The following is a 144,179-nucleotide window of genomic DNA, read 5'->3' on the forward strand; positions in this document are numbered from 1 at the left end:
TTATTACAAAAGTATGTGTATGTCCCAATATACTAACTTGAGATTCATTATCTTGTAGGCATTTACAGGAAAATAAATAAATAGAACACAATTTATGAAGAACTATACTAAATAAATATGGTGGAAGAACCAATGTGCAAAGAAAATCAAATTGTGCAAATAGAAATTATATGATTGAGGACATGAGTTGTAGGTTGTAGAATCAGATCAGAGATGAGGTGAGTGGAGTTATCCACACTATTTCAGGAGCCTGATTGTTATAGGGTAATACTGTAACTGTTCCTGAATCTGATGGTGTGGGACCTATGGCTCCTATACCTCCTATCCGACTGTAGTAGCAAGAAGAGAAAATGACCTGGATGTTGGTTTCTTTGATGGTTGCTGCTTTCTTGAGGTAGTGCTCTTTGTAAATGTGCTCATGGTAGGGAGGGCTTTGGCTGTGAGGAGCAAAGAACGTATCCACCACTTTCTGCAGACTTCTCTGTTCCTGACCATTGATGTTGCCATATCTGGCTATAATGCCACCAGTTAGGATACTCTCCACTGTGCATCTATAGAAGTTTATCACTTCCATGCAAATTTATAAGGAAGTAGAGGCACGGTTGTGTCTTCTTTATGATGACCATCTTTATGATAGTCCCAGGACAGATGCTCTGATAGATAATGACAAGGAATTTAAAGTTATTATTGACCCTCTCCAACTCATTAATGAGGTTTCTTCCTTCTCTAGTCGATAATCAGCTCTTTGGTTTAGCTGATCTTGAGTGAGATGTTGTTGTGGCACCATTCACATTTTTACTCTCCCTCCTATATGCAAATTGTCTCTACATTTGATTTGGCTAACAACAGTGTTGTCTACTAGACAGGTATATGGAGGAATTTAAGGTGGGGGGATATATGGGAGGCAGGGTTTAAGGGTCAGCACAACATTGTGGGCCAAAGGGCCTTTACTGTGCTGTACTATTCTATGTTCTATGTCATCAACAAACTTAAATATGGCATTGGACACATAGCCATATAATTCTAAGCGAGTTGAAGCACACAGCCTTCTGATACACCTGTATTAATGGTGAATGTGGAGGAAATGGTGTTGCCAATCTGAACTGACTGGAGTCTGTAAGTAAAGAAATTGAGGACCCATTTACACTGGAAAGTATCAAGACATAGGTCTTGGAACAATGATTCAAGAGGATGATAGTGTTGAATGTTCAGTTGTAGTTAATGAACACCTGTACAATCTTCATTGTCAAGGTGTTCTTCAGTTGGTTAAAGGGCCAATGAAATAGCATCTACCGTTGACCTGTTGTGATGGTAAGAAAATTGCAGCAGATCCAGGTCATTCTTCGGGCAGAAGATGATATGATATGCTCGTTAATAAACACTTGAGCTCTGAAATAAGCTTGGCTTTTTTTTTCCTTATTGTCCACTCTAAACACCCTCTTTTAAGAAAGGCAGACTTTCAAGAAAGATATTTGAGGTATTGACTGACTTGCCTTTAAATAGCTGTTTGTAGGTCAATTTTCTTCAGTCACAGCATAGACCATTAAAAATGGCTTCCCCTCATTTGAAACTTTGCTCCTACTTCACCTTTCCTATAATTGTGCTATATCCAATTGAATTTCAGAACCTTCCACAAAGGAGCTCTCCTACTAATGCTTTCTCATACTATCTGCCTTCATTTACTAAAACTAAATTCTGTGGGTCTTCTAAATATTGCTCAAAATTGATCACACAAAATGATACAGAAACAGGCTCTTAGACCCATGAACCTTTCATTAAATATCTACGGCTATATACAGTTCATCATAGATTAATCCTGGCTTTTATTCTCCTCATATGCTCCCCAAATGTTAACTTCTACCTACGCACTAGGGATAAAGTACAATGGCCAGTTACTGTACCAACATGTATGTCTTGGCAATGGAAGAAGAAAGTGAAGGACTGCAGGAAATCCACGACAGGGAGAACATAGTCATCAATTGGGGTCAGGATTGAACCAATGTTTCTGCTGCTGTGAGATTTACAGCCAATAGTGACTCATTGAGCCACCTGACAATGTAAAATTGATGTGTAAAGAGGGTACACAGATGCTGCAGAGAGTTTCTGACTGCTTAAGTGAAAGGACAAGAATGTGGCAGATGTGTAGTTATTGACTTTGGTAGAATAAATAAAAAATAGGTTTAAGACAATAAGGAGCTATGAAATGTTGGCATCTAGAGGGACTGAGTGCCCTTACACAAGGTACACAGAAAGATGCTTATGCCGTTCCTGAAGCAATTAGGAAAACAAATATTCTTCAGAATCTGCCCTACCCAAGCTCAAGTGCTGCTGAAACCCTTACTCTTATTATCATTACCTCTGTGAACATCTTGAGCTCACTGTTTTCTTTCTGACCACATTTTCTGCTCTGCTGTCCTGGCAGTTAGGTGTTGGTCCCTCCAGTGTTCTGTGTGTTTTGCTCAAGGCCTCCAGCATCTGCAGAATCTCTTCTGATCTAGGAGACATTAATAAGACCCGATAATGTTCCTGTGCAGAGCTTTAGCACATTTGGTCTTTATAAATCTGCAGGGCCAATGTTTGTGCTATTCCTTATCCAAGTTGTAGTGAATTGTCACAACCTCCTGCTGGACTGCATTGAAGAAATTGCAGTAAGCCTCTGACCACTATTTTGGAACCTCTGTGCTTGCACAGAACTGCCTGGCTTACTCACAGCAGCAGACAAATGCTAACAGTTATGTCAGTAAGTGCCAACTTTTCTCAGCAAAATCCAAGCAGTTACTGTCCTCAATGCCTATTGAAGCATTTTATTTTTACCATTTAAATATCAAAATATTTATGTTCCATTTCTTACTCAGTTTTAGTTTTCTCAAAGATTTCATTATGTAGAAGTACTTCTCTCTCTAACTTATCCCACAGACTTTTAAAGCCTGAGTTTGGCCTCAACCTAAAGGTGTTTTTTATTTGTTTAGTTCTAATAAATGGCTTTAGTCTGAAACATTGACTCTTCATTCCTCTCCGTAGATGCTTCCTGACCTGCTGAGTGCCTTCAGCATTTTGTGTGTTTTACTCTGGATTTCCAAAATTTACAGAATCTGTTGGTTTTTTTTTGCTGATTTGACTTGTCTTCATTCTTTCTCTCAGAATATAGATGTTTCTGGCAATGACAATTTTATTAATGTTCACTCCTATATGATCTTGAGAATGGATCTTTGTTGGCCAGACATTTCACGGTTCTGACTGCTGATGAATGGTTGTGGGAATAAATATTCAAGACAAGGTGAGAGTGACTTGGAAGGGAACTTGGTATACTGGTATTCTCAGGCACTTGATTCTGTTGGATCTTCTAGAAGACAAAGGTCATAGATTTGATAGGATCTGGTATGGGATCCTTGATCAATTATTATTTGCATTTCCTGTAAAACATATACTTCAGCTAAAACACGCAAATAATTGCACAATCGCTTGCTTAAGGGGCTGAATGAGGTAACATTCAGATGGACTATTTTTTCACTGATGATATTAGGTAGATAAAAGAAAGTGCCCTGGGTTTTTTGTCTGTGCAATAGACTTGCAGGAGGGGCATGACGATTGCTTGGAGTTTACCTGTCCAATTAGGATCTGGAAAATTAGTGAAAAAAAAATCTCTCTGAAATGATTATGTGGAAGATTTTATCTTTAAAAATGTTAAACCACAGATAAAAAGGTCTGAAACATAGTACCTTGGTCATTTTAAAGCAGAACAACCTGTAATGCACTTGCATTATTCTTGCCTGCTGGTTGTAGTGCTGCACAGACACCTGGGGATCAAAACTGTGATCTGGATTGTGGATGCATGTTCCCACAGGAAACACATTGGATGTTTTCTTGGTAAAGATGCTTACTTTATATTGGCTGGCAATGTGTAAAGCAGCAAGGTAATGAAGTGAATCAGTGAGTTCTCTTAATTTGATGCCAGTGTTGCCATTTTTGTACTTCACAGCCTGTTCCACCTTTACAGAGATGAACACAATAACTGGGACATGGGATCTGCCACCAGACCTATTAAACAGGATCCTCGAATATTTACAGGTTAGTTACCTGATTATTTCTCCTGACTGCTCAAGCAGTTGTAGATAGTTATTGGAGCTTTCTATTCCTATCTAAGTGAGAGATGTGCTTGTTGATGTAATGATTTTTTTTGGGGGGGGGCATTTAATGTTCTGTATTGAAATACGCTAATCACAGACTGAATAGCAGAGTAAGTCTTATGCTGGGAAAAGAGCAAAATTGGGAGAATGAACAAACATTGCTCAGAACTGGACAAGCTGCTAAACAGAGAGAATAATGGATAATGGAGGCTTTATCCATTCAGGATTTTTAACAATTTTAAATATCAAATCCAATGAGAGCCAATCATAGAGAGGTAACAAGTGAAACATTTCACCAGCAGCATCCACAACAGCAACTGCAGAGAAGGGCAAGGAATCATTACCTCTGGCTTCAAGGCTAACCGCTCGTAATGTTTATGAATCTGGATCATTTCAGGTTGCTGCAAGAAATCTGGCAACATGCAAGATTCCATTATGTAATTGAGGTTCCTGAGAATGGCAGCCTCATTTCATCCCATTTTGCCCAATCAGCAAACAAACAGCAAATGCAAATCATGGTTTGCTGGACTGCTAGCTACTGAACCTCCTGCTGTAGAGTGTGATTAACTGTGAGTGCAGTGCTTTGTCCTACACTAAAAGGGATTCTCCTCAGTTTGCAGCTGGTGTGTGATCATTCTGCAGGTTGTGGATCATGGATTATTCTAGCTGGAATCACAAATAATCCTGAAGCAACTGTTCCTGCCTTATTTCATTCATCGTGGCCATTCAATGGCCTACTAGAGTGGAAGGGATTATGAAGGATAGCTACTCAAACCATGAGTCTGTGCACAGCACGTTATGTGGAATAATATGAAACACCCCCTGACATCGCCGGCATCTCTCTAGAACTCAATGGAGCAGAATGCTGCATCATATACCAGCTAGCTGACCAGCTGGCAAGAGCAGACCTTGTCAATCACTGAGGAGCAGCAACCATAAGACCATAAAGCCATAAGACATAGGAGCAGAATTAGGCCATTTGGCCCATCAAGTCTGATTCACCATGGCTGATATGCTTTTTCTCTCAGCCCTAATCTCTTGCCTTCTCCCCATATCCCTTCATGCCTGACCAGTCAAGAATCTATGCCTTCAATATACATACAGACTCAGTCTCCACAGCTGCCTGTGGTAAAGAATTCCACAGATTCACCACTCTCAGGCTAAAGAAAGTTCTCCTCATCACCATTCTAAAAAGGACACCCCTCCATTCTGAGGCTGTGTCCTCTGGTCTTAGACTCTCCTGTCATAGGAAACATCTTCTCCACATCAATTCTATCAAGGCCTTTCATCATTCAATCTCTTTCAATGAGGCCACCCCTCATTCTTCTGAATTCCAGTGAATACAGGCCCAGAGTCATCAAGTGCTCTTCATTTGACACACATTTAATCCTTGAATCATTTTTGTGAACCTCATGAACCCTCTCCGGTTTCAGCACATCATTTTTTAAGATAATGGGCCCAAAACTGCTCACAATACTCTAAGTGATACCTCATCAGTGCTTTATTAAGACTCAATATTACATCTTTGCTTTTATATTGAACACCATAGAGGTAAGTGTACCAGAAAGAGGAAGGGTGATTACAATAGCTACCGTGGTTTCTACTCAGACTCTGCATGAATGAACAAATTAGCAATGAGCCATACCTGTAATCCCAATCACACCTCCCAATCTACAATTCTATGCTTTCCTCTATAACTGACAATCTCCTTACAATTAGACAAAATAAATCTGATTCAAAAATACACATTCGAAGGCATTCATTGAAGATCTTTGTAATAAATACCTGCAGCAGTGAGCTAAGTATTTTTGTGCAATGTCATGATTTCTTTCTTGCTTGTATCCTTGATTATTCTGGCCTTCCACAGCTGTAGATGTAAACGCTGATGGAGGATCTGTGCAGCAGAGAACTGTAGACATTCCTGGAAAGCTGGAGCTAAACCATGCTACTGGGAAGTGGCTAGAGGCTTCTGTGGCACTTGCACCTTTGCTGAAAGATGTAAATGCTGCAAAGAACATCTTGATAGGGTTGATGGAGTCAATGATTCTGTAAATGCTATGTCTGAGTGACGTGTGTCTATGGGCTTTCTGTTAGGACATACAGTGTATCCGTGATTTGACTGTGTGCATTTATTAGCCTAGTTCTGTAACTGATATATTGTCCACTCCACCTAAATTCTCAGCCACAGTAAACCTGTCTATCGTGCCTCTGACCTGTCTCCTAAATGAGATTGAATTGAATTGACTTTATTTCGGACATCGTTCACGTACATGAAGAGTAAAAATCTTCACGTTATGTCTCTGTCTAAATGTGCAATGTGCAATCAAAGTAATTTATAATAAATGGAACAGTCAGTGTAACAGAAATACACTCAAATCAGTGTGAGTTAATCAATCCGATGGCCTGGTGGAAGAAGTTGTTCCAGAGCCTGTTGGTCCTGGCTTTTATGCTGTGGTACTGTTTCCCGGACAATAGCAGCTGGAATAGATTGTAGTTGGGGTGATTCGGGTCTCCAATGATCCTTTTATCACACCTGTCTTTGTAAATGTCCTGAATCATGGGAAGTTCACAACTACAGATGCTCTGGGCTGTCCGCACCACTCTTTGCAGAGTACTGCGACACTACAATGGTACAGTTCCCATACCAGGCAGTGATGCAGCCAGTCAGGATGCTCTCAATTGTGCCCCTGTAAAAAGTTCTAAGGATTTCGGGGCCTATACCGAATTTCCTCAACCATGTGAGGTGAAAGAGTCACTGTTGTGCTTTTTCCATTGATGTCAATAGGGGATAGCCCATTACCATTCTTCCTGTAATCCACAACTAGCTCCTTTGCTTCTGCAACATTATTTTCTTGATCACCACTGTGTCAGAGAGATGACTTACTCCCTGTAGGGCACCTCATTATTGTTTGAGATTAGGCCAATCAATGTAGTGTTGTCAGCAAATTTAATTAGCAGATTAGAGCTGTGGGTGGTGACACAGTCATGGGTGTACAGGGAGTAAAGGAGGGGATTTAGTACACAGCCCTGAGGGGCTCCTGTGCTGACAGTCAGAGGAGTGGAGGTGAGGGAGCCCACTCTTACCACCTACCAGCGATCTGACAGGAAGTCCAGGATCCAGCTGTACAATACAGAGTCAAGGCCGAGGTCTCTGAGCTTCCTGTCGGGCCTGGATGGAATTCTGGTGTTGTCCAACTGTAGTCCAAGAACAGCATTCTCTCAGAAGCATCCTTCTTCTCCAGGTGTGTAAGGAGGGTATGTAGAGCTGTGGCTATTGCATTGTCTGTTGATCAGTTGTGTCAGTAGGTGAATTGTCAGGGGTCCAGAGTGGGTGGTACCATGCTGCAAGCATAATCCTTGACCAGCCTCTCGAAGCATTTGCTTATTATTGAGGTGAATGAGACAGGACTGATACAAAAATAAAAAACTCATTCTTGAATCTGGTAGTGTTGCCTGCCTTCTGTGGGCCTTTAACTTAGTGCTTCTAACAGCTGCCCAGGATAACCAAGCTCCCAGTAAAGCAGCTCAGGCCAAGACTATCTGTCCAATCTGGTGCTTAGCAGTAGGAGACTTTGTCCAAGGCCACATGCTGTCCCGGATCTCCAGGCTGCAGATTTGTCGGTGTCAACATGGTAATGTGACCAAAACATGTACTTGAACAGGTGGTCTCAGGGCCAGTCCAAGTTAGTTCCTCAGCAGTAGTTAACAATAAAACTGAAGGCTGACATTGTCTAAGGTGCCTCTGATGTCCAAGTGCAAGATACCAACAGAAAATTCTACAAGCAACCAGCTCAGTGTTTCAGTTTTCCAAAATCTCTGGTTTCGTTGATGTTCATCTACCTAAAGGTAAGTCCTATTGGCTTGGAGAAATCATGGCGCATGTAATGGCAATGGGAATGTCCAATTAAATACTGTACAGAGAGGAGATGCTCTTGGAATGTGTAGTTTTTGGGTCATGTGCATCCAAGGGAATTTCTTATCTGTCAGGAAAAGGTGTAAGGATTTGGAATACATTAGATTCAATAACTTCATTTTTTACTATTAAGAGATAACGTTACTTTGAGTTTGCCAGTCTTAGGATTGTCCCTCTTGTTAAGCTGGGGATTTGTTTAATGGAATCCCATCAAAACATGTATACTGACACAATAAGCACTACTAACACTTCTTTTAGTTTTTTGTCTCAAGTTTCCAATTTCTGCAGTTTTCCCATTTTTATCCACTGTAATGTTCAGTGATCTGAAGTCCTGTATCTAACACCCAATGCCAAAGCAAATTGCATCTCATCTCTTTCTGCTGGCATCATTCTGACAGGCTGTGAGGGGACTCCTTAGGCATGTACATGTTGAATGGTTCAGGAGCGACTCTTATCCACACTCCCAGCTTGCCTGAGTTAAAATTCAGCATTTAACATATCCAATTGATACCTAAATGAAGATTCAAGTTCTAGACTTCAATGTCCCTTACCTATTCTGGTCTCTTTCTTTAAATGTGGAGATAAAACAAGCATTGAAGTAATGCATTCCTTTTTTAGAATTGGCAGGGCTTGTCAAGTGCTAGTGATATCTTAGCTGAAGTTGTGAATGAGTCACATTGTAGATTTTAGTGAAGCATATTATATATAGCTTTACGAGTATAACAAGCTTTACTGCTGCATCATCACTTATTTTGCAATCTATTTTAGTTTATGTTTTAAACTTTTTCATGCCATTTATATGAAAAATATCAGCACTTGCTTATTTCTTCCTCCTGCCACATTTTTATTTCTTAGCTTCAAAACTATTCTGATGTATTCTGTCTTTATAATGACAGAAACTTTTCTGAAATATTTTTGCATTCCATATGAAAGACATTTGTCAGTTATTCTGTCAACATTCATTTTAATGCTAATCAGTTCTCAGTTTACAATGGGATTGATTTGTTTTAAGGGCATTTTATGCAAAGAAATCAATCTGGATGAAAATCATTGTTTGAAGCATGTCTTTTGTGATAAATAATCTTCATTAACATTTTGATTTTTTAAAATGCTGTAGAAAATGAAGAGACAAATTACTAGTTATGGAGAGGTAAAGACCTGATAAAGAGATGCAGGTCACTTAATTATCAAAACTCTAAAATTTTTCATAATGTCATCTGCTGAACCTCTAAGCCCTTTAATTACAGTTTAAAATGTGAACTAAAATCAGCATGCAATTTATAAGTGGAAAACAAGGTCTTTGTCATATTTCATTAATGCTCTACCTATCTGAGTATTTAATTAAGTGTGTGAAATTAATAACATGTGATTGTCTTAGGAAAACTCTAAGGAAAATCAAATCATCCTAATCTGGCTCAAAACTTCACGCCAATTCTACTGCAGCTTTGAGCAGTAATACAATGTATATATTGGAGAGAAGGGTTTATTTCCATTTTACATTGTGAGGCATTAACATTATGCTCATACATTTGTAAATGAATTGGCCTCCCACCTGTACTGTCATTTTAACGCACTATAGATTTTATGGTGTAGTGTCACATGCTGAATAATAATAATCAGATGCACTGTTGTCCTCCTGCTGAAATCAAATTTCTGCACTGAGTGTTCAAATAATGAAACAACTCGCTTGGAAAAAAATAATCACAGAGGATTTTTTATTTGAATGTATTAGAAAATTACAGAACTAGAGAAAATTCATCCAGCTATCATGCCGTCAGTGACTTAATAATATAGCTCCTAAAACAGTCTAACTGGCTTACTGGAATTTTAATTTGTATTTTAGTTATTCTTTCAGAAAATAAGAAATATCATTCTCAGTGATCTCTTGCTATCCCAGAGATGGAAGTGAGGAGATATAGATGGTTAATTTCCAGAAATAAGAGCTCTGTGAGCCTGAGTGGAATGTGTTTTTGTTTTCATTTTTGCCTGTTTTCTCAGTCCTTGTTGGTGGAGAAAGCAGTGAACAATGAGGAAATACAAATACGAGAGGTGATTGATAAGTTTGCGGCCTAAGGTAGAAGGAGTCAATTTTAGAAAACCTAGCACGTTTATTTTTAACATAGTCTCCTTCTACATTTACACACTTCATTTACCTACTTCATTCTCATCTTGCCGGTTGATGTCAGATTTCTTACATAAGTATTCCAATCAGTTATTGTGAGCTATTCCATAAGCTACATGCACCGTGCAAAAGTTATTTATCATTCATTTTACTATAGGATTCATTTGTCTAAGGACTAGCCATTACTAATGCATATGAATAACAATGTTATGTTGAACATATTAACAAAAAATGCCAACGAAGATACTATAAATTACAACATTCTGATATACATTTTGAATGTAAAATATTTCAAATGCTTCCATTTGAACTATTCTTGTATGATGGGACAGCAGGGAATGAAGCAATAATCAGGGTCTTTTGATTCTTTACCGATTCTTCCCTCAGTATTTGTGTTCCATTAAACTGGCTTATAAAATGGTCACGTATTCCTCCTATCCATCCTCATGCTTTCTCTCTTGGAGAAAATTATTTGCTCATGTCTTCCCAAGATGTGACTCACAAATCATGCAATTGGTCTTTCTTCGTCCATACAGGACTTCACCCTGAAGACACAGGAGACTGCAGATTCCATAATCCAGGGCAAGAATAAAACTGCTAGATGAACTCAGCAGGTCAGTACCTACGAAGGCAGAGGGCTGGTTGAGATTTCAGATCAAGTTTCTGTATCAGGACTTCACCCTATCATGATTTTCAGATGACATTCTCTCTCACATTGATAACGGAAAACTTATGATGCTGAGGTATCCAAGTAACAGACCTAATTGTCTCAAATATCTCACTTATTTCTGTTTATACAATTTGCCTATGCTGAATATTTGTTGGTTCATCCTGCAGAATATTCTGAACCTGGAGGTTTTATAACAGCTGTTTTAGTGTTGGCCTTAGTACTGAATAAATTCTAAATCAGAAAAATTGGTATTTGCGGTTTGAAAAATTGCAAACGAATGGAAATAAGAATTTTCCCACACCCTCCAGTGCACACTCTGAAGCAACTAACCAGGAGCATAAAGTTGGAAAGTTCTGCTTCATGCATAAAATTGATCAAGTTACTTCCTTTCATGTATTTTCCCCGCCATTTGTTGTCTTCCTCTTCCTTCTTTTATTTACACTGCTTTAAAAATAATTGTATCACCACTAACTCTTTCCAATTAAAAAGGAAAGGATATCCTTCAATATATTATTTACACATTTTGTCTGGATTTTTGTCCCACTACTTTTTGTCCTGCTTCTACTTAATTCCTGGTTATCTCGGAGTTTAGGTTGTTTGGGTCCAAACATTCATTTTCTATTGTGGGCCAAAATATTGTTCCTGCTTCAAAAATAAAGGCAGACTTTCATTTGGAGGATCTTCTGTCAGCGGAGCTGAAATCTGGTGTGCTGCTGGTGCTACTCAGGAAGTCAAATACAAGGAAAAAGTATCCAGTAAATTGCAGGATCCCTTGGAAGCTCTGATGTATAGAGGGGTCTTGAGGTATAAACCCATAGCTCCTTGAAAGTGGCAACACAGGAAGATGGAATGGAAAAGAAGGCGAGTGGCACAATTGCCTTCATCAATCAGGGTTTTGGGTTAAAATCAGGAAGTCATGTAGCCGTTATATTTTAACTTTGCTTACACCACATTTGAAGTACTTTACATAGTTCTGATCAACACACTATTGGAAAACACAAAGGCTTTGAGAGTGTGCAGGAGAGGTTTAAACAGGTTGTTACCTGATTGGAGCGTATTAGCTGCAAGGTGAGGTTAGGCAAATTTGGATGACATTCCCTGGCAGCTGAGGGAGAGACCTGAACATGTAGAACTGACAAAAAATAACGGACATTAAGGTGAGAGGGGAAAGGTTAAAGGAGATTTGCGATGCACGTTTTGTTTTACACAGGCTCTGATAGTTGTCTAGAATGCACTGCCAGAGAATGTGATAGAAACTAATATGATAGCTATGTTTAAGAAGCATTTAGTCAGATATACAACAGTCAGGGAATGAAGAGACCATGCCATGTGCAGGCAGATGGAATTAATTAGGATTGTCATTACGGTCATCACAGACATAGTGGGCTGAATGCCCTGCTTCTGTGTGATATTGTTCTATGTTTTCTTAGTTTTTATTGGTAGGCACAAATTAACTGTAAGTGTTTTGAATTATGGCTGCTTTATATATTTGCCGTTGAAAAAACTAAAATGAAGAACTCACTTAAGATCCAACAGCAAGGTTTCCTGCATTTCACCAGCACCAAAGAACAGGGACTGTTTGAAACTGGATCCAATGAGGACGTGGGTTCTGTGGTAACTTTGTGTAAATTTTCTTTCCAACAAAGTAGAAGACATTCTTTTCAAAGGATCAAACTATAATTTTCTGTTTTTACTCTTGATAAGTAAATGGTTCATTGAAGAGGTATAAAGAATTGAATTGACTTTAACTCTGCTAGTCAGTTGTCATAGATTTTCTGCATTTTGGTTTAGCGGAGAAGGAGCTCACTACTGTGAAGAAATCAGAAAACCACAGTGTATCTGTAATCATCTCTTTCCTTAATTTCAAATCGGGTAATGAGCTACTTAACTGATACAAATGATACAGCGTAACTTCCACCAGATGGAGAGAAAGCAAGAGTGAGGAAAAATTTTGGAAAAAAAGGCAATCACTTAGGTGTCAGAAAGAGCAAATCCAGTCAATTGCATTAAAGTTTGAAACAGTTCACCCTTCAGGAGCTCAGATCTTTGTTGCAAATTACAGAGCAGAATAAAAATTTCTCCTATTTCATTGGCTGAACTTTCCAAATCGTAACAGTCCAGCCTCTCACTCTTCACTCACCACAATAGTTCTGCATTTCTACTGTACATGAGCTTCAATTTTTAATCACTGTATATCCACTTTAAACTCTTTCTGCCTCTCAGTCTGGCCACTCTCCTTGTGGAACCATTCATTTTAACTTGTCTATGTTCAGTGAATGTGCAAGCGAATAGATCTTCCATTAAGAGGAAAGGAAATCATTTTATGTACTTGTCATCAAGTTTATTGACTTTCTCTGGTCTTTCTCTTATTTCCTCATTCCCTTTTAGGGTTTATCTTTCCTTTAAAACCACTTCTTATTCGCTTGACCTTATTCCTATGCCCTTGACCTGACTCCCTATAAACTGCTGGTAATTCAACTCAATACAACAGAAAATGCTGGAAATCTGAACAGCACACACAAAATGCTGGAGGAACTCAGCAGGCCAGGCAGCATCTACGGCAAAGAGTACATTCAACGTTTTGGACCGAGACCCTTTGACAGGACTGGAGAAAAAGACTGAGGAATGGATTTAAAAGGTGGTGGGAGGGGAGAGAGAAACACAGAGTGAAAGGTGAAACCAGGAGGGGTAAGGATGAAGAGCTGGGAAGTTGATTGATGAAAGAGATCCAGGGCTGGAGAAGGGGGAGTCTGATAGGAGAGGACAGAAGGCTATGGAAGAATGAAAAGGGGGAGGAGCACCAGAGGGAGGTGATGGGTAGGCAAAGAGATATGGTGAGAAAGGGAAAAGGGGATGTGGAATGGTGAAGGGAGGTGGCAATTACCAGAAGTCTGAGAAATCGATGTTCATGCCATCAGGTTGGAGGCTACCCAGATGGAATATAAAGACGTTGTTTCTCTGACTTGAGTGTGACCTCATCATGACTGCAGAGGAGGCCATGGACTGACATATTGGAATGGGAATGGGAAGTGGAATTAAAATGGGTGGCCACTGGGAGATCCTGCTTCTTCTAGCAAATGGATCATAGGTGCTTAACGAACTGGTCTCCCAGTCTTCGTTGGGGCTCTCCCACATGCAGGAGGCCAGACTGGCAGCACTGGACACAGTATATGATCCCAACAAACTCACAGGTGAAGTGTCACCTTACTTGGAAGGACTGTTTGGGGTCCTGAATGGTAGTGAGGGAAGTGTAGAAACAGGTGTACCACTTGTTATTGCTTGCAAGTATAAGTGTCAGGAGGGAGATCAGGGGGGAGTCGTGTAAATCGTGACCCCTGCGGAAAGCAGAAAGCATTGGGGAGGGAAAGATGTACTTGGTGGTGGAGTCCTGTTGGACATAATGGAAGTTCCAGAGAATTATGTGCTAGATGTGGAGGCTGGTGGGTAAGTAGGTGGGGACAACAGGAAACCTAACCCTGCTAAGCTGACAGGAGGATGGGGTTAGTGAAGACGAGTGCGAAATGGAAGAGATATGGTTGAGGACAGCATTGATAGAAACATAGAAACATAGAAAATAGGTGCAGGAGTAAGCCCTTCGGCCCTTCAAGCCTGCACCGCCATTCCGTATGATCATGGCTTAAAATCCAACTCAGAACCCTGTACCTGCTTTCTCTCCATACCCCATGGTCCCTTTAGCCACAAGGGCCATATCTAACTTCCTCTTAAATACAGCCAATGAACTGGCCTCAACTGTTTCCTGTGGCAGAGAATTCCACAGATTCATCACTCTCTGTGTGAAGAAGTTTTACCTCATCTCGGTCCTAAAAGGCTTCCCCTTTATCCTTAAACTGTGACCCCTCGTTCTGTACTTCCCCAACATCGGAAACAATCTTCCTGCATCTAGCCTGTCCAATCCCTTTAGAATTTTATACATTTCAATAAGATTCCCCCTCAATCTTCTAAATTCCAGTGAGTATAAGCCTAGTCGATCCAGTCTTTCGTCATATGAAAGTCCTGCCATCCCAGGAATCAATCTGGTGAACCTTCTCTGTACTCCCTCTATGGCAAGAATGTCTTTCCTCAGATTAGGGGACCAAAACTGCACACAATATTCTAGGTGCAGTCTCACCAAGGCCTTGTACAACTGCAGTAGAACCTCCCTGCTCCTGTACTCAAATCCTTTTGCTATGAATGCCAACATACCATTTGTCTTTTTTACCGCCCACTGTACCTGCATGCCCACCTTCAATGACTACACCCAGGTCTCGTTGCACCTCCCCTTTTCCTAATCAGCCACCATTCAAATAATAATCTGTTTTCCTGTTCTTGCAACCAAAGTGGATAACCTCACATTTATCTACATTAAATTGCATCTGCCATGAATTTGCCCACTCACCTAACCTATCCAAGTCACCCTGCATCCTCTTAGCATCCTCCTCACAGCTAACACCGCCGCCCAGCTTCGTGTCATCCGCAAACTTGGAGATGCTGCATTTAATTCCCTCGTCTAAATCATTAATATATATTGTAAACAACTGGGGTCCCAGCACTGAGCCTTGCGGTACCCCACTAGTCACTGCCTGCCATTCTGAAAAGGTCCTGTTTACTCCCACTCTTTGCTTCCTGTTCTCCAACCCAATTTTCTATCCACATCAATACCATACCCCCAATACCGTGTGCTTTAAGATTGTACACTAATCTCCTGTGTGGGACCTTGTCAAAAGCCTTTTGAAAATCTAAATATACCACATCCACTGGCTCTCCCCTATTCACTCTACTAGTTACATCTTCAAAAAAATTCTATAAAATCCGTCAGACATGATTTTCCTTTCACAAATCCATGCTGACTTTGTCCGATGATTTCACCTCTTTCGAAATGTGCTGTTATCACATCTTTGATAACCAACTCTAGTATTTTCCCCACCACCGAAGTCATACTAACCGGTCTATAATTCCCCGGTTTCTCTCTCCCTCCTTTTTTAAAAAGTGGGGTTACATTAGCCACCCTCCAATCCTCAGGAACTAATCCAGAATCTAAGGAGTTTTGAAGAATTATCACTAATGCATCCATTATTTCTTGGGCTACTTCCTTAAGCACTCTGGGATGCAGACCATCTGGCCCTGGGAATTTATCTGCCTTTAATCCCTTCAATTTACCTAACACCGCTTCCCTAGTATCATGTATTTCCCTCAGTTCCTCCATCTCACTAGACCCTCAGTCCCTTACTATTTCCGGAAGATTATTTATGTCCTTCTTAATGAAGACAGAACCGAAGTAGTTATTCAATTGGTCTGCCATGTTGTTGTTCCCTATGATCAATTCACCTGTTTCTGACTGTAAAGGACCTACATTTGTCTTGGCCAATCTTTTTCTTTTCGCATATCTATAAAAGCTTTTACAGTCAGTTTTTATGTTCCCTGCCAGCTTTCTCTCATAATCTTTTTCCCCTTTCCTAATTAAGCCCTTTATCCTCCTCTGCTGGTCTCTGAATTTCTCCCAGTCCTCAGGTGTGCCGCTTCTTTTTGCTAATTTATATGTTTCTTCTTTGGACTTGATACTATCCCTAATTTCCCTTGTCAGCCACAGGTACACTACCTTCCCTGGTTTATTCTTTTGCCAAACTGGGATGAACAATTGTTGTAGTTCATCCATGTGATCTTTAAATGCTTGCCATTGCATATCCACCATCAACCCTTTAAGTATCATTTGCCAGTCTATCTTAGCTAATTCACATCTCATACCTTCAAAGTTACCCTTCTTTAAGTTCAGAACCTTTGTTTCTGAATTAACTATGTCTCTCTCCATCTTAATGAAGAAGTCCACCATATTATGGTCACTCTTACCCAAGGATGGTGGAGGAAGGGAAGCCCCTTGAAGAAGGAGGACATCTCCTTCGTTTTGGAATGAAAAGCCTCATCCTGAGAGCAGATGCGGTGGAGACGGAGGAATTGAGAGAAGAGGATGGTGTTTATTTCAATTCATCTTGGATCTCAATGTCATTGAATGTGCTGTCACCTCCCACCCAGTTCCAACCCCACTTCCCTGCACTCAGTGACTAGTTCCTTCAGATTTTCCCACCACCACCATTTCTGTTCCTCCCTGACCCTAACATACAGACAAAAGATTATTATGAGAATTGATATTCCCCATGAATATTACATAGCAAGCTCTCTCCTAGTCTGCCTCGATGGACAAAGGCTTTGTTGTACCAACCACAACATCATCTGATTTCATTCTACTGCTCTTTCCACTGTTATGGTCTCTGCTGCTGATCAGCTTGATGGAATGGACTTTGACTTTTGGCAATATGCTATTCAAGGAGGTACCACTTGCTTGCTTACCCACGATGACACCCAGTTAAGCATTGCACCAAAATTAAAATTTTCATCATTCTTAAATTCTATAATAGTCTACCTCCTTGCTGTGATCTCCATCAGCCCAACAATCTACTTGTAATCCTCCACATCGAGTCATAGATTTACATTGCATAGAAGCAGTCCTTTTGCTCCAAAAAGTCCATGCCACCAAAATGCCCATCCAAGCTTGTACCATTTGCCAGTGTTTGGCCCATAACTTTCTCAACTTTTCCTATGAATGTCTCTGTCGAACTCTTTTTTAAAATCTGTTAATGTACCTGCCTAATCCACTTCCCCGGTCAGCTCATACCATCTGCATACTACTCTGTGTAAAACAATTTACTCCTTCAAATTCTTATTAAAACTTTCATCTCTCATCTTTCTCTCACCCGCATTTAATTTCTTCAGCATTCGTAATCATACCATTGTTACTGGTTATGCCTTCAGTTACTAAACCTTAAGCTCTGGAATTTCCTGACAAAGCCTCTCAACTTCACATTCCTCTGTAAGTGGGAACCTCAGTTTTAGAGAGATATTGAGGCCCTAGTTAAAAAAAAAGGTGCAGTGTAGGTATAGGCAGGTAGGAAGAAATGAGGTACTTGAGGAGTATAAGAAATGCAAGAGAACACTTAAGAAAACAATCAGGAGGGCTAAAAGAATGTATGAAGTTGCTCTAGCAGACAAGGTGAAGGGGAATCCTAGGAGCAACTACAGATATGTTAGGACTAAAGGGATTGTGACGGACAAAATTGGTCCTCTGGAAGGTAATGCAGCTAAAAGAGATGGGGAGATCTTAAATGAATTTTTTGCATCTGTATTCACTCAGGAGATGGACAGTGAGGCAAAGCAGCAGTGAGGTCAGATTACAGAGGAAGAAGTGTTTGCTGTCTTGAGGAAATTAAGATGGCATGACAAGGTGATCTCTTGGACCCTGTGGGAGGCAAGTGCAGAAATTGCAGGGTCTCAGCAGAGATATGTAAATCATCCTTAGTGATAGATGAGGTATCAGAGAGTTGGAGGATAGCCAACAGTGTTCCGCTGTTTAACTATAGGCTCTAAGCAGAAACCAGGAAATGATAGGCCAGTGAGTCGGACATGAGCTGTGGGAAAGTTATTGAAAGGTATTGTGAGGGACTGGATATATAAGTATTTGGATAAACTTGGATATCTATATGAACAATCTGGATAACTTGATTGATTGGATCAGCAAATTTTCAGATGACACCAAGACTGGTGGTGCAGTGAACACAGAGGAAGCCTGTCAAAGCCTGCAGTGTGTTCCGGACCGGCTGGAAAAATGGGCTGTTAGATGGCAGATGGAACTTAATGCAGACAAATTTGAGGCATAGCACTTAGGGAAGACCAACAAAGTTGGTCTTATGCAGTGGGTGGTCGAGCCTTGAGGAGTGTAATAGAACAAAGGGACCTGGGAATACAGGTTCATAATTCATTGAAAGCTGCAGCATAGGTAGATAGAGTCATGAAGAATACTTTTGTCACATTGGTCTTCATATCAAAGAATTGAGTACAGATATTAGGATGCTACGTTAAAGTTGTAATAGACTTTGATGAGGCCTGATTTGGAGTATTGTGTGCAGTTTTGGTCACCTACCTACAAAAAAGATATAAATAAGATTGAAAGAGTAGAGAAAAAAATCTATAGGATATTGCTGGGACTGGAGGACCTGAGATACAAGGAAAGATTGAAGAGGTTAGAACCTTATTCCCTAAAACTTAAAAGATTGAGGAAAGATTTGATAGAACTATATTCAACACCTTCAAAGCTATTACCTTAAGCAGGCTTTTATTTGTAAGGTTTCACTGTTAATGTAATGGCCTCTCTGTAAGGTTTCACTGTTAATGTAATGGCCTCTCTGTAAGGTTTCACTGTTAATGTAATGGCCTCTCTGTAAGGTTTCACTGTTAAGGTAATGGTTTCTCTGTAGCAGCAATGTTTGTGTTATGACGAGAGATAATGGGTTTTGGAATGTGTACTATCCAATGAGAGGGATGTTGTTCTTTCTTGTGGGGGTGGAAGCAGGGATTCCATTGTCTTTTGCTGGGGAGAGATGAGGAGAGAAGATGCGGATGGAAAGAGTTGGTAGACCGCCGGACAGAATGGACTTGGAGTGAGGGTCCGAGGGTTGGCTACACTCGAAGGAGATCGACGAGGAACAAATGAACGGAACCATGAGCTCCAACATTGCACATTAGACTGTTTCATGAGAATGGGCCCTGTTTTTGTTTCTTTACTATCCATATAGTCAAATGAAGAATTATAAAGCATATTGTGTACTGTTTGTTATTTTGTAGTACTGATTTGTAACAGGGGCCTCATCGCACAGCATCCACCCAAACAAGATTTCTTAAGTTTGCCCAGGCTGAGGGCTGTCTTCCCTTAGATTAAGCCACTAGCCGAACTGAGAGTTAAAATTGTGGGGGTATCGTTCGGGATTGATTTTGTTGGATGTTGTGTGATTATACTGAGCATTGAACCAATGGGATAGATATTCGTAATCCAGATGAATTGTTAATTCGTCTGTTAAGAACTGTTAAAGTTGAGATTGTGGGCGGAGGTTTGATAAAATGGCTGGTGCAGCTCTCGTTTTAAAGCAGACCAGTGCTGACATAACGGTAGCTGGGAGTGGAGATTTCAAAGGCAGGGTTCTATCATTTCTGAGGAGTGAGGGGAAGGAGTGGTCAGATTCAGAATGTCTAATTAGTCCATGTCCCCTGGTGAAGAGTGAGAGTTCTGAGTTAGTATCCGCCCTTACCTCTCCGGCGAATAAATGATAAAATGCCCAGGTTCAAAGCCTACCTGCTATGTTCGGCTCTGCCTATTCTCTGTAATAATGCCCAGTCCTAAAGGGGAAGAGGAGTACGAGGCTTGGGCGAAGTAGACCTCTCAGATGTTAGATGAGTGGCAGTGCTCTGATGACGTAAAGTGACAGAGATAGGTTGAGAATTTGAGTGGGCAGGCTGCTGATGTTGTGGTATCCCGTAGCGACGGCTGTCAATAATGTGCAAGTACTGGTCAATGCTTTTGGCAGACAGGAAGCTCAGTGGAGCCCATGGTGGGGTTTTAGAACATGCGTCAGGAGAAGGGGGAGAAGCTTTCTGCTTATATTTTCTGACTAGAGAGGCAGCTAAATTGCTTTCAGCACAGAGGGGTCATTCAGGCAGTGGAGGTGAATCAGTTAAGAGTGGACAAGATAGCCATGGGTGCCCAGTCCCAGAACCTAATTGCTTGGGGTCTCTGACAGTTTCGTAAGATGTGCCCCCCTCCATCTTTTGTTGAGCTATTCAGAGAGGTGTGGGAAGAGGAGAATGCATTGGATGCAGGGGAGGCCTCTGTCAGCAGGGTACAGTCCTCAGTAGTGGTCCCCTGCGATGAAGTGATCACGAATAACCTACACCAGGGAGCAGTAGAGGAGATTGTGGCAGAGTTGAGAACGGAGATATGTCAGCTGTTATTAGAGGGGGCGGATTCACTAAGGGGATGAACAATGCTGAGGGCTGCAGGCAGCACGTGTCACGCCAGAAGGAGAGTGAGCCCCCAGTTACCTCAGCAGAAAGAGTCGTTGGGAAAACTTAGAGGGGACCCAGTGAGAGAACAGCATTGTGTCTCTGGGGGAACACGTTCCCAGCAATGTATTAAGGAACCCTCTAAAGTGAAAGGCCCCATTCCTGAAGGCTTAGTGGGACCATGCTCCAGTATGTCACTATGGATAGAGGTATTTATGCTAAAGCCATACTCAACACCGGGTCACAGGTTACGTTGTTGTATCATTCGTTTTACAACCGGTAACTGAAACATTTACCATTGACCCCATGCAGGGCACTGGAGATCTGGGGGCTTAGTGCTAGTCATTATCTGTACAATGGTTATTTGTCAGTGAAGCTGGAGTTCTCGGAGGCCGATGTGGGCGTGTCTGAGTTCCTTGATACATTATTGCTGGTTTGTCAGAACACTGTTGAGAAGGGTGCCGCCTCAGTTCTGGTGAGGACCAACACCCCCCTTGTGAGGAGACTCATGGGGGCCTGGAAGGACAAGGCTGGCGAGAGCTTTCTGGGAACATTGTCCATTAACCCAGTGTTTCAAGGGGCTTTCAAGGAAGTGCGTGGCTACACTGGGATGGCTACTGAATTTAGACGAGGGACTGTGGTTCACCTAGTCGAAGCCAATGGTGGTACCGCCTGGGGAAGTAGCAAGAGTGATGGGGACCCCTAAATTTCCCGGGGTGCCTGAGGATGAATGCTCTGGAAGACCACAAGGGCGAGTCAGGATTTCCTGCTAGGGTACTGGTGAGGTCTGAACTGCAGGAGCCTTCAATTGTACAGGTGGATAGGATGGCAGTGATTGTCAGGAAAACTACTAAGAGAGAGGTCACCTTCATGCGGGGGGATGCCCCTGGTGCATCTGTGCCCAGTGACGGTAAGGGCTAGTGTCCCTGTAAGACAGGCTGGGGAGAAACTATTGGAAAAAGGGGGAAAGTTAACTGCTGAGTCATTCAACTTTGGGGACACCTGGTTCCTGCAGGTTGGAAGAGGAGGTTGGTAGAGAAGATATTAAAGCTGGAAGGTGTCTTTTCCACTGATGAGTTTGATGTGGGTTGTTCCAAGAGCACTCATCACACTATCCAGGGTGACTGAGGACACCCCGTTTAGTGAAAGGTCATGGTGACTGGCCCCTGCAAAGGTGGAGGACATTCGGCAGCAGGAAGTTAGGATCATCACCAAGTCCCGATGCCCCTTTGTGTTCCCAATAGCAGTGGCCTGGAAGAAGAATGGGAAGGTGTGGACTATAGGACTCTAAACAGGTGCACTGTCCCTGACCAGTATTCTGTCCTGAAGGTTGAAGACACGCTGGCTGGTCTGAGTGGGGCGAAGTGGTTTAGTGGCTGGATCTGAGGAATGGATATTACCAGATCCTGATGAGTGAAGCTTACAAAGAGAAAACGGCATTTATATGTCTCCTGGGATTCTTCCAGTTAGAAAGAATGCCCCAGGGCATATCGGGAGCCCCTGCAACCCTTCCAGCGGGTCATGGGGAAGATGGTGGGAGATATGAATTTGCTTGAGGTATAGGTGTATCTGGATGACCTCAAAGTGTCTAGAGCCACCTTGGAAGAACATGAAGCGAGGCTGCTGAAGGTGCTGGGCCGCCTGAAAGCTGAAGGGTTAAAAATCTCCCTGGACAAGTGCCAGTTCTGCCAAATGTCTGTTAGCTATGTTGGGCACATAGTCTCATGGATGGAGTAGGTACAGATCTGGCTAAGGTATAGGCAGTGACCACTTGGCCAAGACCCCAGACTGTGAGCGCTCTGCAGTCATTCCTTGGGTTCTGTAGTTACTATCAGATGTTCATGAAGGGCTATGCGAAAGTGAGTCACCTGTTGGATCAGCTTTTGTGCGGTTATTCTCCCTTGAGGAAGAAAGGGAGGGGGAGAAAAGCACAGGAGGGTGGAGAATAGCTCAGCCTGTTGGAGCTCTTTGGACAGAGGTGGGATGCAAAATGTGAGAAGGCCTTTCAGTCGCTGAAGGAGCTGCTGACCCAGGTGCCAGTGCTGGCTTTTGCAGACCCCTGATTGCCATATGTACTGCACATGGATGCTAGCTGAGAGGGCTTAGGGGGCATCATGTATCAGGATCAGGGCATCGGGTTGAGGCTCATTGCATTTGTCAGCTGGAGTCTGTCAACCTCCGAGAAAAACTATCCCATGCACAAGTTGGAATTTCTGGCGTTGAAATGGGCGATAGTGGATAAGCTGAGTGACTGCCTCTATGGGGCCAAGTTTGAGGTGAGGATGGACAACAATCCCTTAACTTATATCCTGACCTTGGCAAAATTGGATGCCAGAGGCATTGTTGGCAGCATTGTCTGTCTATGATTTCAGTCTGAAGTACCAGCTGGGAAGCAGGAATATTGATGCTGATGCTTTGTCCCGACGGGCACATGAGGGACTGAACAGGGATGAGGAGTGGGAGAGAGTTCCTGCCCCTGGGGTGAAGGCCATGTGTCAGTTTGCCATCATGGTGAAGGAAGAGGGAAAGGAGGGGCAGGATGGAGTGGTGGATCAATTGGGAGCTTCTAATGATGCCATTCCCCAAGTTTACTGCAACCTGACTACTCTGAAGACAAATCAGCTGCTAGAATTGAGTTCTGGGGAAGTGGCAGCCGATCGGCGAGATGACCTGGGCATCAGTGTCATTTGGTCAGCGGTCAAAAAGGGTAACATGGCCGAGGCAGAGAAGACAAAACACATGGCGGTGCCTCCATAACTGAGAGAATGACCTCAGTTGGAGTTGAGGAACCAGATCTTATACCATGTTACGTCATCCCCGGACCAACCTTGGCGTTGCCAGCTGGTTCTGCCGGAGAAGTATGGGAGGATTGCGTTGAAGTCACTTCATGATGAGTCCGGACATCTGGGGATTGAAAAGACATATGGATTGCTCAGGGACCGGTTTTACTGGCCCCGAATGAAGTCGGAGGTTGAAGAGTACTGCGGGGCCACTGGACCTTGTGTGTAAGGATTTCCTGTCAATTGAACTAGAAGCCAGCAACACAGCAAATGTCTTAGTCATCACGGATCACTACACTAGATATGCACAAGCCTTCCCTACCAAGGATCAGAGGGTGTCCACGGTGGCCGAAGTGAAATGGGAGAAGTATTTCATTTATTATATCCTTCCCAGGTGGATACATAATGACCGGGGACGGGATTTCGAGAGCAGACTCATCCATGAGTTACTGAGCATGCTTGGAGTTGAGAAGTCGAGGACCACGCCTTATCATCCACAAGGTGATCCCCAGCCCGTGAGGTTTAATCAGACCTTGCTAGACATGCTCAGGACCTTGGAGATCAACAAGAAGAGCAGCAGGAGTCAACATATTGGAAACTGGTCCACAGCTACAACTTTCCTGAAATGAAGCTACCAGGTAATTGCCATACTATCTTGATGTTTGGGTACAAAGTGAGGTTGGCCATTTACCTTGGCTTTGGGATGGACAAGGGTGATTTACTACCAAGGACTTATCTGAAGTATGTGTCTGACATGAGAAGAGAGCTAAAAAGGGTTTATGTATTAGCTGCAGTCATGACTGCCAAGCAGAATCAAGGAAATAAGAAGAGGTTCGATCAGACGGTGATGTTCTCCCAACTCCTGCCAGGAGACCGGGCTCATAGGAATTTGGGGCTATCTGGGAAACATAAGTTGGTGGACCGTTGGACGGCTATGCCCTATGTGGTGGAGAGTTCGATCCCAAACCTACCAGTTTTTCCGGTGAAACGAGAGGATGGGAATGGGCGTGACAAGATTCTCCAACAGCACCACCCATTGCCCCGGGACAAGAGCTGCAGGTAGACCCAGAGCCCGACCTGGAGCCTACATCTAGTAAGAGGACTCTGCAGAAATGTGGGGTAACTGCAGGGCCCATGTGCAGGAGGGGCTAGGCCAGCCCCCACCCCTGAGGGGGATACTGATTTGGAGGATGAGGACCTGAATGTGTGGTATATGCTGCCTTTTGCTAATTCCCCACTGATTGAGGAGAAGACTCCCAGCCCTTCTCCTGCTGAGTCAGGTGAAATGGGTGGAGGGGCGCGTTGTGCTATCTGTGGACAGCCTGGGTTGCAACGGGTCCCTGCAAGGGATGAAACAGGGCTTGGCCACAGGACAGAGGGGTCTGAGTTGCAGGTGGGCACGAGTGATAGGTTGGGGGAGGCCTCGCCAGGTAGACTGGAAGTATCCTCAGTTGTGTCTGAACCTGAAGAGTTAGGTGAGGGGGTGTGGAAGTCTTGGAGAATTAGAAGACCAACCGATAGGCTAGCCTATGTAGCACCAGGGGAACAGAGTGTGACGCCTACCATTTTGGGGGGATATATCACTGCCTGGATGGGACTTAGTGTTTTGCAGGAAGGATTGATGAATTATCTCAACATCATGAGGACATGACAAACTTTGGTGGGGGGAGAGTGTAATGTTTCACTGCTAATGTAATGATTTCTCTGTAAGGTTTCATTGCTAAGGTAATGGTTTCTCTGTAGCAGCAATGTTTGAGTTATGACGAGAGATAACGGGTTTTGGAATGTGTACTATCCAATGAGAGGGATGTTGTTCTTTCTTGTGGGGGTGGAAGCAGGGATTTCACGCTCTTTTGCCGGGGAGAGATGAAGAAAAACGACGTAAGTGGAAAGTTGGTAGACTGCCAGATGGAGTGGACTTGGACTGGGGGTCTGAGGGTTAGCTTCGCTCAGAGGAGGTCGACAGGGAACGAATGGACAGAACCGTGAGCTCCAGCATTGCGCATTACACTGTTTCATGAGAATGGGCCCTTTTCTTTTTTATTCTTTACTAAACATATAGTCACATTAGGAATTATAAAGCTCAATTGTCTAATTGCATATTGTGTAAAGTTTGTTATTTCATGGTACTGATTTGTAACAGGGGACACATCGCACAACATCCACCCAAATAAGATTTCTTAATTTTGTCCGGGCCAAGGGCCGTCTTCCTGTAGATTAAGTCACTAGCCAAACCAAGAGATACATATTCACCTGCCTTATTAGTCTTAAGTTAAATTTACCTTAAAATGTTTCTGTAAATAGTCTTGGGATATTTTACTTTATTTAACTGAGCTGTTTAAATGACAGTTATTGTTGCTGTAGTCTGGAGAGAGGACAGGTAAAGATTAATAACATAAAAGAGACCATCAGAATACATTGTGTTGTAAAGTTAAAGAGCTGCATAGCATAGCAGCAGGCCTTTGGAGATGGGTACGTACCGCCTATCATACCCATCATTACCATTCCCAGTGACTGCGCTTTCACCAATTCCTGTATACCTTTCTCATTCAAGTAAGTGTCCAAATGCCTCTTAAATGTTACTGCTTTTCCTTCCTTTGCCATCTCCTTTGTAGCTCTTTCCAGATTCAGGAGTGTTCATATGATGTATCATGAAATCATTCTCTATATTTTCCATTGAAATATATTTGACCTTTATACTAAGAGAATGTTATTTCCATGAACACTATAAGGTGTAAATTTCTGTCACAGAAATTATTCCAACAGTTTTTGAAGGCAGTTTTTCATTCTTCATCCCTGAACCAAAATGTTTTGTTTTTGTTTGGAGAATGCATTGAATTATTTGTGAGCAGAGGACTTCAGAGAATTTATTTTGCAAAAGCACTGGAGCATCACTTTTAAGTTACGTGTTAGTCTGTGTATAAATAGGAATTTTGTAATAATATTCAATAATGTTTTATTTTTGTTGATTTCCAAGGTCAAATAAAGAGAAAAATAAATGTCAGTTGATAATAATCTGGGAATAACTTTGCCAGCACTCATTGTGATATCTCAATCTACATTTAGCCACATAACCTGAACACTCAATAACCATTGGTTAAATTGTGGAATTGATGACCTCTGAAAGAAAAGCCATTTATTCGTTTGGTGATCTAAAGCATAGAAACAAAATGAACAGAATTTGGAATGAAGCTGTGTATCAGTAGTGTCTGAGCATTCTGAACAACTTCCCTCTGACGGTAACTTTGACAAAAGAGATGAATTCAAACTAATTCCAAGAAATGAAATGATAGCTTTGCTTATTTTTGCCACAGTCCTTGTGCAAAATGGACACCACTTAATTAAAATTTATTGCAGAAAATATCTTTTAAATCCAGGGACAGATTGAGCTTTCTACTGTATTAATATAGCAATATTTTTTAATGTTTTCTTTAGTTAACATAAATTTGCCTACATGATGTATAAATATAGTTAAATAGTTTTGTAATATTATTAATGACAGCGCATAAAGTAAATGTTATTTGTCTAATTTTGTCAAAGTTTTGATATGACACATAATGTATGGCATTTGCACAATAAATAAATAATGGTTTGGCAATTAAAGCTGCATTGGGAGCTTCTTAATGTGACATTTCATTAATAAATACCAAAAGATCCAGCAAGCAAGCATTTCCTCATTCAGCAGTCAGTCCTGATTTCTGATATGGAATGAAATAGAACTGAACATTGTTGATTTTGTCATTAGTACTCTAACTCACCAATCATAAATTGGTACCGAAAATAGTTAAAGAGGTTAACATAAGTAAATTAAAGAAAATATTGCATGTTAATTATCACATTGGCTCTTTGTTGGCTAACTGTACAGTGATATTGTGAAAAGTCACTTGCTGAATGTTGGCCTGCTTCACCCCATTTTGTTAAGCAGCATAATGCTACAGTGATAATGCCAGAAGCATCTTCAGAATTAAACAAAAATACACTCAATTTTCTTTGCAGCATCAAGGGTAAAAACCGCTTGTGATGTATTTAGCTGTGTTTATGTCAGCGCAGTTGGAATGATACTTAACACACACACTTCAGAATCTGATGCTGTTGCAACTGTACTAGGGCAGTGCCATTCTCCCATCAAGTACAGAGCTAGTATAGTTATCGCTGACTCCATTTCAGCAACAAGGTATCCTTCTTACCGGACGTCTATAGAGATGCAGCTCGTTAGCCCTTGCTAACAGCCACTGGATTCACCAGTGAGAAAACCACTTTTTAGCAGACACCAAATATCAAGGGTCAATAATGACTTGGGTCCCACCAAACTCGGGAGGTTGGAATGTCTCTCCCACCCAAAACTTGATCTGTGTGAGTACTGTGTAAATACTGCCCCCATGCAATTAGCCATCAGCAAGAAATAACAGACCGTACACTGCATACAGTTATAAAGAGAATATAGTTAAAAATTTCTGCTTTATCGAACAGTAGGAAAAGGAAAAGGAAAAATATAAAAAGGACCCATTACAGTTAACCCAGTCCAAATGTACATATAAGTTGGAGCTCATCGTGAACTTGTCTTTAATCACTTGCTGGACCCACGGTCTGCATGAAAGTACACAACAGCTTCTGAATATCGCCTGAAATCCATCTTGAACAAACAGACTCCTCCATGGGAACACTGGTCCTTCCTCCTTGAAGCCATTCATCTGCACAAAGCACCTTGTGCATCAGGGACAGCACCCTCAGTCATCCTCCCCCCTGTCTTTTCCCTAGCTCCCACCAGAAGATCTCAACCCACACCAATATCCGTCACAAATCTACCTCTCCACCCAGAGTTCTCCCAACTCTTCCAATTCCACCATTCTGACTGGCTGACATCGCATTCCTAAGTTGAACAACATAGCCCCTTATCTTTAGCTCAAACCCAAACACACTAAAAGCAGAACAGACTGCTCTTACTGAACTGCTGAAATGAAATACCTACAGCATAGCAATAAAATCTTAACCAAGGCAATATACAAGCAATAAGTAGATTTGTGCTAGTGGTACTATCACCCTAAAAGTGAGTCAATAACATTTCACCTTCCATTACACATGTATTTCCCATTAACCCAGGCAACCTGTTCATATTTTATATCTTCACAGTATGGTCTGGGTCAATTTTGACCCGGCCCAAGAATCCCCTCATAACAAGTGTCTATACCAAACTTTGAACCACAGATCTATTTAGAATGTATAAATAACCTATCTGACATTAATAAATGGGTGATTAATCCTCAATTAATGTTTCAGAGATCTAAAATCCATTTCAATAGATACGATTCAAATTTGACCTGGAACAGCCTCAATGCACATTAATCCTTAATTAATGCTTCAGAGATCTAAAATCCATGTCAATAGATTCCGGTCAAATCTGACCCGGAACAGCCTCAATGTACAAATATTTGTAGCACCTGTACAAAAGTATAAAATTTTAAAATATTTTCATTTTTGCGCATTTTGGGTCACTTTAGGAAAAGTCACCAAATTTCAGCTAAAAAATGGCATTTAGAAACATATAGAAACATAGAAAACCTACAGCACAATACAGGCACTTCGGCCCACAAAGTTGCACCGAACATGTCCCTATCTTAGAAGTTACTAGGCTTACCTATAGCCCTCTATTTTACTAAGCTCCATGTACCTATCCAAAAGCCTCTTAAAAGACCCTATCATTTCCGCCTCCACCACCTCCACCGGCAGCCCATTCCATGCACTCACCACTCTCTGAGTAAAAAACCTACCCCTGACATCTCCTCTGTACCTACTCCCCAGCACCTTAAACCTGTGTCCTCTTGTGGTAACCATTTTAGCCCTGGCATTTGGGGTGTTTTTACTGCTGGTCAAATGTCAAAATGGGTCATATTTGATCCGAACAGTATGTATAGGTTAAATGCTGGAGACTTATTTTCTTATTGCATCTTTTAGTAAAATGATCATAGTTACAAGGTTTTTTGTCCTATATGGCCATTTAAATAGAAATGAAACAACAGAAATCTTATAGACCACAGGGATATCTCTGTATTTTCCCATTCTTAAACCCTGATGCCACGTCCTCCCAGAGTGTAACCTGCCACACATTAATTTGGCCAAGTCGGCTTGTAAACATAGCTACTCAGCCTCTTCCCCCCAATCAATTGATATATTTCTTTTATAATTCATCTTTCCATTTTATCTGGGGATATTTGCTTAACCCCTAAGGCTCAAACTGACCAGACTAGTTGACCTGCTGAAATGATTTTTCTTTCAATTTATCTGTAATTTTGAAATAGCTGAACTCGATAATACAATCTCCGAATTTGCAAAGAAGCTGCAGCAGTTTGCTTTCACTGAATTAGAAACCTTCTTGCAAATACACCAAATATATTCAAAATGTTTTCATCTGCTTCTGATTGATAAGAATTATTGTAATATTGTGTGTATTGTTTTGACTGTTATTACTTCATATTTTAGACTTTTGAGTAACTGGTTCACTCTTCTGCTGTGAAAGGAAAGGACAGAATGGGCTAGTACACTGCTGTCAAATTATCATTTTCATGGAGCCCTAAGTTGGTTTTAGGTATTGCAATGTATAATTGCAGATATTAACATTTAAATGTTTTATCCCTTGCTTATAAAATGTGGTTAACCTATGTAGAATGATGTGCATGCTGCATTTCTGTTGTTGCTATGAACCAATAACTTGTTGACCCTCAAGAGTTATCTTCCAACACAAGATCACCATTTGTTTTAATGGACTCTTGTGTAAATTAAACTACCAGTTTCATGCAACTCTGATTAAAAAGAGGTAACAAATCTATCATATTTTGGTTTATTAACCCATAAATAGTTATTAACTATATGAGATCCCACCATGGGTTTAACTGGGATCATGATGAACTAACAATCAATGCAAACCTACACATTGACTTTGGTCTTGCTCAGTGTTAAGTGCTGTATTGTCCAGAGTTCATTGGAATTCAGCCATAATCGGTGGCAAGTAGCTACTTTTACCCTTGATCACGAGGCCACGCTGAAGCACTATATTTCACTGTGTGTATAATACTGGTTCAAAACGATGCATGTGAAAGATGACCGTGTAAACAATGGTGTCTCTGTACAATATTGCAGACTTTGTGACCTAGCTTCTTTTAATATGACTGAATTCAGCACCTTCTGCATAAATTCACAATATTATTTTAATAGAGGGAGAGACTAGATTCACTTGACCAGCAGAACCCATGAGTCTCAGAAGGGAACTTCTGAAATAAGACAAACAAGCTGTTGAGGACAACACTTTGAATGGATCCTCTGGAGACCATGATGTGAGGTACTAGGCCCTGAGCCCTGGAATTCTCTCCCTGAACCTTTCCATCTGTATACCTCCCTCTGCTCATCTAAAATGACTTTTAAAATTTATACCTTTGACCAATCTTTTGGTTATCTCGGCTAATAATCCCCTGTTTATTTTGGTATTTTTAGATAGCAACACTCTCATGATGATCCTTGAACATTTAAGTATATAAATGGAAAATATTTTTAACAGTTGAGATCGGGATTTGAGTCATTATGACATTTGAGACAAATTTGCTTTGCGTTGCCAGATACGATGTAGGAATGGAGTAGGTCTGGGGGTGGAAGGAGGCATAACTCACAGATAAAGCTATAGGATTGAAAGGAGGAAATCCATAAGACCATAAGAAGGTAGGAGCAGAATTGGGCCATTGAGTCTGCTCCACCATATGATCATGGCTGGTTTATTTGTCCTCTCCAGCTCATTCTCCTAACCTTCTCCCCATGGTTTTTGATGCCCTTACTTTGTAAGAATCTTTGGGTTTAAGATAGCGCTACCGATGATGTGCAACAGCTTACCAATAAATCATAAGGCAAAAACGTTACTTATAGTAAACTATCTGAAGTAATTTATGGTGACCTGTCTCCGCAGACAAAAGGCAGGCAGAGACGAGGCTGGTTCAGGGGATAAGCCATGCTGAGGCATTGTGAGGTGCAAGCTATTCAAGCCCGCAGACGGAGACAGAGTTTGTATTGCTGCCGGAGCTGAAATGAGTGATTAGGAGAGAGGTAGATGCGGAAGAGTTTTGATGCCCGTCCATCTAACCCGGGTTCAACGTTGGATTCCTCCAAGCGACAAGCTCACTTGCTGAGATCAAGAATAACTTTGGGCCTGGCAGACCAAGTGTATCGGGGCATCTGGATTCAGGTCCTAGAATGTGGTGCTACTCCGTGCTTGGAAAATTTAAACATTGGCTCAGATAGTCTGGAAACCTGAGGGTCAGGTACGGAGCTGAGGGTCTGGTTTATTTTGCTCACTCTCCCATGATGTGACCTGATCCGGCTGCTGAGCGTTTCTGCCCTGCTGGTGTGATGAACTAGGAATTGAGGCTTGGTTGCTCCAGGAGTGGATATGGGACTCAGTCTGGTTTGGGATGCTGTTGTCTTACTTCTATTGTTCGCATAATGTGTGTTTTTTTCTCTCTCTTTTCCTCTGCACAGAAGTTTTCGGCCTTTTTTCTATTGGGTTTTTTGGATTTCTTGCTTTGTGGCTGACTGTGAGGAGACAAATCTCAAGGTGTATAACTTATACATTCTTTGATAATAAATGTGCTTTGAATCTTTAAATCTATCAATTTCCGCTTTAAATGCACTCAATGAGGCCTCAGCAGCTGTCTGTGGTAATGAATTCCATAGATTCACTACCCTCTGGTGAAAGAAAATCCTTCTCATCTTTATTCTAAAGGGACGTCCTTCTATTCTGAGGCCATGAAATCTGGCCCTAGACTCTCTTACTTTTTGAAACATCTTCTCCAAATCCACTCTGCCTAGGCCTTTCAATATTCAATAAAAATTCATTGAAGTGCCCCCTCGTTCTTCTAAGCTGCTGCGTGTACATGACCAGAGCCATCAAATGCTCCTCATACATTAACCCTTGCATTGACAGAATCATTCTCATCAAACTCCTCTGGACCCTCTCCTATGCCAGCACATCCTTTCTTAGATATACCATAGGTCCAAAACTGCTCACAATGCTCCAAATATGATCTGAACAATGCCTTATAAAGCCTCAGCATCACACCCTTGCTTTTATATTCTAGTCGTCTCAAAATTAATGCCAATAATGTTTTTGCCTTCTACTGACTCAACTTGCAAAATAACCTTTTGGAAATCTTGCACTAGGACTCTCAAGTCCCTTTGCTCCTATGATTTTTGAATTTAGACCCCATTTTGAAAATAGTCTATGCCTTTATTCCTTCTACCAAAGTCCGTACGCTATATTCCATCTGCCATTTCTTTGCCCATTCCCCTAATCAGTCCAAATTCTTCTGCAGAGTCACTGCTTCCTCAACACTACCTGCCCTTCCATCATTCTTTGTATTGTCCACAAACTTGGCCATAAACCCATCAATTCCACCACCCAGATCATTGATGTAATGTGAAAAGTAGTAGAACAAACACCAACTCTTGCGGAACTCCACTAGTTACCAGCAGCCAATGAGTTAAGGCCTTCTTTATTCCTACTCTTATCTTCCTGCCAATCTTCTTTCTGTCTATTCTACTACCTTTCCTATAATACTTTATCAAAGGCTATCTGAACTTTCCAAAAGGCTATTCCAGCACTTTGAGCTGAGCTGCCCGCAATCCTCTAATTTAATCCAGCCTAAACTCTGGACAATTTACAATGACCTACTAACCCACCAACCGATAGTCTTTGAACTGTCTGGGGAATCTGGTGCACCTGGAGGAAAACCACGTGGGTGCAAAGAGAACATAAAAACTCCTTACAGGTAGCAGCAGGAATTGAATCCAGGTTGCTGGTATTGTAAAGCATTGTGCTAATCTCTGCACTACTGTGCTGCTCCATATATATTTACACGCAAGTTCATCACAAACATGATTTCAAGATACACTGATGAGCAAAGGGCTATCAGCCCCTACAATACAGATGCTCCTTCATTCTAAACCTTTGATAAATCACTGGAGATGCTGAAATCAATGATACAGTACATTAACCCAGCTGCAGCATTGCAATATGATGTTACCAAAATCACTTGGCATTTTTTTCTTTAAAAGAGGCATCAATGTCGTTCAACTTATGTGGCCCATGTTTAAAAAGCCCAGAGATCAGCTAACATGAGGCAGATTCGTGGAAAGTCAGTAGAGATTTTAGGTTGAGTTTGGCTCATTTTTTAGCTAATATCAATTGCCTCCTTTTTGAAGGTGATACCCTACATGCTTTAACATTAAGTGACATCAAATTGGCAGGCATTCAGAGCCTGCAGATTATGGTGTTGGCCACTGTGCAAGGTTGGTTTGATGCCCAACTGGTATTTGACAAACCAGTCCTCAACCAACCTTGCCAACCTTGTACAGCTAAATATAAAGATTAGCAATAGGAATAAACTTTCAAATGATGCAGCTTAAAGTGGACCTGGCTTAATTAAAAATAATTGGTAAATGCTTTAAGAATTTACAGCATGCAAAAAAGAGGGGAAATGACTGATTCTACGAATTTGTGACATTACAACTCTGCCTGTGAGTTAAGAGGAGCTTATGCATTTCCTTAAAGCCCAGAAATAACCCACATATGATCTGACTTTTCCTACCCTTATCCGTAGATGGGGTGGTGGTATCATTAGATACCACCACTTCACCCCATTCATCGCAAAACTCTTCCAAGGCAAATATCTGAACAAGGTCTGTTGTCTGCCATCTCCAACAAGTACCCACACCACTATCAGACATCCTCATCAATCAACTTTAGATGACCAGTGAGATGACCTGATCTCACGACCATAGGTGAACTTACAACCACCTTTGGATTTCTTGCCTGACCACCCTCTCAAATACTGTCCAAAACCATCCCAGGAAAGAAATCTGGGAAAAGGCACCGAAGCATTTGTGCTCTCACGACCAGACTATGTAACGGTTTTCTTCCCCCAAGCTATCAGACTCCTCAATACCCAGAGCCTGGACTGACACCTTACTGCCCTATTGTCCCATTTGTTATTTATTGTCATGCCTGCACTGTTTTGTGCACTTTATGCAGTCCTGGGTAGGTCTGTAGTCTGGTGTAGTTTTTTTTTCTCTCTGTTTTGTTTTTTACATAGTTCAGTCTAGTTTTTGTACTGTGTCATGTAACACCATGGCCCTGAAAAATGGTGTCTCATTTTTACTATGCACTATACATAGCAGATATGGTTGGAATCACAATAAAAGTGAATTGATTTGACTTGAAATCTGCTCCACTGCAGAGTATTTCACTCTATTTCACTTGCAGCCCTACTGAGGTCATTCCTGTCAGGCAATCTTTGTTCTAACCTACAGAAAAAGAATTAAAATCACCAAATATCAAATCAACCGCTTTACACTCTCATTATCTTCCCACCTTTTCTGAGCTAAAATCTCAGCTTGATTTATTTTCTGTATTTATTTTTAGGAATAAAAATTGCAATTTTGTTCACATCACATCAGAATCAATTTTAATATCACCAGTATATGTCATGAAACTTGTTAACTTTATAGCAACAGTACAATAAAATAGATGATAAACAAATATAGAGAAAAGAATTGAATTAAGTATATATATATATATATATAAAATAGTCTTGATTTACTAAATTAAGTAGCGCAAAAAAAAAGAAATAAAAAAGTAGTGAGGTAATTTTGATGGATTCAACATCCGTTTAGAAAACCTCCAGAAGGGAAGAATCTGTTCCTGAATCACTGACTGTGTGCTTTCAGGCTTCTGTACCTCCTTTCCAATGGTAACAATGAGAAGAGGGCATGTCTTGGGTGGTGGGGTCCTTAATGATGGACACCACTTTTCTGAGGCACCATCTCTTGAAGATGTCTTGGACACTACTGAGGCTGGTACCCATGATGGAGCTGACTAATTTTACAAGCTTCTGCAACTTAATCTGATCTTGTGCAGTGGCCCCTCCCATCCCTCCCCCCCCCCCCCGATACCAGATGGTGATCCAGCCAGTCAGAATGCTCTCCATGGTACATCTATTCCATGTGGTTATTTAAAAGATTCAGCAATTGAGACTTATTATTTATTCCCTTAGTATGAATGAATTGGTCAGAGAATTGTAGAAATGGCCTTAAATGGCAAAACTGTAAAGCTTAAAACTATGGATTTTGGATATCTGAAACATGAACAGAAAATATTGCAACTGCAAAAATAACAAATATATTAGTATTTATTACAGAAAGAGAGAAAACAAGTTAGTTGCAAGTTGCTGAGAAGACAGTGTAGGTACGGAAAGTACAAGGAGAATATCTGTGTTAGGAAAAGGCATTGGTTGCTGTGGGAATGAGCTGCTGAGTTATCTTATTCATAGATTAATGTTGGAGGCTGGAAAGAGAGAAAAAACATGAATGGGGAATATAAAATCTGTAAAATGGCATTTAGAGAGAAAACACAAAGGAATGTAAATGTTTCAAAATGCAGAGTTGTAGGAAATGCCCAACAGATCAGGCATGCTAGCACACAGAAATAAATGAGTCAATATTTCAGGGGGATATGCTTATGGTCAAACTGGGTAGTTCTAATAAAACCAGAGAAAGCAATTTGATTGAAAATCTGCACTGAATGTAAGTTTTAATTCTTGTATTTGATTGAGTCTGCAAGGCTGCAACATACCCAACTGGAAGGTAAAGTGCTTCAATCTCACATTTGCTCCTGTGTTGACAGGAGAGATACTGCTTAAGATACTTGGGTCACTGGACAGGATTTATATTTAATTCTAAAATACAGCACTGTTTGACAATACGTTTCAGAACACCAGCTGGAGGATTTAGCAATCAACTTTACAGAACTGTCTTGCATACAATTTGATGTTATGAGTAGGGGGTCAGTTTTTTTTTGAGTAGTAACGGACAATATTATTTATACCTCAGTGCAGACTTCCCATTGAGTGAAAGCTCTAGCTGGCCTCCATATTGTAAGTCTGCTCAATTAAAATGTCATTGCTTTCTCTAACAATCTCTATCTTATTATCTCTTTTATGGAAAATTAATTGACTTAAACTAACGGTTTACACTGGCAGCATGTCACAGGGAAAGTTTACTCAGTGTCTTTCTATGCTTCAGTATGTTTGCTCTTACCAAATATTCAAAAAGAAGTCCTAATGAAAAATACCAAAATATCATAAAAAGTATGTATACTTATTTGAGCATAAGCACATCCGACTCATTTTGGAATATTTATACACCCTTTTCAACATGTCAACTATGTGGAAGGCACTTATGATGTTTGTCCTGCAATGAAAATGGGACACAAGGATGTTTCAACAGTTCCCCACTGTTAAGATTTGGAAGATGTTTTATAGCATTAAAATTAGGCTCTGTCAAGATAAGTCCCAGAAATGCTGAGTCTCAAAGGCTGATAGGCATGATTTTAATCTCGGGTACTGTACTGTGCAAAAGTCTTTGACACATGTATACAGCTAGGGTGCATAAAACTTTTTCACAGTACTGTATTTGTCAATTGTGGAGTGAAGAGTGAGTTTGTAAATCCGGTGGGAGCAAAGGATGTTGGAAATGATGAGAGTGGAGTGCCATGGGAGGGGTTTGGGACAGGTGGCAGAGAAGGAGTGGCACAGGTGCAGACACACCCATTACTGAGATACCAGTCAAGGTGATTTGATTCCAAACAATTAGTTTTTTGATTATTACAGAATGTCTCTCTAGTGCTTCACTCTCTCTCCACTCTCACTTCCCTTTTCCCAACCATGCTTTTGCTCTCCCTGCACCCTATCTTCTTTCAGTCCATAATAGAGACGAAAATCAGAATCGGATTTTTCATCACCCACATACGCCATGAAATTTGTGTTTCTTTTTGTAGCAGCGGTATAGTGCAATACAGAAAATTTACTACAATACTGTGCAAAGGCCTTTCGCATCCGAGCTATATTTATATCTGCACCTAAGACTTTTGCACAGTACTGTACCTGCGAAGGTCAGGAGGAGTTCGTCTAGCTTCTAAAGGTTACACTGCTTCCACTTTTCTACATCACTAAACTCAACAATGCTTGAAACTAGGAACTAAGCAGATTGAATGTGTAGCTGGAGCTATCACATTTTGGCTGCACAAGTTAGAAATTAGCCTGAAGGTTTGAGAGATTTCGGATCTTCCATCATCATTTGTCTACAGTTAGACCATAAGACATACTAACAGAATTAGGCCATTCAGCCCATCAAGTCTGCTCTGCTATTCCATCATGGCCGATCCCGGATCCTGCTTAATGAAGTGCATATGGCTTCTCGTCATACCCTTAGATGTCCTGACTGATCAGGAAGCTGTCAAATCCTACCTTAAGTATACACATGGACTTGGCATCTGACGCAGTCTGTGGCAGAGCATTCCACAGATTCATTACTCTCTGGCTAAAAAAAAAATCCTCCTTCCCTCTGTTCTAAAGGGTCTTCCCTGAATTTTGAGGCTTTGCCCTCTAGCTCTGGTTATGCCCACCATAGAAAACATGCGCTCCACACCCACCCTGTCTAGTCTTTGCACTGTTCATCAGGTTTCAATGAAATCCCCACTGCATTCTTCTAAATTTCAGTGAGTACAGGCCCAAAGCTAGCAAATGCTCCTCATATGTTAACCTCTTCATTCCCGGAATCATCCTCGTGAACCTCCTCTGGACTTTCTTCAATGGCAACACATCATTTCTGAGATATGGGGTCCAAAACTGTTGACAATACTCCAAGTGTGGCCTAACTAGTGTCTTATAAAGGCTCAGCATTATCTCCTTGCTTTTATATTCTATTCCCATTGAAATAAATGCCAACATTGCACGACTTCTTTACCACAGACTCAACCTATAAATTAACTTTCTTGGAGTCTTGCACAAGGACTCCTAAGTGCCTTTGACACCTCTGATGTTTGAACTTTCTCCCCATTTAGATAATCATCCGCACTATTGTTTCTTTAAACAAAAATGCATTATTGTACATTTCCCTACCATGTATTCCATCTGCCATATTTTTCCCATTCTTCCAATTTGTCCTGCTGCAATTGTGTTGCTTCCTCAGCGCTACCTACCCCTCCATCCATTTCTGTTTCATCCGCAAACTTTGCCACAAAGACATCAATTCCATTATCTAAATCATTAACAAACAATGTGAAAGGTAGTGGTCTCAATGCAGAGCCTTAAGGAACACCACTAGTTTCTGGCAGCCAACCAGAAAAGACCCCTTTTGTTACCACTCACTGCCTCCTGCCTGTCAGCCATTCCTCTATCCATGCCAGTATCATTCCTGTAACATTGGATTTTAGCTTGTTAAGCAGCCACATGTGTGGCACCTTATCAAACGCCTTCTAAAAATCCAAGTAAAAGACATCCACTGCCTCTCCTTTGTCCACACTGCTTGTTAATTCCTCAAAGAACTCTAACAATTTGTCAGGCAAGATTTCCCTTCATAGAAACCATGCTGACTTTGACTTAATTTATCATTAGTCTCCAAGTACCTCGAAACCTCATCCTTAAGAATAAACTCCAACACTTTCCCAAACACTGAGGTTAGGCTAACTGGCTTATAATTTTCTTTCTTTTAACTTCCTCCCTTCTTAAAGAGTGGAGTGAAATTTGCAATCTTCTAGTTCTCTGGAACCATGCCAGAATGAAGTGATTCTTGAAATATCATGACCAATGCATTTGTTTTCTCTTCAGCAACCTCCCTCAGGACTCTGGGATATAGTCCATTTGGCTCAGGTGACTTATTCACCTTAAGACCTTTGTGTTTGCTTTGTAATAGCAATGGCACTCACTCCCACTTCCTGACACTCACGGACCTCTGGCACACTGCTAGTGTCTTCCACAGTGGAGACAGATGCGGAGTACCCATTAAGTTCATTGGCCATTTCTTTGGTCCACATTACTACCTCACCAGCATCATTTTCCAGTGGTCCAATACCAACACTCACCTCCCTTTTACTCTTTATATAACTAAATAAGCATTTGGTATCCTGCTTTATATTATTGACTAGTCGGCCCTCATATTTTATTTTTTCCCTTCTTATAGCTGCTTTAGCTGCCTTTTGTTGGATTTTAAAAGCTTCCCAGTCATCCAGTTTCCCACTCACTTTCGCTACCTTATATGCTCTTCCCTTGGTTTTTATACTGTCCTTAACATCATAGTTGCCTACCACTGCCATTTGAGAACTTTTTCTTCTGTGGGACATACCTATCCTGTGACTATTCCCTAAAACTATTCCCAGATCCATTCCCAGAAACTCCATCTCTGCTCTGCCAACATCCCCACCAGTATCCTCCTCCAATCCACCTGGGAAACTGATACTGTTACACGTGAGTTATGCTTCTCCCTCTCAAACTACAGTATGAATTCATCCATATTATGATCACCCTCTCCTAAGGGTGCCTTTACCTTAAGCTCCCTAATATGGTCTGGATTATTGCACAACACTCAATCTAAGATAGTCTTTCCCCGAGTAGGCTCAAACACAAGCTGCTCTAAAAAGCCATCTTGTTGGCATTCAGCAAATTCCCTCTCTTGGGATCTGACACCAACCTGATTTTCCCAATCCCCTTGTATATTGAAATCCCCCATTACAACTGTGTCATTACCATTATTACATGCCTTTTCCAGCTCCCTTTTCAATCTCAATACCACATCTTGGCTACTATTAGGAGGTCTATATATGATTCCCATAATGGTTTATTTTACCCTTGCAGTTTCTTAACTCCACCCACAAAGACTGAACATTTTCTAACACTATGTCACCTTTTTCTAGAGATGTAATTCTATCTCTTACCAGCAGAGCCACAGCACTGCCTGTCTCTTCCTGCCTGCCCTTTCAATACAAAGTGTATCCTTTAAGCACAAAGTATACTGCAGATGCTGTGATCAAAGCAACGCGTACAACATGCTGGAGGAACTCAGCAGGTCAGGCAGCATCCATGGAAACGTTGACCTGCTAAGTATATCCTTTGATGTTAAGTTCCCAACTACGACCTTCTTTCAGGCACGACTCAATGGTGCCCACAACGTCATACCGACCAATCTCTAATTGCGCTACGAGTTCATCCATCTTATTTCAAATACTACACGCATTTAAATGCAGCACTTTCAGTCCTGCATTTTGTATCTTTTTGAATTTTGACTCTGTAGTACAATTGAACTCTTTGCTCTGTCTGCATTTGTACCCAATCATTGGCTTGTCCTTCCTTACATTCACGTTACACCCATCATCTACTTGAAAACCTGCTGTCTTATCCTCACCCCTATCATACTGGCTCCCATCCCACTGCCATATTAGATTAAACCACTCCCAACAGTTATAGTAAATCTGCCTGCAAGTATATTGGTCCCCCTTGAATTCAAGTACAACTCGTCTCTTTTGTACAGGTCCCTCCTGCCCCAGAAGAGGTCTCAATTATTCAGAGATCTGAAACCCTGCCCCTGTTCCAATTCTACAGCCACACATTTATCTGCCACCTTTTTCTATTCCTATCCTCACTCTTACGTGGCACAGGCAGCAATCCTGAGGTTACTACTTCTGACTTCCTGCTTCTCAGCCTCCTTCCTAACTCCCTGTATTCTATTTTAAGGACCTCATCCCTTTTACTTCCCATGTCATAGATTCCAATATGTATCATGACTTCTGGCTGCTCTCCCTCCATTTTCACAATATTGTGGATGTGTCCAGAAACTCCTTGGACCCTGGCACCTTGAAAGCAAACTACCATTTTGTTTCCTTTTTGCGTGATTATGTTTCCGACTGCTGATCAAGTCAAGTCAAGTCACTTTTTATTGTCATTTCAACCATAACTGCTGGTTTTTACATAGTAAAAACGAGACAATGTTTTTCAGGACCATGGTGTTACATGACACAGTACAAAAACTAGACTGAACTATGTAAAAAAGCAACACTGAAAAACAACTACACTAGACTACAGACCTACCCAGGACTGCATAAAGTGCACAAAACAGTGCAGGCATTACAATAAATAATAAACAAGACAATAGGGCAGTAAGGTGTCAGTCCAGGCTCTGGGTATTGAGGAATCTGATAGCTTGGGGGAAGAAACTGTTACATAGTCTGGTTGTGAGAGCCCGAATGCTTCGGAGCCTTTTCCCAGATGGCAGGAGGGAGAAGAGTTTGTATGAGGGGTGCATGGGGTCCGTCATAATCCTGTTTGCTTTGTGGAAGCAGCGTGTAGTGTAAATGTCCGTGATGGCGGGAAGAGAGACCCCGATGATCTTCTCAGCTGACCTCACTAGCCACTGCAGGGTCTTGCGATCGGAGATGGTGCAATTTCCAAACTAGGCAGTGATGCAGCTGCTCAGGATACTCTCAATACAACCCTTGTAGAATGTGATGAGGATGGGGGGGTGAGAAATAGACTTTACTCAGCCTTTGCAGAAAGTAGAGATGCTGCTGGGCTTTCTTTGCTATGGAGCTGGTGTTGAGGGACCAAGTGAGATTCTCCATCAGGTGAACACCAAGAAATTCAGTGCTCTTTACGATCTCTACCAAGGAGTCATCGATGTTCAGCGGGGAGTGGTCTCTCTGTGCCCTCCTGAAGTCAAAAACCATCTCTTTTGTTTTGTTCACATTGAGACAGGATGTTGTCTCTGCACCAGTCCGTTAGCCACTGCTTCTCCTCTCTGTAAGCTGACTCGTCGTTCTCGCTGATGAGACCCACCACGGTCATGTCATCGGCAAACTTGATGATGTGGTTCAAGCTGTGTGTTGTAGCACAGTCGTGGGTCAGCAGAGTGAACAGCGGTGGACTGAGCGCACAGCTCTGGGAGGCTGTCAGGCTGATAGTGTCAGGCTGCATTTGACCCCAACCAGCGCCACATCCATTTACCAAGGAGATCCTTGGGAAGGAGCACACTATTTTCTCTTGTCACCTGCTTGTGTTGCAGGAGAGGGCAAAACGTGCAGACTGTTACAAAATAAACTCTTGAACATGACACAGCTTTTCAGAGATTACATGAGACATAGAATGCACGAGAGCAAGCTGAATAAATCAGTGGTCACAAAGTCCAATTCCAGAAACCCAATTAAATATTAGCTTTATTTGTCACATGTACATTGAAACATACAGTGAAATGCATCATTTGCTATCAACTCAAATCAGTGAGGATTGTGCTGGCCAGCCTGCAAGTGTTGCCATGCTTCCAGTACCAACGTAGCATGCCCACAATTCACTGTAAGTCTCAGGGGTATGGGCAGGAGCCAGAACAACCGTAGGAAAGCCACACCATTAAGGATAGAACATACAAGCAGTAGAATTTGAACTCCGGTATTACAACCCGAGCTGCAAAACATTGTTCTAACCACTGTGTCCTCTTACATATAAATGTATTTTTTTCTTATTGCTTCAAGATGTCAGAAAACAGTGAGCCTACAACGGTAACCTATGTAATAAAAGAAAATATTGGAAGTATTTTGCATGTCATGTGGCTTTTGAAAATGAGTTAACATTTCAAATTGTTGACTTTCCATCAGATCTCAGTACGGATGAATGAGTGACTGAGGAAGTGGTTCCAGAGGCAAGATTTCAGATTTCCAGATCATTGGATTCTCTCCTGGGGAAGGTATGACCTGTACAAAAAGGATAGGTTGCACCTGTGCCTGAGGGAGATCAATATCCTTGTGGGCAGGATTGCAAGAGCTGTTGGGGAGGGTTTAAACTAATTTGGCAGGGGAATTTGGAACTGGAGTGATGGGACCGAGGATGGAGCAAATGGTATACAGGTTGACATATTGTGTAACAAACACGAGAAAATCTGCAGATGCTGGAAATCCAAAGCCACACACACAAAATGCTGGAGGAACTCGGCAGGCCAGGCAACATCTGGAAAAGAATAAACAGTGGATGTTTCGGGCTGAGGCCCTTCACCAGAACTGGAAAAGAAGCGGAGAAGTCAAAGTTAGAAGGTGGGAGGATGGGAGGAAGAAATATAAGGTGGCAGGTGATAGGTGAAACCTGGAGAGGGGCTCGCCTGGCCTGATGAGTTCCTCCAAAATTTTGTGTGTGTTCCCTTGATGTATTGTGTAATGAGACTGTGAGGAAGGACAGGCAGATTATAAGGCAACATTATAGTCAATAGGATGAGTTGAGGTGTAATATGAGGGCAAAATCGAAAAGGATGATAAATTCAGGACTGAAGGTGATATATTTGATTACACACTGTATACAGAATAAGGTAGATGATCTTGTAGTGAAGTTAGAGATTGGCAGGTATGACACTGTGAACATCACTGACTCATGGCTAAAGAAGATCCTAGTGGGGAACTTAACATCCAAGGATATACATTGTATTGAAAGGAAAAGCAAGTAGGCAGAGGGGGCTGGGTGGCTTTGAAATGAATTGACTTTATTACTTGCATCCTTCATATAAATGAGGAGTAAAAATCTTTATGTTATGTCTCTGTTGGTAAAAAATGAAATTAAATCCTTAGAAACAGGTGACATTGGATTAGAAGATCTTTGTGAGGAGAATTAGGAAAATGCAAGGATGAAAAGGTCCTAATGGGAGTTATATATGGCCCCAGGATGTGAGATATAAATTACAATGGAAGATAGAAAAAGGGCAACATTACGATAGTCATGGGGGATTTCAATATGCAAGTAGTTTGGGAAATTAGGTTGGTGCCGGATCCCAAAGGAATTTGTAGAATGACTAGGAAAATGGTTTTTGGAGTAGCTTGTGGTTGAACCCAATGGGTGAAAGGCAGTTCCAGATTGGATGTTGTGTAATGAACAACATTTGGTTAGGAAGCTTAAGATAAATAACCCTTAGGAGACAGTGACCATAATATATTATAAATCACCCTGCAGTTTGAGAGGGAGAAGATAAAGTCAAATGTATTGGTTTTACAGTGAAATAAAAGGAACTGCAAGAGCATGAGAGAGGAGCTGGCCAAAGATGATTGGAAAGGGACACTATCAGGGATCATGGATGTCAGCAGAACAGTATTGGCTGGAGTTTCTGGGGCTAATCTGGAATGTGAAAGATATATGCAAATCAGAGATAAAAAAGTCTTCTAAAAAGAGGATGAAGCAACCATGACTCACAAGGGAAATCAAAGACAGCTTAAAAACAAAAGAGAGGACATATAATATAGCAAAAATTAATGGGAAGTTAGAGGATTGGGATGCTTTTTAAACCAACAGAATGCAACTAAAAAGACCACAAGGACTAAAATAGTCAATAAAGGGGCCAATTCTCATTGACTGTCGATGATGAGTGATGTTTCTCAGGGGTTGGTATTGGGGCAGATTCTTTTTACATTATTTGTCAATGATTGGATGCTGGAATTGATGGCTTTGAGGCCAAGGTTGCAGGTGATACGAAGACAGGTGGGGTGGGGCAGGCAGTGTGCAGAATGATTTAGACATATTTAGAGATTGGCAAAAAAGGGGCAGATGAAACATAATGTGGTGAAGTGTATGGTCCTGTACTTTGGCAGAAGAAATAAAGGCAACACTATTGTCTAAATGGGAATAAATTCGAAGATGAGAGGTGTAAAGGAACTTGGGAGCCCTTGTGAGGATTACTTAAAGGTTAATTTGCAGGTTGAATCAGTGGTAAGGAAGGCAAATGCAAGATTAACATTAATTTCAAAAGGGCTAGACTATAAGAGTATAAATTTGATGCCAAGGATTTATAAGACATTGGTCAGATTGTTCTTGGAGTATCGTGAGCAATCTTGGAATCCTTATCTAAGGAAGGACTGCTGACATTGAAGAGGGTCCAAAGGAGGTTCTCAAGAATGATCCCAGGAAAGAAAGGGTTAATGTATGAGGAGAGTTTGATGGCTCTGGGCCTGTACTTGCTGGAATTTAGAAGAATGAAGGGGGATCTCTTTGAAATCTATCAATCATTGAAAGTCCGAGAAAGGTTGGATTTGGAAAGGATGTTTCCCGTAGTGGAGAGTCTAGGACCAGAGTGCACAGCCTCAGAATAGAGATCATCCATTTAGAACAGAGATGAGAAGGTATTTCTTTAGCTAGAGGGTGTTGAGTGTGGAATTCATTGCTTTGGATGGCTGTGGAGACAAGTCATTGAGTGTATTGGAGGTTGATAGAATCTTTATTAGTCAGGGCATCAAAGGTTACAGGGAGGAGATTACGGATGAAAAGGATTATAAATCAGCCATAATGTAGTACTGGGGCAGATTCGATGGGCTAAATGGTGTAATTCTGTTCCTATGTCTTATGTTCATTGCAATTATTACTTTAAGCGACTTGATGTTCATTTGCACTCTTGTTCATCTCAGCTGAGATATCCGATGAGTTCTTTTGTCTCCAGAAAACTGCAGAAATGGATGGCTGTGGAGCTTTCTGATGGTAAAAATATTGGTCCACTTTGTTTGTGTTATAACCATGTCAGAGTTAGCATTCCTTGGGTTCTGTTAGTACTGAGCATTGTTGTTTACTAATAAAGAGCATTAAAGCTTTGTTGTTGTGTTGTTAGTGATAGAGATAAAGAAGCTGCATCCGAATGCATTTAGCAACTTTTTGCTGATTCTTAATTACAGTCTTTATGCTAACAAGAATAGGTGGTTACAGTGGTTATTCAAAAAACCATTGTACTTTTGATATCAGCAAATAGGTCTATAATTTGGGAGGACAATTAAAATACAATAGTTTATTTCTGTTTTATTCATTCACTTACTGTTATAATGTTAAATCTTGAAGGAAACTAGTTAGGTCATGTATCCTGAGCTACATCCTTTCAGAATAATTACTATTAATTCAGATATGTTTGAAGAATACATTGGGTAAGTTTTGTAAATGTTGAATATCCCTCAATGGTAGAGACATATCAAGTTTGCTTATCAACTTTCTTCCTCAGATATGCTACACATAATTGTGAGTTTAATAGGTGTTATAGTATCAATGAAGACTAATTTTTATGGTCCATATGAAGGATTTTGAGAAGTACAGGTTTTGAAATTCATCTCAGAATAATGGAATATATTATATTGAGATGAATCTTAAAAGTTTCATTGGCAAGTTGTCGAAAAGTTAAAATTAACACTTTTGATTTGGAGATGGAAATTTCAACATTGGTTCAGATCTTGCTTTGATTTTTTTTTATTTTATTAATTTATTTAATATTTTAACAGGGTCTTCTTCACTTATTTTAGCCTGCCTTGATGACCACTGTTTTTCTCAGCTTCGGCTGGATGTGCATGTGTCTTCAGTGAGAGTGAAGTTTTGAAGGGAGATTGAGGACAGAGATGGTCATGGATAGGTAGAGATGACAGAACAGCAGTTCTGAAGAAGCCTTCGACCTGAAACTTAACTCTGCTTCATTTCCACAGATGCTGCTGAACCAGCCTCTGGCATTTCCTGCTTTTATTTTGGGCATTTTGGAGGTCAGCTGGGATGCTGCCTGTTCTCCTGTATGGCAACCACCCAAATGATGCATGGTACACAATGCCAAGAAAAGCATAATGGAATAAGATGGAAGGAAGTTGCTATTGTAACAAATATTCAGGCATTGTTTGGGCTCTCTGCAATATAGCCAACATAACGTGAGTCCATAGTAACATCAGAGTGTCTGGCTGAGCAATGTGTGAAGTACTGATTAACAATTCACCCAACGATGTGAAACATACACATTAGTGACTCTACCACAGTAGTTGTGCAAATCTGTAATATAAAAGCAAAATTGTAGTAAGTAAAACCATTAAATTTCTAATCCAGAATAATTTTTCTCAATGTCAACAATGACGCCTATAAGATCACTGAGCAAGTGCCTGTGCCTTAAAGCTGTGGTTCTTTGACAGTTATATTCTATATTTGGAATTAAATGTACTGATTAAACTGTTCAGATTCAGTCTACTTTTACATTGCACAAAGAATACAAAACTGGTTTCCAGATGCAGCTGAAATGAGTTAACAAAGTAACTGATTTGAATAAACCTCATGTAAGCAGCCTAATTGCTCATATTCTGTCCACTCTACCAATAATGCAAACAGCAGGCTGTAATTTGATGCGATTCTGTATCTATATTGGTGTTGGGAGTTGGTGATACACTGCAATGTGAAAGCTAGGAGATTGAATTCAATTCAGATCAATATAATCTGAATTGAATTTGATCTCCCTTCTCCCAGTGTAAACCAACTATTACTCAACAAGAGTCAGAGCAGCTCTTAATATTCTGCATTCTGTACTCCAGTCAATAAAGGTACTCAGAACATTTTAAAGATGGTATCGAAATAGCTCCCTCCAATGTATCCATAATTAACTTTGATAGAATTAGAAAATATCATTAATTTTGCTCTCTTACTCTAATTTTCCATAAATATCTGAAAAGCCTGATACCCCGCAGTTTCTTGTTCCACACGCTTCTTTATTTACAGACAATTACTGAAGTGCTTCATGTATTAATGCAAAACAGTGGGGGAAATGTAATTTATACTTAATGGCCAAATGGCAGCTAACCTGCAACATTGAATGCACACGTTAACTGTGGGAGCCTCAGAAATAGGTTATCTCCTGGAGAAATTAAATGAATAGTTATCAGCAACAGAAGTACAAAATTTAGTAATATGTCTGTATTCCTAAATCTTTCTCTTTTGCAAAGTTGGCATGAATATGAATTTGAAAAGCAGAAGATTAAACTGCCAGTGTGCAAAGGTGTAAAGTAATCTTGCACCTAATAACTCTGGGTGAAAAGGCTGAACCTCGACTTCTTTTTCTGAGATTTGAAGACTTGAAAAACACAGGCAAATTTTCGAGCAACACCGATGTCATCATTTGAAATAATATAATTATAGCAATAACAATTTAGAATGTACTGCAATGAACAATTCAGTGGATGCATGAATCAATAAATAAACCAAAGCAATAGCAAACTGATTTTCTGGTATATAATGACAATGGGAGAGTTGTAAGATTGGGAGGATAGTAATTTCTTGAACTATAATCTTTGGCATCGAGAGATTTTTCTGCAGTATTGACTGGGATGACTTCTTTTTCTGCTGTGTAGAGTTGGCTTAAGACTTAAAAACCTAACTTCTTAACAGCTGATGAAAAGTATACGCAGCTGCTACAGGCTTAAAAAGTGTAAAGGTGGTAGACTTGCAGCTTAACTTCTCACCCTTGATCATTTTAGTTTCTTTTACACAGTTTTGATGACAGATTTGAGTATAGCCCACAAATAATATAAGAGTACTTCCGGATAAGCCATTAAGTAAGCTTCTCAATTCTTATTTTGAAATATTAGTTCTCTTTCAATTTGTATGAAAAAGGCACACCAAACCATAAATGCAATCAATGTTACATTTTAATCTTCTCATGTACAAAGTGAAAGGTAATGTTATGAAAGCTTCCTGAGGGATTTAATAAATGATAGGATACCCTGCTACCCTATCTGCTAAATGTCCATCATTATGTGGCACTTGTATTCTATGTCTTATACATATATATAAAAAACACAGACAATAACAGTCTATAAGCAATGAACTCTTCCTTTAATGCTTTTGTCCTTCTAAAGATTGTATCAAATAACCAGAGGTTACAATAAGGTTTTGGGGGAAATTCCAAAGGATGCTATTAGAAAGATGGCAGCTGTCTGTGTACCTATAGGCTTTGAAGGATATTTCATGAACAGAGTACCTTGGTTGATTATGTCAAACATCTTATAAGGTGAATAAGAACATTCTTGAGATATAACAGAGAAGGAAAGGTGTTGAAGTTCAAACCATAGGTGGTGCTGAATTGCTGGCCCAGATTTGGTCCAATGTTACTGGGTTAGGAAGAATTATTAAAACAAATATCTTGGGTACTCACATGCAATTGCTGATCAGTGAAAGGAGGACAAAATGGACGGAATGGAGAGTGATGATCTGAAAAGCCATGGACTGGTTAGGGATAGTCAACATGACTTTGTGTATGGGGTAATGTGATTCACAAATTTGATTGAGCTTCTGAAGACATGATAAGGTTTGGCATGGGACAAAGTTGTGGAAATTTTGTTGATGACTGTTAATAGCTTTTGAAAGGTCCTTTGTGGTAGGCTATTCCGAAAGATTAGATCACATGGGGCCCAGGTAAGTTAGATAATTGGATACAGAATTGCCTTGGTGGAAGGAGTCAGAGGGCGGTAGTTGAACATTGGAGGGCGGTGACCAATGGTGTTCTGCAGGGACTGATGTTAGGTCCACTGTTTACATCTATATTAACGATTTGAATGAGAATATAGTTAAGAAGTTTGTGGATGACACCAAAATTAGACTGTGAAAACGTTAACTAAGATTACAATGGGATCTTGATCAACTGGGGTAGTGGACCACACAAAGGCATGTGAATTTTAATTCAGACAAATGTGAGGTGTTGCACATCGTAGGTTAAAGCAGGGCAGGATTATAAGTTAGAAAGACGAAAAGAGATCCAAGGGCCCAGTTCAAGTGCAGTTTATTGTCATTCAACTGTACATGCATATACCACTAAAAGAAACAATGTTCCTCTGGACAAAGGTGCACAACACAGCACATACTGTATAACTCACACACATAATATATAAAGTAATAGTACCATAAATAAGTTAACAAATAATAAAGTGCATATTCGATACAAGTTAAAAATTAAACCATTTAATGCTACTGGAGCTACATACGTGATGGCAGGCCGTTCAGTGGTCTCACGGTTTGGGAAAGAAGCCTTTTCCCATGCTAACAGTTCTTGTCCTAATGCTATGGTACCTCCTGTCTGATGGTAGGGGGTCAAAGAGATTGTTGGCTTGTTGGACGGATGGCAGGGACCGATGACAATGCTAAGGCCCTGTGTAAAGCGGCACTTCCGAATCAGGTTTAACATCACTGGTGTATGTCATGAAATTCATTAACTTCACTGCAGCAGTACAGTGAAATACATGCTAAATCAATATGGAGAACAAAAACGGAATTACATTAAGTATATATCTAAAATATCTAAGTTAAAATAAGTAGTACAAAAACACAGCAATAGAAAAGCTCACATTCCTAAAGCTCACTTTGATCCGTTTGGTCTTATCCACTTTGAGACTCAAGTTGTCGTGCTCACACCGATCTACCAGCCACTCTACCACCTCTCTGTTTGCCACCTCTTCATCGTAGTTGACGAAGCCATCCACTGTTGCGTCATCAGCAAACTGGATGGTTTGGTTTGAACTGGATCTGGCAGTGCAATCGTGAGTCAGCAGTGTGAACGGCAGTGGGTTGAGCACGCGGCCCTGGGAAGAGCTGGGGCTCAGCATGATACAGCTGGAGATGTTTCTGCCGACAGGGACTGAATGTCATGAAATCCAGGATCCAGTTACAGACAGAGGTGTTGAGACCCAATAAGGACAATTTACCGACCAGCTTCTGAGGGATGATCGTATTAACTGTTGAGCTGAAGTCAATAAACAGCATCCTGGCATATGAGGCACCATTTCCCAGGTGGGTTAGGATGGAGTGGAGTGCTGAAGCAGTGGACCAATCTGAGTAACAATCAGACTGGAAAGGGTCCAATGTAGCATGCAGAAAGATGGAATTTAATGCAGTCCATGACCAACAGCTCAAACCACTTCCTTATTAGTTGGTAGGCATTGAGACAGGTTACTGTCGTCTTCTTGGGCACCAGGATGTTGGTGGCTGCCTTGAAGCCTGAGGGAACAGTGGACTGTTCCAAAGAGATGTTAAAGGTGTCTATTGGGACTCAGTTAACAAGGCTGCACAGTCAACACTTTCACAGTGAGGGAGGTATGTATATGGAATTAACTGCCAGTAGAAGCGGTAGAGGTGGGTACTATTACAAAGTTTAAAAGACATCTAGGCCAGTACAGGAATAGGAAGGGTTAAAAAAGATATGGGACTAGCTCAGATAGAAAACCTGGTCAGCAGGGCAAATTGGGCCAAAGGGCTTATTTTTATTCGGTATAATTCTGTGACCCTGTGAAGACAGCTAGCAAGCTTGAAACTGAGGAAGTTGGAACGGGTCAATGAAACATGTCCATCAGGATTACATTTACCCAGAGAAATGTTGTAGCCCTCTTGCCAATGGAAAAGAAGTTTCTCCTTGCTAACTCTATCTAAACTCCTCAAACTATGCACCTGAACAGCTGCCAAGTTACTGTCGATAGTAAATAGTGTGACAGAGTTCTGTGATTCTCATAAATGTGCTTTTGAAAGGGTAGGGCAGGGGTGGTATATATACTGTGCCTCGCCACCAGTTTCCCAGGCACAAAATGGATCTGCTTTTTACTGCTTTGCAGTATAGGTCACACGTGATGGTTGCCATATTGGTGTCAGAACCCCTTAGGAGTCCTAGGTGACTGGCTCCCATCAAGTACAGAGCCAATTAAAATATTATAATGAGATCCTTGCACAGAGTTAGGACCCATCTGGGATTTTTTTTTGTGTGCCAATGCCTTATTCATCAACTTTTAAACCTCCTAAGTAAATTATGATGGGAACAGGCAGGAAGCAGTCTTCAAAAGCTCTGCTGTAAGGAATTCTCACTTCTGTTGCTGAATGTTAACGCAGTTGTAGAGACTTTGACTTGTTGGCTGCTGCAGCTATACTTCAAAATATCACTAGTCTACGCTATCAGAGCCTGGGGTCACTGATCGGCTCCTTGCACTTATTTCTGTTGTTATGGCTGCCGGGGAGAGGCGGTCAGGCTGGCGGGCTGTAGTCTCCACATCTGTAGCTGCTGTTCCAGGGGTCTAGAGGTGCCCTACTACACAGCACTCCAGGGACTGAGTGGCACTCAGCCTGGCAGAGCAGTGCCTGACATATTACTCCTTCACACAAGCTGGACTCCACTGATTAGCAAAGCGATGGCGTCAGGTATGCTGTGGCCTGAAGTTTCAGTATCACAGAACCAACCAAGGCTGCAACAGATTACATCACTTGCTGTTTTGCAATGTCTCTGCAAACCATGATACCAACCCAAGCCGGTCCCATCTGCCTATCGATGGCATATATCCTGTCTAAATGATTCTTCAATGTTGTGCTTTATTGTGCTTCCACCACTTCCCCTGGAAGAGCCTACTGCTCTCTAAAAAAAATTGCCTTGTAAATCTCCTTTTAACATTCTTTCTCTCTCTCTCACCTGAAAGCTATGCCCTCTAGTATTTGACATTTCTACTTTATGGAAAAGCTGACTAGCTACCTTGTCTACCCCTCTAATGATTTTATATGCTTCTATCAGACTCTAATGCAATGGAGAAAATAATCTGAGATTGTCTGACCTCTTTACATCCCTCATACTCTTTAATCCAGTAGTTGTCTTGGTGAACCTCTTTGGCACCCTCTTTAAAGTCTCCACATTCTTAGTTGAATGCATGGGATAGAATTGCACACGGTTCTCCAAATGTGGCTAAATCTGTTTTACACAACTGCAACATAACTTCCCAACTTTTAAGCTTAACGCACCCACCAATGAGGGCAAGTCCTATAAGTCAGTTTCCTTCTTTACCACCCAATCTATTTCTGTTGCTAATTGTAGGGAGCTATGGACTTGCACCCCAATCTTAAACAAGAGAAAATCTTCTACAGATGCTGGAAATCCAAGCAACAGACATAAAATATGTTTATTTTGCATATGTGGCTTACACCCCAAGACCCCTTTGTAATCAATTCTCTTAAAAAATCTTTCATTTAGAGTATACTTTCCTCTTGCATTTGATTTTGTAAGTGCAACACCTCATATTGAATTTGGGTTAAGATGGTGCTGACGAAGGTGTGTGTAAGCTTTCTGGTAGTCAAAAAGCTAAGAAATCTGACTAAAATTACCTCTAAAAATACTTCTCTGAGGTAAATTGTGTTAGATTATCGCCACAAACAGTGAAGGGATGAGTGTTGGTGAGGTAGGTTTCGAGGATGAGCTGAGATGGTCCAGGAAGCCAGGTTGGATTACCAAGATGCTGGTCACCGAAGGAGAAGTTGGGACTGGGGCAGAGATTCGGTGCCCAGACAAATGGCCTGGGTGCAAGGTTGGACGGCTTTAGGCACTCAGCTGATTTGAAGAGCTTGAGAGTGACTTCAAGCTTGGCAGTGAAATCTGGGCCCAGATCGAGTCACTGGATGGCATGTTCTAGGCCCTGAGCTTTTTGCTGCAGCTACATCCTAGTGCGAGGATTGATTCACTACTTAGACAACTTAAATGCCAATTCACTTGTTCTCCGTGATCTCCACTCCTCTCTCCAGGGCACCAGAGCCTCTTGCTGTTCCCTTGTTTGGTCAATTTAAACACTGGCCCAGATAGACAGAAAAGACAGGGTGTCGGTTGGGAATTTCACTCATACTCCCCGATGGTCATCTCCATGGTGCTGAGGCTATGAAGACTCCCCCTGCTGCTGAGCTCCATGATGAACTGATAAACGAGGGTTTGGGCTACTCTGGGCTGCTCGGGGTTCGGATCTGAGGATGCACATTTGATTCGGAATGCTGTTGTTCATTTCAATTGTTTATATAACCTGTATTTTTTTTCTTTCTCTTGTGCATCGAGTGCTGGTCTTTTATTTTATTATTTTTCTTTAATTGGGTTCTTTCAAGTTTCTTGCTTTGTGGCTACCTGTGAGCCACAAATCTCGAGGTTGTATAATTTATACATGCTTTGATAATAAATGTACTTGAATCTTGAATCGTACTTGTCTGGATGTAATTCCATTTGATATTTCTCCACTTGCCCTTCAAACTGATCTATATCCTTCTAAATCCTTTGGCATCCCCAACACTGCTATTTTTTGAATTTTTCTACAAACGTACTCAGCAGTCTGCCTACATCTTATACAAAGCATTTATTTATTTATATATCACTCTATGCTCTATAATTTTGTCCTCCAAGGGAGCCAAGTGCAGGGGCCTGCTGGTGATGAGGAAGGAGAATGCACAATTTAGCCTGCTGCCTTTGGCGTGCAAGGGAAAAAAAATATGGTCTCCTGGATCGTCTGCTCGAGTAGCAACAGGACATGAATGCAGCTCAACCCTTGTGATATATCCACGCTTTGCACCTTGCTCTGCCTGAAGGGAATGGGAATGACTAAGAGGTTTAGAAGGTACTTCTAGACTGAGATAACAGCTACAAGAAAATAACACAAATAAGTTCAGAAGTAAGATGGAGATACAGCACATAGTGTGCTATAATAGTAAACTAATAATAAAAAGCAGAAGAGAAGCAGGGTTTGTATGTACCAGGACTAGAAATCCCCCAACATAAGAAGAGAGGTCCCCCAACATAAGTAGATATGAGCCAGTCCTGCTTCAGCAATCTGGTGAGATCATTGTACTGCTGCGGGTTCTAAGGTATTGCTAGTCTTTGCTATCTTTTGTTTATACGATAGGAGACTCTTCGCCCATTAAAGCAATATTGTGGTCGACATGTTGACAACGCCACCTCCACTGGGGCTCACAGTTTAGTCATCTGATTCTGGACAAACTCACAGCAAGATTGTCTGCAGTACCATTGCCAGGCCCTGGGGTTCTGTAACCAATGGTTATGTCATCTTTAAGAACCGCTGACCTGGATTAATAGTATCAGAAAGCCGTGAGTTTGAAATCCCTGCGTAGGGGAGTTGCTAATTAGGAGTGTGGATATTACTGGCAACCTATGTAATAATACTACAGAACAAGGGAAATAATTCTTTTACCTAACTATACCCATGTGCTTGTGTGTGGGCTGAGTATACTATGCTGATTCCGGATCCAAAAATAGGTACAATCCTATTTTTACCCCACAATCTTTTACTTGAACAAGGTGATCATTATCATAAAAAATTCCAACGTTCTTCCTGGGTACTCAAAGAACCCGCAGGGCTTGGAATCAATGCAAATCTTACATGAACAGCAAAACAACCATTGAGTCTAACCATTGTACTGTAGATTCTGTCACAAATTTGAGAATTATTAGACTGCTTGACCTCGTGGGTCACTTGCAGTCTGACAACCAATAGGAGTGTTGCACTGGTCTAAATAACTTCATGGAAAACCTAATGTCCATATCAAAGTCATGAACTGGCCTGTCTGAGTGCGTGATGGGACCTACACATTACATGATTGAGTAGGTTAAAGATTGCATTTGCCTGATGGTGACTAAGGATGAATTGCAGGTGGAATGGCTGCTTTAAAAATAACTCTCATTCTTAGATAAAAATTGCAGCTTTAACTCAGTTCCCTTGGTGTTTTAGAATTGTTTCACATTGCAGTCTCTTAGCAGGTAGCTGAGAATTATTTTCACTCTTTGCTATTTGCATTGTTTCTAGTAAGAACAAAAAAAACAAGTGCTTCTTTTTCATATTTAAATGGTATTTTGAGAATAAAACTGCCTGACCTGCCATTGTCAGGCACTTAAGATGTCAAAAACTGTCTGTCACTTGAAGTAATAGTGTTTCTAAGTGATAGCTTTCTGTATTACTTAATTTCCCTGAGTCTTGACTGGACATTAGCCAGGGTCTTACATCAAGGATATGACCTTTGCTTACATGACGTGTGAATGTGTTGCATTCACTCTGATATGGAGAATATATTATTGCTTTCCTGTTTGGACCGTGGGAGTTGTTGTTGTCGGCATTTCTCTTAACACTGCTATATTTTATTAAGAATATCTGTAAAATATTAATTATGAAAATGTAATCTAATGATGTGTATGATATGATAATGAAGTATCCTGGCAACTCAAGTACTTGACATATGATTCCAAATGTTTCTTTTTATAAATTACATTATTTTTAATATATAAATGCCAAGCAATGCCAATTCTGCAGAGTTTATTAAATATTATAAATGATTATGTTTCGTAGCTGGAGTAGCTTTACTGATTAACCTTAAGTTAAAGTAATCTTGGTGTAATTGTTAGGACAATTATTCTGAAAGAAGCTTATTATAGTAATAATACATTGTAATTATTTAGTTATTTTGTTGTGTTTTACTGTAATTACAAATGAAGTAAATTCTAATATTTCATTTTGAGATTTTGTCTCATAAATTCTTAATGTTTAAACATTCATATTACAAATAAATCAAATATATCGAAGCAATAAACCACAATCTTTTTAATATTATTTTGCTACTGACAGATTCTGCCTTTTTAATTAAATAATGCATGTTACAATAAAATGCGCAGTGTTATTTCTTCACGATTAAATAGTGTTGCTCTCAATTATATGCAAGCAATGCATCACAGATCATATGTCTAAGATTAAAATATTGATACAATTACAGACATTCTACAGAACTAATAATAAGACCAACATGATACCCCACTGTTTATACAAGGACAGTTCAAACTCCTTGTTAAATTTTAATATTCTGATGGGTCAGGTGATGCTAATGCTGGTAATGAATAATGTTTCCCTTAACGACAATCTTGGCATATTGTTTTAGCTCCGTGGCAGTCTGTGTTGCTTCCCACTGCATCGTATGCAACTTGCATGTCTTATACAGAGACCTTTCATTATTTTTTAATTTTCACATGACTTCTAAGTAGATGGGACCTGTACTGATTTTTGCTTTCTTTTTCCTGATGACCAATCTGTTTGATCAAGCAACTGTTTGGAGGTCTTGGTTTTTTTGGATACCTAAGCCTAAATATTAGTTTTCCCAACTGAAGCGTATTTAATGATCTATTTATGTAGATGTATCTTTCGTGGTGTTCCGTGCTTAGTGCTGTAGAGATGTGAATTTGTTTATTTAAAATTCTGCATGTTTTCTTGGGTTTTCATTAAATTGCACCTGTTTGATGGGCATGCTGGGAACAGAACACTATTCAAATATGATGTTTAATGTATTTGATTTAAGCAAAGAGATCATTTCATGTGATAAACAAAATGACTAGAAATGAAACCTTCACTTTAATTTCTAAGAAGACTACAAAATATTCATGTCCCATAGGCATGAAGAAGTGAATTAGATTTTCCCTTTGATTTTAAACTGCCAACTAGGTTTCTTTTTCTTGTCAGATTTTAAGAAAAAAGTAAAAAGGATAGTTTTCTTTTATGAAAGAGAAAATATGCTTTATAATTTCACAATGATAATAACTGAAGATATGAATTGTATTTCCTTTGGTGAAAGCTTTCCAATCGGATTGCACACATTGTATTTCACAATTAATATGTAGAATAATGACTAGCAGGAAATAATCAGAAGACTGTAATCTCACAGAAGGGTTCAGATGACATGACAATCTGTGAAATTGAAGAGCAAGTGTTTGGTGAACATCATCTGAACCTTGAGATGTGATTACCACTCTCTTCTAGGTGTCAATTAGCCTATATATCAGTATATAAATGAATGTTATACTATATATAATATTAATTTTCTGACTCCTATCTATGGAATATATGAGATACAGAGTCTGCTCAAGCTGTGGAATACACATCAGGAGGGGTGCGAGGGAAGACTTGCACAAAGAACAAAATCTTTGCAAGGAAGTCAATCTGGTAATTGCTAGGTGAGAAATCTATATTGTATAGGCTCTGTATTTGATACAGGATATTGGAATTTATATGAAGAAATGAATCAAGAGAAGGCATGTCATCTATGATAACTTTCTTCATTGTCATTCTGTAATATTTTTGAAGAACTTGGTTCGAAGGCATACTTTTACACTTGTGTGGAAAGGTTCCTCATCAGTACAAATGATGGGAATGCTAATGGTACAAGCTGGGTTCATTTATAGAAAAATCCAATTGATTTTGCAATTTTTATTTAAGTCCCTTGTAGGTTTGAGAAGTAAATTGACAGCTGTATAAGAGCCCTAAAGTTGTTTACTACAGCTTTTTTTTTCTCTCTAGTTAGTTACAGGAAAATTGTGTGCGCTGCATAAATGAGCTAATTATACCTGCACAGTGTACACTCATCTGACAGCAAAGGTAAATCTCAGCGCCAGGACTGAGTGCAAAAGTTCTTAAGCATCATTTACATAGAATCATTTCATACATATATCATGCTGATACAGACCACTCAGTCCTGCAAGACCCTGCTTATGTTTATACTTTAAATTTTGATATAATAATATCCGAAGTGCTTCTTGTGCTTTAAAATTGGTCTCTCTTTATCTAATTATAATGACTTTCATAGGGTCATAGAAATATATAGCACAGAAACGGCCCCATACACCTATTTTACCCATGCCATTTGCCTGTATTAGACCTGATTACCTCTACACCTTTCCTATCTACTTACCTGTACAATGGTCTTTTAAACTTCATAAATTATATCAGCCTCCACTATCTCCTCTGGCAGGTTTCTCCAAATATTCACCACGCTCTAAGTGAAAAGCACACAGCTGAAAGCTCCTTTAAATTTCTCTCCATTTAGCATGTGTTCTCTGCTCTGGAAAAATAAAGATTCTATCTATCCTCTCTATGCCCATTGCAATATAATAAAACTCTACACAGTTATCCTGTAGATTCCTATACTCTAGTGAGAATAATCTCTCCTTATAACCACAGCCCTTCATTCCAGGCAACATGCTGTAGAACCTCTTCTTCAATATCTCTATTGTCATAATGTCCATCCTGTGATGTGGCTATCTGAAAGGCACACACCACTTTATGAACAGTTTAACTAAAGTTTTGTACTGATGCAACATGATGTCACAACTCTTATAGCCAATGCTTTGGCCAATGAAGACAAGCATACCAAATACCTTTCTCCCTGTCCTATCCTCCTGTGTTGCTAACTTCAGAGTGTGGTAGACTTGTATCCTCAGCTCTTTCCGTATATCAATGCTCCCAAGATCCTCACCAGTTACTTTCATATGCCTTACTAGAATCTGTCCTTCCATACTGCATTACCTTGCAATTCTTTAGATTAACTGTAATCTGCCGCCATTCCACCTAACTGATCTACGCCCCACTGTATCTTTAACTAAAGCTTCTTTGTTATCCATGACTCCACCAATTTTTGTGTTATCTGCACACTTACTGTCCATATGCTCTATATTCTCATTCAGGTCATTTATATAAGCAACAAAGGCCTCAGCTCTGATCTTCTACTTCTGATCACCTAGGCAATATTAGATTCTGTTTATCAGCATGACATTAGATCCCTTGTGCCTAAACCTCTGGACCACATAGGACCTGGGCAAAAGCTTTATTAAAACCCTTACAGCAAATTCTATTACCCTGCCTTCATCAAATTTCTTAATACCTCCTCAAAGGACACCCTTAAATGCATTTTATGAATTCTTCTCAATGCAAGTCCCTTGCACTATGATAACGACAGTCAATATAGCGATACCACTGATGTGATGCTGGTGCAAAATGTACTGATCTTATTTATAAATTAAATTTTGCCTTTCACATGGAATGTGCCTTGATGGACTCTGCTGGCATCTGCTGTAGAAAAAATATAAAATATGTACACATATGTCCACATACACATATTGTTTATTATGATCAGGGAGAAATTTTAACTCTATCCCTGCTTCTACACAATGAGCAATTGAAAAACCAAACTTACACCTCGATTTAACAGTCATGATTTTGATCTGCCCTTTTACAGGGTACCTTCTTTAAATATGTACATTGGAGTGTAAAAGTTTTTGTGTTAAAGCCAGTGAGACTTTCCCAGGAAGTTAAAGCAGGTAAGAAGAGCATTGACAATTGAAGCACTCCTGTAAACATTGTGTCAGGATGTCAATTTCCTTCTCACCTTGAATTTTTTCTGTCTTGAATTTCTCCTCCTTTGTTGCACATAACTGTGCTGGGATGACTAAAGAACACTGAATTTACTGGCAATGCAGAAATGAAGCCTGGATGGTTAATATCACAGTACGTAGTGGTTTGGTGGGTTGCTTGGAAGGAAGCTGACACCAGAGGTCACCTACTTATGACCAACTAAGAGATTAAAGGGTTATTTTAAAGCCTTATTTATATGTAAAAATAAAGAGAGGAACAAGGCTTGTTTTGCTGTTGTTGTTTGGTATATTCAGTTTTGTGGTGTTCTGTGTTGTTCTACTGAACATCATGGGCATGATATGTTGGCGCTGGAATGCGTGGTAACGCTTACAGGCTGCCCCCAGTCCATCTTTGGGTGCGTTGATTGTTAACTTTAATGGTGCATTTCACTGGATGTTTCGATGTACCTGTAATAAATAAATCTGAAACAGAATTTGAAATTGAACCTCAGAAGAAAAGCATCCTCAGAATATGCTGGAATTAAAGGGTTAATGAAAGAAAGTAGCACTATCAGGAAATAATTTTGAACTACAGTCCTTGGGCTCTATCTTTCTTTCAAACTCTGTGACAAAATGTTTTGTCAGAATGAAAGGAATGGAACATTGGAAGAAAGCTGAAGTATGTTAAAAATGTTGTATAAATTTTTTTTGATAATGTGTTAAACAGAATCTATGTAGGTCACTGGAAAGGGTTATACTTCCTTTCAATGACTGCCATCTCGGATGGTAATGTGGATTGCAATGCACTTTTAAAACACAATGCATGAGAAATGGTTTGCATATTTGCAGAGTGACTGCTCTGCTTCCCATTACTAGCTATAGTGGCTGTCCATCACCGTCATTACATATGCAGGCTGAGTGAGCCCACAGGGGATTCTAGTTATTTACGCTCTTTTTCAGGCTTCGAAGCTGTTATAATCATTCCCTGTCAACTTTATGCTGACATGGAATTACTTCAATTTTTTTATGCACATTTTGCACCAAAAACGCTGGAATCCTCTATGTGCTGTACTGTAATTCTCCGGGAAAGATGACCAAGAATGCATTACCTAAAATAGCGGTAAATGTGCAGGGGTGTTTCCATTCAATGCTTAGAGAAAAACTTCATGAAGGCATCAAATCAGATACAAGTTTTTGTAGGCAAAGGATTTATACTGCAATGTGCTGTGTGGAGAAAGCTTTTATGACATCTGCTTTCTGTTAACAGGACATTTTAAAGCAATTATTCTCCAGAATTTAACTTTGTAACCTGTTACAATTTTGGCAGGGCAGCTATCATTTTATTCCTGGTAAGTAAAACCTAAAATGATAGGTATGATTTACTGAAATTCTCAGTATTCTACCTGCAGAATAAAGGAATTGGTAGATATGTAAAAATAAAATATGACCGTGGGAGCATGAAAGATCGGCAGAGCTCATCTGGAATTCAGTGCTGGAATGACTGCATTTCTGCTATGTGCAGTTTTCTTGGAGAAAACGGTATCACCAGAACTAGAAATTACAATCAAACTACAAAGCAGTTAACTAGGTCTGGCCAAAGGCTAACTTGCATCTTGATTTGAATTGATGGCATCTTAAATTAACTTCAAAAGTTGTGGCATAATTCTGAAGAGATAATCTCTCATAACCAGTGTCTTTCACAAAATGATAAATAACTGTTACCTCTCGAATTTACTGTCAATTGTCCATCTCTTGTGACTTTGAGTACTTTTCTTTAACTAGTGGAAAGCAACAACAAAGCAAAAACCTTGGCTTGGAGAAGTCAGCAAACCTGACGGTATGTAGGAGTAGAGTTAACAATGGTGGATATGGTTATTAACCCAGGAGTACCTCAGAAATTTTATCATTCAACTGTGCATGTTAATTCATTTCCCTTGACTGTCAGACTTAGTAACTCCTCCTGGCTAGGGCCTCCAATTATGTCAACAGCTTCACTGCTTACACAGAAATGTGCATTCCATTTTTGAAAAACACAGCACCAGAGATATAGAGAAAAAAATATTTTGAGTGTGTGTTAATTCTTTGCAGTAGTGTTCATGATGCCTTCTGATAATGAGAGTTAGATTTTAAAAACAAATCATTTGTCCAGAGATGAATCCACCTACAAGTGTACAGCATTACCAATACATAATTACCACTTTAGCTAAAATTAGGGACCAGCCTAATACTTAATGGGGCTGCTCCTCACACTAACCACATCACTGCAGGTAGCTACGTAAAATAAATACCGCAATAAGATGGAAGCCAAAATTTCCCTTTCAGATGACACTGAGGACATGGCAGAAGTCAGATATAAATACAAATACTTACTTCTATTTGCATTTATCTCAGATCTTCAATTCAAGTATTGGCTAATAATCCACACATACAATCATACTGTTTTTATTATTATAGTACAGGTTTATTCGAGATTTGTTTTATAATCAGGAAGGATTCTGTCTAATTTTTCAAAGTGAGCTGGCGTTAATATTGGGATTTGCCAGCAAGTAGACAAATTTTACTGCAGTCCAATTTCTGGTGTGATGACTAGAATATATGATATTAAGTTCTTAGATACGCTGTAACAAGGCTTGTCACTATTGTTGACTAAAAGTTAGCATATTTTAATAACTGTCAACATGAAGTTCTAAAATAGTTCCCCAAACAAGAGTTACAAGATGGCTAAAGCTCCTGCTGCTGAGCAAAACTCAGTGCCAACCCTGTTATGAAAAAATGTATTAGTTTAAATTAGACCAGCAAGAAAACAAGAATGGAGAATTAAAGGCAAACACGAGGAAATCTACAGATGCTGGAAATTCAAGCAACACACACAAAATGCTGGTGGAATACAGCAGGCCAGGCAGCAGTCCATGGCCTGTCTATCCATGGCCTCCTCTACTGTCAAGATGAAGCCAGACTCAGGTTGGAGGAACAACACCTTATATACCGGCTGGGCAGCCTGCAACCTGATGGCATGAACATTGACTTCTCTAACTTCCGTTAATGCCCCTCCTCCCCTTCTTACACCATCCCTGATATATTTAGGTTTTTTTTTGTTTTTCTTTCCCCCCTCCCTTTTTTTCTTTCTCTCTCTGCCCATCACTCTGTCTGTTCTCCATCTCCCTCTGATGCTCCCTTCCCCCTTTCTTTCTCCCTAGGCCTCCCGTCCCATGATCCTTTCCTTTCTCCAGCTCTGTATCCCTTTTGCCAATCACCTGTCTGGCTCTCAGCTTCATCCCACCCCCTCCGGTCTTCTCTTATCATTTTGCATTTCCCCCTCCCCCTCCTATTTTCAAATCTCTTACTGTCTTTCCTTTCAGTTAATCCTGACGGCCCGAAACGTCAACAGTGCTTCTCCCTATAGATGCTGCCTGGCCTGCTGCGTTCCACCAGCATTTTGTGTGTGTTAATGGAGAAATAAACATAGTAGATGGGATCTGGTTCAAAAGTGGACCTCATGTTCTTTCTTTCTTCTGCAGGAAATAGACGGAGCACTTAAAGCCTTATTCCCTGAGAAACTGTATGCTATATGTTTCTAAGATAACTGGTTATCAGTGAAAGATGAGTGCAGGAAGGTAAATTCAGAATTTGATTTCTCTAGCAAAGATTCCTGAAAATGAAAACTTCCACAACACTAGTCTGTCTTGAAAAATCATTCAAAACCTAATGCATTTTAGTCCATCCACAAATCAAAGATGAGTCTGTGCTTTATAAAACCATGTTATTTTCTTTCTCCTCCTATTTTTTCTTGACCCTGCATCATTATAATTAGGGAAAACACTTTTAAGTAGTACAGCAATGGTATACACAATAGTTATGTATCTGAATAGGAGCTCAGTAGTGCATAAAACAGTTTTTAATTCTAGATTTGCTATTGAATATGAGTAGATTTGTGCAATGTTGCCATGATGTTTAAATTCATTTCTTGAGGGCATTACTATATTATTTTCTTCTTCTTCTGAGGAAGTTCATTGAGATTGTGGATGGTTTCCTTCTATTCTGTTTTTGTGTATTCTGGGATAGCTAATGAGGCAAGTGAAGGAAACTCAGACCATAAATGGGTTAGGAGGTGTCTGATGGGGTGGGCAAATCTTTAGTTTGTAAGGTGGTGCGTTCCTCTTGCTGTTCAGTCAAAACTTGTGTTCATTCCTTGAGATTCTCAATGCCATTCCACCTGCTCCTTATCCACTTTGAGAGGTCATAGGCCACAAATTCCCAAGAGTCAGTGGGATGTTGCATTGTTTTAAGCAAGTTTTGATCCTTGTACTTTTTCCTGTCTGTACCTGGAAATTCTTTCCCTTGATGGAATACAAACATATGATAACATGATTGGTGGAAATGTACATAATTCACAACCACCAACATTGAGTTGGGGTTTCATGGTTTCACTTTAAGCTGCTGGTCTGATGTGATGGTGTAATTACGTAAAGTTATTACCGCACTTTGTGTTCAGTGTTTCCGAGTTCAATGAATGAGTTTCTATGACTTTTCTTAAAGACATAGTGCCTTTGCAAAAAACTACAATGGTAACCCCAATACTCCAAGATGATTCCAGAGTTACTGAACACGTCAGCCAGCGCAGTCACTTTGAAACTGCCAGAGTTTTGGGAGCAAAATGCCATCATTTGGTTTGTACAAGCTGAGGCCTAGTTCACCCTCCGAGGAATCAGCACTGACCACAGCAAATATTTCTATGTAGTAGTGTCACTCAGCGACTCCACAGCTATGAGAGTGGTGAGTCTATGAGAACACATGTCTGAGCACAATAAACACTGATCACTGAAACTCACCTTTTACAGACTTTTGGACGATTGGAGTCTGAGAACAATTGTTGCTCTCCTTGCCCAGGCTCAGTAGTGGTAAGCCCTCAGAGCTAATAGACCACATCCTGTCTCTCCTGGGAAATCACCATCCTTGTTTTATTTTATAGGAACTCTTCATGCAGCGAATGTTTACATAGCACTGGCTAATGCACCCACAAAGGACTGTAGGGAGCTTGCTAAAATGGCTGATAGTCTACACTCAGCCAGGCAGCATTGCATTGTTGCACCTCCTTTCTCTACCTCAATAAGCAGTGTCAAGGCTCCCAATGCAAGGACACCCACAGCTGTGAAACAGATGCCACCAGGCCTGTGCTTTTACCCTGCACGGTTTTGTACGAATGCAAGGAAGTACTGATGCTTTGCAGCTTCAACAATGCCAGTGCATCAGGACATCAGAGGTCTGGGAACACCTGGGTTCCAGCTGCCAGGGTCATCCACTGTTCATTACGGACACCCTTTCAGGGCAATGCTTCCTGTGTGACACGGGTGTGTAAGTGAGTGTGCTGCCAGCATCACCTAGGGCAGAGAAGGCAAAGAGAGACAAAAGCACGCTAGAGGCCGCCAATGGCAGCAGGATCAAGACTTAAGGGACACAACAGGTGACGTCTGCTTCAGAGGGCAGCACTACACAAGGGACTTGGTCCTGACTGAAGCAGCTAGACCTCTGTTCAGTGTGGGTTTCCTGTGTGCCCAAGGATGACCAGTTGATCTTAAGAACTGCCGGCTTGTGGATGTCAAGTACTCTGAGTTGTTACCCTGCTCCTCAGTGAGATCCCCACAATGACTCTGCCAAGCGTACGCAGCAGCGCATGTGAGTTTACCTGATTGCCGGGTGAATTCCCAAAGTTCAACAAGCCCATATTCTCCACAGTCTCAAAACATGGGGCCGAGCACCACTTTTCAACTACTGACCCATCAGTCCATGCCTGTGTGTATAGACTGGACGCAGAAGGGCTGGCAAATATAAAGGCTGACTTCACCAACATGGAAAGAGCTGGCATTGTATGCTGGTGGAATAGCCCCTGGGCTTTGTGCTCCATTTAGACTCTAAGTCCGATGATGGTTGCTGCCATTGTGGCGACTGCCAATGCCTTAACAAAGCCATCATACCCCCGATCATTACCCGGTCTCACACGTACAAGAATTTTTGCCACATTTAGCCAGAAGGTTAATTTTTTCCAAAGTCAATTCTAGTTTGGGGCTATCATCAGGCACCTGTGTGCTCAGAGGACATTCCCAAGATGGCTGTCATTTGGCCTCTTTGAGATTCTGTGCATACCGAGGTTGGGGAGGTCCTAAATGAATACTTTGCTTCAGTATTCACAAGTGAAAAGGACTTGATCAGGGTGGATAGCCAGTACCTGTTTCCCAGGGCATGAATAGCAAACACCAGAGGGCATATGTACAAAGTTAAGGGAGGGAAGTTTAGGGGAGACATCTGGTCAGCCTCTCAACAGGGTTCTACCCTCCTCAGTAAATTCAATTCCTCTTCACCTGTTCCTACCTCCCATCATGGCACACAACACACTTGGGTTCCTGTTGACCTACATTCCACCTCATTTTTGTCCGCCATGATGCACACGGACATCCCCTAAGGCCCCCTTATGATGGGCCATTCCACATTTTAGGAAGGGGAGAAAGACTTTTATCATAGATAAGAGGGCTAAACCTGAACATATTTTGGTAGGTCGCCTTAAACTGGATCACCAAGATTTGGAGAGATCCGCTACCATGCCCCTGGCATCATGACATGACCATGAGCGTGTCAACAGACCTCTGGATAAGCCAGAGTCACTGGTTGCTTCTCTACTCATGGAACATAAGACCCAAGCTGGACAGCGCACCCAAGCTGGTGAACTCTGGGGGAGCCTATGTAGGGTAATGTAATTATTGAAAATGTACGTAATTCACAATTGAGTTGGAGTTTCACTTTAAGAGACTGTTCTGACATGATAACATAAATACATAAAGCTTTTATTGATCTTTGAGTTCAGTGTTTGGAGTGCCATTAATGAGTTACTAAACATAAAATGCTTCTGCCATTTTTATTGTGGCTTCAGGAGTCTGATGTTGGGCAGATGGGCAATGATTTATTTTTAATAGAGCTGACTGAGTGAATAAGATCTCAACACTAGGATGATGGTTCACTCACCCTTACAGTAAATCTAAAGAATTTTGGTGGTATAGTTCTATTGCTTGAGGTGCCTGCTGGAGGTAGTCCAGGAGTGTTCAGGTGTGCAGGAATCTTGGCTGCCAGGCAAACTGTGAGAACCATGAGAGACAAGTGCAAGCTGATTACACTATAACACGCTATGTCTTCAAACATAATTTTCCTCGGTTAAGTATGGCCGTAATGGCAATTACAGCAATTGTTGATTTGATCGCTGATGCCTGCTTTTGTGGAGAGGTGACTCCCTGAGTTTCCAGCTTACTCCCACATTGCAAAGATGAACAGGTAGGTAAATTGATTGGCTGCAGTAAATTGCTCTGAATGTGTGGTGACTGACAGACTCTGGTGGGGCAGAGAAAATGCAGCATTAGTGTAAATGGGTCAGTATGGGCTGAAAGTACTGTTCCCATTTCTGTATCCCTCTGTGGCATGAGAATTGGTCTACATCTTCCAAGATCTTGCCATGACCTTTTTTATTGTCAGAGAACAGGATTTGTACAGTGGTGAAAGGTTGGTAGGTGATCTTTGTCTTGCAGATGATGAATGTAAGGCCCATCCTCTTGGTTAAATAGAAAATAATATCTGGAACTTATCAATCTCCAAGGAACTCAGCAGGCCAGGTAACATCTATGGAAAAGTTGACGATTACAGGCAAGACTTTCATCAGGACTTATTGAAGCGAAGATGTAAACTTCTTCATGGGAGGCATCCCTCGAAGTAACTTTGCAGTAGTAGTAATATTACAAACACCAGAGTCCTGATGAAGGGTATTGGCTCGAAACATTAACCGTTTACTTCTTTTCATAGATGATGCCTGGCGTCCTTCAGCATTTTGTGTGCAATGCTTTGGATTTCCAGCATCTGCAGGTTTTCTCATGCATATTAGTCTCTAAGACTGCAACACAGGTGCTACCTGTGCATTACTTTTCAGCTACTGAAATTCAGGTGCTGTTGATTCGGGTGTTCAGTTGGTATTTGATGAACAGTTTCCATTAGTCTTGAAGATTCACTCTGCGCCTGTGGGAATTTTGTTGTAGGTTTAAAACTACAGAGAGAAAGGTAGAAATATGTGTTCAGAAAAGTGCTGTTTTGTCTGACACCAGCCTTCACTCTAGACCCAATCACTAGAATAATGGGTTGCATATCTATATAAAAAATATATAGATGGAGATGAATTTATGTGGGCAGCTAAATTTGAGAACAATTTTTCTTAGTCCCTGTATTCATGGAAGGAAAGGCAGTAGTGAGGTTGATCAAGGCCTACATATGACTGCTGCCCCGCTCTGCATGTTTCTTGGAATTATCAGACAATGAAGATCTTGTCCTCATTGTGATTTGGAAAGCAATGTTTCAGCTACTGAGAGGAAGGCTGTTTAGGAGGATGCTGTCAATGGCATTCCCAGAGGCAGACAGTAGAGCCAATCCCTTTTACTTAGAACAGTTGTACTTTCTTCTTAAAAATGGTCATGATTACAAAATCTCTGGGGTTCTCTGGCATATCCTTCCCTTTCTAGTTGTAAGAAATGAGATTGTAGACTCACCTTGAAAGCTTTTCACCACCAAGTCTAGTAGATCAGTAAGGAGATTGTGCGGTGTCAAATCCTCATTATTTTGTGGCCTTGTTTTGATGACAAAGGTGTGTTGCACACTGTCTTTATCTCCTGTTGGCTGGAACTCAATGAGATGACCTTGAGCACTGATTGAAAATGAGTTTGTGGGGTTTCTTGCACTCTTCAAAGTGGGCAGTCGTATCACTGGTCATATAGTATATCCATCAATATCCAAGCATACTGTGGTGAACTACATATACCTGTCTGGATACGCCCCCTGCTGACTGCTCCTGTGGCTCCTCCCACAGACCCCTGTATAAAGGTGATCAAGGCCTGAGCCCGGCCTCTCAGTCTCCAGGATGTAGTATGGTGGTCACTCACTGCTTGTTCCTTCTTCCGGTCAATAAAAGCCGATATCTCGCCTTTACATCTCAGAGTGAGTTATTGATGGTGCATCACATACCAACTATTGATGTCTATATCAACAGCACAGTTAAGGACAAAAAAAGGAATTTTGTTATTTATTTCCAAGAATAACATTGATACTATGAAGGTAATTCAAGGCTGTATCTAATGATGACTAGAAGTTCCATGAAAAAAGCTTTTGTGGTTTATGATATTTTGTGTATATCTTGATATGATTACTGGTTTGTGATCGCACCTCACTATCTGTTGCATGGCTGTCATTATAAACAGGTAGTCATTTAAGTTCCTCTGCATTTGCCTCCAGCTAAAATATTCTCCGAATTTATAATATCTTGGGTCAGTGATTGTGCTTCTTTGCCATCTGTAACTTTACCAATTTCTTTTAGTCTTCACCTTTATTTTATCTCTGTCTCTTTTTGTCACTTTTGTTTATTTGGTGAGTTTTGTCTCTGTTTTACTCTTTCTGAAACTCACCCAAACAATTGTTCCCCTCAGAGCATGCCAGCTTCTGGAGAGTGAAACAATTAAGATAAAGAAGGTCAGGACAATCCATAAGAGACCAGCTCTTTGAGTTTGTTTGTTACTTTGGTTACTTCCTTAAAAGACTAAGAGTTGGCAATCTGCATGGTTACTATAGGAGTTTACTGCCTGTTGCGTACAGTTCTGCAGTGGAACACCATTTTAATTTACATATTTTTCAATTGAACTAAACTGGTTTGTGACAGCCAATTTCCGTCAGCATTCATGTTAGGACTAATGCAGACTGTGAAAATAAAATCAACTCTGATTTGGTTAGTGTAATACATTAGAGAATACATCATAAATATATGAATGAGAAATAAGCAGTAAACTCCAGCAAGGACCAGCCTGGTTTCTCGGACATGAGAACAGTTTGAATGTGAGGAAAAAATATTTGAATGAGTGCACTGGTCATGGAAATGCTGCATCTGAAATTAATCTGCATCATTAGTCAGTTTCTTAGAAATTATATTGATAAACCTGCTCAACTTCAATTATTAAAGTAACATATAACCTATAGGTGAAAAAACGCACATTCAACATAGCTTCTACATGCAATTGGGGATTTGTTCAATCTTGAAACTATATATTCTTATCTGTTTTTGTGAACAGATTTGATGAAGATTTGAATCTTGGCATTGTTTTATTTCAAAATAAGTTATATGTGAGGCATAACTCAAAGATTTTTCTACACATAAGACAATGGATAAGACCTTATTATCAATAGGGCAATGTACTCTTAACATATTGACAGAAAGGAACAAGCAGTTCAATAGGCAGTGGAAGCTGAAAATAAACCAAAATACGTGATCATCCATTGAGTTTAACCCGTAGTTAATCAACACGAAAAAGAGTGAGGAGACAATGGATACATTAGTCTTCACTCCACCCTATGCATAATCTTTTTGTGGGCTGCATTTTTTAGGCTGCAACCCATGCTCATATTTTTTTGCCAGCATTCTCATCAAGACCAGAATGGATTTAAGTGAAAAAGTGCATAAATCATATTCACTTGTTTTGGTACTAGGGCTCATTTTGAATGCTTTGGTGCAAGCCTTAGTGTTTAGTGAAGCCACAAAATGGATAGGCTTGCATTTATACATATTTGAGAATTTTGCATCTTATTTTTTAAATTCTCATCATTTTTGATGCTAACCTCATACATGTATTCCAAGAGTATTTCATTTTTACACATTGCTGTTCATTCTCAAATTCCTGAAAATGCGCTTCATCTTCTCCTTCAGCAGTCCCTCAGATTGTGTGCATTCTGAGGAAGCCAACGTAAGGTCTACAGACTCTCCTGTAGATTGGATGAGAGGTAACTTCCTGGAATGGACACTATGCTCCAAGTGCAACCTAACTAAAGTTTATGGCTGCAAGATGACTTCTTGACTCTTAGACCATAAGACATAGGAGCAGAATTAGGCCATTCGGCCATCGAGTCTGTTCCGCCATTCCATTGTGGCCGATCCCAGATATCACTCAACCCCATACACTTGCCTTTTCGCCATATCCTTTGATGCCCTGACCTATCAGGAAGCTATCAATGCTATCAATTTATGCTTTGAATATAGCCACAGACTTGGCCACTACTGCAGTCTGTGGCAGGGCATTCCGTAGGTTCCCTAATCTCTGATTAAAGAAGAATTCTCCTTACCTCTCTTCTAATAGGTCGTCCCTCAATTTTGAGGCCATCCTCTCTAGCTCTGGATAACTCCCCCCTCACCCTCCACCAAAGGAAACATTCTCTCTACATCTACCTTATCTAGTCCTTCTAACATTTGGTAGGTTTCAATGAGATCTCCTACTTCTAAATTCCAGTGAGTACAGGTCCAGAGCTGGCAATTGTTCCCGGAATCATCCTTGTGAACCTCCTCTGGACTCTCGCCAATGATAACTCTTCCTTTCTGAGATAAGGGGCCCAGAACTGTTGACAATTCTCCAAGTGTGGCTTGACTGGTGTCTTATAAAGCCTCAACATTATCTCCTTGCTTTTATATTCTATTCTGGTAACTGACAGGGTGGATCGTTGATTATTTTGTGAAGGAGTGCTCCTTCCAAAATTTATTTAGGGATTCTGCATGCCCTGATGTGCAGATTGAAGAATCTCAATCCATTCCGAGCTTTCCTCTCCACTTTGAGCGATCATGGACCAGAAATTCCTAGGAGTCAGTTGGAATGCTTCATTTCTGCAGGGAATCTTTAAGGACATCGTTGGATCTTTGTTTCAGTCCACAGGGTAATTTTTTTCCAGGACAAAACTGGGTATATTTTTGCTACTTTAGAAGTCTGATGTGGGGCATACAAATAATGACAACTGCCTAATGAAAGCAACTGAAAGCATCTCATGTTGACCAGGGAGAGAATGCTGACAGTAGTTCACTTTTGCTTCAGATACACAGACAGCATTTTGAAAGTCAACACTGATAGTGCTTTCCCAGTGCTTTGAGTAATCTGTTGTCCAGACCTCATTCTCAGACTTTGCAGTAGCCCTCATACAGGCCCAGATTCTCTTTTCTACAATTCAAGAAAGGGTGATTTGCTAATCTGGGCAGGTCACTGATGCTAAAAAAGAGACAATTGTGCCACTCTTATGACTCAGTTCAACTCCTGTAAGTGCTGCAGAAATTAACGAGTCAGGAAGTGTTATGTTTTGTAACTCCAAAACATTAAACTAATTAAAAGGAAAAGACGAGAATCCAAAATGTGAGTCCAACTTAGATTTACTTTAAGTGAGGCATACACGTATCATGTGGTAGCATCACAACATGTGCAATTCACTTATTTTTACATATAAACATAATGAATTATATAAACAACTGTTACGTATCCCATAACTGGATCACTTACCAGCAAAGATAGAGAGGTCCGTTGAAGTCTGATGGCACTATTTTCAAAAGTTTTTTTTATTTACAAAGGGGCACAAAAGTAAGGTTAATACAAACATTCAGATAATATACGTCATCAATACTCAATCTAAAGTGTGGGTATAGTAATAATCATCCTTAAGAAATGGTTCTATCGTTTGTCTAGGGGATAATATATTGTCCGCTGGAAATATAAAAGTCACTCAAAAGTCTGCAGGCTTCAGCCTTTTGGGAACCGCTGGGTTTCACGTGTTGGAGAGAGAGAGAGATTGGTGAGAAAAGGAAAACTTGCCCGGGTCTTTATGAAGCAAATCCGTTGAATCAGGGGAGCGGGCTCCCCCCCCTCCCCGATGTTAGTTAAAAGTGGTTTTCCGTGATTCCAGCCACAGACTCCAGATTTGGAATCTAATGCATGTGGCTTCCTTCAAAATGGCTTCCCGCTATGACAGGATCGCTATCGTGTTTTCTTGGTGCATCTGAAGGGGATGTCCCCCCCCCCCCCAGACCCTCCTTTATACTCCCTCACGGGATCGCAGGTGTCAATCAGGTTGGGATGATGCAATCTCTCTCTCAACCAGCCCACTTTGCCCGAGGGCTTTACACGTGGTCTCCATGAGACAATAGTCAATGTCGCCTTATTTTGCATCCCGGTGGAACGTGGTATTTGGCACGTCTCTCTCTCTCCCACTTCCTGGGTCTACTGAACCCCCCTCAACTAGTGCTCTTGCGATTCTCACAAAGGAGGGGGCTGGGAACATAACACAACAAAGAATGCTTAATCAAGCAATATTCTTACAAGATTACTAAAAATTACTGAAATATTAAACACACAACACTCCTCCCAGCTTAGCTATAAACTCCAACTCAATATAGAATACATTTCACCTTATGTACAATATACTCTATAATACAACTACTATAGAAATATCCACAGCATAGTAAATTTAAACACAAAGTACACTGCAGATTCTGTGGTCAAATCAACACGCACAAACAAGCTGGATGAACGCAGCAGGCCGGGCAGCATCTGTTGAAAGGAGCAGTCAACGTTTCAGGCCGAGACCCTTCGGCAGGATAAAGGGTCTCGGCCCGAAACGTTGACTGCTCCTTTCAATGGATGCTGCCCAACCTGCTGAGTTCATCCAGCTTTATAGTAAATTTTAAATTGTCACATTCAGTTCTAAAAATGTAATTGCTGTGACGGATTTCTTACTCTTGCAGGATCTTGATCTATCTTGACAAGGGAGGTCACTCTGTTTGGTAGGTGAGACTTGTGGCAGTGCTAACAGTCTCATGGTCTGGGGCCTCCTCCCTGGTGGTCGTAGGAGTTGACTCTGAGACTACAGGAAGTGATTCTGACAGCTCCGGACACCTTTCTTCTCTTTCCTTTTCCTTCATATCCTTTGTGTGTCTTGATCTTGGGAAGGTTCATTTAGTTCACTGGAGTATTCTCTTTTTAATCATTTTATTGCTCGCTTTACATTCTGACCTCTCCTCTTGGTTTCCTCAACCACAACATCATCTGATGATTCCTGTTTTCATACCTCCATTGACCTTTCTTTTTGACCTCTCATCCATCCAGCTGACCTTTAGTTTTTATGTCTGCTGTTACAAGCAGCTTTTTGTCTCCCATTTCATGTTTATGCAATAACCTTAATGCACTCAAAGCAGATTCTGGTTCTTTATACTCACAAAAGCCAAATGTTTGTAATGTTGCTGAAGCTCCATGAACTCTCTTCCTGCTTAAAACCAAGCCATATTTTGCAAATCACCACCTGATTAACATATCAGATGCATTTTCGATATGTTGCCCTACAAGAACTGTTGTAGTCAGACCATTGGTTTTGTCACTTTCACACCTCCTCTGAGCAGCATTGTCCTTCTTAGGTTGAATATGCTTTCCAACCAGAGGCACAGAGTTTGGCACCAACACCAGTTTGCCCTCTGTTGTGCAATGGGTCATGGTGTGCAGCATGAAGATAGTTTTGGCATCATCCAGTATCTTTCTTAATTTGCTTTCAGTATTACAAAGGCATACAAAGACTAGATCAGGCAAGGGCAAACTACGGCCCACGGGCCATATGCAGCCCGTTAAGCTTTTTAATCCGGTCCGCAGAACTTGATGAAATTATATTAATAAACCTTGTTAACGTTTTTTCCCCGCAATTCTGGCGTTTTCCCAATAGATGACGCACTCTATATACATTTGTGGCGACCCATTTCCTGGCACATCTGAACTGGCTCACAATTAGCCAGCATTCCGGCTAAGGAAGATAGCCTGCGGGGATTTGCGAGCACAGAGCTTTGGAGCCTCTGCGCCACGGGGGGCAGGTTCAGGGAGGCTTAAAAGTGAGGCAGGGGATTTCGAATAAAGTTTTTTTCTTCGACTGCAGTTACCGACTCCGTGTCGTAATTTTAGCACTGCATGTAGCACACCGCTACACATTGACCTTTGTTGAGGTGCAGTGAATTACTCCACATTTGCGCTTTACTCTTTGTTCGGCTCGACCTATTTGTGTGAACAGTCATTCAGCGTCATGAACATCAACAAAGCCAGCCACAGATCCAAGTTAACTGACCAACACCTCAGATCCATCCTGAGAATTGCCACAACAAAACTAAATCCAAACTTTGATGCGCTGGCTAAGAAGGGAGACCAACAACACTGTTCCCACTGAAATTAAAAATAAGTTTCTTCGTTGTGTTATGTAAAAAATGCATTTGAAAATATTTTTTTCAATAAGCCTTACATGTTACATGTCATTTCTGTTAAGTGATGGACATGAGTAGTGTGCAGGTGCACGTACGTTCTCAAAATAAAAAATGCGCTCCAGATCAAATAACGCGCTCCGCATACTGGCGCACTGTCACTGTTCTGTCTTTGTGCTGGTCGTTGTTGAGTTTTGGCACAGGGGACAATTGAATAAGAAGGAGCAGGACAAGTAGACCTGCATCTCCTACCGTTTTTGAAATAAAGACAGTCAGGAGGAGAGTGATGATGATAATATCTTGAAGGATAACAGAATTTTCAGTGCTTTAAAATAATAACTGTTACTATTAAAAAAAGCTGTATTTTATTCATTTAATTTTCAGTGTTTTAAAAGTCATTTCAATAAATAGCTAAATACCATGGGACTTCAAAGACAGATATTTTGTTGTAATGCATTTGTTCATTTTCAATTGAAATTAAAGCACATGTTTTCTACATATCCCATGATATTTTATTTTCTCTTATGAGGTGTATTACCAAAACACTCCTTCCATCTGCCCCTGGTCCGGCCCCCCTGTCAAATTTTAGAACCCTTTGTGGCCCACAAGTCAAAAAGTTTGCCCACCCCTGGGCTAGATGGATCTCCAATCAAGTTGTAGCTGGCTCAGCCACTCACATCCCTACAATGTTGGCCCTCCTGTTCATACCACATACAAACACAATGTGGCTTGTTGGTTGTTGTATTTCACTGTTACCAATGTCATTCCCACAGGAGTTATCTTTTCTTCAGTCTAACCTCAGTGTGCCTTCAGGCTTCAGTTCTGTATCTTTGAAGTGCCATTCAAAATCATTTTGTGGAATGTCTGAAACAGCCAAGCCAGTGTCCAGTTCTATTTTAATTAAATTGTCCTTCAGTTCAGGCATAACTCACATTCTTATCTCCTGTTAGTTTTCACACTGTAAATTTTAAGGCTACTCAGTCCTCTGTCACTCTCATCATTATCAGCTTTTTCATCAATTGCATGCAGATTAGAGTTCATTTTGAAACTGTAAATTAACTATATCTCTTTCATTTGCAGTCCATTTATTTTTCTCTGTCTGACATGCTTGCTGTATGTGCCCTGCTTTGCTTGTTTTAAAAATACTGCTCAATCTGTTCAGTATATAAAATGCAGCTTTCTCTTGTGTAGTCAACAGTGTCAATCTTTCCAATGTAGCCAGCCATTTCTACTTTTTGTAATGATGGTTCTCACCTGGTACTCATTGTTCATGAACCCATGAATTTTTCCATTTTCTGCCTTTTTGTAAACTTGGTCATTCTTCCCTTTCAAAGAACACGTGCTGGGCAGTTTTTATAAAACTCAAACATCTTGCTGTGTTTTAAAAGGTAGGTAGTCATCTCGGGTTCATTTAAAATATACCTTTTCACCACAATTCTAAAACATTAACTCTAAAACATTAAACTAATTAAAAGGAAAAGAGAAGTCTGAAATGTGAGTCTGACTTAGTTTTACTTTAAGTGAGGTGTGTACATATCACGTGGTAGTGTCATGGTGTATGCAATTCACATATTTTTACATATGACCATAATCAATTATATAAACAACAAAGAAATAGTGAATCCATAGAAATAGTGAATACTTTGGCTGTCATCTTTCAAAATTTTAACAATTGTTAAATACATCTTGCAGATTGGAGGATAGCAAATGCAATTTTATTATTTAACATGGAGGGAGCGAGAAGACAATGAATCACAGAATATTTAGCCAAACATCAATAGTGGTGAATCTGTTATATGGATGTGTTCATTAGATAGCTAGAAAATATCAACAGGATTAAGCAAACCCAACATGATTTATGAATAGGAATTCACGCTTGGCAAGCCTACTGATAGTTTTTTTGAGGATGTAACTGGCAGAATAGATAAGGGGAAACCAGTGGATGCAAGATATTTGGATTTTTAAAAGCTTTAATAGGATTCCAGATAAGAGGTTAGTGTGGAAAATAAAAGCTATTGAGATTGGGTATAATATATAGATTGAAAATTAATTTGTAAACAGGAAAGAAAATGTATGAATATATGTTTTCTATCATGGAGGCAGGGAGTGACAACTGGGATATGGTAAGGATAAATACTTGGGACTTAGATACTCATAACTGAATATAGAACATAGAACAGTACAGCACAGGAACAGGCCTACTGCCCATAAAACCTGCTAAAAAGCAAATCAAAAACACCCAGATATCTGCCTACACAATGTCCATATTGCTCAATTTTTCTTTCATACATGTGCCTATCTAAAAGCCTGTTCAAACTCTGTAATGTGTTTGCTTCTACCACCACATCAGGCAGCATTCCATCACTCTCTGAGTAAAAAACTTACCACTCACATCCCCTTTGACCCTACCCCCATTCAAGTTAAATTAAGGAAGTTGTATAGAACATACAAGGTAATTTAGACAATCTAAGTGAATGAGTGAAAACATGGTGGCTATAGTAAAGTTGGATGAATGTGTTAAAATGTTTGGAAGGAAAGAGAGAAAGAAGAATATTACTGAAATGGTGATTAAGAAAATTTGATATACAACATGATCTGAGTGGCCTTGAATTCTAGTCAGTGAAAACAAACAGGTACAACAAGCAGCAAAGAGGGCATTCATTGCGAGAGGTTTTGAGCAGAGGAGTACGTCTGTGATACAACGATGATACAGCATTTTGGTGAGATTAATTTTATGTAATTTTGGCCCTCTGAAAGAAAATACTTGAAACAGATTAAGTTCATCAGACTGACTCCTGAGGTGATGGAACTGCCGTATGAAGGGAGATTGGGTTGACCAGGTAGGTGTTCACAGGTATTCAGAAGAATGTGAGAAGTTTTCTTTAAACTGTGTAACATTCTGAAGCAGCGTGACAGGTTAGATGTGTGAAGAGGTTAATACTGAATGACAGAACAGGCTTAAGTGGCAAAATGGCCTTCTCCTGCTTCTCCTTTTCACATGCCTCTGTCTTTTCTAGTGGAATGGGAGAAATCAATCTTTAATTATTATATTTATCATTGAATTCCTTAACTTTGATGAAGATTGCTGGAGCGTGGCTTTGAAAGTTTAAAATGACATACTTATACATCTCAACATAGTAAGTTTCACTGAGAATACATAACTGAAAAGAAAAGGAAATTTTTCCAAGGGAAGCCTGGGAACTCCCTTGGCTTGTGGAATGGTGAGAAAGGCCCATCCAGTGTCCTCCTAACTTCAAAAAAGAAAAATTGCACTGCTCTGCCAAACCAATATTATTTTCACAGCATGAAAAATTGCTGGATTTTCCCTGATGCAGAAAAAAATTGACAAAGAGCTTTCTCCCTCTTGTAGGCTAAACAGTGTTTTGTCATAAAGCACCGCTATAAATTATTTTTGAGAACCACAAGAAAAGTTGAGTGTCGAAGTGAAGAAAATGTCTACTTAGTTAAGGGGACATAAGGAACTCAAGAATACTTCACCCTTTCCACGTATTTGCGTAACTGTACACACTTACCCTCAGTGCCAGACAGAAATAACAAGTGGAGCTCTGACACTAGGCTGCATGGCAATCTTCCTCCTACTCCACTCCATTAGGGTCTCAGTTGTATTGCTTAGCAAATTAACACAGGTGGAGATAGCAGTGCACATACTACTGGTAAAGGTAACTGCTGACATCCTCAGCATGTGCTGTTAGTTATTGATGGCAGCAAAGAGTATACTGGTGGCCACTCCTGCAGCTCACTAATGGGTAGAACGAGGAAATACAGAAGTATTTCTGTAGAAGAGAAAACAGTCAAAGCAGCAGTTGGGCAGTAGGAAAAGAAGGAGGAAGGATACTGAGCAAAAGGAATTTGTCTTATAAATGCTGGTATAAGGACTACCATATGCAATGACAGTTTTAAGATTCAAGATCCAAGATTGTTTGATGTCATTTCTAGGACACGTGTAAAGGAGAACAAAGTAATTGTTACTTTGAGATTAGCAGAGTGTGCAGTAATGAGAAGATGATTATGGATCTGCTGGCAGCTGCAGTCACATGGCTACATTGGATTGGTTTGCCCAAGGCTACAAAGCTAAGAGCCTCAGGGTTATTCATCCACTGTCATGCTGACATCAGTGATGATTCACAATATGTAGCACATCATTGTACTGGAGAGGTGACAGATGGTCTCCTTTCACAAGAAGGAACATTGCCATTTTCTTCTTGGATGAGCAGCCACGGGTACCATATCTAGGGACTCTGACTAACATTGCAGACTTGCTGAGGTGTGTTTGACTTCGGCTGTGTTAATGAAACTTCACAGGACAATACAGACATATAGACCAAAAGCAAAGAGCTTCACCCCCTAGTATTCAACAACTACACAATCTTAGTATACAAGGATCTTAATATACAATGCCTAGCATGCAGTTGGCACCATTGTCTTTTTGCAGTCTCTTGTGCCTTCTCACTTCCTGCTGATGGACACTTGCCTAGGTCAGTGGCAATAGGTAGAGTCCTGGTTCCTTCCTCTTGTCTGAGCTTCAAAGGAAAATACTCCAACAGGGAGAGAAAGGCTTCCATCTGCAATGTCACCAGGCTGCAGAAGCAACAGTTTGTAGCCTGGACCAGTCCGGTGGATACTTCAATGGACCCGCACAAATAGGTCTTAAGAAAGCCACCAGACTCCTCTCAAGTTGGTGTCAATGCAGATGTGTCCTTTCTTAATTGTAGTGGAGCAGAAAGGAGAGCAACAGCAGGAGAAGCAAGGCATTAGAGATATTAGCAGGCCGCGTAGTCGGGAACGTACTGCAACATGTAGCAAACCTGACAACCAGGGCAGAGCAACCCAGCTGATGGTACCTCATATAACAGCCCCAATATTTTCTCTTCTGCCACTGGCACACCATGGCTGCAAAAGCACCATCTGTAAAATGCACGGTGGCAACTCCCGGCGGAGGTGTCTGCTCCAGCAATTACTAGATCAAATCCAAAAAAAAAAAATCAGATTACAAAGTACTACATTTTTTTGCTAGTAGGCCATCAGAAGTGAGTGGCCAGTGAGTGAGTGAGCCAGTGAAGGAGTGGAGATTTGAGGCTTTGACTCGAGAGATTCTGGCAGTTTTGGCAGTTGGACTGTGCAATCAAGTCAATCAAGATTTGAATAGCTCAGACTCAGCAGAAAGCAGCTGATTGGGCAATCGAGGCCAGGTGACCAAGCAGTTTGAAAAGCTCAAACAAATAAATAGAGGGATACTTCAAGCAAAGCGACCAGTGAGTGAGTGGAGATTTGGGGCTTTGACTTGAGAGGCTTCGACAAGAAGAGGCTGAGGACAAGCTTCACTGCAAGTGAGGTAAGTCCGGGTAAGTTCCTTTCAAAGGAGAAAGTTTCAAAAGTTGAGGCAAGTATTGGGTAGGTCATAGCAGCTGAGATCGGCCCCGTGGTTTGTTCATCCTGCAGCATGTGGGAAATCAGGGATACTTCCAGTGTCCCTGATGACTATGTGTGCAGGAAGTGTGTCCAACTGCAGCTTCTGGCAGACCACATTGAGCGTCTGGAGCTGCAATTGGATTCATACTGGAGCATCCGCGATGCCGAGAAAGTCGTGAATAGCACGTTCAGTGAGTTGGCCACACCGCAGGTAAAGGGTATACAGGCAGAAAGGGGAGGGGTGGCCACTAGACAGCATAGCAATAGGCAGGTAGTGCAGGAGTCCCCTGAGGTCATCTCCCTCCTAAACAGATATACTGTTTTGGATACTGTTGGGGGAGATGTCTCATCAGGGGAAGGCAGCAGCAGCTGAGTTCATCGCACCATGGGTGCTTCTGCAGCACAGGAGGGAAGGAAAAGGAGTGGGAGAGCTATAGTGATAGGGGATTTGATTGTAAGGGGAATAGATAGGCGTTTCTGCGGCCGCAAATGAGTCTCCAGGATAGTATGTTGCCTCCCTGGTGCAAGGGTCAAGGATGTCTCTGAGTGGCTGCAGGACATTCTGGAATGGGAGAGTGAACAGCCAGTGGTCGTGGCGCATATAGGTACCAACGATATAGGTAAAAAATGGGATGAGGTCCTACAAGGTGAATTTAGGGAGTTAGGAGATAAACTAAAAATTAGGACCACAAAGGTAATAATCTCTGGATTACTACCAGTGCCATGTGCCAGTCAGAGTAGAAATAGGAGGATATTTCAGATGAATACTTGACTTGAAAAATGGTGCAAGAGGGAGGGATTCAGATTTCTGGGGCATTGGAACCAGTTCTGGGGGAGGTGGGACTGGTATAAACAGGATGGTCTGCACCTGGGCTGGACTGGAACCAATGTCCTAGGGGGAGCATTTGCTACTGCTGTTCAGGAGGCTTTAAACTAATGTGGCAGGGGGATAGGAACAAGTGCAGAGAGACAGAGGGGTGTAAAATGAGGGTAGAAGCAAGAAGTAGTAAGGTGAAAAGTAAAAGTGGCAGACAGGCAAATCCAGGGCAAAAAGCAAAAAGTGCCACTTTTTAACATAATTGTACTAAGAGTGTTGTAAAAACAAGCCTGAAGGCTTTGTGTGTCAATGCAAGGAGCATTCGTAACAAGGTGGATGAATTGAATGTGCAGATAGTTATTAATGAATATGATATAGTTGGGATCACAGAGACATGGCTCCAGGGTGATCAAGGATGGGAGCTCAACATCCAGGGATATTCAATATTCAGGAGGGATAGACAGGAAAGAAAAGGAGGTGAGGTAGCATTGCTGGTTAGAGAAGAGATTAATGCAATAGAAAGGAAGGACATTAGCCTGGAGGATGTGGAATCGATATGGGTAGAGCTGCATAACACTAAGGGGCAGAAAACGCTGGTGAGAGTTGTGTACAGGCCACCTAACAGTAGTAATGAGGTTGGGGATGGCATTAAACAGGAAATTAGAAATGCGTGCAATAAAGGAACAGTAGCTATAATGGGTGACTTCAATCTACATATAGATTGGGTGAACCAAATTGGTAAGGGTGCTGAGGAAGAGGATATCTTGGAATGTATGAGGGATGGTTTTCTGAACCAACATGCCGAGGAACCAACTACAGAGCAGGCCATTCTAGATTGGGTATTGAGCAATGAGGAAGGGTTAGTCAGCAATCTCGTTGTGCGAGGCCCCTTGGGTAAGAGTGACCATAATATGGTGGAATTCTTCATTAAGATGGAGAGTGACATAGTTAATTCAGAAACAAAGGTTCTGAACTTAAAGAAGGGTAACTTTGAAGGTATGAGATGTGAATTAGCTAAGATAGACTGGCAAATGATACTTAAAGGGTTGACGGTGGATATGCAATGGCAAGCATTTAAAGATCACATGGATGAACTACAACAATTGTTCAACCCAGTTTGGCAAAAGAATAAACCAGGGAAGGTAGTGCACCCATGGCTGACAAGGGAAATTAGGGATAGTATTAAGTCCAAAGAAGAAACATATAAATCAGCAAAAAAAAAGCGGCACACCTGAGGACTGGGAGAAATTCAGAGACCAGCAGAGGAGGACAAAGGGCTTAATTAGGAAAGGGAAAAAAGATTATGAGAGAAAGCTGGCAGGGAGCATAAAAACTGACTCTAAAAGCTTTTATAGATACGTGAAAAGAAAAAGATTGGGGAAGACAAATGTAGGTCCTTTACAATCAGAAACAGGTGAATTGATCATTGGGAACAAAGACATGGCAGACCAATTGAATAACTACTTTGGTTCTGTCTTCACTAAGGAGGACATAAATAATCTTCCGGAAATAGTAAGGGACTGAGGGTCCAGTGAGATGGAGGAACTGAGGGAAATACATGTTCGTAGGGAAGTGGTGTTAGGTAAATTGAAGGGATTAAAGGCAGAGAAATCCCTAGGGCCAGATGGTCTGCATCCCAGAGTGCTTAAGGAAGTAGCCCAAGAAATAATGGATGCATTAGTGATAATTTTTCAAAACTCCTTAGATTCTGGATTAGTACCTGAGGATTGGAGGGTGGCTAATGTAACCCCACTTTTTAAAAAAGGAGGGAGAGAGAAACCGGGGAATTATAGACCGGTTAGTCTGACATCGGTGGTGGGGAAAATACTAGAGTCGGTTATCAAAGATGTGATAACAGCACATTTGGAAAGAGGTGAAATCATCGGACAAAGTCAGCATGGATTTGTGAAAGGAAAATCATGTCTGACGAATCTTTTAGAATTTTTTGAAGGTGTAACTAGTAGAGTGGATAGGGGAGAGCCAGTGGATGTGGTATATTTAGATTTTCAAAAGGCTTTTGACAAGGTCCCACACAGGAGATTAGTGTGCAAACTTAAAGCGCACGGTATTGGGGGTATGGTATTGATGTGGATAGAGAATTGGGTTGCAGACAGGAAGCAAAGAGTGGGAGTAAACAGGACCTTTTCAGAATGGCAGGCAGTGACTAGTGGGGTACTGCAAGGCTCAGTGCTGGGACCCCAGTTGTTTACAATATATATTAATGATTTAGACGAGGGAATTAAATGCAGCATCTCCAAGTTTGCGGATGACACGAAGCTGTCGGCAGTGTTAGCTGTGAGGAGGATGCTAAGAGGTGAGGTGAGGTGAGTGGGCAAATTCATGGCAGATGCAATTTAATTGGATAAATGTGAGGTTATCCACTTTGGTTGCAAGAACAGGAAAACAGATTATTATCTGAACGGTGGCTGATTAGGAAAAGGGGAGATGCAACAAGACCTGGGTGTCATTGTACACCAGTCATTGAAGGTGGGCATGCAGGTACAGCAGGTGGTGAAAAAGGCAAATGGTATGTTGGCATTCATAGCAAAAGGATTTGAGTACAGGAGCAGGGAGGTTCTATTGCAGTTGTACAAGGCCTTGGTGAGACTGCATCTAGAATATTGTGTGCAGTTTTGGTCCCCTAATCTGAGGAAAGACATTCTTGCCATAGCGTGAGTACAGAGAAGGTTCACCCGATTGATTCCTGGGATGGCAGGACTTTCATATGAAGAAAGAATGGATCAACTAGGCTTATACTCACTGGAATTTAGAAGACTGAGGGGGGATCTTATTGAAACGTATAAAATTCTAAAGGAATTGGACAGGCTAGATGCAGGAAGATTGTTTCCGATGTTGGGGAAGTCCAGAACGAGGGGTCACAGTTTAAGGATAAAAAGGAAGCCTTTTAGGACCGAGATGAGGAAAAACTTCTTCACACACAGAGTGGTGAATCTGTGGAATTCTCTGCCACAGGAAACAGTTGAGGCTGGTTCATTGGTTATATTTAAGAGGAAGTTAGATATGGCCCTTGTGGCTAAAGGGATCGGGGGTATGGAGAGAAAGCAGGTACAGGGTTCTGAGTTGGATGATCAGCCATGATCATACTGAATGGCAGTGCAGGCTCAAAGGGCCAAATGGCCTACTCCTGCATCTATTTTCTATGTTTCTGTGTTTCTAAGCTCCAGACAACAGACGGAGACAGTAAATGGAAATCACACGCTTCTGGAGGTAAGTTTTGTTTGCATATATAAAAAAAAACAAGATATGCAAAATATTTACAGGAGTAAGAACAATTCAAAATTCCAACTTCCAAATCTCAGATATCAAAAAACAAATTCCTTTTTAGTTAGAATCAATGACATTTATTAGAATAGCCTTAGTTGCTCCAATTTCTCTAATTAATTAGATCTAGTGTTATTCCCTTTTTTCAAGGATTACAGACTAGCCTTTCCCTTTTTTAGAAAACTACTTGAATTCCTACTGTTAAGTATTATAGAAACATAGAAAACCTACAGCACAATACAGGCCCTTCAGCCCATAATGCTGTACTGAACACATACTTTAGAAACTACCTAGGATTACCCATAGACCTCTACTGTTCTAAGCTCCATGTACCTATTCAAGAGTCTCTTAAAAGACCCTATCGTATCCGCCTCCACCACCATCGACGACAACCCATTCCACACACTCACCACTCTCTGCGTATTATTAAAAAAAAACTTACCCCTGACATCTCCTCTGTACCTATTTCCAAGTACCTTAAAACTGTGCCCTCTCATGTTAGCCATTACAGCCATGGAAAAAAGCCTCTGACTATCCACATGATCAATGCCTCTCATTATCTTGTACATCTCTATCAGGTCACCTCTCATCCTCCGCCGCTCCAAGGAGAAAAGGCCGAGTTTACTCTACCTATTCTCGTAAGGCATGCTTCCCAATCCAGGCAGCATCCTTGTAAATCTCCTCTGCACCCTTTCTATACTCTCCACATCCTACCTGTAGTGAGGTGACCAGAACTGAGCACAGTACTCCAAGTGGGGTCTGACCAGGGTCCTATATAGCTGTAACATTACCTCTCAGCTCTTAAACTCAATCCCATGGTTGATGAAGTCCAATGCACCATATGCCTTCTTAATCACACAGTCAACCTGTGCAGCAGCTTTGAGTGTCCTATGGACTCCCTCTGGTCCTCCACACTGCCAAGATTCTTATCATTATTACAAACATACTATATTCTGACATCATATTTGACCTACCAATTATAGTTAACTTCAGTTTTAGTTCAAGTCAGTATGTCGACAAATTCAAATTCAAAAATTATGTATCTATACAGCTTAACTCATTTCACAGCAATCCTCCATAACAACATTTAAACAAAGTAACTTATCAAAGTCTTTGCAAAAATAATCAGTTCTTGCAGAAAATAAAATTCAGATCATTTGAATGAAAATAAACGTATGCATTCAACCGTATTAAATCCTCAACATCATGAAACATTTTGTTTCTGTGCTGGTTCTTTATCTTGGGTGGCTCAACATCTTGTTTCTTGGTTCAGTGGATGAAGTACAACGGGTGATTGATAAACTTGTGGCCTAAGGTAGAAGGAGCCAATTTTAGAAAACCTAGCATTTATTTTTCAACACAGTCCCCTCCTACATTTCCACACTTAGTCCAGCAGTCATGGAGCATATGGATCTTGGACCTCCAGAAAGCGTCCACAGATGGGTGATTGATAAGTTTGTTGCCTAAGGTAGACGGAGAAGAGATATACAGCTCTTGTTACATGCATGTGCAGGTCAACTCTTTGAGTGATTATGCAGAAAGTTTGAAGTTAATAACTCATCACCTTCTACCTTAGGCCACTAACTTATCAATCACCCCGGATGTTAACATGTGTTATTAACTTCAAACGTTCTGCATAATCACTCAAAGAGTTGACCTGCATGTGCATGTAATGAGAGCAGTATAACTCATCTCCTTCTACCTTAGACCACGAACTTATCAATCACCCCTCGTAATTGATCATCTATGGAAAGTCGATTCACAAACTTAAACAAAAAAAAACCTGACCAAATCTCTTGATGTGATTTAACAGAACTAATTCCTGGTTACATGATAAAAATTGAACTCTCATCTCTGCCGATATTGTCTCATAGCTGCTGCTTGTTATAGCTGTAGCGCCCATAGATCTTTTATCGCTATCGTCTCACCTCCATGGGTTTCACCCTGAGGTTTTCAAGTAAGTGGGATAGAGATACTTTCTACTACTTCCACTCTTAAGTTTATATCTCTAGTTTGCTGGGTTTCTCTCGCCTTATTGCGTTGCATCAGCCATGCCTCATTCTTGCATAGCTTTTTTCTCAAGTTCTTTTTTTTTTAAATTCGGTAAACCTGGTTTTCATCCCTCCACAGGTGGATCTTTCTCACATTACATCTTTGGGTTAATTTTACACAGCGGTTAATTTTATTATCAAACTATGCATGCAGAATATAACTCTCAGATTTGTCTTCTCCAGATAGCCATAAAATATAGAAAACCATAGAAACAATTGAAAGAAAAACATTAATCCTCTCCCCACATAAAAAGAAAATGAAATAAAAACTTGCAAACCCCAAGCTCCCCAACCCCTCCCTCGCAGAAAAAGCAACAGATCACCCAAACCCCCAGCCTGCCACTCGGCAGCAAGAAAAATGGCCAAGAACACGAAAAGAAACATAGAACTGAAAGAGGCCAATATGAACTACAGTCCAATCCATAAATCTCAGAATTTCGATAGCATCTCCAAGAGCATCAGGACCCAGTGGCCCCTCTGACATCATCGGGACCCAGAGGCCTCTCCAAGGGAAGCTACTCAAGCCAGCGGCCTCTGAGGACAGTGACACAAACCAGCGGCCTCTCTGAGGACAGTGACACAAACCAGCGGCCTCTGAGGACAGTGACACAAACCAGCGGCCCTCCAAAAGCTGTGACACAAACCAGCGGCCTCTCTGAGGGAAGCAACTCAAGCCAGCGGCCTCTGAGGACAGTGACACAAACCAGCGGCCCTCCAAAAGCTGTGACACAAGCCAGTGGCCTCTCCAAGGGAAGCTACTCAAGCCAGCGGCCTCTGAGGACAGTGACACAAACCAGCGGCCCTCCAAAAGCTGTGACACAAACCAGCGGCCTCTCTGAGGGAAGCAACTCAAGCCAGCGGCCTCTCTGAGGGAAGCTACTCAAGCCAGCGGCCTCTGAGGACAGTGACACAAACCAGCGGCCCTCCAAAAGCTGTGACACAAGCCAGCGGCCTCTCTGAGGGAAGCAACTCAAGCCAGCGGCCTCTCTGAGGGAAGCTACTCAAGCCAGCGGCCTCTCTGAGGGAAGCTACTCAAGCCAGCGGCCTCTCTGAGGGAAGCTACTCAAGCCAGCGGCCTCTCTGAGGGAAGCTACTCAAGCCAGCGGCCTCTGAGGACAGTGACACAAACCAGCGGCCCTCCAAAAGCTGTGACACAAGCCAGCGGCCTCTCTGAGGGAAGCAACTCAAGCCAGCGGCCTCTGAGGACAGTGACACAAACCAGCGGCCCTCCAAAAGCTGTGACACAAACCAGCGGCCTCTCTGAGGGAAGCAACTCAAGCCAGCGGCCTCTGAGGACAGTGACACAAACCAGCGGCCCTCCAAAAGCTGTGACACAAACCAGCGGCCTCTCTGAGGGAAGCAACTCAAGCCAGCGGCCTCTCCGAGCCCAGTGACCATTGCCAGCTGGGAAAAGAAGAGCAGCATTTCCATACAGCTTGCTTCGAGTCGCATACCATTTCCACATGAAAATACATCTGTGTTCATTCATTGTCACTGAGTCAAATCTTGGAACTCACCATCAGAAAGCACAAGGGAAGCACCTTTCCTGCACACACAGCCAGACAACAAAAGTTCAGTTCGACATGTCACATCATCAATAAGGCATAATCATTAGGAATGTTGGGCTGACTGCCAATGACACCTGCATCCCCTGTGATCAAATTGAAAATCAAGAAAAATTGTTCATTAGTCCAAACAGTTTCCATGTTACTTCTCCATTACTGCTTAAACACAATAGTAAAGATTAAAGCTTTTCAAGCTTTTTATTGAAAATTAATTCATTCAAAAATATACCTGCTCCTGCCTAGTTTATGCCCCCCACTGCCTCTGGACATATGTAGCGTCTTTGCCCCCAATTTACCCCGTTCGCCTAGGGTCAACCGCCGTCGTCCCACCAACAGTACAATACTTCGGTGTAAATACAGTGTAATGCCCCCTCAGTAAATGCTCACAACCTAAATATCAGACAATACACCAAAGATGAGTAAATAATTGCAACTTTATAGTTATTTCTTAGTGATGGGTTAGTAGAAACAGATAATCGAAAGGCACCAAATCAGTAAGTTTATCAGTTTGTGCACATAGTATTTTAGTACATTGGAGCTCACGCCTCTGATTCCATCCACAACGACCTTCCGAGCCAACACATACAAACAAGCTGGATGAACTCAGCAAGTCGGGCAGCATCTGTTGAAATGAGCAGTCTTCAGTCACCCAGGTGGTGTGGCAAGTGCTCCTGGAACAGCTCACGTCAAACTCATCTAGGAAAAAAACATCTTTCAGCATCAACATCTTCTCCACCATCCTCCGCTTCCAACTCTCCGGCACAGGCGAGGCCCCAAAGTTAAACACCCCAGCGGTCAACTTATCCCTGTTTTCCAATGGCCCTCCCCCAGCGAGCCTCACAGGGGCACTATGCATCACCATCACCATGAACAAATGCGCCAGGGGCATCCCTCGTTTAAAAGTGACCTCCTGTTGCATGGCGTTCCTGATGTTCACCACCACCCGGTGTGCCTGTACCACCGAAAGCTTCTGCAACTGAGGTCTCACCAGCACCTCAGCCGGGAATCTCAATTTCCCCCTTGAGATCTTCCAGGGTGTCCACTAAAACGGCTTCACCCTCAGGCACTCCGGAGTATCTGGAATCCCCATCACTCTTGCCACTTCACCAGGTCATACCACCCTGGGCTTCGACTGGGCACACCATACAGTTCCTCTTTCCAATGCTGAGTCCCACCCAGTGTGACTACACACCTCCTTAAAGGCAGCTTGAAACACTGGGTGCACTGACAGGGTCTCCAGAATGTCCTCACCTGCCTTCTCCTTGCAGGCCCCCAGGAGTCTCCGCACAATAGGGGTGTTGGTCCCTACCAGAATTGACACACCTCCAGTTGCAACTCGGTCTGGTCAACCCAGCCCCAAGGCCTCATGAGCCTCCGACACTCCCACCTCGGCCTCTAGGAACTCCAGCCTCAGGGACAAATAACCATCGTATGTGTAATCACCATCACCGATACCCCAAATTTCCAGGGCACTGAAGGGCGTCAAGGGTAAATGTGACAAATACTGATCGTAGAAGGACTGGTACAGTAACTTGACCTATGACCCAGTGTTGATTATGGCTTTTGCATCTATTCCCTCTATCCGGTTCGACACACTGGATCGGGGTCCCACCAATGCTTCTGGGATAGGGTCTTTTCCTCTCGGGGGTTCTGTGGCACATTGCTGAGAACTTGTTTCCCAGAGACTCCAGGCCATTCCCTCACTGGGTCTCCTCTAAGTTTCCCGACCCCCCCCTTCCTGCTGGGACACCCGTGGAGTCTCCCTCCGTGGAACTCCCGGCCGGTCACATTCCCGCCTGAAGTGGCCCTCTTCCCCACAGTTATGAAACACACCTCATCTCATGGGACTCCAGCTTCCCCTGGGCCTCTGTGCAGTCTGTCCCTTCAGGGAGGAGCCCTCTCTGCCAGACCTCTCAGATGGAGGGACCCCACCTGCCGCGACCCCCCAGCTCCGATTGGAGTTCCTTCTCAACAAGGGGCTACCCCGGAGGACTGTACTGTACTGATGGAGTCTTCTTCCAACTCCAATACATCCTCCACCCCCCTCACCTCTCTGATTATCTGAACAAAGGAAGGGGGGGGGGCTACGGGACTGCTGGAGACTCACATCATACCCCTGGGTATCCCAGGCTACCTGGTCTATCCTGATCTGATTCACTTCCGTATCCGAAATAACCCCCCGTCGCCTCAAACAATTTAGCCTTCACTCTACCCGGAAAAGATACTCAGAAAGCTTTTCCCCTTTCTCCTGACGCAGGCTCTGAAGTACCCCTAAAAGCTCCACCATGCCCCCCGTCAGACTAAAAGCCTCCTCCAATGCTTCTAGATACTCCTTTCAGGAAGCCAAGTGTTTGCTACCTTTCACGCCTTTTACTACCTCAGCTGCCCCCCCCCCCCCCAAACTGTCAACTAATCTCTGCCGTTTCTCTTCCTCAGAACACTGCCACTCACCCAGCAGCCGAGAGACATGTTCTGTCCAGGTCTCAAAATCAGCCTCCACTTCAGGGGTGGGAGTCCTCCCTGAGAAAATCCTTAACTTCTGATGAGAACCTGCCGCCTTGTTCAGCAAGGAGTTAATGGCTGACGCCAACTCCGAACCTTTCCCCTTCTGTGGGAGAGGGGAACTAATTAGATTTTCCAAATCTGACCACTCCCTTCCTTCATCCTTCAAAAATGATAGGACCCACTCTCAAAAATCTCCACCCCCAGTGGCTGACAACTCCTCTGGAGTCCCAAAAGACCCGTCAAACCTTTCCTCTGTGACAATGTGCATGTCCCATGGCCCCACGTCACTGAGGTCACCGATAGATGGTGGCCGTCCCACCGCCGAGACATCAGCACCAATCTGCGCTAACACAAACCCTAAATCCCCCATTTTACTAATCTTTCTGCCCTAACTGTATTCAAACATCAAATTAACACTTCATCCGAGATACGCATATCCACCCCACTTAGTACACAGGCATGATTAACCAGTATTTCCTCGATCTCAGACCAGAGTTCAACCTTATCTGAAACTATCTTCCCTCATTTAAACCGGGGCAAATTAGACCGTATCTGACAAATTCAAATCCCGGACGAGCAACTCCACAAATGTAGCGTCTGTGCCCCCGGTTTACCCACTTTCGCCTAGGGTAAACCGCCCTCGCCCCACCAACAGTGCAATACTTCAGTGTAAATACGGTATAATGCTTCCCCCCTCCTCAGTACACACTCGCCACCTAAGTATCAGACAATACACCAAAGGTGAGTAAATAATTGCAACTTTATAGTTATTTCTTAGTGATGGGTTAGTAGAAACAGATAACCTAAAGGCGACAAATCAATAAGTTTATCAGTTTGTGCACATAATATTTTAATACGTTGGAGCTCACGCCTCCGGTTCCAGCCACAATGACCTCCCGAACCTTCGGCCACTGACCGAACCGCTGACGTCCAGTATCCGCCTGCCCTGGAACCGCTGTCCGCTCCTCACACATCCGTCCTCCTCGCTCACCTCCTGAAATAGACCACTCAGCTCGCACATACAAGATAGCATAACAGTTCTCCATTGGTTAGTTCCCCCTTATCTACAGTTATAACCCAAACATTCCAGCTACAGAAACCCATTACAACATTAAGTAACATTACAGAGAAGCCATTTTGCTAGCCTGAACAGTTAACAGCAGAGTTACTGGTACTGATCCCTACACATAGAACAGTACAACACAGTACAGCCTCTTCAGCCTTTGATGTGGTGCCAACCTTTTAAACTACTCCAATCAAACTCTTCCCTTCAACATAATCCTCCATTTTTCTTTCACCCATGTTCCTATCAAAGACTCTCCTGAATGTCTCTAATATATCTACCTCCAACACCACCTCTCTCTATGTAATAATACTTCTAACATGCCCCCTAAACTTTCCTCAAATCACCTTCAAATTATGCCCTACACACAAAATGCTGGTGGAACACAGCAGGCCAGGCAGCATCTATGGGGAGAAGCACTGTTGACGTTTCGGGCCGAGACCCTTCATCAGGACTAACTGAAAGGAAAGATAGTAAGAGATTGGAAAGTAGGAGGGGGAGGGGAAAATCCAAAATGATAGGACAAGACCGGAGGTGAAGCTGAGAACCAGAAAGGTGATTTGCAAAAGGGATACAGAGCTGGAGAAGGGAAAGGATCATGGGACGGGAGGCCTAGGGAGAAAGAAAGTGGGAGGGGAGCACCAGAGGGAGATGGAAAACAGGCAGAGTGATGGGCAGAAAGAGAGAAAAAAAAAGTAAGTGGAAAAAACTAAATATGGGATAGGGTAAGAAGTGGAGGAGGGGCATTAACGGAAATTAGAGGTCAATGTTCATACTATCAGGTTGGAGGCTACCCAGACGGAATATAAGGTGTTGTTCCTCCAACCTGAGTGTCGCTCTCTCGTATGCCCTCTTGTATTACTCATTGCCATCTTGTGCTGTCCATTCTACCTATGCTTCGTGTCATTTAAACACCTCCATCAAATAGGCCATTAGAAAAGTCCTATATTACTCAAACTGTTCTCATTGGACATGTTGTCCAATCCAGGTAGCGTCCTGGTAAATCACCTCTGCAACCTCTCTAAACCTTCTAGAACCTTCCTATAATGAGGCAATCAGAACTGAACATGATACTTCAAGTATGATCCAAACAGAGTTTTATACAGCTATAACATGGCTTTTGAACTCAATCCCCTGAATAATGAAGGCCAAACACACCAAAGCTGCCTTAACCACCCTATCAGTTATATGCCTGAAGAGTTTACTGGGCCAAAGCCATAAGGACTACACTTTTTTCAATTTGATCAACCACTATGCATTGATCTAACACTGCGTATTAATGTGCTTCCATTGATACTTGGCCAGGACTTCCATGAAGCATTGTAAACACGTCGACAGATGATAACTCCCGCCTAAGGGAAGGAAGATTGTCTTCAATTACACCAGGGTGCTTTAGCCGATTCTAGACACCACTGTGGCAAGTTGCATTGTTAGAACTGCCTTAACGCAAAAAATGTGTGAATGATGTGGGAGCACTGGGTCAAAAGGGAAGGAGTCTTATACATTTCTCATGTCTGACTTCTTGTTTTTTTCATCATTATCCTACTTATTTTCTATATATTCTTGGTCATGGTTTTGCAAGGTTATGTGAAAGATAAGGAACTCTGTGCATGAAAGAGATAATGAACTGCTAAATATTGAATTTTAACTTTTCCTCTTCCCTTTTTTGTAAGTAAACCTTGAAACTTTTGTATTATTGTTGGAGTTACATTAGGAACTATAGTTCCTTTTGGAAGTACAATTGAAATTTTTTTGGCTATTGAAAGCATTATTTGCAAATTGCACTTTAAGGGACTGCAAGGTCAGCAAGCCATTTTAACAGTAATTCATGCGTCACTCTGAAAAGAAAAATACAAAGAACATTATGCAGACATTCATAGGAAAGGAGAAGGCTATAAACTATAAATGTTCTGTTTACAGTGGCATTTTGCTGCTTTACATTTATGACTTTTCTATGAGGCCCATGAAAAGCCTTTGAGTCAAGCCTTTGTGAAGTGCAGGGCACATTTTTGAAAGAGTAATATTCTGTGGTGTTTTATATGCTGAATGCTAAAAAGCCACAGTCTCTAACATCTTTGTTCAATTCTATCTTAATAAAACAAGTTCTGGTAATTCTAGAACAACAAAGATCCATTTGAATTGGAATGAACTCAAAGTTTTCTTTCTATTAGAACATTGCCAATTTATCCTGTTATTAAACTATGCAAGCGGCGAATATGTATTTTGCAAATTTAGACCACATAGTTTTGAAATCTCTTCATTCCCTTGTAGTGAAGCTGGTTTTATGTCTGCTGGTATTCCACTATAAATCTTAGTTCCAGGTGGCCTCCAGACTGCTAACCATGTGACTCCCTGTGCATAATCCCAGCAGAATGGTTGGAACTTCCAGGGGTAGCAGAAGAATTGTGTCATTATCCATTTTTATAAAATACAATATCACTTCCAACTGGTGAATAAATTCTGGGACATAGGAATGGTATGTCTGTAGCAAAAGAGAAAACAAAACATTCAGGCATTTAGCTGTTCGGAAGGGCCTGTGTTAGAAGAAGAAGTGAGATTATAAGTAAGGAAAAAGATATAAACAAATGGGAAACACACAGCACAGCACCAGTACTTTGTATAGAAGAGTGTGTGGTTATGAAAGCCAACTCTGGTACTAAAAAAGAAATGTAAAGAAACAACAAGATTGGCAGACTTTAGGTGCTGTCAACTGAGTAGCAAACAGGTTACTGAAATATAGAGGAAGGAATTTTATTGCTGTAGAAAGGGTTTGTACTCTTTCTCTTAGGGCAAAATAACTTGGTTGATGTTTGCAGTTACATCAATTGCCACACACCCTCTAACTGATATACCATATTTATTTATTGACACACAGTACAGGGTCAACCTTCCTGTCCTTTCAGCCATGCCACCCAGCAATCCCCCTATTTAATCCTAGTCTAATCACGGGACAGTATACAATGACCAATTAACCTACCAACCGGTACGTCTTTGGAATGTGGGAGGAAACCGGAGCACCTGGAAGACACCCACAGGTTCATGGGGAGAACATAGAAACTCCATACAGGCAGCAGTGGGAATATTATGTCATACCCAAGGAAACAACAAACCCTGGTGTGTCTTTTCTGTAGAAGGTGTATATTGCATTAATAAAAAAAGACAAATCAAACCTTCTGCCAAAGGCTGCTTAAAATGTTAATGAACAGCACCCATCCGACCAATGTAATGGTTGCTCTGTTAGTCAACTTGAAGAGGAAGTAATGGTGTCATTGATTCTATATGTGGCCTGGGAATTGGGGTTGAAGATTTGAGGTCAGAGTACCTTCCATTGGATCACAAACATATTAATGCTTTCTTCTGCTGACAACCTTTTGACCTTCAGTTCCTGAAAGTTAATCTGATGGAGCAAACTGTTATCTATTGTAAAACACGAATTTCAATTAATCAAATTTCTATTTTCCTAGATGAATGCACTATAGATAAAGAAAAGATTGGAAAACCTAATTTCCAGGTGTATTGGTATAACTTAAGATGTCCTATTGCTTTTAGAACATTTTAAGTTGAGTGTTTCTCATTCAAAGTCATAGAATCATTGAGGTGTCAATTATGCTTGCATCTTCTCTTTGAAAGTACTACTCAATGCATACCACTTTCTGTTTGTTACTCATGGGCTTGTCAAAGTCTCCAATTTAACTACATCTCTCTGGATTTTGAAAGTCAATTTGTTTTATCACATTGAGAATCAATTGAAGATCAATCTGTCACAATCTGTCATCTGTAGCATAACTTGTTTATGCTACCATTCAGGATCTGTGTTCCAGATCACATCAGCTCACAGCATAAAATATTTTTTTTCCAATGATCTGCCCTCTGGTTGGTGACTTCCCTTCTACTGGAAATGGATTTTTTTATTGACTCTATCAAAACCATTCATGGTGTGGAACATCAAATTCCCTTTAAAATTTTCCTTTTGATTTTCAAAGGGGAATGACCGCAGTATAACGGGTCTTTGATCCATTTATTATTTTAGTAAACCTCCTTTGTGATAACTTTTCAATGTGAAATTTGTATCTTTCTGTACTTCATGAAGGAATTTGAACCCCCAATGATAATTGGGATAAAGCAGGCAGCAAGGAAAAAATTGTAAAATAGTAGAATTTACCTCAACCAACCAACAATATGTTCACCTCTAGTTTCATCAAAGTGCTTTTAGATATGAGATACCTGCAGAGATTTAATCATTATCACATACTAATAAAGTGATTTTCAAATGATTACAATCTCAATTTGAATTCAACACCTCTAGCACTGGTTTCCAAAGTTCATGAAATAGTAACAGTATTCATCAGCTCTTCATGGGAATTCTTAAAGTTCAAACCCTCAATGTTATCAGTTGCTTTGCAAGTTCCCTCTGGCAAATGTTTTTCAGAGAGTTATTGTGATTATAAGACCATTTCCTAGAAGATCGAGAACTTCAATTGCTATGTTTTGAGTTGTCGTTTTCATTGAGCTGCCGTTTTGAAATGAGGTATGAAAACTCCTCAAAGAATTTCCTGAAATTTTAATGAGGTCTGCTGAAGGTGATTTTCAAGTAATTTATTGGACCAATGCCTAATTGAAAGACAACCAACTACCTTGAAAGTCTAACAAAGAACTGTCACATGGAGGCTGAAATTCCCGCTGTAGGAGGGAGATTGAGAAAGTTTCAAACATTGAGCATGGTTATAGTCTAGGACTAGAGGGCACAGCCCCAGAAATCTCAATTTAGAACAGAGTTAAGGAAAAGTTTCTTTAGCCAGAGAGTGATGTATCTGTGGAATTCATCACCACAGGTAGCTGTGCAGGCCTAGTTTTTGAGTATATTTAATGTGAAGGTTGATACTATAGGTTATTGATTAATCACCGTGTTAAAGGTTATGGGGAGAAGACAGGATAATGGGGTTGAGAGGGATAATAAGTCAGCCAAGATGGAATGGCAGAGTGGACTTGATGGGCTGAATAGCCTAATTCTACTCCCATACCTTATGGTCTCATAGTTGCATGGTTATTTCTTCAGGCACTTTCACTATGGTCAAATGGCCTCCTTCCATGTAATAAATCTTCTGTGACTATCAGAAATTAACAATATGCTTGTTGGATTTCAAAGTGTGTTCTACTCACGTTAACTGCCACTGAAAGCTATTATTATAAATTTTGGGATGGCTAAATCTTCTCAATAATACTAAAGGTGAATTGGTCTTTGTAATAACCATTCCTTTGATCAAATGTCAGTGCAAACTAATATTGCATTTCGTGTAGCTCCTAGGGAAAGGTTCTTTGTCCTTAGAAGAGGAAGTACGAGCAAGCCTTCATAACTTACATTAACAGGGACTTTCCTGAGAAAAGCTGACAATTCCAATTGCATACATATCTAATTCAGAAAGGTTTAGAGCTACTATCAGAAATATTGAACTTCCTGAAAAAATGTTTACTAGAGTTTTGTTGACTACCTGTTGACACTGAAATGCAAATAACTTCATATCTCTCAGCATATGCACTGGGAAATCTGCTCACTGTGCTGATAACATTCATTTCAATGAAAAGGACTGGCAAGGAGCAACTTTTCAATTAATTGAGTTTATGCAAGGGCTTTCAGTGTTTAAATGCTCCAAGATCTTTCAGTTTTTAGTTATTAATTTTAGCAGTGATATTTAGGTACATCTTGAAATATTCATTTTTAATGTTGACTGTTCATTCCTTTCTATAGATGCTGCCCAACCTGATGAGTTCCTCCAGCATTTTGTCTGTGTTTCTCTGGATTTCCAGTATCTGCAGAATCTCTTCCATGTTTATGATCTGCTGATCCACTGCGATGTCTCTTCAAGGGATGTTACCCTGAAAAAGTTTTAAATTTCTTTTCAATGGGAGTTCACAGAAACCCTTTCTCACTGCTCTCCCTCAACTCTTATTTATTGAGATACAGCATCAAAGGGCCTTTCTACCCCTTTGAGCCATTCCACCCAGCAACTCCGCCAATTTAACCTTAGCCTAATCACAGGATGATTTACAATGTCCATTTAACCTGCCAACCAGTATGTCAATTGGAGCACATGGAGGAAACAGTCATGGGAGAACATATAAGCTCCTTGCAGGCAGTGGTGGGAATTGAACCTGAGTTGCCTGTACTGTAAAGCATTGTGCCATGTAGTATGCTACCATAGTCCATATTCACCCAGAGTCACTACCACAGCCATATATCTTCTCACCTGCCAATCACCTCCATCATGTGCCTCTCCTTCTTCCCTTTCTCCTATAGTCCATCATCCTCCCCTATAAATGCTCAGCTAGCTTCACCCATCACCTTCTAGCTAGTCTTCCTTCCCCACCACCCACCTTTTCATTCTGTTATCTTCCCCCTTGTCAGGGCTCTGGAGCAGGAATCCATTTGCAGACCCAGTGCTGTACACAGTGAGATTAATTGAGTAACAAATCCCAAGGTGTAAACAAAGTTGGTATCAAAACTCAGGCAAAGATCAAAACATCCAGAGAAATCCAAAACCCAGAACTGGGAAACAAACAGAGTACAGATCCACATGCTGGACAGACTCAAAAATTCACCTACACAATCTGGCAACAAACAGATGAAAACACAGGACTGAAATACACTGAGCAATAAACAGAGAGGCAGATGATAGGTGGAGCACAATGAGACACAGGTGGCAGCAATACAGGTAATGATGAGAAACAGGTGAGAGACAGAGTACTCAGTGATACAGGGGCCGGAGTGGAGCAGGAGCACATGAGAACACAAAACCACAGACTGATGGCTGGGGGGGAAACACACACAAAAAGATGTTCAACTGGAGGTACTGACATGTAGAGCTGGGAGCTGGCGATGAAAATCCCTGATGAGTGAGGGGTCCAGGATATTATGGGCAGGGACCCGGCACCTCTCCTCAGGACTGTAGCCCTCCCAGTCCACAAGGTACTAGAGGCCACGGCCCCAGCAGCAAACGCCCAGCAGTTTCGCACCATGAAGGTCTCTGACCCATCGATTAACCACAGGGGAGCAGGGGTTTGGAGACTGGAAACGGGCTGCTTCACGAAAGGCTTGATGTGGAGCTCATGGGAGGAGGGATGAATGTGGTGGAGAGTGAAGGGAAATTGAGACGGACGGCAGCAGGGCTGATGACTTTAGCAATGGGAAAGGGGCCGATGAAACGAGGGGCGAGCTTGCAGGAATCCACTTGAGGGGCAGGTCTTGGGTTGAAAGCCACACATGCTGTCCTTAGCAGTAACGTGGGACCTTGGAGCAATGGCGGTCAGCTTGAAATTGATCCTAGCAGAGGCACAGAGAAGGGCAGAGCAAGTGTGCTTTCACATCCGCTGACAACGGGGGATGAATGCCTCAGCAGATGAAACGCCAACCTCCTCCTCCTGGGCAGGAAACAGTGGAGGTTGGTAGCCAAGGCAGCACTCGAAAGGGGACAGACTGGTGGATGAGGACGGATGAGAGTTTATGGCGAACTCAGCGCAGGGTAGCTGTTGACTCCACGCGGAGGGGTTCTGGGAGACCAGACACCACAACACTGTCTCTCACTGTTAGTTGTCCCGCTCGGTCTGGCCTTTGGTCTGTGGGTGGAATCCTGAAGACAGACTCACGGAGGCACCCAGATTACAGATTACTCTCCTGAAGCTGGATATGAATTGAGAACCCCTGTCTGACACAACTTCCACAGGTAAACCATGTAATTTAAAAACATGCAGGACTAGTAATCTGGCTGTTTCTCTGGCAGAGGGGAGTTTAGGTAAAGGAATGAAGTATACAGACTTGGAGAAATGATCAACTACTGTGAGAATGGTGGTGTTACCATCTGATGGGGGAAAGACCAGTGACAAAATCCAGGGCAATATGGGGATATAACTCTTGGGGATAGACAGGGGTCGTAACAAACCAGCAGGTGACCTGTTAGAGTTCTTGCCCTGAGCACAGACCGAGCAGGCTGAGACAAAGTTGCCGATGTCATCTCCCATGGAGGGCCACCAGAACCGCGCACTGATGAAGGCCTGAGTACGCCTGGTTCCAGGGTGACAGGATAACCAGGAAGAATGACCCCACTGCAATACCTGTGAGTGGACAGAGCTGGGGACATAAACACGGTAAGTGGGGCATTGACTAGGGGCTGCCTCGCTCTGTTGAACAGCTTGCACCATGGCTTCAATGTCCCATTGCACTGAACCCACGAGACAGTGAGCAGGGAGGATGACCTCGGGGACCTCAGGGCTCTCAGAGGATGGAAATCTTCAGGAGAGGGCATCAAGTTTTCCGTTCTTGGAACCAGGGCGGAAGGACAGAGTAAAATTGAATCTTAAGAAAAACAGGGACCAACGAGCTTGACGGGAGTTGAGTCAGTTGGCCGTACGGATATATTCCAGATTCTTGTGATCAGTCCAGACTAAGAATGACACCTTGGCTCCCTCCAGCCAATGCCTCCACTCCTCCAGAGCTGGGTTCACAGCCAGCAGCTCCCGGTTTCTGACATTGTAATTTCGCTCTGTGGGAGTGAGATGGGGAGAGAAGAAATCACAAGGGTGTACTTTCTCATCCTTGGCCAAGCGCTGAGAGAGAACAGCTCCTACACCAATATCAGATGCAGCCACCTCCACAATGAACTGCCGGTCGGTGTCGGGTTGAATCAGGATGGGGGCAGAGGGGAAAAGTTCCTTCAGGTCAGAGGATGCTTTTTCAGCAGCAGGGGACCAGGGGAATCTGACAGCTGATGAGGGAAGAGCAGTGAGTGGTGCAGCCAGTGTACTGTAATTACTGATGAAGCAGCGATAGAAGTTAGCGAAGCCCAAGAAGCACTGCAACTCCTGACGAGTGGAAGGTTGGGGTCATTTGACCACCACCTTGACCTTCTGTTGGTCCATCTGAATGGAATCACCTGAAATTACATACCCCAGGAAGGAGACGGTATTGTGATGAAACTCACATTTGTCAGCCTTCACAAAGAACTAGTTCTCCAGAAGGCACTGGAGAACTCCATGGATGTGACCTGTGTGCTCAGCAAGGAACTTAAAAAAAAAATCAAAATGTCGTCAAAAGACACAAAAACAAATTGGTTCAGCATGTCCCTGAGTATGTCATTTACCAGGGCTTGGAAGACGGAGGGGGCATTGGTAAGACCGAATGGCATGACCAGATAGTCGAAATAGCCTGCGGTGGTGTTGAAGGCTGTCTTCCACTCGTCCCACTTCGCGGATGCGGACAAGATGGTAGGCATTATGGAGGTCGAGCTTGCTGAAAACTGAGGCTCCTTGCTGTAGATCAAATGCCGAGGTCATGAGCGGAAGAGGGCAACGGTTCTTAACAGAGATTTCATTCAGTCCCTGGTAATCAATGCATGGACGCAAGGAGCTGTCCATCTTTTCAACAAAGAAAAAACCGGCATCAGCAGGGGAGGAAGACAGCCGGATGATGCCTGCAGCCAGAGACTCTCGAATGCACTTACTCATGGCTTCTGTTTCAGGTACAGACAGGGAATAGAGGCAGCCCCTTGGGGGAGATGTGCCAGGCAAGAGGTCAATAGTGCAATCATATGGATGATGAGGTGGCAAGGAAGTGGCCCGGGACTTGCTGAACACAGCCTTGAGGTCCGTGTATTCAGGAGGGGTGGCACTAAGGTCCGGAAATTCCTCGGGGGGATCTGGGCTTAACAACAAGGGGATATGAGCATGGCGGAGGCAGTGGGAGTGACAGAATGGGTTCCAGCCTACACTCATGTGACTGAGCCAGTCAATGTGGGAGTTGTATTTAACTAACCAGGGATGGCCCAGGACAATGGAAGATTGAAGAGAGTCAATAACATAAAGGGTTAACTGCTCATGTTGGTTGCCGGATAAACTGAGACTCAATGGGGCCGTGACATGAGTGATGTTAGCCAGTCTCTGGCTGTTCAAGGTGTTGGCCATTAATGGTGACTGGAGAGCAGATGTGGGTAATCCCCACTGTGCAGCCAAGACAGAACTGACAAAACACCTCTCTGCACCAGAATTGACCAAGATGGAGACTGCTCACCATTGGACGCCCCACTCCAGAGAAGCAGGTATAAGAGTGAGTGGCATCGAGGAGGGCTGAGCAGGGGTCACACTCACCAGTACTCCTCGTCCTACTGGTGAACACTTGGCTTTTACTGGGCAGGTGGAGATGAAGTGGTCTGGTTGGCCACAGGACAGACAGGAGCAGGTGCTGATTCTCCTTTGTCTTTCAGTCGGCGTCAGGCAGGTACAGTCAACATGCACAGCCTTGGGCTCTGGAACGGGAATTGTAGATGGAGGCAAACGGCAGGGCAACATAGACTGACCAGGAGCTTGGAACTCAGTCAGTGCCCCCAGGGACCTTCTGGAACCACTCCCTCTGCAGTGCTGCCGAAGGGGAACATCAATACAGATGACCAAATCCACCAGGGCTTCAAAAGTGGCAGGAAAAACTGGAAAACTGAGGTTCTAAACTGGAAAAAGTCCAAATTTGAAGAAATGAGAAAGGATCTAAAAAACGTGGATTGGGTTGCTCTCTGGCAAGGATGTGACTGGTAAGTGGAAGGCCTTCAAAGGAGAAATTTTGAGAGTGCAGAGTTTGTATGTTCCTGTCAGGATTAAAGGCAAAGTGAATAAGGATAAGGAACCTTGGTTTTCTAGGGATACTGGAACTCTGATAAAGAAGAGAGAGATGTATGACATGTATAGGAAACAGGGAGCAAATAAGGTACTTGAGTATAAAAAGTGCAAAATAATACTTAAGAAAGAAATCAGGAGGGCTAAAAGAAGACATGAGGTAGCTTTGGCAATCAAGGTGAAGGATAATCCAAAGAACTTCTACAGGTATATTAAGAGCAAAAGAATAATAAGGGATAAATTTGGTCCCCTTGAAGATCAGAGTGGTCGGATATGTATGGAACCAAAAAAAATGGGGGAGATCTTAAATGTGTTTTTTGCATTTGTATTTACTAAGGAAACTGGCATGGAGACAATGGAAATAAGACAAACAAGTAGTGAGGTCATGAAACCTATACAGATTGAAGACGAGGAGGTGCTTGCTATCTTGAGGCAAATCAGAATAGATAAATCCCCAGGACCTGACAGGGTATTCTCCCAGACCTTGAAGGAAACTAGTTTTGAAAATGCAGGGGCCCTGGCAGATATGTTTAAAATGTCGGTATCTACATGTGAGGTGCCGGAGGATTGGAGGATAGCTCATTTTTGTTCCATTGTTTAAAAAAGGCTCTAAAAGGAATCTGGGAAATTATAAGCCGTTAAGTTTGACATCGGTAGTAGGTAAATTATTGGAAGGAGTACTAAGAGATAGGATCTACAAGTATTTAGATAGACGGGGACTTAGGGAGAGTCAGCACAGCTTTGTGCATGGTAGTTCATGTTTAACAAATCTATTAGAGTTTTTTGAGGGGGTTACCAGGAAAGTGGATGAAGGGAAGGCAGTGGAAGTTGTCTACGTGGACTTCAGTAAGGCCTTTGACAAGGTCCCACATGGAAGGTTAGTTAGGAAGATTCAGTCGCTAGGTATACATGGTGAGGTAGTAAATTGGATTAGACATTGGCTCAATGGGAGAAGTCAGAGAGTGGTAGTGGAGGATTGCTTCTCTGAGTGGAGGCCTGTGACTAGTGGTGTGCCACAGGGATCAGTGCTGGGTCCATTGTTATCTGTCATCTATATCAATGATCTGGAAGATGATGTGGTAAATTGGATCAACAAATTTGCTGATGATACAAAGTTTGGAGGTGTAGTGGACAGTGTGGAAGGTTTTCAAAGCTTGCAGAGGGATCTGGACCAGCTGGAACAATGGGCTGAAAAATGGCAGATGGAGTTTAATACAGACAAGTGTGAGGTATTGCACTTTGGAAGGAAAAACCAGGGTAGAACATGCAAGGTAAATGGTAGGGCACTGAGGAGTGCAGTAGAACAGAGGGATCTAGGAATACAGATACAAAATTCCCTAAAAGTGGCATCACAGGTAGATAGGGTCATAAAGAGAGCTTTTGGTACATTGGTCTTTATAAATCAAAGTACTGAGTATAAGAGTTGGAATGTTATGGTGAGGTTGTATCAGGCATCGGTGAGGCCAAATTTGTATTGTGTGCAGTTTTGGTCACCAAATTACAGGAAAGATATTAATTAGGTTGAAAGAGTGCAGAGAAGGTTTACAAGGATGTTGTCAGGACTTGAGAAACTGAGTTACTGAGAAAGGTTGAATAGGTTAGGACTTTATTCCCTGGAGTGTAGAAGAATGAGGGGAGACTTGATAGAGGTATATACAATTATGATGGGTATAGATAGAGTGAATGCAAGCAGGCTTTTTCCACTGAGGCCAGGGAAGAAAAAAAACCAGAGGACATGGGTTAAGGGTGAAGGAGGGGGAATTTTAAGGGAACATTGGGGGGGACTTCTTCACACAGAGAGTGGTGGGAGTGTGGAATGAGCTGCCAGATGAAGCGCTAAATGCCAGCTCACTTTTTAACACTTAAGAAAATCTTGGACAGGTACATGGATGAGAGGTGTACGGAAGGATATGGTCCAGGTGCAGGTCAGTGGGACTAGGCAGAAAAATGGTTTGGCACAGCCAAGAAGGGCCAAAAGACCTGTTTCTGTGCTGTAATATTCTACGGTTCTAAGGAAAACAAACCAATAGCCAGGTGAATTTAAAGATCATGGTGTAGTTTTGATCAATTTTTAAGGTGACAGTTTATGCAAAATAAGCTGAGTAATGTTCCAGTTTTGAACCTATAGATTCAAAACCTCAATATCCTGTTTCAAATAAAGTAGCTTTGAGAAATTCAATCATGTGACTCCATAGAAAGCACTTCTGTACCATTTGTAAACTTAGTGGTAATGAACCACAAATGAATCCAAAACCACTATGTACTTTTTATAAAAGCATGCTTGAATTAGCACAGGTTCTTATATTCAGCCAATCTCGTTATTCTGCAAAATAATCAAGGAACTCCAATCATTCAGAACAAAATCTCAATTTGCAAATTTATCAGCATCAAAGACAGTGCAGTGAAGGTTCTTCACTAAACCAAATCAAAGCTCCTAGATCTTCAGATACAGTATTTGGATAGAAACATTGTTAGCTTCTGGTAAGATGGCATTGCACACAGACACAGCAGCCTCTAAGGGGCCAACCAAATGTGGTATTGTCTTTTTTCAATGTGTTTTTTATGATTGCAAGACACTGCTGAACAATAAGACAAGTTAGAAAAGTGTTTAATTGCAGTAAGGGGAATTATGAGGCTATCAGGTAGGAAATTGGAGGCTTAAATTGGAAACAGATGTTCTCAGGGAAAAGTACAGAAGAAATGTGGCAAATGTTCTGGGGATATTTGTATAGAGTTCTATATAGATACATTCCAATGGTACAGGGAAGTTATGGTAGGATATGGGGAACCATGGTGTACAAAGGCTGTAATAAGTCTAGGCAAGAAGAAAAGAAAAGCTTACAAAAGGTTCAGAGAGCTAGGTAATGTTAGAGATCTATAAGATTATAAGGCTTACAGGAAGAAGCATAAGAAGGAAATTAGGAGAGCCAGAAGGGGCCATGAGAAGGCCTTGGTGAGCAGGATTAAGGAAAACCCCAAGGCATTCTACATGTATGTGAAGAGCAAGAGGATGAGACGTGAAAGAATAGGACCTATCAAGTGTGACGGTAGGTAAATGTGTATGGAACCAGAGGAAATAGCAGAGGTACTTAATGAATACTTTACCTCACTATTCACTATGGAAAAGGATCTTGGTGATTGTAGTGATGACTTGCAGCAGACTGAAAAGCTTGAACATGTAGATATGAAGAAAGAGGATGTACTGGAGCTTTTGGAAAGCATCAATTTGGTAAGTTGCCGGGACGAGGCGAAATGTACCCTAGGTTACTGTGGGAGGTGAGGGAGGAGATTGCTGAGCCTCTGGCGATGATCTTTCAATCATCAATGGGGACAGGAGAGGTTCCGGAGGATTGGAGGGTTGCGGATCTTGTTCTTTTTTTCAAGAGATAGCCCAGGATATTACAGACCAGTGAGTCTTACTTCAGTGGTTGGTAAGTTGATGGAAAAGATCCTGAGAGGCAGGATTTATGAATATTTGGAGAGGTATAATATGATTAGGAGTAGTCAGCATGGCTTTGTCAAGGGCAAGTCGTGCCTTATGAGCCTGATTGAATTTCCTGAGGATGTGACTAAACACACTGATGAAGGAAGAGCAGTAGATGTAGTGTATATGGATTTCAGCAAAGCATTTGAGAAAGCACCCCATGCAAGGCTTATTGAGAAAGTAAGGAGGCATGGGATCCATGGGGACATTGCTTTGTGGATCCAGAACTGGCTTGCCCACAGAAGGCAAAGAATGGTTGTAGGCGGGTTATATTCTGCATGGAGGTCAGTGACCAGTGGTGTGCCTCTGTTTGTGATTCCCTTACTCTTCATGATTTTTATAAATGACCTGGATGCGGAAGTGGATGGATGGGTTAGTAAGTTTGCTGATGACACAAAGTTTGGAGGTGTTGTCGATAGTGTGGAGGGCTGTCAGTGGTTACAGCGGGACATTGATAGGATGCAAAACTGGGCTGAGAAGTGGCAAATGGAGTTCAACCCAGATATGTGTGAAGTGGTTCATTTTGGTAGGTCAAATATGATGGCAGAATATAGTATTAATGGTGAGATTCTTGGCAGTGTGGAGGATCAGAGGGATCTTGGGGTCCGAGTCCATAGGACGATCAAAGCAGCTGTGCAGGTTGACACTGCGGTTAAGAAGGCGTATGGTGTATTGGCCTTCATCAATCATGGAATTAAATTTAGGAGCTAAGAGGTAATGTTACAGCTATATAGGACCCTGGTCAGATCCCACTTGGAGTACTGTGCTCAGTTCTGGTTGCCTCACTATAGGAAGGATGTGGAAGCCATAGAAAGGGTGCAGAGGAAATTTACAAGGATGTTGCCTGGATTGGGGAGCATGTCTTATGAGAATAGGTTGTGTGAACTTGGCCTTTTCTTCTTGGAGCAAAGGAGGATGAGAGATGACCTGATAGAGGTGTATAAGATGATGAGAGGCATTGATCATGTGGATAGTCAGAGGCTTTTTCCCAAGGCTGAAATGGTTGCCACAAGAGGACACAGGTTTAAGGTGCAGGGGAATAGGTACAGAGGAGATGTCAGGAATAAGTTTTTTACTCAGAGAGTGGTGAATGCGTGGAATGGGCTGCCGGCAATGGTGGTGGAGGCGGATACGGTAGGGTCTTTTAAGAGGCTCTTAGATAGGTATATGGAGCTTAGTAAAATAGAGGACTATAGGTAAGCCTAGTAATTTCTGAGGTAGGGACATGTTTGGCACAACTTTGTGGGCTGAAGAGCCTGTATCGTGCTGTAGGTTTTCTATGTTTCTTTTAAGAACTTCAAGTACTGCAGGTCTACCACATTAGTGAGTTGCTTGATGGTGGAGGAGCTGAATGCTGTTTGGACTGTGTTACTGCCTGCTACAAAGGGGCATCGGAGTTGGTGTGCAAAGATGGTGTGTAGTCTAACAGTGAGTGATTGTTTTTGTTGTTCTTCTTGTGATCACAGGACCCTGTTGGACATCAGTAACAGGGAATGCTGCAAGTCCAGTTCATGGCTTATTGACGGAACTGATGGCGAAGGAGCTGTGTGGCCTTGGGTACTAGTGCAGACTGGGTGTCATGCCATGGTGATGCCTATTGCAGCCAGCAACAAGAGATGACGCTGGAGACAGTGCTGAGCAGCATGTAAGCTGGCATTGGTGCTGCCCTCCAGTGTTCGTTTAGTATAAGACAAGCTGCATTGCATTCTTCTACAGACTGTTGCAAGCTTGTTCTTGTCGACCACATACATGGAGTCAGGGACTTGGGCAAAAGTCTTAGGCACTTATATATAGTTAGGGCGTCGAAGACCTTTGCAAAGTACTGTATTTGTTAATGTGGAGTGGAGAATAAGTTGGTAAATCTGGAGGGAGCAAAGGATGTTTGGAATGGCAAGGGTGGAGCACCTCCCGAAGGGTGTGGGGCAGGTAGCAGATGAGTGCCAGGGGCCGGGGAGGTGCGGGTGCAGATACACCCAGCCCTGAGACACCAGTCAAGACCATTTGATTCCAAACAATTGGTTTACTGATCACTGCAGAATATGGTTCCTTCTCCCTCCCCATCCCTTCCCATTCTCCTAACAATGACTTCCCTCTTCCCAACCATAGATCCTGTCTCCCTGTCCCCTTCTCATGTTCAGTCCACAATAGAGACACATATCAGAATCAAGTTTATTATCACTCACATATGTCATGGAATTTGTTTTTTTTTTGCAGCAGTACCGTGCAATACTTAAAATTACTACAGCACTCTGAAAATGTCTTCAGTATCCTAGCTATATATATGTATGTATATATATGTGCCCAAGACTTTCACACAGTACTTGTATATTATATGTTTTGTGTGACTGTATGTTTATTGCTATCTTGTATGTGATATATGTGCCTTGTGTTGTGTATGACTGTTTTATACCTTGGCCCTGGAGGAATGCTGTTTCATTTGGCTGTATTCATGGGTATTCATGGATGGTTGAATGGTAATTGAACTTGAACTTGTAATTCCCACTTCATCTTATATTTGAAAAGACATGGACATGTTAATTTTTTTATTGTTAGATGACTGGATTTGGCCCTGGCAATCATGAGTGAGAAAATTCACCATCATCTTGCCAGAATAGTCTGCCAACCTTCCCTTAATCTTTTCTGAAATGACATTTTTGATACATGAACCTTCATCTGATGAAGAGCCATTAACATGAAATGTTAATTCTATTTCTCTTTCACGGACACTGCCAGATTCCCATTATTTTCTAGTTTTAATTCAGATTTCCAGCATCTGCAGTTCAATCTCCTATCTGTTCTCTGTATCAGTTTTTTAGAGTCTCTCCTAATATTTAAATTTTTTTTTTCTTGATATTTCAAATACGCAGCTGGATCAAGAATGACCTTAACAAATTAGGACCTGTCACAAAGTGCCTCTATATCACATTCTGATCCGAGAGGACTGATGTTCAATTTAGAAGTATCAAATGCCATAGAAAACCAATTTGGAGCAATTTGTGCAATTAATTTAGTGGTCTGTTCGAACATATTAAGCAATTTATACATCTCTACATGTACACCAGACAAAGGATTAGCTGATACTATCGGTACTCAGGAATAACATTAGCAGTACAATACATATTTCATTTCTGCATTTTGTTTCCAATAGTGTCATCTTGTCACTCAACTTCTCAGTTATAGTGGTACTGATTTGATATGACTTTACCTGTCAAAGAGCCAGACAACTTTTCCTTGCCCTAAAATAACTTTGTTTCAGGAGTTGTGGCACCCATTGTCATGCTGACTAGCAAATGCATCTCTCATTTTGCCATGAATTTATGGCCCTTAGTACTGCTTTCCAGGAATAGAATGCAAGAAGAAATATGGTAAGACTTGGAACAAGTTCAGGGTGTCATAATGGAGTGAGGCCAAGTGGCAGCGAGATTTAACATTGAATGTTGGTATGAGGTTGGCTGTTGGCAGTTGATGGTAGAGCCTACATTATTGTTCCGGAGAATGGAATTGCTGAGTGGGGGGAGGGGTGGGCTGGCCTGCATTTGTTGGGTCAGGGCAGGAGATCAGTAGATGGGGAAGTGGAGATCTGGTTCAGGGGGCATGCTTGATATATCAGGATTTACGATTGAGTGATTGGAGCCTACCAACCAGAATACTGGACTGGAGCACTGTAAGCGTCAGTTGGGTGGGCTGAGTGAGGGTCCTGCACTAGGTGTGGTGGAAATGGGTTGGTATTGTTGGAAAGGCTAGTAAGTAATTGATTTATTGAGCTCTATGACTTGAGTGAGTCCTTTTAAATCAACTTACCACTGAGGTAGCAACTGGCTTAGCACTTCTTTCTGCTTCTCTATAACAGGCATGTCCCAGAAACATATGGACAAATTTCTCCCAGCAGCACCGTTAACGATCAACATGTGAGGGAACAAATTAACATTGGAGAAGGAGCAAAAGATAAACACTGGATTTCTCACGCTCTCTCTCTCTCTCACACACACACACACACACACACACACACACACACACACACACACACACACACACACACACACACACACACACACACACACACACATACATTCTGGACCTAAATTAATGTAATTTCCAAGCAATGATCCCCTCGAAGGAGAAAGTGTCTAATCCTCAACCTAACTACTGCTACCAAACCCACCATTAAAAACTATTGTTACATTCTGGTCATATCAACAATGCAGGACCAAGGCTGGGTGTTTAGTAATGAGTGACTGATGCAACTTGCAATCAGTTCAGTATTGTCTCAGACAGAGCAGCAATTCGACTTGCATCCCACCCACCACCCTAAGTACAAATTCATTCCTTCATTGTTGCACTGTGGCTGCAGTGTAAGCCATCTGCAAAATGTACCTCTCAGATTGGGAGATATTGTCACCAAGGTCAAGGGACAAGCTACACTACTGCTTGGAGATTTCCCTTCAAGTCACATACCATCCTGGTTTAGAAGCATCACTCTGTGTTCATCATTATTGGGACTAAATCACAGAACTCTCTATCCATTGCCACTGTGGAAGATCAGGAGGTAGCTGACTGGCCCACTCTCAAGGAAAGTTCTGGAAGGGCCATGAATGTTGGATCAAAAACATAAATGACTTAGAAACCTCCAGGTTCATGGAAAAATATACTTCATCCTTGCCCCCTTAAACAGATGTGATTCCATACCGACGCATTAACTGATGTTTAAGGAATAAGAACATCACTATCTCATGAAATATAAAATTGCCATCAAAAATCTCAGCAGCATCAGGTGCACAGCAGGTCATTCAATTGATGAAGCTGTTAGTTCATTCAATAGCAATGCATCCCAAATGCTGTAGGGACTCAGCAGGTCGGGCTGCATCTATGGAAATGGATCAATATTTCGGGGAAGACCCACCTGCAGGACTGGAAAGGAAGGGGGAAGAAGCCAGAATAAAAATGTGTGGGGAGGGAAAGGAAGACCAGCAGGAAGGTGATAGGTGAAGCCAGATAGGGAAGGAAAGGTAAAGGGTGGGAGAAGAAGGAATCAAATAGAAGAGGAGAGTGAACCAGGGGAGAAAGGGAAGAAGGAGGGGTCCTAGGGAGAGGTGATAGGCAGGTGAGGAGAAGAGGCTAGAGTGGGGAATAGAAATAAAGGGAAGAGGAGGGGAAAAATTACCGGAAGGAGAAATCGGTATTCATGTCATCAGGCTGGAGGCTACCTGAACAGAATATGACGTGTTAGTCTTCCACCCTGAGAGTGGCCTCATTGTGGCAGAACAGGAGGCCATAGACCGACATTATCAGAGTGGGAATGGGGATAGGAATTAAAATGGTTGACCACCGGGAAATTCTGTTTTGGGCAGACAGAGTGGAGGTGCTGCACCATGTGATGCTCCCACGTATGGGAGGCTGCATCGGGAGCACCAGATACAATAGACAACCTCAATAGATTCACAGTTGAAGTGTTGCCTGAACAGGAAGGGCTGTTTGAGGCCCTGGATAGAGGTGAGAGAGGAGGTTAATATGCAGGTGTAGTATTTCAGGGAAATGTGCCAGGAAGGAGATCGATGGGTAAGGAAGAATGGGCTAGGGAGTCATGGAAGGTGCAAACCTTATGGAAAGCAGAGAGTGGGAGGGGTTTGGATGCAAAGATGTGTTTAGCTGTATAATTATCTCATTGAATATTTTCAGTACATATGGATGTAACTGTACATTTTAAAACCATGTGTTATGTCTTTTAATATACTGGTGGACCAGACATTGTTGTTTTTCTATCCTTGTTGTTGACGTTAGTAGCTTTTCATTACTGTAATAAAAAAGCAGCAATATATTATGGTCTCATCAAGAAATAAAGGTGGGTGGAACATTTATTACTTCTGTAAGGGAATGCATTTGTGTGTTCTGCTGGATGGGAAAGTAATTGTCAAAACATTGAACTGCTGAGTGCTCTAGGGTTCCTCTGCTTAGGTGCCCCATCCTTGTCAGTCACAATCCAAAACTGAAAACTCTATGTGGAAGTTTCAAAGTTTACATCCTGTTCAAAGCAGTATAACATTTAAAGTTGTAACCAGTGTTGCAGAGATTGGCCTGATTCCTGCAATTTTAAATCACTTCACAAAATGTGCGCATTTTAAATGTAAAGTAATCCCGTTCCCCCAGTAATTGCTGAACTACAGTGGGCAACGTTGAAGGAATGAACTGAATTTGCTTCTATCTGTAAGTTATGGTCTTTATATTTTAGCTATTGCTATTTTATTAAGGGAGAACTAAGTTTAGGTATAAGGCCCCGACTATAATTAGCAGAAGTTAGACATTAACAAACAAAGATTAGAAATAAGCTACAAATGGCACGTAGCCATGAGCAGAATGGTTATAGGGTGCTTCTATTCCACATGAATGTGAGCATTAGATTAATAACATTGTTTAACAAAGTGCTGCATGCATTCTCTTATGGTGTTCATTATCAAATTTTAAATCTGTGCAGATTTTTGAAAATGACTTTTAAATGTTAGAATATCGCAGGAATAGAGGCTTGATTTGCTGGTTGGGGGTCCTGCTGTGAGATTTTAATGAAAGATCATAGTGGCCCTACAAAGATCTTCAAGAAGCTATGGTCCCGGAAAGGCCTTAAATAATCTGTTTTACTTTTAATGGCAAGCATTTTATATTCATTAGGATCAAAATGCCGTTTTGCAAGCAAATTGCAAAGCTATTCTACTCACAGCTTGAGAACCTTGAGGCCCTACAGCTTTCTTCATCCTGTTCATAAACGAACACGCTGCTAATATCCTAAATATGCTTTATTGCTCACTGCTTTACATACAACGTGTGCTATTATATGACATGTTTACAAGTTGCAATGGCTAACATTATGCCAGAAAAAAAGGCAAGGCTCTCTTGAAGTACATGAGTGCTTTTTTCTTCGTCTGGCAAAGATGAAGGAATTTGATAACCTTTCTTTGGGTCTTAGGGTGAGCTGAATATGTCTGGTTTGCCACGACACAATTTAATGAGCTTCTGAAAACACTCAAAAGACAGACACAAATGTGTGGATGGGCAGCCAGCCAGGGTGACCTGGGGGATGGTTTCAGACTGGAGGGGTAAGTTTGTGATGGAATGCTGTGGACAAAGCTTGTCAGGATCGTGCTTTCACTGCCTGTGAGCTAAATGCCTGGCGCTTGCTTCTACCAGACTTTTCTGATATAAATACAACTGTTCCATTGGCAGTCAAACCAGCTAAGACTTGCCATAACCACATCGCTGATCCACCCTTTTTTGTCTCTTTTTGCAGTACGTTATTGCAGTATGATGCAAGTATGCAATCGCACATGCATACTCGCTAACAATCTCAGACACACTAATATAAATATGCTAACAATCTTTCTCATACACACGCACACACATACATAAATTATTTCATTCATCCACATACAGATACAAGCACTGAAAAGCTGCTCCTACACACACTTTCACACATGGTCAAATGATCTCGCACACATACACACAGAAGTACAAATTGTCTCATTGGCACAAATATTCTTACACATGTTTGTGCTAGTGACCTTACGTATACAAAAATTTCATACACAGATTCTAACAATCTCTCTCATCCACCACCAATTTTCAGACAAATAATTTTATGCATGCAACTAATCGCTCTCTCTCTCTCTCACACACACACACACACACACACACACACACACACACACACACACACACAAACATTTACAAGCAAATAGTTTTGTACATACAACAGGTCTCTTTTGCACACACACAAATTTTAAACTATCTGTTATTCTATTGTAATACTGTGGTTTGATACTCATGCAAGGGGATTTAATTACTTTGAAATCCATTTAACAGCATTAATGGAAGTAAGATTTTAAAAAGTTATTGCTGTTCTTCAGATATTTTGTGCATTTTTAAAAATAATTTCCTCCTCATTCCGAACATTGTGACTGAAACTCATTGTGGTTTGAATGATTGTCTTTAGTTATACCTGGGCCAAGAAGATAGTCTTCGCAAATGAGAGTGGGAAATGCCTGTAATAGAGGACACCACAACTAAGCCTGAATTGAAAAGGTTGAAGAGACTTTCCACTGGATATCAACAAAAGGGGAGTCAGGTCTAGCTGATGGTTAACTGTCCTTAGTTGAGACTGAATTCAGCAGTCTGGTTGAGGTCAGTTATATCAGAACAGGCAAGGCACTGAATCAAAAACTTTCTGACATGCATGGTGCAGTACAACACAATGTGATCCATTTACCACTGAGCTGTCAGAGAGCTTGAGCTTGTTGTTCTTCATAGTGTCTTGTTTATTGTAACAGTTAGTCACAGTAACAGTGATTTGACGACCCCTATGAAATACACTCAGTGGCCATTTTATTAGGTATACCTGTACTCATGCCACGACACCACCAGCCGGCTACAGTAACTCTTTGTTTATTTGGGACACTATGCCACTTAACTGGAACAGTTGCCGAACAGTTTCTAACTAGCATCAGTCACATACACTTGTGTGGCCATTAAACACTGCATCATGTTTAGAGTGAACAGATTTTTGAATAGTGTGATTTGTGCATATTAGTGTTCAAATTTAAGTGTTTTTTGTCACTGATAGTTGGCAAGAAATAAATAGTGAGACAATTTAGAACTGTTTTGATCAATGCAATGTCAAGTGTACAAGATTAGTGATGCAAGAAACAGCTGTGAGTGAAAATTAAATGATTTCACTACTTCAGCAAGTTAGGTACTTCGAAAAATTTGAAGCTATCGACAATCATCTTGAATGTTACAATGAAAATTAAGATTTTGAGGATGTAACAGTTTCTACCGAGTGTCAGTTTCATGAACTTGTGTGGCCATTAGACACTACACTGCTTCGAGCAAACAGTTTTTAAGTAGCATCAGTTGTGAATGCCTGTGCTATGTTATTCATATGGGCTGAGTGACACTGAATTAAAAAGCAGTGATTTTTGACACTACTTCATGCAAGAAGGCAATGAAGCAAGTCCATTATCAGCACTAGGTGTCTGTGCTGATTTTATTCGTTTACAGTCAATCAGAAGAACATGGCAGCACACACTGAACGAATTCCTCTGTCGATATCTACTAGGAACTAATACACTTTTTATGGTACTGTGGTAATATTGGTAGTGTTCTAATTTCTTCTGCATTTCATTTAAATACATAATTTATTACTCAGTCAAATGGTAGTTCGTCTTGGTTAAACTATTTCCTTGAAAATTTGGCTAATAGGAGCAGCCATTTAATTTGGCCAAAATGTACTGGTTTCAATGTGTCTCAATTAACTGGAATCCATTGTACTTAATCAGCCAATCATGTGGCAGCAACTCAATACATAAAAGCACGTAGACACAGTCAAAAGGTTCAGTTGTTCAGACCAAACATCAGAATGGAGAAGAAATGTGATGTAAGTGATGCTGACCGTGGAATGATTGTTGGTGCCAGGCAGGGTAGATTGAGTATTTTGGAAACTGCTAGTCACTGGAGATTTTCATGCACAACAGGCTCCAGAGTTCACAGAGAATTGTGGAAAAACAAAATAAACAAGCAGTGCAAAGCAGCTCTGTGGGTGGAAACACCTTGTTAATAAGAGAGGTCAGAGGAGAATGGCCAGGCTGGTGCAAGCTGACAGGAAAGTGATAGTAACTCAAATAACCATAAGTTACAAAAGTGGAATGCAGAAGAGCATTTCTGAATGCATGACATCTCAAACTTCGAAGCGGATGGGTTGCAGCAGCAGAAGGTCAAACAGAGTTCCACCCCAACGGCCATTTTATTAGGTATGTTCCTGTTCCTAATAAAGTGTCCAATGAGTTATTCAACATTTGTCATGTATTAGAAAAAAACTGCCTTACCATCACATAAAATGACATAAATATATATAAATATAATCATATTATTTGCTCACTTTTATGCAAGTATAATATGAACATCCCTGCATCCAAAGCAAAGGACACTTTATTAAAAAAAAGGCTCTTAATGATCCCAATTTACGTTAACAACTCGTCAAAATTTTAATAGATACTTTTGCATTGGGAATGTATTTCCAGAACTGATGCCAAGATTTACCTGATGGGTTTCAGCTATGTATGTCCGTCAACCATTAAAAGTTATGTCTAATTTTTCCATCATTCTTTACTGGATTATACACAAGATAGTGGATACTTGGGAGTGTAATACAGCACTACAATTGGTTGTGATGTATTGACATTTTGTTGAGGTGTGGGCAATCAGAGGGAATTGTCCTAGGAGTTAAGTGGTGAGCAGCTGCTCACTAGAGAGTCAGAGGCAGTCCAAATGTTACAGCCTGCCCATGATTGGCATATTACTGAGCAGTGATGTTCTAAATCACTCTGTTCCATTGCATATTTTTATTCTCTGGTTTGATGCTGAGATATGCCATATTGTGTGTGCATTATATGTAGTTTAGTACTTTATATGTTACAAGATATTAAAATGCTATTCTATCTGGATCCTAGATAATATTACTTTGCATTTCTTTGACAGTTCAATTAAATTTCATTGCTTCTCCCTGTCATAAATAGAGCCCCTTTTTTTAATGTGTTCAAGACACTATCGTCTATAATTAGAATGTATTACCAAGAGCTTGGTGAACAAACTCGAGATTATATCAAACAGGGTGTTCTGTTTTATCTTGTTTGTTGTGAATCATGGACCCCACACGCACCAAACAAGCACAATTCATACCCCTGCCTTATAATGCTGCCACATTCTGTTTTAACCGTCCCTACTGGGTGAAAGAAAAGATGGCAGTAACATGTGTAAAGAATATTTCAGTGTGTTTTGACAATAGCGTAATCTAGAGAAAGCGTTAGGCCCCTTGCGGAGGTCATCATTCTTAATATAGTGCATGTCATCAATTCTCAGGACAACAGGAAAAATGATCTAGTCAATACATATGAAATAGAAATCATGCATAAACATGCTGTCTTGCTATAAACAGGGTGACACCGATGAGAATTGGATATCAGTCTGGGATGCAATTTTCCATAACTTTTTATTATTCATAAGATCTTGTGATCTAATAAGCCACACCTCAAATTACTGTCCATTGAAGGCACTGTTGAGTGATGGAGTCTGACAGTGCAGACTGAGAATATATTATGATTAAGATCAGATGCCAATGTTACTGGACCCACGGCTGCTGCCTATTTTCAGTTGTCTTCCATCAATTTTTTTTTATATGTTTTTATAATCTTCAAAACCTTGAAGAAGCATGAATCCGTGCACTGCAAATTGACAAAGGAGTGATTTTATTCACTGATGCTGCTACAGGCTCTCCTTTTTAATTCATCAAATGTAGAAAAACAGGCATAGCCGGTATCTACAAGGCACATTCCAAAGGGAGATGTTTTCAATTCAGTCATTATAAAAAGGTCAGACTGGTTCAAGTTCAATGCCAGGGAAAAGAAGTGCTCTCTATAAGGAGTACCACCCACGCATGAAAGTGGAAGGGGAGAATTAGATGCACTATATAACCTAATTTTTTGGGCAAATACAAGAAAATTAGCCTTCTATGCTATTTGAATTTAAAACCACACATTAACAATTTGAGTCTGAAAGGTGACAGAAACCACAACAAAGTAAACATGCTCCCTAAACCATTCTGCTGTAATGATGTTATTAGTATGCATGTAGCTGAGCCCAGATGCAGCCTTTAACAGTTTGAGTCCTTTTTTTATGTGCATGGCTTTAAGACTACATTCAAAAGCAGGACACTCAAAAGAGCAATATGTCAAAGGATGGATTCTAAGATAATTCACATCTGCAAACAGAACATGACCACCACGTCCATTTTCCATGCAGACCATTGTCTGTAGTGATATTAGATGATATCTCCTTGCAGAAAACAAAAGTGTTAACATTACAGCTTACACATATTAATGTGTCTGAATTGATTCTGCAGCTGACCAGTACAAATATTTGAATGCTGTTCACCATTAAAAATTGAATTAAGCATTCTCTATCTGAGAGTAGGGTGTTCAAAACCCAGTAAATAACAAAGACAGTGAAGTATTCTGCATAATGAAATTCAGAGTGCCCTGTTCAAAATAATGTTGGACAAGTTAACATTCTCAAAGAATGAATAGGTTGCAAATGCAGAAATGCACCTTCCATATGGTTAAAAAAATTGAAAAGTATTTATCATAAAATGTGTGATGTAAAATTACATGAGAGAGGAAAGTTACATATTGCTAGAGGGCATAGTTCAACTAAAAATTACTGTCCAAAACATAGATCCTAATTAAGTCAGTGCAATTTTCATTACCTTAATTATTTTCACTGAAAAAACATACAGGTTGAGATATTACAGCACTGCTAACAGAATCTGACTAAATTAGAGTTTGTTCATATCCTCAAGGAAAACCCAAATGAGTTTGAAGGTGTATGTACGATTGCCTTGATTGGAAATGTGAGGAATTAAATAACTTTATGGACAATTTGGAGGGATTAAGAGTAATGAAACCAAACTATCACAATAATGATGTATTTGTTTGATAGGCATTGAAGAAGCTGAAGATAAATTTTAGTTTTAACAATACCATTTAGAAGTGTATAGACACAGACTCCAAAGTTTGTCTAGAAAGTGTAATGCAAAAGCTTTAAAGATATTTGTTTAGGAAATTGTATCAGATATTGAGTCAACCTTGGTAGAGGAAGCGCAAAATGATACAAATGGTTACCTAACAGCACTATTGTTTGCTTGTAAGGCATATAGGCTTTAAAATACAATTGAACCCTGGTTTTAAGAACTGCAATGCCTATTTAATAAATCATGGTTATAAGCATAAATTTGAATGATTCTATTTATTGGACATACAAAGGACTTGAATCTGGTTGACATTTGAACTATTTAATATTGAATTCTCTTTTACTTTATGAAAATGAATGCAGAATAGGACAAGTTGTATATGCTTTGATTAACCATTCGTTTCAACATTTTCAAAGTGGCTAGAGGCTAATAACAGCTAAAACGTGGCTATCAGTAATTTAAAAAAACAGCACGAGTTGCTTTTCTCAGTTCTGTGCATAAGAAGGTAGTGGTGTAATGGGAGTGGATCAATTTAATGTGGCAGCTTGTTAATGCTGGAGCCAGTTACTGTGGTGGGATTAATGGTGACGAATGTGCAAGTTCAAAGTTAGCAGATTTGTTTAAATTACAATTCAGAATGCTGGAAATACTCAGCTGGTCAGCAGCATCTGTAAAGAGAAAAACAGAAATAACTTTTTTCACTGGTGAACTGCGCGGTGTATTTAATATTTCAGTAGTATTTGTGTAATATGCTAAATATATTTGGTTAAGCACTCTTTGTTGTTTACATAATGCATTGTGGGTTACATGTAAAAGTACATAAATGGCATACGTCATCATGCCACCATGTGATACGTGTGCACCTCATTTAAAGTAAAAAGATAAATTAAGACCTGTTCTCCCGGCTCCCGTCTTTTTCATTTCAATTAGTTTTTATGCTTTGGAGTACAAAGCATAATACTGGTAATGATGAAGTTTTAAATGAACCTGAGACAAATATCTACTTGTTGAACTTCAGAAAGAAGATTTTTTTTAAAGTGTAGGGAGCTACAGTTGAGTAATAAAAAAGCAGCCCAGCACCTGCTTCTTCAGGAATGGACACAGACGTATTCATGGGTTCATAAGCAGTGAGTACTGGGTGATAAAAATTGGGAAAAAAGAGCAGAAATAGCTTGCTACATCAGAAAGATTAATGTGTTTGATTACACAACAGATAACTGGCTGATTTGTACTGAACTAATTGAGCAGTACTTCGAAGCAAATGAAGTAGACAATGAGTAGTCAATTTGACTGCTTCAACCAAACCAGCTGAAATGTGCTTTGCTGATATCACAAAAGTAATGCAGGAACATTTAGAACCAAAACCATCAACGATTGCAAAACACTTTAGGTTTCATAAACAGAATTAAAAGGAAAGGGATGGGCTTAATGATGCATCACAACATTGTTTAGTTTGCACAATCTTGCAAGAAAACAGATCCTAACGAAAGCCCAACTTATATTTAAAATAGCTGTATCAATGGAAACAGCAGACAGAGATACAATTGAGTTGAAGTAGGGAATGAAAGTGATCACAAACAAAATTGCAACGTCAAAACTGGCAAAACAAATTGTGTTACCATTCTAGCAGGGTCTTACATACACCAGATCAATGCAGGTTTAAAGGCAAAACTTGGAGAAAATACCACAAAGTAGGACAATAAAAACAATACATTGGGCAACAAAAATAAATGGACTGCACAGGGAAGAGGAAAAGATAAAAAAAAACTCAAGTTGCAGTTTTGAAAAGAGCACTAATCTGCATGCTGTTGTTGAAAAATCTGATGATGTTGAGAGTGATACAGGACTGGCCTAGCCTTGAGATTTACAATATGAAGACTAACAATAGAAAAGCAATATGGCTTACATCAGAAGTGAATGGCAAATTAATTAAAATGGAATTAGGCACTGGATCAGCTGCTTCAATCATTCCCCAAAATGAGTTTGAACAGCATTTCAAAGATACTGAACTGAAGCCTGCAGATCTTCTACTAAGAACTCACATTGGAGAAAAAAATAACTCTTATGGCAGGTGTTCCCAATCTTTTTTATGCGATGGACTAACATTATTAAGCAAGTGGTCCGTAGATCTCAATTTGGGAACTCCAGTATGGGAATAACATTCATAATAGTGAAATACAACAACTAACAAGTCACATTGGTTTATACGTGGCAAAAACTGGAGGGCAAGCATTGTGGGGATGTGACTGGCTGAGATAATTATGACTTGATTGGAGATTCATCGTCTGTTTGCATACTACATCCCTACCATAGAATCAACTGGAAGTGGATTAAGAAAGGTATTAGATGATGCTAAACTGTCTCTAAGCTGTACTCCATGAATCATTTCCAAACAGAGAGTAAACAGGTGTTTGTGCCAACCTATGTGTCTCTGGTTGGAAAGCTTATTGGACCAAAGAAGGACCACAATGCTCAAATGAAGCATAAAATTGACAAAAACAGTGGTCTGACTACAACAGTTTTTGTAGGCAATGTATCTGAGAGAGCTTCTGATATGTTAATCTGGCAGTTACTTGTGAAATGTGGTTTGATTTTAAGCTGGAAGAGTGTCCAAGGAGCTTCAGGAAAGTTGCACACATTCAGCTTTTGTGGGTGTAAAGAACAGAACCTGCGCTACGTGCATTAAGATTATTGCATGAAGTTCAAGCGGGAGTCAAAAAACTGCTTACAAAAGTTGATGCAAAGACCAAGTCTAGCTGGATGAATGGAAGGTCAAAAAGGAAATAGACAATAAAGATACGAAAACAGGATTTGTTGGATGATGGTGTGGATGAGGAAACTAAGAAGAGAGATCAGATTGTAGAAGGATTAATAAGAAAATACTCCAGTGAGCTAAATGCACCTTCCCAAGATCAAGATATGCATCCTAGAAAGAAGAAAAAGGAAAAGAAAGAGGAAGATGACATACGGAAATGGAAGATAAACGAGACCTAATTTCTTGAGAAATTAACAAATTCAGAGATGCTCACAAGAAAGTAGAAGGAAATGAAAGCCGAGAAAAAGGAAGACAAGAAGTTGAAAATGAGAGAAGAGAGAGAGAAAGAACATGAATGAGAAAGAGAAAAGTGTAAATGAGAGAAAGAATGTGAGAAAGCAAAAGGGTGGGAACAAGAGTGTGAGAGTGAGATCAAGAAAGAGATCAAGAGAGGGATAAAGAGAGGGAAAGAAGCAAGGATTGAAGTAGGCCCAGAGAGAAAAGCTGAGTAAAGGAGACAAGAAGTGTCCAGAGTTGTCAGAACAACTTGTGCAGTGTCAGAGTCAACACCTACAAGCACCAGAAAAGAGGCTCCAGAACCCAAGAATGTTCTCACTGTCACAAATCTTACTTGCCAAGTGGAGTGACCTCCCTTGTCAGGAAAGTTGATATACCACAAGAATAAGAAATCCTCCACAGTGATTAAATCTTTAGGCCTGAATGGAACGATTTAAAATTTACTGCGCAGTGGATGTCTATATTGTAGCTGTATTATATAGTATAAAGTATATATAGTGTATTTATATAAATTGAGATGCATTCTATATTGAGTTCGAGTTTATAGTTAAGCAGGGAGGAGTGGTTGATTAAGTATTCTTTGTTGTTTACATAATGCATTCTGGTAAGATAGCGGCATGCTCAATTGCAGTGGTTTCTACAGTCAACCAAATTTGTTATTCTCTTTTCTAAACTTATTTTTATGATCACAAGACTGTGCTGAGCATCAAAAATTTAAAACACCACTGGTCTAACCCATTAGTGAGTTGCTTATTGGCTGAGAAGGTGAAGAAGCAGGACTTTGTGCGGATCACACAGCTGTCTGCGTCAGAGAGGCATCAGAGGAATCGGTGCACAAGGGTGCTGTTCAGTCTAACAGCGTGTGATCATCACAGTTGCTTTCCTTGCAATCGCAAGACCCCGTTGGATTTTGTTATTATGGATTGCTGCGAGTGCAATTCACTGACTTATTGGCAGATGGCGGGGGAGCTGCGTGGCCATGGTCATAGCAAGGATCAGGCCTCAGGCCACAGTGTTGCTTGGTTACAGGAGAGAGACGTTGCACTTCACTGGAGCCAGTGTGGTGTGGTGGCCGAGCTGGAGTCGGTGCTGAGTGCTTACCCTCCTCGCCAGTACCATTGAACTTAACCTCGAACCGGTGGGGTAACGGAGCCTCTTGTAAGCTGTGGCCAGACACAGTGAGTCCAGGTCACCATGCACCAACTATCACAAGGAGGAACCCAGAGTGACTCAGGTGAGGCCGCCAGTCACTCTGCAGAGTCGATAATCACCTGGAGAAGGGAAACTAGGACCATCTCAAGAGGTTGAAGAGGGCTAATGAAGCCAACCTCAACCCATCGCAGTTCCACTTCCCGACCTCGGGCAGCGATCAGCCCATCTCCTGCCCAAGATCCCATTGAGCCAATGGAAATCAACTGCACAAGACTTGCTACCGAACAGAGGTCCCAGCATCGGAGTCGAGGATGCTGTTATTACTGCGGGGATGCAGGTCACCCGCGGGCCGAAAGTCCAAAGCTGCAGCTGTCATGAAAAATGCTAAGACTGCATGGTGTTGTGAGGACTGTGATGGTAGCAGCAGTTCCCACACTGCTGATTCTGAAGGCAGAAATCTCCTGGGGAAAGAACCAACCAAAGGTAAATTTTCTGGACACTGGGGCAGCTGGTAATTTCCTGGATTTGGGGACAGCCCATTCGACTCAACATATCTCTGCAGGAGTTGAACCAGCCCATGCCCACAACAGCCCTGGACAGTCATCCTCTTGGGTCCTGGCAGAACCTGCAGCAGAATCAGATTTGCGGATGAGGATAGGAGAGTATGCGGAGGTCATTTGTTTCCTTATCGATCTCCTCACATACCCCTTCCTCGGGCACCTTTGGCTGTCCAAGCACAACCCTTTGGTGAACTGGGAGGAAGGGAGAATCATCACATGGTCAGGTCTCTGCAAGAGGGAATGTTTTTGGTTTGGTGTTCCGACCCCCAGACTCTCCTGAAACCAGCGGCTGAAGAGGAGGCAGACTTTTGCTGGGAGTAACTTGAAGCCTTCAGGAGACCCAGTCCTGCCTCCAAGGGCAGATAAGCCAGCTCCAATCAACAGGACTGTGCAAGTTCTGACCCTGTCTAGTTGGGGGTGCACTGCAACTGGACAGACAGGGTCTCTAGTTCAGGACCAAGTCAAAAAGCCCACCAAAGTGGTGCTCAAGAACTCTGGAGCTTTAGCAGCCAAGCCTAAGGGAACCAGTCAGCAGGTCCTGTCAATCAGAAAAGCACCAAGACATAAACCCTTGGAGCCTAATTCTAGGAGGACAAAAGCTATTTGTAATACCTCGTTGCCATTGTCTGAGGATGCAGATGATGATTTGGATTCTGTTTCAACTAAAGACTCTAGTGAACCTATGGAAGATACTCTGAGATCTGCCAAATTACCCCCGCTACCTAAGGAGCGTCTGGAGTCATCCTCAAAGGTATGTTCAGGGATAGTTGCAACACCCAAGTCAGTCAAAATCCCCTCCTTCTACAAGGATTTGGAAGAGGTGTTCAGCAAAGAAAAAGCCTAGACTCTTCCATTGCACCAACTGTATGACTGTGCAGTAGATTAACTGCCTGGGACTTGTCCTCTGTGGGGTCGATTATAAGCACTCTCAGGCCCTGAGAGAAACACTTTGGAGGAGTACATAAAGGAGGCGCTTACCTTGGGATTCATTCGGCCCTCCATCTCAGAAGCTGGTGCAGGATTCTCCTTTGTACGGAAAAAGGACGGGAGCCTGTGGCCATGCACTGATTATGGAAGATTGAATCACATAATGGCCAAGAATCATTACCCCCGTCCACTCATGAACACTGCCTTCAAGGTATGTTAAGGGGCAAGGGTATCTTCTAAGCTGGACTTGCAGAGTGCATACAATCTGGTTGGCATAAAGGAGTGTGGCAAGTGGAGGAATGCATTCAGCACACTGACATGGCACTATGAGTACCTGGTCACGCCTTTCATCCTTCCTAATACACCAGTGGTTTCCCAGGACTTTATAAACGACATGCTCTGGGATGCTCTCCATAAGTACACCTTCGTCTACTTGAATGACACGCTAATTTTCTGGAAGTCCATGGAGGAGCATGTCGTTTATGATAGAAATATCTTAAAGAGGCTTCTAGATCATGGACTAAGATCATGGATCAAGCTGAAGAAATCTGAACGTCACGCAACTGCCTTTTCATTTTTGGGTTTTATCATCTCTAATGGCAATCTCAAGATGGAACCTACTGATCACAGGTGGTCAGAGACTGGCCACAACCACTGAATGTGAAAAAAGTCCAATGATTCCTAGGATCTGCCAACTTTCACAGAAAGTTCTTCAGGATTTTCAGCTCAATGGTGGCTCCATTGACAGTTCTAACTAAGGGATCCATGGACTACTGAAGTGGAGGCTGCTTTTGCAGAACTCAAACAGTGGTTCATGGCAGCTCTCATTTTGGTCTCACCTAGCCCGGACCTTCCCTTCATCATGGAGGTGGACACCTTGGGTGTCAAAATGGGTGTAGTGTTGTCTCAATGAATACTTTTGGATAGTAAACTGCAGCCCGGCTATCCCTGGCAGAAGTGAACAAAGGAAAAGGAAACAGAAAGTTGTGTAGGGTCACGTTGGCATAGGCGGAAAAGCATCTCTGGCTTGAGGGGCAAAGAAACTTTTTATTGTACGGACAGACCTGGCTTATATTCAGAAAGCCAAAAGAATGGATTTCAGACAGGCCAAGTGTTCTCTTTCTTTAAGTGGTTCAATTTTGTTCTGACCTATTGACCAAGGATCAAATGATCAAAAACTGGATGCCTTGTCTCATCAATTCGATGAGCCTGAAAGAAAGGAGTGGCTCACCACCATTTTACCCCAAGGTAAGGTGATAGTACCCGTTCATTGGGTTCTCAATGCATGTGTTCGCAGGGCCCAAGCACAAGGGGAGACTCCCAAGAATCGTTCTCCAGGTAGTCTCACAAGCACAAGAAAAGTCTCGCAAATGCTTGAAATCCAAGCAACACACACAAAATGCTGAAGGAACTCAGCAGGCCAGACAGCATCTATGGAAAAGAGTAAACAGTCACCATTTTGGGCCGAGACCCTTCATCAACTGCACCTCAAAGGAGGTTTATTGGGTCACCGCCTCAGGGAGAGTCTTCATCCAAAACCCCAAAGAGACACAATTTCTCTTCAACACCTGCCACAGGCTCCACTTGGCCACTCTAGGAGTGCCTGAAACCTGCAGCTCAAAGGGAGCCCCCATGCTGTCTCAGGGTTATTGGGAAAGACTGTTTTACTGTCTGCTTGGCAGCCTCGAAGGTCACTTGCTGTTCGGGACCTAAATTGGAAAGCAGTCTTTTTGTGGGAGGCCTGGTATAAGGGGTGTAACATCACAGTCAGGTGAAAGATAATGTCAGGATAAACATCCAAAGAACACAACAAAGCTCCTCTGAGCTGAGAACCACAGCATTTAAGATCTTGCGCTTGGCTTTATGAGGTATCTCCTACTGCCCAGAATGCCACTGTATGCCTAGGAACAGAACATTCTTACTGGGGCCCTGTATCTTAGTGAGTTCATTGAACAACCCCATTCCCTCCAGACTCTGAGGGCCCCGTAACAGCACACTGTTTATATGGTGCGATATGGAGATACTGGGGTCTAGCTGTATCCCCTCTAAATCTTGTGCTGCCAGACCGTGGCACAACATGGGACCATGTACATATCCCTGGGGTAACCAGCAAAAGATGTACTGCCAACCCTCCCTCATGAAGACAAACTGGTCCTGTGACTCTGGACTCAGGGCAATGGAGAAACAGGCACTGGCTAGGCCCACTGCTGCTTACCAACATTTCCCCTCCTAACCCCCTTTGACCTCAATAATGGTCACTGCATCTATTATTGGGACAACTGCTGTGAGAAGCAGTGCATGCTTGTTCAATTGTCGATAGTTGACTGTCATATGCCATGTCCCATCCCTCTTCCTCCCCGGCCAAACAGGGCTGATATAGGGGGAAGTAGCAGGGTGAATGGCTCCCTCCCACAACAGGGTATCTACATTCTCCTCAGTCTCTTTGGGTACCTGGAAAGATGGTGTGCTCAACGCCTATGTCCACCAGTGCCATCTTCACTCCTCTTTTAGATAAGGTCACTTTAGTACGCCTTTCATTCCATATCCTCAATAACCACAGGCTCTCCTGGCTCCTGTTGTACCTATCTGTCAAAACTGTTACTTTCTTGGTGAAAAGCTCCCTGATCTCTATCATTGTGGATTGTCCTACTCACCCCCGCCCCGTTCCTTGTCCTTCTTCTGTTCCATGATGGTCACAGGAGCCACTGACTGAAGTCACCCAAGCTACGTATGGGACCACATGGTCTCCAATCTGGCTCGAGTGAGTTTGGAGGAGGGCAATCATTTCAAGGGAGAGTCATAGGACTCTGCTCTATGCACTCTTCCCCATCCTCACAAAAGACCAAATATCCCCATTCCCCATTCCCATCTCCCTGCAGCTTCAAGGCTCTGACCTTAGCAAGATGTAGTTGCCAGTTAGCACACTGGGGTGCATCTAATTTCTGCACCTTCACTAGTCTTGTCTTCTAGCTCTTGGCCTGGATCTGTGCCAACTGATGGTGCAGCACTAGTGTTGCACTTTCACCTCCTTCTTTAGACATAGTACCTCCTGCACTTTGTGCGATTGATGTGTGTTGGTGCCAGCAGCCAAAGACACCCCTTTGAATCCCCTTCTGGACTGGGAACCCTACAGCTTTAGGTAATAGGCTGTTGTTACCTGATTGACTCTTTGAAGTAGGGATAAGCCTTTCTTAAAGGGTAGGCAATAGATACAGGGGTATATTGATGGTCGAGATCCAATCCCATGGATAATATAACCAGTTCATTAAACAGGAAAGCCTGTCTTACCTTGCTTTGGAGAGATCTTTAGCTGAAAACATATCTCTGTCCAGTTCACTGAAAGTCTAGAGGCAATACAGTCAAATTTCTATAAATACCTTCAACTCATTTTGTATATGGTTTGTTCTTTTTCTTGATTTTCATTAATTTCTGATACACAGTGGTGTAGACTCATAATCACTATACAGATAATGAACTCAGTTGAACTTCATTCACCTGAAGGATAATTTAAATCTCAGCTATCCAATTCTACTGCAGAAGAAAATCGAAAGCAAGATACAGTGGAAAAAATACCGATTCCATTTTAAACAATGGTACTGTAACATAACCACCATCCCTCCCTGCAAGCAATACCCCGCTCACATTGTGGACGGATATGGCAAGAATGAAGCAGTCCATAAGAATGAGATTCCACTGCATGAAGACAATTTGAATTCATGATCCCACACTTTTCTGAGAGGCTTTCCTGTTTGCTGAACAAAGCCTGCAATTCCTACAATTTCGAAGCAGTTAATGGATGCATCCCAACTGCTGCCTCCAGCTCCTCTTTAAACTGAACCAAGTAGGTCCCAACAACCTGAGTTCTCCAATCCAAGGTCCTAACGTGGCCACAGAGCTGTTCTGTAAGTATGCAAGAAAAGTGATCAACGCATGTCTAAGTCAGCTTTTGCATACATCATTGAAAACATCATACAGAGCATCTTTAAAACTCTATATGATATGTGACAGGAGATTGTGGAAAACGTAGTCAAAATGGCAGCCTATTGAAAGTAATAGGAATCATGAATTAATAGCAGTACTGTTAGGTATCACGCCTGAAAGCACCACGTTCAGCCTGAAGTGAGCAGGTTCTTCATTAAAGTGCGTATTTCTAAGTGCATTTAATGCCTCGTCTTGTTTATAGACATGCTTCAGGAATCAACAGTACTATTGGAGCTACCACAATACAAGAAGGAAAGGAAAGCAATGCTATTGCAACCCTTGTGCCCGGAGAAACAATGAGGCACCCTCATTCCACTCGATCAGTCTCCTCAGCCCTTCCTAACTAAAATATTCTTTGGAAAGGCACTTACCCTCAATGGTGAAGAATTACCACTGATAATCCACTCTCCCATAGAGACTCTCTGAGATCCTGGTGTTACTGCATAATTGCACTTTATGGACAGAAATAATTTAATTTCTGGGATAAATTTCTTTCAATTATATGACAGTTCTTTGTTATTTTACAATGCAGATTTGCAGGACCACTATTCTATATACTGTTTCTTCTACTTTCCCACTCTGTGAACATCCCAGTAAACACACCCCCAACCCCCACCCACCATAATTTGCTACAGCACATTTAGTTTGTGGTACACCATAAAAGAATCGGCACTGATGCCTGAGGTGCCCCTATGGCTGTCTAATTAATTTTTATGAGGCTTGTCTGCCACAAGCAGCATGCTGCACAATAATCCACAGCAGAGGGAAGTACATACGGAGCATAACTTTTAAACTAAAACTTAGTCACACAGACTAGGATTTGATCCCTGGGTGGGCTGATTTAGTTATGAGCCTGAGCAGTGGAACAGCTTTACAACTGGCCTTATCCACAGGTCGGGGAGGAATCACTGTCCTGTAACCTCGGCCAAAATAAGAACAAAATTTACTGGCATTTGAACAATGCCTTTGGTAATGAAGTATATTTGAAATAATGTCGCTGTGGTGATACAAGAACAATCACAGCCAATTTGCACACAGAGCGTTGCACAAGTAACCATGAGCCACATGATCAGATAATCTGTAACTTCAAGTTGGCTGCTGAGAATAACTATTGAGCAGGGCACCAGGTCAATCCTAGCTGAATATTCCACACAGGTCTAAAATACATGTGATAATTTTCCTATTTTGGACCTGTTCAAGTGTACTTGTGGCAGAATTAATTTCAACTCATCATGATGGATGTACTTAAACCTCATTTCCTCTAGAAAACTGATTATGAAATACAAAGTCTTTCATCCTTCATACATAACTGTAGCTTTTGGAAAACTTAAGTTTTGAAACTTTGCTTGTGAATTTTAAAATTGAAGATAGTTCATGCCAACAATCACAGCGTTTTGCTGTGTTTTATGAATTTGACTCTGCTAACTAGAGTGAACCTTGTCATGGGGACAAGTGAAATTTGGTAGAACTTCACAGCAGCATTGCATTTTTCAGAGCATCATTACATCCAGCCTTACATCCATCACTTCAAATTTTCCCTGTAAGGAGTTTGTACATTCTCCCCGTGACCACATCGGTTTCCTCCAGGAGCTCCAGTTTCCTCCCATAGTCCAAAGACACACTGGCCAGTTGGTTAATTGGTCATTATGGATTGTCCCATGATTAAGCTAGGATTAAATCAGGGGACTGCGAGGTGCATGGCTTGAAGGGTTGGAAAGGCCTATTCTGCACTGCATCTCAATAAATAAATACACATTATTGTAAATATTTTTGTTGGTCATCACGACAATACTGCCATTCTCAAACATTTCACAGTATAAATATATTCTTTCTGATGAGTTCAATTCATTTTCTCCAATGGAATTTAAATTCATTTCCATATTAGCTGATCATGAAGGAGGTGCCGTCCTAATAATATTAATTCTAATAAGCCTTTTGCTAACATAGTTAACAGCACCAAATGAGAACAATCGTCATCGCTCACAGCACGTGGCATCTAATGTGGGCATGGCAGCTGATTCAATCAACTCTGAGAGACCATGGGGAAATGTAGCTCCAGCCAGGGTTTTCTTTAAAAAAAACAGGTTTTTCTGCAGAAGTCACCAACGTCATCACACCGGATATGCTGTAGGAATGGAATTTCTTTATTAGACCTTGTCCAACTTTTAAAAGTGTATCAGTGCTCTAGAAGCCTAACAAAGATAACAAAAATAATGTCTGATGTTAAGACAGTCAACATCTCAATGCGGTCACAACTAATTTCTTTGAAGTACAAATTGGAATAGTTTGGGTTATATTGCTTCAAGAACTAAACCGTCACTCTGGCTCCTTGTGTATCCTGAAAACAAAGCCTGGTTCTGGAGATAATACTGCTTATTTGTTAAACTGTTGGCCATGATGTAGGTAATTAGCAGATTAGATAGCGTGTTACTAATGAACTGACATGCAGATCTCGACGAAAAGGATACATTCACTTCAATTTTATTGAAACCTGGTTCCACATTCACACACCAATACACAGCTTTAAAAGAAACCTCCTCAGAAAAGTCGCTTACATGAGGAACTGGGAGTCATGACACATCCACTGAAGTGCTTCATTAGTATTTTCTAATTGCACCATCCCAGAATTAAAAAGTACAAATTCATTGATCATTTACTCTTCTAACAGCAGGGAGACAATCACAGCACATCAACCATGGAGAAGTTTTTCTCTCTCCCTTTCTCGATCTGTCCTCTGAAATCGTCTTTATGATGATCTACACAGCTGTGTTAGTGCCTTAGTATGCCTCAAATTGCAAAAATTGGAACATAAAACAAATAGGTAGCTGGGTGGCCCTGCTGGGCTTTATCAGTCAGTGGCAGTGCATAGGTCTTCTTGTAAAAGTAATTCGCACTTAGGCACAGCATTGCTCCTTTAATTACCACCAGATAGCATTTACACTGCTCGGACAAGCCCAGAGTGATGGACAAGAGCAAAGTTAGGCTTGCAGTTGCAGAGCCCTGCAACTCATAGATAACTGCTTCTTCAGTGCACAATCCTGCATTGTTCTTGCTTGACTACTGCTCTGTTGCTGCTCTGGGTTGCAGCGAAGTTTTAGGGTTTATTAAGAGATTTCTTGTTTCAGTAGAATAAGCAATTGAAATAGATTGGTGTATAAGCTGCTCTCACACAATTTGTGTCATACTTACAATGTGCAAACTCATCAAGGCGAGCAAAATGGGACTAAAAACTACATTAAGAATCAACAATACATGGAGGGCAGCTGGGTTCGAGTATAATTCAGTGCCTCATCCTTCACAATGTGGATAGAAGTTAACAAATGGTTTTTGGAGTTCAGCGTGAAGAGTTGTGCCTACTTCACATTCATGGCTATCTGTGTATCACTAATGCATGCGATAAGAGATTTAAAAGAAAATATACTCCATTGTGCCCGTAGCTTGCCATGGCCACCCAATCAGGCTGAAAGTAAGGGGGCATGACATTCCACACTGATCTGCCTCAATGCCATTCCACTTAAAATTTGTGTACGTGATTTGAACGCTTAAGCAGTGCCAAACTGCACAGTTTGAAGTGATAACATACAATGATGAGGAGTAGTTTTGGGAGTTCCTTCCACTGGTCAAGCGATGCTGGCTGTGGCCTGCCAACACCCCTTAAATTTAATTCTGTAGCTGAAAAATTAAAGCTATGCAGACTCAACACCATCTGAAATATTTCAAAGCTATACATTCAAGGTGAAAGTGATGAGGTGGCAGAGGAGGCGTTTGTTATTTATGGTGTGAATTTGGCAGATACAGTGAGACAGTGTAATTTTAAGAATGTTCCATGATCGAGTGTTAAAGAATGGAGTGGTGTATTGGTGTATCCCTGTATCTCTCTCACCAATCAACTTCCCAGCTCTTTACTTCATCCCACCTCCTTCAGGTTTCACCTATCACCTTGTGCTTCTCTCCCCTCTCACCACCTTTTAAATCCACTCCTCAGCTTTTTCTCTCCTGGTCCTGCTGAAGGGTCTCAGCCAAAAATGTCGACTGCACTATTTTCCATAGATGCTGCCTGTCCTGCTGAGTTCCTCCAGCATTTTGCATGTGTTGCTTGGATTTCCAGTGTCTGCAGATTTTCTCTTGTTGCTTTATGAATTATCTGACCTTTTCAATATTCCAGACCCTACTTCGGAAACAAAATCAGTAAAGTTGCCATCGTGAGGCTAAGTAATGTGGAAGAATTTCCATCAACACAAGGCACAGTTACAAGCACACCTTGCAACATTACAGCTGTAATGGCAGCATTGACTAAAGCTTATTTATTGGGACCTGGTTATGTCAGACACAGGCCATTTTGGTGTGAAAACTAGTAAACACACAGAACCAGAAGGTGAAACGCTTGCTGGTCACATTCATGATAAAGGCAGGAGACCCTGCAATTGACACCAGGGAAATGACAAGTATTGGATTGTTTATTCAAAGCAGCTTGTTGCTGTGATGTGGTGAAGTAGAACATCATGCATGTTTGCAACAACAGACAGAATATATTCAGTATTGACAACAGTAGTCTGTGTATATTTTGAAAGCAGAGAATCAAATATGCAGTGTATGGGGTAAATGTGAGCAGGCTTTCTTTCCACTGAGCTTGGGTGAGACTAGAACTGAGGTCATGGGTTAAAGATGAACAGTGAAATAAGGCATACCAGCTGGGGAACCTCAGTGTAAGTGTAGAATGAGCTGCTAGCATAGTGGTGGATCTGGGGTGATTGCAATGTTTAAAAGAGGTTTGGATAAATACTTCTGGATGGGGTAGGGAGGGCTATGGTCGAAGTGCAAGTCCATTGGAGTAGTCAGAATGACAGTATGGGATGGACTAGATGGGCTGAAGGACCTGTTTCTGTGCTGGAGTGCTCTATGACTATGACACTATGACTATTAACCAGTGTGGTTATTAAGTTTGCAGATGACATAAAGGTTGGTGTGCTGGATTGTACATAAGTTTGTCATGGATTGCAACAGAACATGGACAGGATGCAGAGCTGTGCTGAGAAGTGGCAAATGGAGTTGAAGTGGTCAAAGTACGAAGTGATGCACTTTGGAAGGTTGAATTTGAAGGCAGGGTATAGGATTAATTGAAGGATTCTTAACAGTGTGGAGGAACAAAGGGATCTTGAGGCTCACATCCATAGTTGATAGGGTGGTTACAAAGGTGTTAGCCTCCATTTGTCAGGAAGATTAATATCAAGAGTCCAGAGGTAATCTTGTAACTCTATAGGTTTGAGTATGTGAGGAGAGGTGAGGTGAGCTATTGCAACAAGGAAAAGGGAAATCACACAGTCAATATTGTGGCAGGTTGCATCTGGAAATTGTCAGTGTCATGCAAGGACTGTCTCAGAGTTCTCAGGACACACGGTGGTGGGGAAGATGACAAAGGGAAATGGGAAGTTCCTAAGAGAATTAAAAACAAAAACAGGAACTGACCCCTCTCCACATCGCCCCCCACCCCCAGGAGGGTGGCTGTATGAATGATGACCCTCGGAGAGTGTGTGCAGTGGAAAACATTACATACTTGAGCCAAGTAGGCCATATACTGTACAAGTTACACAGAACTTTAAGAAGGATTGAAACTTCAAGGAACATGAAGGAAGAATGGCCAGATAACAACTACAAGCCAGTCAATAGTAATAGCAACACCCACAAAATGCTGGAGGGACTCAGAAGAGTCAACATTTCGGGCCAAGACGCCAACTGTTTATTCAGTTCTATAGATGCTGCCTGACCTGTGGAGTTCCTCCAGCACCTTATGTGAGTTGCTCTGGATTTCCAGCGACTGCAGAATCTCTTGTGTTTAGTCAATAATAAAACACAGCTTAAAACAAAATGAGATGGGAACAGAGAGTCGTGCTTTCCCAATACTAAATGGAAATATCAAAAAAGAGGAATATTTAAGGATTAAAGAAAGAATTGGGGATCTTTTTCTGGACTAACAAAAAGCAGTCACAGTTGTACAAATTAGGTCTGATAGAAAATCTAGTCCTAGGTCATTCCTATCCAAGGAACAATTAAAGAAAGCACTTTGCTTTGACAGATATTGTCATGATGAGCTAGTTATCAAATAAAGGTGTGAGTGCTTGAAATGACATCATGAGTGTCAACAACTGCAAATTCGCCACTCTGACACCAAAAATAGCTAGCATAGTTGTAGAACCTCATTGCTTCAGGTTGTGAACTTTTCAGAGGATTTTAATAGAACCCTTTGTTAGCAATATCCCATTGTTCTGCTTTTCTTCTCTTCACACTTCACCTGGTCTGTAAAACATACCCAGAATGTTTCACAGCCTCTGTAAATGCTTTTACCAATTGACCCATATCCCGAGAGGAGCTTGGTTACCTGATCCTAACAAAATTCCAATTGGAAATTATTCAAATCAAATCCCAACCCACTTCTGTTGAAACGAAATGTGCATTTTGGGGTTGGGTATGAAATTCCTCCAAGTGCAGCTTTCCACCAAAGCCTCCGCTTCTCTGGAAGGGTTAAAGTTACGCTCTACATCATAGCAAAGATCTTTATGTATAGAGGTGCAAAGCCATTAGTAAAACACTGACATCATCCTGTCACCTTGTGTGTATTCGGATCACTTCAAAAATGCTCTCCACAAGATTAAACTGCTTTGTTATCACTGCTGTGGAATAAGCTGTGTTACTTTGATGCAATTCACTTGCTTCCCCTGTACTGATAGTAGTGATGAATTACTATTCATCAGCAAAAGATGTGACTGTCGCTATAAAGCTCACCAGTTTTGGAATTCCACAAAATGATTAATTTGAAAGACTTGCTGAAGCGAACGGAGCTGTTTGCATTTCACTGAATTGAAATAGTGTTGTGTGGTCCCTAAATGATACGTATCATTGTAAAGGGTTAACTATGAATGTCTTTGCAGTGTGTCTGAAAACAATAGTTAAATGTGTTGCAATATGTACTGAGTGTTAATCTCCTCCATATTTTATTCTGAGACTCCTTTAGGACAGGGACATGTTGAAAACATTGAACTGAGTTGTCCAGAGGGCAGATGTCTAAATCAGAGATTACTGTTCAAGTATCTGTGTTTATTTGTTTCAGTTTGTTTCATTCCTTGGTAAGTTATAAATGTGTTTGTTAAAAAGAAATAAAATTCTAAGTAGGTCTCTGTTTTTTCTTCTATTCTACTGCAAGGTTCTATAAGTATTCCAATTGTTCCACTTTGTTACTGCTGACTCCTTTCGATGAGGAGTCTTTCCCACATTCTGTTGCCTTTGAGTTTTGAGTGTCCCACAGGAGACCTATACAAAGACATTATTTTGCCCAATGATCTAATCTTTATGTGGTTGTGAGATAGTGTGGCTATCAACATTTTTGTAACTAAACTGGCTCATCATTAATTCACCCAGAATCACAAATCTGAGAAGGGGTGTTAAGTGATGAGTAAATATCTTCATTATTCATTTCAATGAAAATATTTCCTAAAACTGAAAGTTCAGAATCCAGAACCTGAAACTAGACATTTCATATTTAGAGGATGCATTTTATGAATCGTCTCATATAGTAATAAGCAAGAAAAAAATGGAAAAGGCAATTCTTACCCAGAATTAATGATAGTGCAGCAAACTAGTTTGCACAAAATGAGTTACATACAGCCTCCTCCCTCTCTGACTCGTGATACGTTCCCAGATTACAACAATCTTTGCTTAACATCTGTACACGTATGACTCTGGGGCAGTATGAAGAAATACTTGCTTCAAATCTATTCGATGCTACAGGGCCACATTTTGACCTTTATCATGGATCATGTTGCTTCAGCCAAACCAGCTTACTTCAGAAAGATTAATCTCTTTGACCCAGTCCCATACTCACTCAGGGCAAAAGCTGGCTGAAAAGTTAAAACTGCCTGAAGTCAGTTAGTTCGATCTGCCAGTATTTGTTCAACATTCATTGGACTTGACATGAAAATGGAGATTCTCCTGTGTTCACTAACAAATCAAAATCAGCACCTAGCAAAAATGTTGGAGCTGAGCCCTTATTTTCTTTTTTCATATTGACATTGGCTCAGCAATTCCAGTTCTTCAAATCTGGCTTAACATTTGATGGGCTGGGATCAACACAAGTTGAAGTGAACTGGAAATCCAAAGTCGAGCTAGTTTGCACATTCCCAATCCAAGGTACTCCTCAATGCTAAGGAACTGTTTAACACCGAGACAGCCTGTTACATATTCCTATTCCTACTGTGTTAAAATACACTGAACTTCTGACACTTGTGCAGATGTCATTTTTGTTTGATATTGTTCATTTAAAGACAGACACATTTAATGACTCTGGATTCTGAAATTTTAAAACAATCTAGGCTCTAAATCACATAGATTTAATACACAGAACACTCCTCTGATATGCACATTGAAATACCAATTAATTCTCTGTTTCACTCAAAGTTCCCAGTTTCTGTGAATGGTGACTCAAGCAGAAGGAAAATGCAACCCGTGTTGTCCCAGTATAAAGTACTCCCACCCCCACTTGCATATTGTAAAAAAAAATAAAAGAATCCAGCAAGTCTCTCACCTGTATGTGTACTGTAATTTCCCCTTTATAGCCATCATTCATTTTGAAACCATTCCCTCTCTCTGGTGTGCACTTACTGTGGCAGCTCGTCAAGCTGGCTGCAATGACAATTCCACAGATTGGCATTCTTTCTGGTTATCCACGCAAATTCTTTGGCGAAGCATCACTAAGCACTTTGCCAATACTGAACATTTTCTGTTGTAAATTTTCCTAATGGTTATCAGGCGTCAGTTTGAATGCTAATCGATAGCACGTCCTATTGAGCTGGTCATTAAAAGGTTATATCATTGACAAGAGTATATTGGCTCTGTGCAGTAGTGAGGTGAGCTTCTAGAAATGTATCACTACAAGAAAAGGAAGATAATTAAATCACGGTATTTTTTATTTTCTTGAACTCTTTGGAAGACACCATTTGTCATCTGCTTCTACCTATCAAACATCTGCAGATGATGGAAATTCAGACCAACACACACACAAAATGCTGGAGGAACTCAGGTCAGGCAGCATCAAAGCAAAGATCTAAACTTTTTCAGGGTAGGCATACCTCAAAGAGACTTTGCACTATATCAACAAATCATAAACACGAGAGATTCTACAGATGCTGGACGGAGAAGATTTAAACTGCTTCAGGGTGGGCATACTTTGAAGAGAGTTTGCGGTGGAGCAGCGAATCCAAGAGATTCAGCAGAGAAGATTTAACTTCTTCAAGCTACGTGATTTACAGTACAGCAAAACACAGGAACAGTTTGCCATCATTATGTAATTCTAAGGGAATTCTCTTGCCTTCTCACTCTACCTCTCCAATTTTGATGGTAGTTTAGCATATTTCCCATGTTCATGGAAATGGTATTTCCTTTGAAGGTACTGTCAGAATAGGGAAAGGAATAACAAAATCACAAATACCCAATGAGCTGAAACCAAGAAATGTCTGGCACTCTTATGGTGGGAAAAAGGGCGAAGAAAGTAGAATTTTAATTCCACCTATTTTTTGTGGTTATTTTTTTTTAATTTATTTTTTTATTATTGAATTTCATCATCAAACAAACATTTCCATAAGATGTATTTCAGACATTGTACATATATATTGTATAATCATATATATCACAAATCTCCACAAAGTACTTAACTGAGGTATACATTTATAGAAAAGAGTGGAAAGAAAAAAACAAGCAAAAGGATAGAAATATGTACAAGTAGGGAGTGATCTTTTTTTTAACAACATATTCATTGATTTGTGAGAATAAAATCAGGCCTATGAGGCATTATGTAGTTAAACCATTTTTCCCAGTATGAATCAAATTGTTCCAGTTTATGATTAACAGATGCTGTTACCTTCTCCATTTTGTAAATGTCCATTGTAATTTCCATCCATGTATATAAAGTTGGTTATTTTTAACAAACAGAAAACTATCTCTTTTTAATCTTTCTGTTGAGTAAACAGACCAATCTAAATAAGACACAGGAATTAAGCACTGCAGCATGCAATCAATGAGTACCTGGGACTGGAAATAAATATTGACAAGCACTTAGTAAGCTCAGACAATGACAGTGCACAATGTTTTCAGACAAAACACTGAAGCAAAAAAATAGAAGTTAAAAAGAAATACGGAAATACACCTGGAATTCATGGATCATAGTTCCTGGAATTGTTTAAAAATCATTCATTAGTGTAAGTATTAATATAGATTAGAATTTCACAAATATGTAAAAATCTATATAATGTATATTGATTTAAAGAAACAAACACCCAAAATGACCAGAAACAAATGCTGGTCCTTGAGCCATATATGTAGATTAAGAACCAATTTGTAGGAACCTGGTATCTTCAATGCACAAATCTATATAACTTTAATTGATTCAGAGAATGTGTTTGCTTCTCTTAAGGAATACGATTTATTGCCAAGGAAAGATATATTTGTTGGAGGAAGAGATCAGATTGCATCCTGCTTGATTTCTGCACAGATGTCACTTGCACAATATCTGCCTTGCCTTGGTTTAAGATCTCACAAATTCAAAAACATAATGACACATCCATGTCAATGCGATGACCAGCCCTTAGCTCTGGCTAGTGTTTAAGGGACAGAGCATCTCAAAGCAACTAATACAAGAGCAGATTTGGCAGAAATGAAGCTAGGCCTGAATCTTAGAAATAATTTGTGTCTGTCAGCAAGAAACTAACACTAACTCATAAAATGTTTACACACTTATCTGCTAACTTGAAGTAAATAATATTAATGGTGTGCAGATATCTTAGGCAGCTGTGCAAATCATTTTCTCTTTCTATCATCCCATGACTTTTCCAATTCTATTCTCATGTGATTGATTTCTGCTTGGTTTGCTATATTGGTGAACCATATTCTTATGAAACTTCTTTCTGAATGTATAACTTAGTCAGGCCTACTTCCCTTTCCAATCCCTTTAATCCACTGATCTATTCAAGAGGACTTCCCTTGCGTAGACCCAATCTATTGTCTATCTAATTAAAATTAGAGCACATCCAGCAGTGGCTTCCTTTCCAATAATCTACACATTTGCCTCCAATCGCACATGCTTCTGGCATGACTCACTTCTCTTCTCCATCTAGGTACTTGCACAAACTCTATATCCATCCCATTGATTTAATTTTCCTTCTTGGTCATTTTCAAGACTGGACCAGGCTGTCCATAACCAAGAAATGCTATTGGGACTCCGACCATTGTTCTTCTCTCAACATAGCTCCTGCAAAAACCCTCATCCATCCCCTTATCAACAATATTCTCTTGGATTATCTGTTAACTTCATTGCAAAACTGGTATCACTCACATTTTATCCAAAATGAGTCCTGCTCACCATTCACTGTTACTCTCCATAACTACCATTGACATCCATTCCACAAGGCAGGACCTAATGAAATTCTCAACCTTGTGGCTGAACTCTCTGTTGCTTTAAACTGCTCTGTAATCATAGCCACCCCACAACCCCAGCTTTCTGGCACCAGCCATTTGTAGACATCCTCATCCTTTCAAACCATCAGTGCTTTTGGTGTTTTCAGCTACAGAGAAATGAAGCTGCAAACTGACTATCTTAATATCCAATCACTCCATCTCCTTCAAAGCTCACCTAAAGCTTATCTGTCACCAAGTGTTTGTTCACCGCACCCAATATTTCTATGTTTTGTCTCAACATTCAGTTCTTGCCTGACCACACTTCTGTGAGCACCTTGTTGTCTTTATCTGTGCTACAGTGGCCACTTTATTAGGTACCTTCTGATAGCCCAACTGCTTCAAGTTTCAGCATGTTGTGCGTTCAGAGATGCTCTTCGGCAAACCACTGTTGTAACTTGTGGTTGTTTGAGTTACTGTCACCTTCCTGTCAGCTTGAACCAGTCTGAATTCTGTCACTGACAAGGCTTTTTTGCCAACCAATCTGCTGCTCATTAGATATCCTTCATTTTGTTTTTTGCACCAGTCTCCCTAACATCCATAGCGCACAAAAATCCCAGGGGATCAGCAGTGACTGAGATACTCAAACAACCCCGCCTGGCACTAACTATCATTCCATGGTTGAAGTCACTTAGGTCACATTTCTTCCCCATTCTGATGTTTGGTCTGAACAACAACTGAACCTCTTGACCATATATATTGTCATGCTTTTATGCATTGAGTTGCTGCCACATGATTGCCTGATTAAATATTTACATTAATGAGCAGGTGTGCAAGTGTACCTAATAAGGTAGCCACTGAGTGTATAAAACAGCATCAAGTTGCTATTGGAACAGTTAAGTGCTGAGATCCTTGAAAATATGATTAGTGAGAGATACTTGAATTGCAATTCTGCCTACAAGTAAAAGTTGAATTTGTTCCTGAAATATGCCATACTTATATTATGACCATTTAGCCACAAAAAACCCCAAGAAGTACCCTACTGTTTAAGAGAGTGGGATAGCCCATGCCCACTGACTCATTGACTGTGGTGCTCTCTCACCCAGACTCACTTTTATTGAAATGTGGTGGCAGAGCAAGGCTGCATGTCTGAGCTTCCTCTCTGTCAGGTACAGCAGGCTCCAAGGGGCATGCAGTCTTTGCATTCAGGCATTTAAAACCTCAATAGCTTTAACTAATTTCATGAATATATGATTAAGGAATAAAAATATAAATTTGATTATAAAGATGTTAAAATACCAATAGCAAATTTCCTCATTCATTGAATGCTTTTATGAATTATTAGTAAAAATTATTGACTTTTTGGGATATGTGTCATTACCTGCTTTAACAAATGTCTTTGTCCATTCTCATGCTAAAATGTCCATAATGCATTTCCTCACTATTTCTACTTACAAAATTTCATATAGCAAAACATTTTCTGTAAATAGGTCCCTTTTGGAAATTAAGGAATTAACAACACTAAGCTACAGTAAAGTAACTCAGACACTAAGCTGCATTGTTTTTTGTATCCCTCAATCTTTCTGATTTCCATTCAAATAGGGTCATCTTATAGTAAAACTAAAGAGTTTGTTGCAAAGTACGGCTGAAACATTAATACTCTTCTAGCGGGTTCAGCAACAGAATGGGCAGTCAGATTCAGGGAGATTTCATACACCTGAAATGTTGGTGACTGTCAGATGTTGATGAACTGAAAGAGAGAGAGCTGCAAATGAGCATGATTCAGTCCAATAACAATAACTTTCCATCTATTCCTACAAATAAGGTGTTAAGTAGTTTATTCTGGACAGGTTAATACTGCTGCTAAAATGAGGGGCTGAGTAAGTGTGTTGAGAGGATTAAATATTTATGTGCTAATATTGCAAACAAAATTTCATTCCTGATTGGCTTATGATCACTGCATACCATGCCAGTTGATTACTCTTTTATTTATTATATTTTCACTTGACTAAAATATCACTTGGCTGAATACTGAAAATATGATATTCACACCCTTGGAGTAAAATCTTTTGTCTGCCTTCACCCAAGGCTGGAACGGTTTGTCTGTGAGCCCCTTGTGATATTGTGAAGCAATCCAAAATATCAATAGGTACAGACTTGCATGATCTCATGTAGAAACATGCAGAGGGAACGTTGTTATTACTGTGATGCTTGGTGTTAATGGCACTTTTCGAGAGGGCTAATGTGGATGTAACAAGTAATAATTTAAAATTGAGTCAAATCTAGATCGTTGCTTGTTTGCCAAAGTATTCAAGAAACAAAGCACCAAGAAGATTGTGCACTTAAAAACGTGTGATTTCCCTCCTGAGTATTAGTGTTTTCTGTTATTTCTCAGCCACACTTCATCTGGAGCTCTGAAACCCACAGCATAGAAATAATATGCAAATAGATCAAAGGCATAGCTAAATCTACTGGATACTGTATAAATATTAGTAGCACTAGATTACCTGGCAAATCAGCATTCTAACCACCGACTAATACAGTTAGTTCATTAAAAGAAATGCAATTGAAGATTTGTTAATTAAATAACCTTCTACTTAGCTCTGCCATGTTTAATAATATTTTATTGCGGCCAGTGCTTCAGTAGTCCAATAGGATTACATGAATGATTTCAGAATGTATGTCAGGATTCTGAGGAATGGGGAGAATAACAGAAGAGAAAGCTTTAAGAATATTAATTATTGATTCATCATTGATCACACTCCATGCAGCATAAGACACCCTGTAATTCCTGAATGTCTGTATAACATTTACAAAAATAGTTCCAGATTTGAACAATATGCGTAAGCTAAGCAAGCAACAGATTTTCCAAAAGGAAATACCATACCTGCTTTCCAATGCAATATGCTGGTGTTTATGACTGTTATAGTCATTTTTAATACATCATTGTATCCCCCAGCCTCTAAGCTATTAGAAATCATCTACGAGCAAAGGATGTTAAGGAAGCAGCTATATAATTGACACAATGCAATGCTATTACAGCTCAGGGCATTGGAGTTTGGAGAGCAATTCCAACGGACTCTGTACGTCCTTCCCATGAGCACACAGGCTTCCTCTGGGTGCTCTGATTTACTCCCACAGTTCAAAGATGTACCAGCTTAATTGGTTATTGTAAATTGTCCTGCGATTAGGCTAGATTGAAATAGCTGGGATGCTGGGTGATGTGACTTGTTGGGCTGGAAGGACCTGCTTCACACTGTATCTCTAAATAAATGAAGAAAGATTGATAGATATTAACAAAGCAAAGTTTTGATTTGGCCATGTCATATTGTCAAACTGAAAGCAGTGGGCTGCCCTACTGCTTCTCACCCTGCTTTGTTCTTGTCTTCCATGTCCAAAGACTGGGTGTTTAACAGGCAGCCAAAGAGATGCTGCATTGTTACAGCTCCACGGTCCATCACAGTTCCTCAGAATTACACTGATAGGGATAAGGTTTTCAACTTAGTGCAAGAAGGGACTTGGGAATAAATTGCACCAGCTCTGATTGGGGTGAGTTTCTGGTCAATCTCATTTGCACCTAATGAAAGCAAGTCTGAAGTCTTCCTCCTTCCTTTCCAGTCCTGAAGAGGAAACGTTGACTCTTTATTCATTTCCATAGGTGCTGCCTGACTTCAGCTGGTTCCACCAGCTTTTTGTGTATGTTGCAATCAGGTAACAGTTTGAAAAGTAATCTATTAAAATATGTTTTGGTTTAAAAATAATGGAATTATGAGACATCACTAATATAGTTGAAAAGGGAGCACCGTCAGTTGTTCGTGTGCATAGTGATCTATGCGAACTAGGGGCCTGTGCAATTCTGTACGTGAAACCTGCTACTGGCATTATGCCTTTCAAATCAGTACAGGAAGTTAGGGAATCCTCAGTTAAGCTGAAGATAACTTCCATTTAAGATACAGCACCCCTTTGCATGTGCTCAACTGATTTCAAACATATTGTACTGTAATAAACAGTGTAAGTGGGAAAACCCAGTGTGAAAGATGTGCTTTTGTAAAAGTCAGCCGCTCTCAGCAAGCTCAGCAGAAGACACGGTAAAAATTAGTATCACCGACCTTGCGTTAGGGAGGTGGGCATGAGGTTGGAGAACTGCAGACTTGATGATGGCTTGGATTTGCACTGGATGCAACATGAAGCTGGATGTCAGATGAGGATGTGGTTGAGTTTACTGTAACATTTCTCATAGCAAAACAGCTCATTGCTTCCCATTGTAGTGACTCTTGAGCATGTTGCCGGGATTGCTGGGCACTTTGAGGCTTATTCCAGCATGAAACAGTGCTTTCAGGAGATGAGAAGAATATCTAAGGGAAGAAATACTTCTGGTGCCACCTGGAGTGATGGATTTACTAAGCAAGGCCTGTTATACTGCCTGCTTCAGTCAGTACCTACTGACACA

The sequence above is a fragment of the Hypanus sabinus genome, chromosome 12 (assembly GCF_030144855.1).
Source record: "Hypanus sabinus isolate sHypSab1 chromosome 12, sHypSab1.hap1, whole genome shotgun sequence".
Taxonomy (NCBI): domain Eukaryota; kingdom Metazoa; phylum Chordata; class Chondrichthyes; order Myliobatiformes; family Dasyatidae; genus Hypanus; species Hypanus sabinus.